A 121,896-nucleotide genomic window follows, 5' to 3' on the forward strand; every position below is an offset into this window, starting at 1 on the left:
GGCTGCATTCAGAGAGACGAGATGTCCCTGGCAGGAGACTGCCTGTTCCCTGCAGGTGCTTTTTTCTGGCCAACAGGCATGACAGGCCACTGTGGGTGAATTCAGGGCCACAGAGGAGCGAGAAGGCTGCCAATACAAGACCAAGCTCTCTGCAGCACTAGGGAAGCCAGTGACAAGAGCTGGAGCTGTCCCTTCAGACACTAAAGCCAAGTAGAATGGTTTGGAGGTGAGGGAATCCAGCTCAGTTTGGTCTGTGCCCCTTGAAGAGCTCAGTGTGTTATCAACACAGGTTGAAAAGACCTCTCTACTCCAAAGGCTGTTGCCTTGTGCACAGCCTCTCTACTTCTTTATCATCGTCTTATCTCCCATTTCGGTCACATCACTGAGGTGGCAGATGAAACTTGAAAATCTGGGCCTTAGATTTAATTTCAACCAGGGTTTTGATTGATGCAGTAAAGCCAGTGGGACCCCTTGGGTGCAAGCACAGCTCTGCAAGTCCCATGCAGGGCATCGTGGTGTGTCCTGCCAGCAAAGAGCTTTCAGATCCTGCAGGTGGGAACAATAAGTTTTTCAGCTGCTTTTGCTAAACGCACCTGAGTTCCAGGGCCCTCATTTGGTCTGTGTGTAGCCCCAGTGCATTGATGTGGATGAAAATCTATGTCAAAACAACAGCACTTTAAACAGCCCAGCTGAATCCTTGGGAATCCTTCCAGAGCCTGGGCCAGACCCTCTGCTGCTTGTGACAGCCATGTGAATAAACAGAATACTTTCTTCTCCGTGTTGGAGAATCCAGGGCCTTTCACAAACACTAGAATTTGCATAAACCACTTAAAACTCACATAAATAAATTTAGACAGCCAGGTCTTGCAGGAGCCAAATGAAATCATAAAGCTCTAGGTTTTAATTAGTCTCACCCTCGCTATATCAAATGATCATCATTGCTCATGTCAAACAGGTGCTTATTCTGGGATATTAAAAAAAAAGTCTGAGTCCTCTGACAGGGCTGCGGGATATAAAGGTGGAGAAGGGAGATGAACAGCCATTTGGGCCCGAATGGTTCCTGGGCTGTGGTTTCTCTGGCACAGGGCTTGCTTGGGGTTTTCTAGCACAGATGGACCAGTTTCCCTCCCTGTTTCACCTAGGGGTGGTGGGGACAGGGCAGAGAACTCTAGGGAAGGACTTGCACCCCCTGCTATCCCAGTTTCATGTGCGCTCCCAAGGAGCAGCAGGGTTGGGGGCATCTCAGTGCCTAGGGCAGACCTGGCCTGGAACTGTGTGGCAGGTCCCAAGCCACCCCCAACTGAGGGCAGCATGAGGCAGCCTAATGTCCCCTTCAGATGCCAGCAGCCACTTGGTGTTTGCCAGATGAAGCTTGTGGGTTTTTTCCTCCTTGCCATTCATGCAAGCACAGGTGGTAGACACAGAGCTGTTGTTAAGGGTTATTAAAGATTGAATTATTTTTTTTGCTGTCCCTTTGATGCCTTAATAGACCCATCCAGATGTGATAAGGTCAAATTTAAATTTAATCAGTTTTGTTAAAATTTTAATTCCTGGGTGATGGGTAAACACACCAGAGTGTTAGGAGGGTGTTGGCAGTGGTGACGTGGGGGGGGGTGGGGGGGGTGGGTAGCCTGTGATAATTTTTTCTCTCAGCATTTCTCCAAATCATTTTAATGACGGACTGCCGAACTGTGGGGTTCTAGGGCTTTCCAGGAAATCCTGGGCATGGAACCTTTCTTGATCAAGAAATTCCTATAAAACACTAGAAAATTCAGAGAAGGTGCTGGGAAAATTCCCAGCTGGGAAATCCTTGAGCTTCTAGATCCAGGAATTCCTGGAAAGCACCAGAAAATTCCAGTGTATCTTCCACAGCACAGCATCAGATCTTGCCCTAAAACCGGTCTGAAGAAGAGCGCATTGTCAAGGATTGATGCATCCTGCCCTCAGCTCTGCAACTGCCTTGTGCTGTTCCTCATTTGGGTGGTGAAGGCAGGGTTGTTTCAAGAAGGGACCTCGCAGAAATCCAGGTGCCTGGTGTTGGTAATCCGTTTTGAAGGATTAGCCCTGATTTTTGCTTGCCTCAGTTCTTTTGCTTGGTAAAGAGAAGTCATAGCATGGGAGGATGATGGTAGGGTTTTTTGAACTGCTGCTTAGTCATTTGGTCACAGTGACAACTTCTGGGTTTATAAATGTCACTGAAATGGTGGGGTGGGCAGGACTTGGCAGCCAGACTTCAAATGAGGTGAGAATGACTTAAACAGCAGTATGATGCTCCAAAATGTCTCTCACTCTCTCGTTTCCTACCTGTAAGCAGAGCAAGCTTTGCTGCAGAACTGTGCCCTGTGCTGCTATTCGGTACTACGGTTGTGTGGCTGTTGCAGGGTTTATACCTCTCATTTATTTGATGAGTTTGGCTGTTTTTCTTCAACACTTGTATCTGGAGTCAAGTGAATGCATCAGCCTCAGCTTTCTGTTTTGTTATGCTTGTTCTTTTCTCAGTTTTTGCTTTACTGGCCATTCCTGTTGAGTCCCTCAGGGCAGAAGATGGTGCATGGAGGTTTGCTGTGTGTAAGACACAGAGGAGGGAAGCAAGGTGGCCCCTGCTTTGTCAAGGGCAGCTCAAGACAGGAGCACCTCTCGTTAGGCTTTGGTTACTGTTATGTTAGCTGGTATTTAAACAAACATGTAATTGTGGAAATGCCTGATGTCTGTGCCTTAATGCAAACAGCACTATGAGAGCAACAGCTTATTAGAACTTGTTTGCATTAGGGATATTTGCAGCAGGTTAGCCACTGTGTGTCATGCTGCTGGAGTGTGCTAATAGGGGAGCATCCGACTGCAGCTGAGGTGGCTCCAGAGACCTGGGGACTTAGGGAGTGGTCCAGCTGTGGCTGGTGCAGGGTGCCCAGTGTCTTCACTTGCCCACAGTATTTCATTGCTAGCTCGCTTCCTGGCATGGTTTTGGCTAGTCCAGATACCACTGTCCCAGATGACACATGGGCAGGGTATAGGGACTCATCCCAGTAGGCACTGGCTGCAGCAGTGATAAGGGCTTTTGGGGAGAGAGAGGAAGAGTTCAGCTTTATGACAACTAGCTAAACCGTACTATTTACCCTTAGGCAAAAGACCAATCTGTGGACTGTTTGTTTTGCTGTGCTAAAGTGCCCATGCTGTGGGGAAGAGCTGCCAAGCATAGGCCAGCATTTGGTGGACTGGGCTGTAGCAACTCAGGGCTAATCCACTGCATTTGCCTTGGTGCAGAGGTGATGAACTCAGCTGCATCTCACCTCCACAGAGCCCAGTGATGGGGCTAAGCCTCAGTGTAAACAGTATGGGTCTGGATTTAAGAACAGACTTGGCTTTTACTTGACTGTCAGTGTAGACACATCCTTAGTGTTTTCATTGCTGGGGGAAACAAACCCTTTGGCGTGTGCTTCCCTTCACACCCTGTGCGGATCCAGCTGTCTCTGCTTTCTTTCTGCTCACAAGCAGATGGCGGAGTGAGAGAGGAGATGCCTCAGGTGAGTTGGGCTGGGAGCCACATGGAGACACAAGTGTGAAGAGACAAATCCTTGCGTTGTCAAAATATTGGGATGTCTAGTTAAACCAGAACAGAAGGGATTCCAAAAGCCACCAGCTCCCCTGGTAACAGCAGACAGGTCCAAGTGTAGGCTGGGAGCTGGGGGAGCATGCAAAGGTGGGGGTTAGTGCCGAGCTGCAGGTGTTACAGGTGGGCTGTGCGCCCTGAAAGCACCCTTTGCACTGCAAACAATAACAGGAGCGTTTAAATGCCATAAAGCTCATTTTATCAGGAAGATGGTTTGTACTGAAAGCAGTTGCTGCACACAGTTCCTTTGATGGGTCTCGGCAGATAGCACCAATTATAAAATTATTAACAAACGAATGTGCTCCTTCGCTCCAATTAAATGATAAGAGCCAAAGCAAAGGGGCAGATTTTTATCATTATCAGATTACAGGCCCATATTGTGCTGATAATAAAGCAGGCACTTTCTAATATGCTACCTCAAATATGGCCCCTTAGATTATTGTTTGGCTGGAGAAGAAATAAAAAGAACTTTGCAAAAGTAGTAACAATGCTGGAAGTGTCTTTATCACAGGCCGTTCTAGGGAGCATAACAAAAGGGGCACAAAATGATTCAGGCTGATGACAATGAGGATAATAAGAACATCAGAAGTGGGGAGGGTGCCCACACAGCAGAGCACTCGGCCAGAACAACCTCGAGTCTGTTAAAGAGAGAAAGCCTTTAGAGGGAGTTCACTTCAATCAGGGAGGCAGTCTTCTGCAGCCCCTGGAAAAGTGGAAAGAGCCACAGGAAGAAAGGAGTATTAAAAGATCTTCTGGGGGTGGAGGGAGTGCTTCTCTCCTATATCTCTTTCCCCTAGGAAGTTGGGTAGCATTTGGGCTGTGGCTATAGATGAAAAGTCCCTCTTCCACTGGCTGAAATCTGATGTTTCAGAGGTGATCAAATGTAATTAGGCAGTGTAGTACTCATTCAGCAGTCATGTGGTATGTTGAAGGAGGAGAACACCAACTGCATGGAAATGGAGACAGACTTAAGTTTCCCCTTCCTGACCCTGAAGCAGTCATACCGAGAAGCCTGAAAGCTGATTTTTATTTTCCTTTCTGCAGGTGAAAGACAGCAGTTTAAGGAAAAGAGTCCTACTCTGTATTTGACTCTCTGCCTTGCTATGTGTTAGGTTGTTAGGCTGGTAAAATATGTAGAGGATGGGATTCCCTTCCTGTACTGGCATAAATCAGAAGTCACTCTAGCTGTGCTGATTTATACAAGCTGAGGATTTGGCTTAACAGAATTATAACAGCATAAAGCTGGTGAGGAGGAAAGGTCAAGCCTGCCATATCTGTCTCAAAGCATGGTGATATCAGCCATGAAATTGTGATCATGACTGATCAGGGAACCTTGTCATTAAGTGATTAATTATTATTAATTGTTATTTATAACTGTAGCACCAGGGAGCCCTTGTCACATCTATGTTAAGTTCTCTTGAACCTGGATTCACTCCAAGTTTTCAGAATTCCTTGAGTTTGCAAAGCAGAGCTGCTGATCTGGTTGGAACAGGTCTTGGGGTTTAATACTCCCAGGACCTGCAATTCTCAAAGGAAAAGTGCTATCCTGTGTGCATTTCGGGGGTGGGGGTGTGTGTCCTGAAAGGAGGCCAGCAAAGTAGAGCTGGAAAATAATAATGCTGTGAAAATGGTGAGCTACAGTTAGACTTCTGCTTAACTCAGGGACAGTTGGTTGTGTGTGTGTATGTGGCTACAGGGTCGAGTGCTTCTAATTACCCATCACTAATGATCAGATCAAATTATCTCAGAGGGCTAATTCCAGTGATTTTTGCTCTCATTTCCACTGATGTAAATCACAACTCTGCTGTTAGCAGAGCTGGGCTGGATTTACACCCAGCATAACAGAGTTTGGAAAGCATCTGCACTGAATTCCTGCCAGTTCTTTTCTGAGTCTGCCTGCAGAGACTCCAGAACTGAGTGACATTGGCTTTCCTAGGCATCAAAGGGCCACTTGAAAGGCTAATTAATGTTATCTCTGTGCCAGATGAAGGAGGTAAAGGACGGTTTTCTTGTCCTAATGCAGCACCAACATGTGCAGTTTTACAGCCCCGGCCTGTTGGCTGCTGATTCTGCTTTCGTTACCTGTTATTTACAACCCTGCACACAAAAAGGTCTTATTTATTTGTATGGTTTTTCTTCCCAGGAAGATCTTCAGCTGTGAGCTGAGTCAGCAGGATCTCTAGTCAAATGGTGAGCCTCTTTCCCTGCAAGACATTGAAACCCTGTGATGTTTAGCCTGATGGGAGAGAACTCTTTGCTTTCACTGTGCCACATCACTCTGTTTTGCCTCCCATCTTTCCCTGCAAGCAGGAAGCAGCCCTCTTGAATACAATTTCTATTGAAAGCAAATGGTGTCTATGTCTGATTAGTTCTGGCTTGAGGCTGTATCAACAAGCTCACTGTTGGTCCTGCATTTGCAGCCTGGAGTATTTTAGGGCACTTAAGTCTGACAGATTCATGTTTATTACATTAAACCATTTTATCATTGACTCGCCAAAGTGTTATGCTCCCAGCTGGAAAGAGGCAGTGAAGGAAAAAAAAGGCAGCTATACTACTGGCCCAAGTGCCAACAAAAAGGCCAAATCCTGCAGCCTTTAAGACAGTGCCTCAGAAGGCCTGATTCTGCTTTTGTTCAGGGCCTGATCCAGCCTCTGCTGTAGTAAGTGCCAAAGCTGTGGTAGGAGAAGGGCCAGGCTGTTATGCTCTGATGTTAATCAGAAGACAGACCCTCTGAAAGCCTTGGAATTGGACTGAGATGCAACACTGGGTAGGTGAGAATCAAACCAGACAGGTTCAGATCTGCTGTGTGGGCCAGGGGCTCTGCTGGGTTCACCCCCAGTGTGTCCCTGTCCCCATATAATGCTGATCAGACCCCTTCTCCCCCTCTGGGGGCTGCTCAGGTTTTGTAGTGCTAACATCAGCAAAACTTGTCTGTGTCAGCAAATAAGACTTGCAAGGCAAAGAGGGAGCTGTGAGGGGAAGTGCCTTTGCTTTTGTTCTTTTGCTAAGCCATTTCTGTAACTGCAACTGTACAAACAACAGAATCGGTCACCTTTTCCTCAGAAAAGTCCAGGGCCTCAAGACGGGGCAGGATTCTGTTCACGTTTCCTCTCTGGGGACAGGGTTTCCATTATGCCAAGGCCCCTCTCCTTCACTCTGGCAGTCTACAAAGGTCTTGAAAGGATTGGAAAATGTCCCCTGCCAGCTTTCCTTGCTCAGGAGAGCTTCCCAGCTCATGCAGGGCTGGCATAAGGCCTTAGTCTGCTGCAGAAGCCTCTGCTCTGTGGGAAATCCCAAGGGGAAGAGCTATGGTCTCTTTCAAAACAAAGGTATAAATTTCAAAACATCCTGTGGAAGGGAAAATACCAGAGCCAACCAGAAAAAGGTTTTGAAGCAATCAGACTTTTCCATTTAAAACCAACCGGAGTCTGGCAGCTGCCTCCATTATTTTTCTTTCTTGTTTAACATCTAGAAGTCTCCAAGGATTTTCCTGGTACATTTGCTCTGCTTCACCATAGGTCTCCACGGAGTGACTGTAACAGGCAGTGTGTGGCCTGACACTTGACTTTGTCATTCTGCCCATCTTGTCATTCTGATAGAATAATCAGAATAATACTTAATATTTCCCAGAAGTAACTTCTGTCTAGGACTCCTACAGGTGTTTTACCACTGTTACTGGCAGCCGCACACCATATCAGCAAGACAAGGGAGATCAAGGAATGGGAGGTGCTGAAGCTAATCAGAAGTGAGCTGAAAGTTAAGAATTTTAACCTAAACTACTTGTCCAAGCTTTCCCTGTCGACAAAGGTGAGATATACAAACTCCCAGAGTACAGATCTCCTGTGTTGTGGGGGGTGAGTAGTGGTTTGGAGACCAGAAGGCAAGTAGATGCCTGGAGTTGATTAGGGCAAAAAGTTGATGCTACTTACCCAGAGTGATTGGTATGTAGTGTTCCTGAGCACTGTCTTTACCCTCATTTCACAGATGCAAGATAGCTAGGGAAGTGACAGGCAGTAGATGGGGGAATGTTAGAGCTACAATGCACATCAGGCTTCTCAAGTCCCAGGCCAGTTCCTTGTCCATTAAACAGCACAGCCCTCCGTGCTGCCTGCAAATTGTCTTTCAATCCAAGGCTCCGTTCACAGTCATTTGGAAATTTAAAGAACAAACAGTATAATAGATGAAAGCCAATCAGAAACTAAGCAAAGTCCATTAAGATCACACTCGGTAACCCTTCATTTAGCTAACCCATTCTTCAAAAAAACTGGCTGTACATCTGAAGTGTGTTTACTCTGTAGACAGGTAACTCTGAAAGTAGAACCCGATCTCTAAAGAGCTTAAGCTTTCTTAAAAGGAAGCAAACGACTCTGTGTTGTGCCACATAAGGTATTAATCTTTAAATGTTACCCAGATGACTGGGGAAAAGAGGCCATTTGTTACAAGAGGGGAAAAAAGAGGGTTTTTTTTTCTTGGCTGTGCTGCCCGGAGAGCCAATTCCCATCAGTGGGTTTGATGCATTGTTTCTTAAGTAACAGTGTTGGTTTTGCACAGGAGCAGCTCTCAAACTGTAACGTGTAATGCAGAATGAGATGTGTTCTAGCAGAGAGGTTTTCTTTGCTATTTTTGCAGTAGGTGGGGCAGGATGTGTCTCAGAAAGGCACTCTCCCTAATGCCCTCTGATTCTCTAGCAAAGGCATCATCTGGTTTGTGGTCCTTGAATTGAATGTTGCTCTATGCACCATAGACCATTTCTGAGATATTTTTGTCTTTAAAAACTGTTGCTATTGCAGAAAGTGAGCCAGAAAACACATACATTGTGTTGTCCTGGGCAAGAGTAGTTATTTTTGTTCTTTCTTTGGTATGTCTTCCTTTGAAAACAAAAGTAATTTGGGCTAATGGAACATGCTGTTTGTGTGCAGAAAAAGAGTACATGGCCCTGAAAGTACTGGAAACTGCAGCTGTTGTTAGGATCCTGTATTTATGCTGATGTGGCGCAACAAGTTCTGGAAGCAGGGCAGTTTCCCAAAGGTGGTTCCCAAGACCGGCAGCGATGCCATGAAACCTGGTCACCATCCTCCACTGAATGAGTTGGATGGCCTCCCAGGGTGGGGGGTTCTACATTTTCCTGCTCACTGCTCTGGCTGTGTTAACCACAGTAGAAGATATCGTAGAGTGTTGTTGGAAGCAAATTGGTACTGAAGTCAGGAATCCTTGAGGCAATTTTCTTTACATGGATGTACAAAGGTCTGGTTTTATAGCAGGGGAGAAACCCCACAGCCTGAAACAACAGCTCCAATCCTTTCATACATAGACGCAACTCAGAAACTCGCTCTGTGTCTCTGCCTTCCCACAAGGCACACATGATTGTGTTTGACTTTCCTTCTCTGCTCCTTTTCTCACTACCTCCAAATTAAACCAGGGATTTCCCACCACACACACACCCCTCCTTCCCGTTCTCAAAGCATTCACACTCGGGGCACCTTTGCATTTCCTGTTTTCTGTAGATGCATGTGCTTAACTGCAGTTATTTTTTCGAGGAGTAACAGTTAAAAAACTACCAGTTTCAGTGTGGTTTATCCCAACCTATAGTAAGAGTCTCTGACCTTCCCGTTAGAGATGGCTCTGCTTTGCATGCAAGAAACATTACCAGAATGCTGCTTTACCCTTTGGCACGCTTACCTCTCTATGGGCATTATCAAAGCACTAGCTATCATTGCTATACTGCTCTAGCACAGCTCCTCCTAATGATAATTTTTTTCTCATCTTAAAACAACTTGAACGACCATGACTAAGTACCCAGCAGGTCAGTTGGGAATAATCAGGTTTCTGCCTGTGTCTTTCAAACAGAGCAAGGCCTGTAAGGCATCTCTGGATCTCTGTCATACACCCAGGCTTTGGGGAAATTGCCATTAACGCCTGGGAACAAGTCGTGGCTTTTTTCTTAATCTCTTATCACAAGATTAGCTAATGTCTGTGAAGCCCAGGAGGATTAGGTAATGATAAGGGATCATCAAGCGAGATGGAAAGATAAGCGTTGTTCTCTAAAAAATGAGCCCTGTTGCTTCCAAGGAGATAATTATCTCCTGCTCTCCACAAGTGCTCTGCTCACACAGGCCCCCATCCCAGAGGCCCTTTCAGCTGCCACTGATGTCCTCCTGTTTGTGTTGGGGTGCAGCAAAGCAGCAGCGGGGGAGTTAATGCTTGGCTCTCTGCAACCCTGTTGGAGAGCCATGGAGAGTCTTGCACTTGGTGTGAGTGTGTGCAGTTGATGCACTTCTGCCTAGCCTGGACCACCTGGGGCTTTGCACAGCGCATGCAGCCTCTGGCTCCGGGATCCCAAGTACCACATGGGGTTGGAGACCACCCTCCTTGCATGGAGGAATTGGCATAGTCAGCCCCTGGTAAAAGGCAGGGGATGGGAAAAAGGGAGGTGGCTTTTCCTACTCCACAAAGTGCTGGAAGAGCAGAGCAAACATCCTGCTGGATGTCTGTGTCTCAGCACGCGGAGTAGTTGGGCATGGGGACTGAATGGTTTGAGACATTCCTTTCCATCAGCTGCTGGTAACCTGTCTCAGCCAAGACAGTCACCCACAGTGCATGCACGTTCCCAGCTGTTCTGGTGGAAAATGAGACTGATTCCTCTAATCTGCCTCTCCCTGTGACTGTGTCTCAGGGCTCCCTGGAGCAGTTATTTCTTCAGAGCTGATGTTTTGGTGAGCAATGGTTCATATAGTCACAAAGCAACTGTCAGGTCCCTAGCAGAGCAGGAAGGGCAGGAGCAGCCATCCTAAAACTGCTGGTGCTGGTGATTTTGAATTGAGGTATTGGAAATGGGTTCAATGTTTCCTTCACATTTTGGTGGTTGTGGCACAAGCCACAAAGGAGAGGTGTTGGAGAGGCACTGGCCCCCAAACCACACAGTCTTCAGGGGAGTGTTAAGATCTGGGCTGTCTCCTCTCTGAGTGGACTAGGGACTGCAGCACGTGGGGAGATGGAGGCTGGTCCTGCTGCCCACTTAAAAGCCCCTCATTCTCCTTCCTCCTGCAGTCCTTGCTGTTGCAAACACAGTTAGCTTGGATTTACACCCATAGAGGCTCTGATGGTGCTACTGACTATCCATTTCATTATCTGCTTGTAATTGTTTTGTCTTCTCTGATCTTTTAGTTCACCTGTGATGAGTGTACAATCAGTTTTGCTCTCCTCTGACATGAGTTACATGCCTTTTGAACTCTGACTGATTAAACTCTCTTCCTTCTTCAAGTAAATTGGTACCCATAGAGCTGTCCACTAGTGTGGCTCCATTCGCTGTCTGAATTACATCTTCCCAGCTGACAGATGGATTGCTTGAGGCTTTTGTGGTCATTGTGCTAGCCTTAGAAGTTTGTGGATGATTATATTCCCAACCTGTTCAGCTTGCTTTTGTTGTTTTCTGGGACTTTTCTTTTCCCACTCTGAATACTATTGACTGATGTCGAGCCTTCAGCCTGACTGTTCTCATCCTGCTGGAGCCCACAGCTGCAAGGGAATATCACTCTTACCTACAAGTTGAGTCGCACTTCTGGAGCCCCTTCCTGGCTAATATTACTTGGTGTGAGGACCTGCCCCCAAACCTTGACTGCATTTCAGTGGGAAGTGAATGCCTGAATAGGAGTTGAAACCTGCTAGGCCCTGTACCATTGCATCTGATAGTTTTTATTTTGTACATAAATGTACATAGATTGGTGCATAACAAAGTGAATTTGAAGGTTGATGCTTGAGAGAGACCATGCTTAAAGGAGGAAGACTAATACAGTTGAGGTGAGGGCAATACCACACTCCATCCTAGAGTCATACCTGTGTCCCATATAGCCTGGCATTCCCTGTCTGGTACCCTCTGCCATGGCCAGGATGACAGTTCATATGTGCACAGCTCAACAGGAGCAGGTTAAACTCTGCTTAAATTGTTTTAAGAGGATTCTGCAGCCCTTGCCTGGCGAGTGAAAATGCTTGGAAAGTTGGCCAGTTATGTTAATTGGCTAGCATGTACAATATTTATTTGAACAGCAATTTTATCAGAAATCAATAAAAACAATAACTCTTACTATAAAACGGAATAACGAAGCAGTAATAGAATTAGCGACACTTTTTTAGCAGAACTAGGTTTTTATTACTTAAAACAAGCTTAAATTAACAACTGCAGATAATGATTCCCGAGAGCTAGATAAGGGGTTAAGGATCGTTGCTCTCAGTGATGACAGGCTGCTCACTAACTTCAGTGAGTTATGTTTTGAGGTTAAGGTTTTATAGCTCAGATGTACTGTCTCCAAGTGAGTGAAACTTGCTTGACTGGCAAGCCAAACAATTCACAAATTGACCTGAAGAATAGCATCCCCCCCACCCCCCTGCCCTAGCCTCTGTTGGCTAAAGACATTTGGAAACCACCAGCTATGTGACAAATTATAAGATTCATCTTATTTGAAGAAGTGGAAAAGATCAGTGTAATTTGGAGATAAAGGATCTTGTGTCTCAAGATTTTGGCAGGGGAGCTGGGCACGATGTCAGTTAAAAGGCTGCTGTTGCTCGTTGCAGCTTTGGGAAGCAGTAAGGCTGACAGCTATTTTGGAAAGATGAGTCTGGAGCATGTGGCATCATGCAAAAAAGTCCATGATGACAGGAACAGACTTAGGGTGTACCTGCTTCTTAAGTATCCATCTCATCCCCAGGGGCAGACATTGCACACTGTACTGACATGGCTGTGTGTGTGAAGTGGATTGTGGAACAGATCTGGCTGAACAACAGCCCAGCAAAAGAGAGTTCACTTACTTTTTTTAAGCTGACCCACTTCCCAGTCTATTTCTCAGCCTGTCCATGCACCTGGTTTTGTCAGCACAGTGCGGGGGCTGTCCAGGATAGCACGAGGACAGGACCAAAGAGTACAGTGGTGACGCAGTCAGCTGAAATTGCCACTGAAGGTTTCATCAAGCAAAACCACAGCCCAGTTCTCTTATTGCCTTGAGCTCGGCAGAATACACATCAGACCAGAGCGATGCTACCTGCTGCTTTTCAGTGGGTTCGGTGTTAATGGATTAGACATGCACTTAGGTTAGACGTTGGGTTTCAGTGGAGTTCTGCCTCACTAGCAGCTTTGTAAGACAAGATGAGAGTCAGTTTATGATGAAAAGCTAAGAATATCAAACAGCTCTGGCAAACTGACGGTGGCCAGTTGTTGCAAGCACTGTCATGCCCTTCATGGAGACATTTATTCTAGCACAGAGCGCCTGTGGCCAGCCCAGTACAGGTGCTAGAATCCAGCTGCAGGGCACCAGAAAATCAGTCACATTTTCATCCAGATGTCACTGAGGGGAAGCTTCTTTCATGTTTCTGTCATATTTAATGGTCTCTGAGCTTAAAATAAACTTACTAAAGGGTCAGCTTCACCTTGGATTGCAGCTGTCCTGTAATCATTTACGCTGGTAAAAGTGGTGTAATTCACATTTCACTTATGCCCACCACACGGTACATGCAGCAGCAGGGGAATGTGGCCTCTTTTCTCCCCTTTAAGGTTTCCAGCTCCAAATGTAATTGGACACTATTACAGGGGTTTTAATTTTATTTGCCTTTACTAAGGAGAACAAGAAGTAGTTTCTAACTCCAGCTAAAATAGCAGTGAAAACAAAGCAATTTGCATCATAACATTTGTAGCGGTAATTAAAGCAGCCTGGTTTGCTGTGCACATGGGATTGAAATACCCCAAGTAGATTGTGTGTGCACCCTGGCAGGCAGCCACAGAAATGAGCTGGGGGCTGACTGGGACACCCAGCCAGGGATTTCTGGTGGGTCCATACTTTCACCCATGCCCACAGGCTGCATGTTACAGGTTGCTTTGCTTGGATGTATTTGTGAGTGAACCCTTATCCCTGCTAGTATTTATTGGGGTCTGCCTTGCTGTAAACATGTGCCCATCAAAGCTGTTAGATACAAACCAACTCGGGTAAATCCAGCATGGACAAGGATATAGTAGAGAAACATAGACTAAAGCCTGTCATATTTATTTTTATTTATGTTGATTTCTACAAATATAAAGCAGCTCTGCTAGACTTTGAAGGAGTTGGAGACTTTCATGCTGTATTCCCCCATACCCTCAGGAGCTCATGCAAAGCTACACACTAGGTTTTGACAGCAAGGACTGAGCCCACAGCCTCAGGTTAAAGCTAAATTATTTGAGCAAGAGAAACAATCTGCAGACTGTGGAAAACTGCTTAAAGCCACTCATAACTGAAATATATAAAGCTTGAGCCAGAGCTTACTGAAGCCAATGGCATGGTTGACTTCACTGGCTTTGGCTGCCAGGAGGCGACCAGTTCCCATTTCTGAGCTCTGCAAGTATCCAGGGAAAAGGGACTGCTCCAGATACAAGTGTGTAAGAGTCATCTGCAGCTGCATGTCTATAAAGCAGAGCTCTCACTTCATTACATCTCAAGGAAACAAACTATCACCATATTCCTTCCCTCCCTCCTTCCTTCCTTCCCTCCTCTGCTTCGGTACGCAGTACAGGAGATAGGTGTTTAAACATGTATGTTCAGTCTTTTGTGTGTGTGTGTGCAAGTAATTTTGTTTCATTGAAAGACTACTGTTGTTTCTCGTCCTTCAGTTTGATGGTGCTCGTTTATTGGTGAGATACGGAACTATTTCTGTCTTATCAACTTGAAGCAAAACAATCAGGAGTGCTTGTTTCTCAGTCAGGTCCAAGTGGGTGTGTAGCCGAGTGAACCATGGCATCTCCTAGCAGTCTGGGGTACTTTTCTGTCCCCATGGGATCCATCTGTAGCTCATGCTGCTTTGGTGGTTTTTTCCTAAGCCTAAGCCTGCAAACATTTCTCATGTTAGAGCAAGCATAAAGACCCCCTTCCTCAGTAAACGTAATCCTGCATTATCTATCTACAGTGCCTCTGACTCAAAATCTCCTCCCCCCCCTTAGTTTCTGCTTCCTTCTCCATGTTTTCAGAATTATCCAAGAGAGGACTAGTGGATCCTGGCTTCTCTGTAGCCACCTGGTGACAGCTGAGCCATAGGCTCCAGCTGCCCTGGGGACCTTGGTGCTGGGGGAGCCCCAACCCCCTGTAGCCTTGAGGGGAGCTGCAGAGGGGCCGGGGGGCTGCTGGGTGAGCAGGCACAGTGCTGGGAGCACAAGTAGAATATCTCCGTTCGCTGGCTGGCACCCACCTTGCCTCTCCCTCGAATCCTGTGGCTAATGCTTTCTTAATTTGTTCATCTGCAAAGTACTTAATATCCATCCACTGAATTATGGTTTAATTGTGCAAGCTTCCCTGATAATGCTGTGCACTGACATAAGTCTTAGTATAAAATGTTGGTTTCTCGGTTGCCTGTAATTGTGGTGATGATGCTCCATAGTCATAGGACAGTAGCTGTGCTTTTGGGCAGGAGGGTTACAGTAGGTGGCACTTCACCACTTCAAAACCTGAGCGTACACAAACTGGTAGTGTTCCTGTTGTCGCAGGTGGGGAAATTGAGGCAGGGAGGCAGCTAAAGTTAATGTTAAGTACGGTGGTCCCTGATTATTTAGGAAGAGGGCTCGAGTCCCTGGATCTGCGGAGGCTTGGAGCAGCCCCACGTTCAGATGAAGTGTTCTGTCTCACATCCTGTGCCAGCAGGATTATAAAACCTAAGGCGGAGGGGAGGCATCACTCTGGGAAGACAGGGGCGCAGTGCCACCCAGAATGTTTTGGGGTAAAGATATGTAGCAAAGACTCTTGTTGAGAGCATTTTTCTGCAATAACTTCAGGTCAGTCATCTGCAAACAGCTCGGGAAACCTGTGTCTGTCTCCGGGACTGAACTGGTGTTGTCATGTCTGACACTAATGGAGAGGATGTCGTTCTCCGTTAGAAGTTTACCGACAGTGAAGTGATTTCCGTTTTGCTGGTAGTCCCAGTTCCCCTGTGGTTAAGTGAGGACTTTGGAGGTTAAAGTCTCAGGTCTGGATCAAGGTCAGGAAACCTGCTTTTGATTCTAAAGATTTTAATTAACTTTGTACCACATAGAACCTAGGCATGCTTGAAAAGAAATATAGATAAATTTTACATTTAAATATTTGAATAGTGTCTATATATTATGGCAGCTGTAAAAAAGCCCTGTTCAAGCAGGCTGCAGGAAGAGAGGAGATTTGCATAGCAGAATAATTGGTTTTGCAAATAAATCTGGTTCTTGAAATTTGTAGATTAGCAATAATATGTCTCCAGATGAGAAGGAAAGGTCATGGATGAATAAAGCAACAATTAAACTTTCAGGAGATTATTAAACTAAACACAAACCTGGCTAAATGCGTATGAGAGAATGTCAATAAAGGACAGGAGTGGCCTGTCAGGACTTGTGAGCCTCCAGGATATTAACATTACTTGGAGATCTTTTCTTCCAATGCAGCTGCTCTTCTTGAAGTAACAGCCTTTGCAGATTCCTCCCTAATCTGGACAATCCATTAAATAACCCAGTTAATTTAAGCCATTTAAATCCAATAAGGCTGGTATGTAATGCTATAAAACTCTAAACAAAATCCTTGGAGTATTACCATGTTAACTGTTGCACTGCAGGCTCTGTCCATGCCTGAAGCTGGCTGAGTAGGTGTCTCGCAGGAAAACAAGGAGATCTCAGCACAGCCTGTGCTGAGGAGGGGGAATACTGAGGTTGTAGAAATGTGGGGTTTGTTCTGAATCTGAAGGAAAAAAACAAGAAGGTAGTATTTTCCAAATGGGCCATGAAATAGATATTTTATGAGAGGGAGAATGAAGGCTGAGGGAAATTTTCATTTCAAAGTATTGAAAAGTTGTGTCCAGAGCATTCAACTTTTGTTTGGGGCTTTCAGAAAGGTCCTAAAATCAAATGTTCCTGAAATGGAAAACTTTTCCTTTGATGGCACTTTTTGCAAAAGTGCTTTCGAAAAAGAAAAGGAAAAATTTATTTCTTTGGGAAAACCGTTTAAAAGTCCCAGGCATTTTTCGAGGAAAGTATCCTGTGTTCCTCTTTCCTCCTGCACCTCTACTAACAAAGCACAGGAGGCACTGGAATGACCATGCTTCAGACACCAGCTATAGCTTGTGGATCCACATCTGAGTATCCTTACACAGCTGGTCCTGGAAGAAAGCAGCTGCATGTGGTTGTGAGGGGGGAAGACCATCCCACCTTCTCCTGCCTTGGAGGCTTAAAGAGATAAAAGTTCCTGATGGTCAGCAAGGCTCCTCCTGCTGTGTGACCAGGAGGAATCGCATGTGCTCTCCAGCCTGGTGCGTTAAAGACAAAGCCTTCAGCAGGAGGCAGTGACATGGCTACATTCTGCCTGCTCTCACCTGGCAGAGGATCACAGGGCAGTGCTGCCAGGACCACTTCCTTTGGGTGCTGGAGGAACAGTGTGGCCAGTGGCATGGGCTTGTTCCCATCCACAAGGGAGGAGGTCAGTGCCTCAGTTGGGAGTGGGAGCAAACAAAAGGAGAGCTTTCAATGCCTGTTACTTCCCTCTCTCTCCTGAATCTCAGGAGGGGGTCAGGAGTTAAGATGTAAGGTGGAAATAAGAGTCCAGGAGGATTTCAGTGGACCAAGGCCTAGCCCTAACCCAGCTTTCCCTAGCCTGGTGCCACTGGAGTCAGTGAAACTACTTCTTCCAACCATATTTTGCCCCTAAATGTCAGGTCTTAATGATCCCAAACTGTGAAATGGCTGCCTATTGCCTGGTTTCCAAGCAGCTCATCACCCTCACTTCTCTCACATAGATGCAGATCACTGTAGGTGGTTAAAAAAAGCAACACACAGAGGGAGCCCTTCATCCAGGAACAGAGCCCAGACATGAAACAACCCTGCCAAATCAAAACATGCCACCACATACCTAATTTTCCCTTTGGGTATCATGGAGGAGTTGCATATGACAGACATGAGTCATATAGCTTTGTGCAGGTCTAGGAGATGCTCAGATATTACCTTGAGGAGGGCAGGGGAAAGAATTAGGTGGAGCAATAACTCTCTGTGATGCAGTGCTCCTCTTTGCAAGCTCTGGGGGCATTTTACAAAGGAAGACAGTGCCGGTATCCTTGTTTTAAAAGGGGCATTGAGAGGAGGTATAAATTCTTCAAGGCCACACAGTGGCCACTCCATTGTCAGAGCCTGGGCTACCCAGCCTTGCACTGCACCCAGGGGCCGCACTGGCCCAGTCATGCTCTTGACACTGGCATTATTGCCTGAGCAAAGGACTGGAAAAACCCACAGGCTCAGCCTGCGTAAAACATGATTTCTTTAATTCTGCTCTCTGCAAATACCTCCCCCTGCTCCTCAGGACAGGAGTATGGCCACGCACAGGCTTGTTCGGGGCATTTAATTCATTGAAATGATTAATTTGTATGTAAAATCATATTAGTCTTTATTGACTCTCTCCACAGACCCTCCCAAGCACAGACAGATCTTGAAATGCCATTAATCTTTGGTGTGCTCTGCCTGCTCTTTCACATGGTACTTTGCGGCTGGTGACCTTCAACAGAGGATTTTTGTTGTACTCTTCCCTGAGGAGCCCTGGCAACACCTGCAGCAGCTGATGCTAATCTTTGTGGAATGGGAGGGAAGAAGAGGGGGTCAAGGCTTCTTCACATGTATTGACAGCTGAACACCAAGCTGCTTTTCCCCTTGCAGGAGATGATTGCTGAGAAAAGGCCAAGTCCTGGCATAGTGGGGAGACTCAGGCAAATTCTTGCTGAAGTTGTTGTCTGAGCTGATGGTGAGCAAGTCGAGGCAGTCTGCGATGGTTGTATTTGTATAGTGCCTTGCACGGCAGGGCTGCCTTTGCACACAGATCAGAGGCACTGTAGGGAGGTGAAAAGGGGATGCTAAGGTGAGGCTGAGGTGTGCGGAGAGAGCAGCTGGATACTCAGTCCTAATTTTACTGCAGACTTATGACCTAGGGCTTGTTTATTGGTACAAGTTAAACCAAATTCAGGTACGTCAGTAAATGGGCATATTTGTGTTAGGTGTCACTGGATCTTTGAAAGAGACACTGGCTTTTGCTGTAGTTTTCCCAAGGTTAAAGATGTGTTTCTGAGACCAGTGGGGCCATAATGAGCTCACCCAATGAGCAGTTGACCCTGGAAGTTCTGATGGAACTGAAGCCAGCTCTGGAGACAGTAGGGTGCTGGGGGACAGGCAGCTCGGGAGGGGAATCTGAAGTAGAGCTGGAAGAGTCTTGCCTGCGTGTAGCTCAGGGGAAGCTCGCTTGCAAGGCGCTCTCTGGATCAGTCCCTGCTGGGTGGCGTCTCTAGTGTGTAGTAAAGGTTGAGCTGACAGTTCAGATTTTCTTTTAATTGGTGTCTGCCAAACCTGATCAAATATGTATTTTTGCTGTATCTCTTGGGATTTAGCTTCTTTGAGACCTCTGTCAGATTAGAGTTGGATTGGCCAGTGAGTTAAAAATTACAAGGGGATAAGGAAAAAGGAAAGGATATAAATGCACATGCATGTGTATGCACACACTGATCAGCTAAACGTGGTTTGATAGGAGGCCAGGATGAAAATAAAACTATTTGGCAGTTCGTTTGGCTGTATTGAGGACAGGTGATGAGTTGGAAACTTGCTGTTTTGGAAGGAGGAAAGTTGTACTGCTGCTGTTCATGTCAAACCACATCACGTCCCCTCCACCTTCTGCTGACATGAGCACACCACAGGACACTCTAGGCCTGTGTTGTCTGCCAGACATGTCCTGCCTCCCAATTTCTGCCTTCATCGATCGTGTCTTTGTGGGCCTGACTCAGGTTTACTGCGTCACATGGAACCTTTACAGATGCCAGAGTCCTGGCGTTGTTTGCAGAGAAGAGCATTCTGTCTGTCTGAATTAAATTCAAGCCCTTGCAGCTCTCTGTTTTACTCAGGCAGGATTGATCTTTTGTAGGGGAATACCATGGGAAGTAGAAATACATGCTTGAGTCTCTTATCATTTGCACCCAAGGAAGGCACGAGTCACTCACGGCAATCAATGGTGCTACACCAGACTTACATTACCATTGCCAAAAACAGTAGCTGGCCTCTGTATTAAAGACATTTATGAAGAAGAATGCTGCAATCTTTCAGACAGAGACGTGAGGTTGCAGGGGATTATTCTGTGCAAGGGGGAAAATGTTCCTCTAATAATTCCACTTCCCGAGCCTTTGCGGTGGGATGCAGAGGTAAACTTCTCCATCCTGCCTGAAAAGCTCCTGGAGGAGCAGTCCTGTGAATCAAAACTGTTCTACATTTGTTTTTCCCCTTTCTTAAAATATCGGGGGGGTGGGGGGGGTGCGGGTCTGGAGCCCTTCAGCTTTACTATCACTTGCCACTGTCCGTCAGGATCCAGAAGCTGAAGAGGAAAGGGGATATCTTCTTTTCCCCCTCAGTCTTTGGATGAGAGCCATCAAAAAGTAAACGAGGCAGAACTGGTGACACAGAAGGTGTCAGCACTTGCTTGGTGAGCATGTTGAAGCAGTGGTCAGGTGTGAAGCAGGGGATTTCGTGGTGAGTGTTGCACGCCTAGTCCCTAAAGCCCAATCTGGGGTGATTTGGAAAGGACCCACACACAACCCCAAAAATCAGAGGCTGCTTTTAGAAACATCCATGTGTGAATCATGGCCTGTTACTGTATGTTATTTTTGCATCAGCTGGGAAACCATAAGGAGGTTTTCATAACTATCATTAGGAATTTGCTGTAGGAAAAATATATTGGGAGTCACTGTGGCTTGTTAGATAGCCAGACTGTGAGACAGCTGGGCTGAGGGCAGCACGGAAATTGCTCTTCTGGCTAAGGACTGCAGCTGAGTGAGAAACTTCTAATTTGTTTCATGGCTTTAACTGGAGGAAACTGAAGAGTGATGTATTTGGGGGGAGGCCACCTGAAACAGAGGGTTTTTTCCATTATTCCTTGCCAAAGTAGAAGTAGAAGTAATTGGCCTCAAAGAGTTGTATTTGTTCCACACCAAAGCAAAACTTTCTGTTGCTTTCTTGGATGCATTTACCCTGTTATTGCAGTTCTGAACAAAATACCTTTTTTTCCAAAGTGAAGCACTGAGAAGATTTTGTTCTGGCTTCTTCAAAAGAGGAATTTTCCCATGCCGCCATTTTGACCTAAGTGCATGAGCAGTTTTTGCTGACCTGCCACCCAAACTGCACTTTTTTTTCCACCCAGTCTCTAAAGGATTAAAGCTTTGGCCAAGACCGAGCAATTGTTGTATCATATCACACGGTGGGAGAGGCTGTCAGAGATCCTCCTGTTCTTTCATTGTCTTAGGGTCTTCCCTTTTGTTGTGTTCCGTTTTCTTGTTTGTACCTGGGTATGCAAGCAGTGCCAGATCAATGTCAGGGCATTTCTCATAGAGGCTAGTAAGGAGCCAACTAACCATTTCCCCACCATCCCTCCCCCCTGCCCAGTATGTGACAATTCCCTTGTGCTCCCTGGAGCTCCTGAAAATCATGGGAGGTCAGCCAGCTTTGGTTGATGCTAGAGAGAATGGGCTGCCGTCAAGGAGATGCTTTTGGGCTGGTTTCGGTGAATTGGATTACCTCTGGGTCAATCTTTCCTTGCCATGGCTGGTGGAAATCTACCAGTGCTTATCACTGGGCTCCTCCTTTTCTACTTCTTCTTTACTTTTGCAATACCACAGCAGAAGCCCACTGTTGTGACCCAGAATGTTTTGCCTGGGTGTTGGTGACAGCAGAAGAGCTGGGGCACACATTATTTCTGCTTGAGCTGGCAGAGTGGTAGCAGGTGACCAGCCTTTGAACAGCATAACAGCCTTCCAGGGACATGGGCATCAGGACTCTTGATCACTGCTGTTGTTTCAGGTGCTTCGTTCTCCCTTGCATACTAGCAGGGACTGGTAACATGCAGGCAAGCCCAGGTTGACTGTATCACCAAGGAGAGCTTGAAGTCAAGGATCATAGTCTAATTAGTCTATGCGAAGCTTAGCAAGGTTATTTTTATCTCAAGCCCTTCGGAACATACATAATCGTTCCACCTTAATTCTTTCAAAACTTGGTCTCTATGGAAACTCTGATATAAACGACTGCTCGTTTTGTTTCTGTACATCTGAGCCGTGTTGCAGACTCCCTCTGTGTGCATGTGGCCATACATACACACGTGTATACACACAGTCGCAGAGTGACACCAGACTGATCTGTATTCTTTACTGCTGGTCTTCCTCTCCACCCTTCAGATAATAGCACTTGGGTTTTATTTCTTCCAAGCACTGCATGTTTAGATCTGCAAACCTCTAAGGAGTCTTTGTTTCCAAACCAGAGGGAGGTGGGGGTGGGAGGGAAGGCAGAAATCTTTGTGATGTTTGAGTTATGTACAGCCTCTTCTTGTGGGATTTGGGGCTGTTGCCTGTACGATGCTGCCTGTGGCTCCCTGAGTCATGTGAATGGAGTTCAGGGTGTGGAAAAGCCACTTTTCTAATAATCCTCTTGTATTCAAGAGCAGTTGTTACTGGTTTCTCCATATTTCTCTTGTGAACACAAGAGGGCCACATTTGGTGGAAAAAAAGGCTGAGAGCAGCTTTGCAAACAGAAAAGGAGGCTGAGTGGAAGAAGCAAGCTGGATGTGCTGTGCAGCTCTGCATCAAGTTTAATTATGTGTGGCTCTGAGATCGTCAGGCTGGGGGTAAGATGCAGTGCCTGACTGATGATATCTGCATCTCAGTCACATCAGCATCCATCCCTGGTTCCCTTCTGCTGTTCTGCCTCTCTGTTAGTCCCATCACTGTGGTAGATGAACACCTCTCAGGTTTAACATACTTATCCTCCCAGTGCTAAGGGCTATCATTTCCTTTCTCTACAGTGGGAAACTGAAGCACAAGCAGGTTGCAGTTTTGATCCGCTGAAGGACACAGCGCTTCAAAATTAGCCTTAGCACATCATTTTTAAGCAGCATATTTGTGGATCGTAATCTGCCATAGCACTGAAGTGCCTCAGCTCTCATGATTGTGCCGTGGGAGGATTTTCCTCTCTGTTTCAGGAAAATCTCTGCTTCTTGTAGGTACCTGCCCGGTCTCTGGGCTTGGGACAGCCATGATGTATTAGGGTTAGGGCTAACACATAGAAGGGTTGTTCAGCAGGCTGGGTAGGTGGCACATAGGCTCTGTAAGCAGGGCCAGCTGCAGCCACCCTGCAGGCAGGCAGCTGTGCAGCCACTTCTAAACCTTGTAGCATCAATAATGCACCAGGAGAGCCCCAGGTGGCCCAGACACCTTCCTCCCTCCTCTCTGTTAAATCTCTGCCTGCTGTTAGCAGGGAGGGAGGTTACTGGATATAGGGAGTGACTGCTGTGAACTCTTGGGTTTGTTAAATCTGATTCCACATTCCTTCTGGAGCACTCCACTGTATGTGCTAATATGAAGGGATATCACAGGGGGTAGTAGAGCATCAGCCTACACCCACTCACTTGTTAATGCTCATGTTAACTTACGATGTCTCGGAATGCACCGATGTCTTGGAATGCACCGGGTGGTGCTGCTGAGAAGGCAGCGGGGCTGAGAGTTTGAGAAAACCCGCTGAGAATAAAACAGATCTGAATGCCTTTGAGCAGTGGCAGGGGTCATTGTTCTCCAAAGATGGCTGTCTTATTTCCAAGAACTCCTCTTCTAAGCCCTTAGCTAACTCTCTGCTTCTCCCCAACCCTTCCGCCCCTCCAGGCCCCCTGAATGGCTGGAGGATATCAAGGGAGATGCTGACTCCCTCAGGAACCTCGTTGTTGCAGTCTGCTCTTTAGAAAGGATTCAGAGCTGCTCCAGCAATTTTAGCTCTGCCCTCAATCCAGCATCCCATTTGCTGTCAAGTCCATAAGGACCTGGCTACCACCACCCCCAGAAGGATGACAGTGAAGAGTATGGCCCACTCTGCAGTCAGAGGAGGCTTGTTCACACGATCAGTGTAAAAGGCAATTTCATTAGTTTGCAGCCCTGGCTGAGAAGCAGAGCTGGCACCAGAGATTGTTTTTATGAATAACACACTGGCAAAATAGAACTGGTAGCAGCTTGGGCAGGATATATATTTAATTCTTCCCCTTTCATTCTTGGATTGGCAAACTGGCAGGTTGCGGAGTAGTTGCATGTCTTTTGATGTGTGTGCTGTGAGTCACGCTAGCGCTCGGGGTGCCCAGCACATGACCAGGGCTGTGGTCCTGTGCTTTGCACATCCATTGAGTCACCAGCTGGCATGAGGACGGGGCTCAGGATCTTCATATTGCATTCAGTGTGGGCTCCTGGCGCGCCAGGCTATTGCTGACCAGGGCTTAGGGAGAAAGCCTAGAAAATGAGAGATCTTCAAGAAACAGATAACACTGGATCACCTTCAAATTGCCTTCAGTTAATCCACTGGGCTGAAGTCTGTTGGTTCTTGCTGCAGAGCCCTGCAGAGCTCGTAGCTTTTTGTGAGTAGACAGTATTTAGTCTTCTACACAGCTAATGGGAAACTGGAATAAGAATGCCGAAGACCTCATAGAGACATTCAGCACCTCAGCATAAACTGTTGGTCTGTGTGAAGAAATTCTGTTCTGCGCCTGTCTCAGGGATATCAGGGCAGCATCCAGAAATCACTGCTTACAGCTTGTTTTCTGTTGTGAGCACAAACACCACTGCTCTCAGCTACAGAGAACCACGGCAGAGGTTAAACTTCATAACTTGAGCAAGTAGTCTCTTCTTGGCTTCTGCTGCTGCAGCAAGCTTAGTTTCTCAAGCTGAATGAACTTTTCCAAGCTGCCAGAGTGATATAGGAGCTCACAAGCAAGTTCATAGAGTGCAGCAAGTTGTGCACCATCTCCTTTGTGCAGCCATGTGCAAGGCAAGGGAAGCTAGCTGAGGTTTAAAACAAGTCAGGCATAGCTTCAGAGCTGCCAGGTTGGGGCTAAGGCACTTTTCTGGCCTAGAAGAGGGGGGCACCCAGCACGATTCTCTGCTCTGGCTACATAAACATGCCCTAATCCCACAAAAACCCTGTCAGCCACAGCAGGATTTTTCATACTGGTCTCCAGTGGGATGAGGGCTCTCGCTGAATCTGGCTGGAAGGTTTTTCTCCTAAGAACCTTACTCTGCGTGAGCAAAATGCTGTGCACTGTTCTCCAAGGCCAGATTTCTTAATTTGATCTTAAAAGTAGAAGAGAGGAAATTAAGGCAAAAAATGTGAAACACTTCCTGCAAATCAGAAGACAAGCTTCAGTGATGGGCAGCAGGGTTGGGCCCCACAATCTCAAGGGTGCTGCTCAGCCCTATTGGAGAGTCTGTTCTGTCCTGTAGGTTTATGGAGCAGGGCCTTTCCCTGTTTGCAGACACAAAGCGCTTTCCAAGGTGACTCATTTACCTTGAACTGGAGACAACTCTAATATTGCTTTGCTGGAGAAACATGTAAATACCCGTGGCCTTCCCTTAACCGCTGAGATGATATCACTTGCTAGAAACAGCATCCAATTTCCTGATCCTTTGTTAGAACAACAAACCAATAAGATACGAGCACTGCAGCTACAGGTACATCTTCTTCATAAATATCAAGAGGCACGAGGCTCTTGCTTTAAACACCTAACTCTAAATAATGCCTCAAGCCAGAGTTGTTACCCGCTACCTTGAATACAGCCCCACTCCATCAGCAGGTTAAAATAATAACAAATAAAACATGGAATTATAGCTGTGCAATACTTGAAAATGAGCCTGTCTCTTTGCGTCTGGGCTGGAAATCAATCACCAGGTCTTCGAATCAGGTTCTGCTATTAGGGGCTGGAAGTAGGAAAGATTAAAGACCTATCTGTGGAAGTCTCTTTCTGTAGGTACACTGATCTTCCACAATTTTCAATGGATCCTTTTTCTTTCCTTAGTCATGGTTTCTGTCATTGTCTTCCCAGTTGGTGTCCTTTTTGGCAGTTATTAGTAACTATTGCATGTTTAAAGGATCTATTTCATAGATGGGCAGGGAAGAGGGAGATTGCATTGATTTGACTATGTACAGATGGGGTAAGAGGCACACATGAGAGTCCTGCCCTCCTTTGCAGAAGCAGGCTACAGTAGTTGACAACAAAGCTCCAAAGCTTGTAGGAGCCTTTCTGTTGCGTGCAATTCCATTGCCCGCATCCCTTCTGTCAAATTCTCTTGGGCTTGAGAGCCAAGTCTACCAAAGGTTTTCTGGAGAACAGGAAGCATGGCCAGAGCAGTGTTGGGTTGGGGGTAGGGCAGTGCATTGGCATGCTGAAATCTGTGTTCCAAACCCTGGCTTTCTGCAGCAATGTCAGTGCATCCCTGTAAAAAGCATTTTGCTTCCTGGTGTGGGAAACAAGGCCCATGGGAAAGAGTGTAGTACCCTGGGGCAGGAATTAATACTCGCAGGGATCCAACACCTCATGGCAAGCGTTCACCACAGTTCCATTCAGCACCATCTCTTCTTGCTTTCTTCTTCCAGCTGGTTTTAAAAAGCTTCTCCCCTCCACTGTTACCATCCAATGGCTGCTACGGCAGAGGAAGGGGGGGCTTGGAAGCGAGCAGGAGGGCGGTGAGCCCTTGGCAAAGGGGCTCCCATCTCCCTGACTGACAGTAATTACCACTCGCTGCACTGTGGGTGTCGTGCAGCGCAGGCTGGGAAGGGAGACAGGGCTGTGCACGCCTCAACAGGTTTCTCTGTTTGAATATCTTTTAAGTTTAGAGAGTGGAGTACTTTCTGCCTTTAACTCTCTCCCCCTCCTTCTTCCCCATTCAGATGCTTTTTGAAAGAGTTTTGTTTTAACTAAACAGTGTTTTATATTTCATGCAGAACCATCATGTATCGCACGTTTGTTTTCCCTCTGCCATGACAGGCTCTGACGTTATTTTGATGAGAAGATTTCTCAGCATTTTGAAACGATGTTCAGTCTTCCCTTGAATGGGGTTGCTTTTTAACCCTCTGAGTTTCAGCAGCCCTGTTGCATCTCCTAGGGAAATCTGCCAAAATTTGGGGAGCTCCAGGGACTAATTCCCTTTTCCTCTTCACTTATGAGCCAGCAAACTGCCTATGAGATTTTGTCCACACAGGGAAATCCCCTCATGTGGTTGTGCTGGGTGGATTAGTCTGCTGTAGATATGATGGATTAGCAGCCTGTGGATGTGAATTTAGTTTGGAATAAAGAGTAAATCCTTGCCATACAGGCAAATCCTCCTCACGGAGAGACAGTTTCTGTCCACAGAAGATAGGAAGACAGCTGCTTTGCTGAACACAAGGAAAACATTGACGGTCTTGGCAAAAGGATGCAATATAAACTATTTCTTCATGGCAGAGGCAAAGGTGCATGAGGGGCAGATGGGGTGCTGGTCTGTGCATGCTGGGGAAGGTGTGTGTATGGGTGCCGGGAGGGGGCAAAGGGCATGTTTTCTCATGTCTGGTTAACATAAGGATGCCAGCAAAGTTGGCTTGAGAGTGTCAGTGCAGGGACCGTTCTTGGAGCAGGTTTGTAGCCTGGTTTCACACCTGGATGCCTGATTCTGCAGCAGTAGCTGAAGTTGCCTGGCAGAATTGGGTGCATGGGGGATGACTCCAGGGCATGTCTTTGCAGAACTGCTGATGCCAAAGGTTTGGTGCTTCTGCTCCCTTCTGCTGATACCTAACTTCTTGTCCAGTAGGTCCTGATCTACATGAGGATGCAGTTCCCCATCAGGGTCTTGAAATCTGTCCCAGGGGTCCCCAAAATCAATACAAACACCAATCATGGACTCTTCAGCTTCATCAAGCTGTCAGTTGTCCTAAAGACCTATTTGGGAACACAGGCAGGGCATCCTGCAGTCAGCTGCCCTGCCATGAACTGCAGGAAGGTGAGTGTCCTCCCAACATCGCTCTTCTGCCGTGAGCTCATTTCCCTAGGCTTCAATTGAGCTCAGTAATTTAATTCTGTCCTCCTGTGGGGTGGGGAAGAAGTAGGGGAGGAAGAGAGGGAAGACAAGGAGGGTGCTTTCAAAGATCAGTAGCAGTGTTTTGTGCTTGAAATTGGAAGCTTTTCAGAGCCTTCCAAAGGAGCTTAGAGGAGTCCACAGGTAGGACGTGCTTTTAAATTTCCTGGCATCTCTTAATCATTAGCTGCATCCAAAGGGAATTAAAGACCGTCAATCAACATAAATTATTCTTCTTGGGAGCATCAGCAGTGTGGGCAGTTTTTATTGTAACTTAAGTAGGAAATTGAAATATCAGCATTGGAGTGTGAAATACGCCATTGCAGTGAACTGTTCTTCATAAAGCAAGAGGAGAAATGTAAAGAAGATTACACACTATTAGTCCCACTAGAATTTTGCTCTTAATCTGCCTTAAATTGAAAAATTGTTTGGAAGTGTTAGCAGCTTTCTCATGCTATAAAACAGAGGGGATGTCACAGGTACATGGCACCCAGTGGGGATCTTGAAAGTGTTAGGACCGGAGGAGGATCAGCACAGAGTAGCTGTGGTCTACCTTTACATAGGGGCTCACCTAGTGACCTTCACTGTCACAGCAGAGCAATGTGGCTGTCTTCTCTGTGTCACCAGGGCCCTTTGGGGAGGCATCCTGCTGGGATGGCAGGAGGCAGTGGGGCTGGGCCTCCTTGTGTCTCACGTCTTCTTAGTACCTTACTGGGACATCCCCATTCCTTTCAGGCCTCAGAAGTACATCACATCTCATAGCAAGTAGGTGAATCTTGAGACCCATTAGGGATGTTCTGTTCAGTTGGAAGCACTTGAATGCACAATTCAATTGAATTTCTAATATTTTGGAAGGGGGGGGGGCTGTCCTTCCGTCAGAATGAAAGAATTACATTTGGTAAATACTCAGGGAAAGAAAATTCCAAGAAAACATCCTCCTGGCTCCATTGGATTGTTTTGTTTCAATTGCGCATAATCGTTTCACCCGACAATGTTGAAAGATTTCATTTGGGCTTTTGATTGTATTAAAATACTAAACATGGAATATAAAATTATAATAAAATGTTAGCATTAATATTTTAATAGAACCCAAAGGTTGAAATTAAACATCAAAACTGCAGAGGAAACATAGGGTGGGGAAGGCAGCTTATAGACAAGAGGGATTTATGCACATCATCAGCCATGTCTGTCTTTTCTGCATTGCAATTATCTTGGCGTGCATACTATACCCACCGCCTGAGTGTGCATGCTGCTTGCTTCCCTCTTAATCTGAGAAGCTCCCCCTTCTTTAGACTTGGGAAGAGACTCAGGCAAGAAGGAGAAAATGTTTCCTCGCTATTTTTGTAAATGAATGACTCTTGATCTTTAAGTTCACACCAAAGAGACAGACGCACAGAGAGACCCTGTGCTCCAGGGCACCATGAAGAATGTCACTGAGCTTGGAACTCATGGAAGAAGAAATTTCCTTGCAGGGAGAGAGTTTATGTCTACGGTATGTCAAGAAGAAAAGGAAAGAGAAAGAAAAGACTCTGGGGGGTAATTTTTATAGCATGCATTGAGAGAAGAGACAAACTTTGAAAGCTCCCAACAGCTGATGACCTGTTATTGCTGCACAATTCCTGTTACCTTTCTGCTTGGAAGAATATGAATGGTTTCACAGCAAATGTGGGCATAATGTTATTTACCAGGCCTGGCCTTATTAGGGACATTCATTCTCTTGCTCATAACCTGCCCTTTTATTTTGAAGGGAGCTGGGACATGGATGGACATGTGATGAGATCTTTTGCTCTGCCTCGGGTGTTCTCTGCACACTTGGGGTTTTGGGATCTGCTGTTGGTGCACCAGTCCAGCAGCTGCATACACAGCCAGAATAGGTGTGTGTGACCCCACAGGCTGGTGAGAAATCAAAGTGATATTTCAGATGCTGATAATCACCATGGGGAGTTTTGATTTTAGTGTGAATTGGGGCTATCAGGGGAGCCAGGGTTAGGCAGGGGATCAAACAGGGGTTTCATTTCCTTTTAGGTGTGTGCTAGTTTTATCATTAGTAACTGGCTCTGTTGGGCTGTAATGAAAAATCCACTGAAGTTGGAAACTACTTGGACTACTTGAACCAATAAGCCTTGAACCTTCCCCTTTAGGTGTCCAGTGCTAACAGCATTAAGTCTTACATTACTTGGTAGAAGATTAATGGATTGGAGAAACCTAAAGAAATTTGCCTTGGATGTTTCTCCCAGATGCAGAATTTGTGGTCATGGATTTTCTAATCATCACATCTTCACTATCTGCCGTCCTTAGTCCAGGTTTCTGTGGTGTGGGGCAGAGCTTGACGGTTTGTCTGAAAACTCCAGTCAAAGCCTGGGAGTTTTGGCCTCTGGTTTGCTCAGAGATGAGCTCCAGCCATAGAAACAGAGCCTTGGAGAGGCATCATGCTTGGTGGTGGAGTTTGATGCTGTATTAACTCTTGCTGAGGAAGAGACTTTGAACAGGGAACTTCAGAACTTCTTTTGACCTTTGGTTGTGCCTGTAACGCTTTATTCTCCTGCCAGTGACTGATAGGTGAATAAAAGTCCTGGAAGGTCCCCAAAGCCTCAAAGAAAGCAAGTAGCTTTAAACCAGAGCTACAGACTCTCACAGTGGGCTTTCATTCAAGTGCTGAGGAGGAACGGGAAGGAAGGACACCTGAAATGCTGTCTGGAAAACAATAGCAGGTAACACTGCATCTCCCACATCCAATCCAGCTGTGCTGCTCAGTCTGGACTGGTGTAGTGCTTCTGCTTCCTAGTCAGGCCAGTGCAACTGGTCACTGCATTGTCCTTCCCTGTAGCCCTCTTCTTCCTCACCTTCACTCATCAGGACTGTGATTCAGCACAGGGCTTACAGGCATGCTTCGATGCGTGCCTGTGGGCTTTGGCAGAGGCTCAGCACGTGCCTCAGAACCTTTCCAGGTAGCAGTGGATTAGTGAGGGCTGGGTCAGGGCCTCTTGTACCCTCCAAGCTCATCTGCTGCCCATCTGAAAAATCCAGTCTTCACTGCTGTCTGCTACAGACTCTTCATTACCAGCTGCAAAGGCTCTGTTGTAGTCAGCAGAGGGGAAAGGAGGACTCACGTTATTCCTTGTGATTGGGAATCATAAAAAGGAAAGGCATGAGGGATGCAGGAAGCAGTGCTGATTAGCAGAGGTAGCCCAGGCTCTGGCTTTGAACCACTGTCCCCAGTTTTACATTTTCCTTGGATATCTACTGTTTCCCACTGTTGGATATGTAGTAGTGGACCTTGTGGAGCAGCAAGCAGACCCCACATAGCTGTTTCATGTAACAATTACCCTTATCAGGCCCTTAGAGACTGGGATGACAGTGTGGAGCACACAACCTTTGGGGGCTTTTGGGGTCACTTTCAGGGTCATGCTGTACCATGCAGAACTTCCTAGGAGCAGGACTGAGTCCCCACCTAACTCATTTCATCTGGCATGAATCAGTTTGTGCCACAGTACATGGTACCCTTTTGTCCCTCTGCTCTGGTGCCTCAGGAGCTTGGGAGGAGCAGATCAGTTACAAATAACCAGGATCTCCAGCCCATTTGTGCCACAATGCCAGAAATCTGCCAGCTTATAATTAGCTTCCATGAATAATTCATTGCAGACGCTGCATCCATCAGATTTGACAGCTGTAATCATTTTGCCAGCAAAATATGGGGTTTGTCTTATTTGTGAAAACGATTCAGGCAGGATTTTTTAAAATACAAAAGGGAGGGGTATATGAGTCTATGCCTCTATATAAATATATATATATATATATATAATGCACAAATATATAAAAATGTATATATATATCTCCAGGCCCACACACGCATACATGTATGCTTTGCATGCTCACTCTGTGATAAAAGCGATCTTTGTATAGTGTGGATCAAATCTATCGGTGATGTAACTGATTGAACCAATTGGATTACAGCAGGAATGAAGACATATTTATATCTGTTCTCTTTTAGAGTCTAAAAATACCCTGTAATTCTGAATGGATGTGTTTTTAGGCAGCTGCATTTAGAAATACCTCCAGACCCACATTTTGTTGTTTTCGGAAAGCAGGCAAGGAGGTCAGAGTCCCGGGGTCTTGTCAGGAGCCCTCAGATCTCCTGTCTCTTTAAGGCTCCATTACACTCCCTCTTTCTGTGCTTTCATTCTTAAATATGGAATGTGTCCAGGATTTTTTAATTTATAACAATAGCTGATGGTGCTGGGGAATGAATGGGACTATGAAATATCTGACGTGGCAATTAGGGCTGCTGTTGCAGTGAGGCCTGATTTTTGCTGGAAGGGAAGTTGCTCTAAACCAAGACTAATTAATTGCTTTTGGGAAAAAAAAAAAAAAAACCCTCACAGAAACGTTCTGGGCCAAAATTCCTGTCGTGGTGTAAATCTGGAGCAGATCCACTGATTTTTGTATGGTTACCCTTTGTATATGACAAAGCCTCAGCAAGCACATTAAGGGTGATATTGCAGCAAAGGTGTGTGCTGCAGACCAGCAGTTTCCTCAAAAATCAGCCTCCTTTTATTGTCACACACTCTAATTCCAGCGGCACATCAGGCATGTTGCACTGGATCACTTGCGTTTCTTGTTGTTGTAAAGGGAGACTGGAGCAGCACTGTGAGGCAGTTCGGCTGTCTGCGTTATAGATTTCCCCAGTGCTCTCACATCCACACGCCGTGCTTTCAGTCCAGTTGTGTCGGGACAGTGAAAAATCAGTCTTCCCGTTTTCTCCCCTTGTTCTTCGGCAGCTTGCTTTTCTCCCTGCTACCCTGAGTTGTGCTGTTTAGTCCTTCAGTTGATGCTGCACTTCAGTACAGGGTTTGGTCTATGCAAACAGGGCTGAAAAAGCTGTGTGTGATCTCAAGGGTGGAAGGGTTTAGGTTGGGGGGTGGCGGGGAAGGCTTCTCTTCCTGGGCTGGTAAACACAAGGAACAAATAGAGTGGATGGTCATATCCTCAAAGGACAAAAACCATGACTGACTGACACCAACCTGAGCCTGGGGACCTCTGGGCAGCATGGTGAGTGCTGCAGTCTTGAGCATCTCATCGTCTTTCCCTCTCTCTTCCCAGCTTTATGTGGTGCCCTGTGGGATCAGGGAGAGGTAATGTATGGCGCAAGGAAAGAGACTTTGATCAGCTCCTAAGTGCTAGGGCCTGGGTGGTTTTCAATGTTCAAACCTCTACATTAAAATGTTTCTCTTCTAGAGATGGGGGGGGAGTGTAGCCTGCAGTTGGGATGGTTAGAGATAGCATCTGTGAGTGAAAGCACAGGGAGCTGGGGCATCTGTGGTTCCGTCCCAGCTGGGGAAGTGAGAGCTGATGATGGACAGAGCAGAGCTGGAGCCAGAATGTCTAGGTTCTCCTGTGCTGTCACCATGTAACTTTGGGAAAATCCATCTGCTCTCAAAGAGCCTAGGCCCTCCACAAACACATGTTGCTGCAACATCAAAGGCATTTGACCCTGGTCCTCAGAAAACACTGGGAAACTGGGCCTCTGAAGGCCACAGCCCTGACACAGCATCCCCAGGTGTGCTGGCTCCAGACCAGGGTGGTAGACACTGACTACATCCCAATTCACCCTCACTTGCCAGTAGCTTTAAAACAAGGCAGCAGAGGGTGACTTCAGTAATAATATGCTCTGCAGTGACAAACAGTGGTGGGAGAGGTGCTGGCTGAAGGTCATGTGTGTTTCCAGCTCCTTTCCCCATCTCTGCTCAGTGATCCCAGGCAGAGGTGTGACACCACCTGCTAACATACTGCTCATGATGACTGATCCAAGTAGAAGTGACAGCTCTTGGCAACACGTCACAAGCCTGAAAATTCAAACCAGGTTGTCCAAAATGTTCAGCTGAGAGTCAGCAAGGTAGATTCTGGCGGCTGCCCCTCTCGTCTCTTTCACAGAGTAGTGACAGAGAAGGGCTCAGAGCACAACTCCCCATGATGTCTCTCATGCTAGTAGGGAACATGGTCATGGCGCATGGCGTGGGAAGGGAGGTCTGTCTGTCACAGCAGGCTCTGGGGGCAGCTTTGGGCTGCTCCTCTGAAATGACCTATCTCGTAGCCCAGATTTGGTGCATAAACCCACTTCTTCCTTCCCGTCTCCAGGCCAATGAGAGACACCCCGGTAATCACAGCCATTAGGTCCCTGCTATTTTGCAGCCAGTGTTCCAAGACAGATAGAGGTAAGGTACATTTCAGGGCCACGTGTAGTTATCCATGCATCCACCCAGCCCAGCAACGTGAGGTCTGAGCGAGTGGGTATGTTGGTACAAGGTGCGGAGGTTTTGGGGGTGTGGAGAGGGATAGGATGTGCAAGTGAGGGTGGAAGCATGTCTGTGACCATGCGTGGGGAGCCAGAACACGTGTGGGAGGTGTGATGAGCTACTGAGGTACATGTGGGATGTGGAGAGGGAGCATGTGAGCAGTGGGACAGGTAACTGCGAGTGTTGTGTCTGCCCAAGGGCTTCCAGTGGCCCCGGTATAAGGAACACAGAGCACTGGGATCCCAGTTGCTTTTTCTGTCTCAGCCAGCACTTAAATGCCAGCATAATAACAAACACAATGCATTATTTAAAAGCTACTGTGTTTGACCCTCTAAGGAGCTTTTCAGTCACCTGAACGTCAAGGAGGAAGATGTTGCTATTTCACTGGTGGCTGGTGGGTTAACCTCCTTCTCATTTACAACATGACCCAAGGTGAGAGGCAAAGAGCTGCTGAGATGAGTGTGTGTGTGTATGCACAAGGGGACGGGTATGAAATCATTGTAGTCACCCACGTGGAGCAACCCATGGAGCTGATGCTCTGGACTGGGAAAGCCAAGTGAAAGGAAGGATCAGTCCCCAGGGAAGGAATGCAAGTTTAGGAGCAGTAGCTCTTAAAAGCTGTTCTCAGCCTGTGCTGTTCAGACTTATCAAGCTGAGTTTATTTGTTTGTTGGTAGTTATTAGGGCTGGCACTGAGATGCCACCAAGGCCTATGTATCTGCCCATCTCTCAGCGCTACAGGCCACAGTCTAGGGCTACAGTGCCCAGGGGGGCTGGATGCGTGCTGGGGCTGGGCCCCGTGCGGTCTGCTCAGAGGCATCTGATCATTTGGTCCTCACTGTCTGGAGCTGCTTCTCAGCAGTCATGGGCTTTTTAATGCTTGTTTACCAAGCTGCAAACCCTCCTTGCTTGCTGACTGCTGTTAGCAAATTAAATGTTTCCAACATCCTATCCTGTTCTCTGGCTTCAGAAGAGACATTTTCTTTCTCACAAACTTTCAGTGAAACCTCTTGCAAGGCTTCAAGTCATTATCTGCGAGTCACTGTTAGAACAAGGTTGTGAGCAGTAGCAAAAGTCAGAAACTAGGATCTCTCTGTAAGCAAAAATCCTCAATCACTTTATAAACAACCAGTGGTATATGTCTATATCTAGCAAATGTTGTTTTGGAGATGAGAAAAGGTCACCAGTTGCAGTGGTGGCATTTCACCCTTTATGACCTCATTAGAGGTTTTTCCAAAGTTGCTAGTTTTACTTATTTAACAATGAGACTGATTTTTTTCCCGTCTGCACAAAATAAGAGGCAAAGCATCCTTTGCAGCATGAGATGTACTGTATTAGGAGGAGAGGTACTTACTGCTTAGATGCTTTTCACATTCAAAGCACCTGAAAGGTGGTACATAGTAAAAGTGAGAATTAAGCTGATGGATGTATTGGTGATGTGTGGGTGTTTTACTGGGCAGGGCCCTTAACTCAGGTGCTGGGAGTTGTGATCACAGCCAGCTTTGGATGGAGGTACAAAGCAGGTACATTAAGGGAGACTGGCTGTGGTTTGGGAGTTGGAAGCTGTGCTCCCAGCCCAGCTGAAAGCTGTGGAATCCCCTGAGGATGCTCAGCATGTGGGTGCTCCTGCCTTGCTGTGTGGAAAGGGAGTCTGGCACTGAGCAGATGGTGCAGGCACATCACGCACCTGTTGCATGGATGAGAGGAGGCTTCACACCATGTTCAGGTGTCACTGGGTGCTCACTTGAGCAGAACATCACTGGCTTTCTGTTCTGGGTAATGGGTGTGGAATTATTCAAGATTAGGCTGTTAAATACTTGGAGCTGTCTTGGTAACAAGCTGTGATTTTTATTATTCTTCACTCCATGGTGACTTTTGATAGCTCTGGGTAAAGTGCCCACCCACAATAGTCAACAGCACGTGATGAGGAGAGGGCTGAGGGCCATTCATTTTCACTGATGGGAAGTTTGGAAATGCCTCTTAGGCAGCTTGATATTTTTAGCACCTGCAAGATAGGCATATTTGCAATTCCCTCTTTTATCTGTACTGTGGAAGGACCAAAAAGTCCCAACTATGGTCTTGTCTTTGTAAATGCCACAAATAATTTATTTCATCTCTCCTATACTGATGCTGCTGCTGTATCCTGATTCCCTGCTGCTGCCAGTCCAAGCAAGGCTGCCAGGATACACCTGAATGAAAAGTTACCTAAATCTAGCTAGAATGGACTCCGTCTCAGCGCGCAGTAGACAAAAAGTGAAATTTCCCAAGCACTTGAGGAGCAGCTGCAATGTTTTTGATGCATATCTAGGCACATAACTCAGACTGAAACTTAACAGCAAGGCTTAGTCTCCTCACAAGAGCCTTTTAAAACTTGTTCTCAGAATCCAATATGGATTACAAATCATTAGAACAGATGAGGAGGGATCCAGAATGGATGAGGCACTGGTAAAACTAGAATAGTTAGAATATAGAAGAGATCTAAAAGCAGGAACAGCTAGGGAGATTATTAGCTCAAGAAGATGAGATTAGATAGAGCAGCTCTTCTTTTGCTACCCTGGCTTTTCCTGTTCAGTCTCCCAGCCAAAAACAGCTTGTGCAACAATGCCAAAAACCAAAACATTCTTCCTCTAGGCTTGAAAATCTGGCAGCATTTGAATTTGTCCAGAACTCTGCCTCCATCCCAGCCTGCCTGTCTATACAGAGATGGAAAAAGGGGAGGAAGGCAAGGGCTCTGGTCCGAGTTCTTTTCTAGAGTTGGGTGTGATGGGTGGATTCTTGCAGAGCTCATCAACTTTAGTTCTCTAGAGCTAAAAAAGAGGGAGAGTGCCCAGGCAAAATCACTCAGTGCTTGGTTTTATTTATAGTTCTGCTCCACACCAGCAGTTGCTGGAGGAGTTGACCCTTTGGGTATCTTGCTTATTGTTCCTGGAGGTTTTTAATGTTTGTTTTTCCAGAAGCAATAATTCCAATGGATGGAAATGCAGTTACAGCTTCTTAGAGCAATTAACTCATTTGCTTTGGTCCACACTGCTGGATATTACTGTTAACTGGAAAATGTCATCCATTTGTTTATATTAAGGAAGAAAAGTGAGAGATTTGCAAAGAGAAGGCTGCAGTGAGATTGTTTGGTCCTAGTGGGCCTTAAACTATTCATCTAACAGGAGTGAGTTGAGCGCTTGCAGGCTCCACATGTAAACTGTGTAATCACCTTGTTAACACACTTTCCAGCAGTAACTTCCCTGACTCTTGCCTGCTTTGGAATATTCATGTGCTCATGCATCATTTTAATGAACTTATCAACACATTCATAAGCTATTAATTAAACATTTATTAGTAATTATGTTTTGGGATCGCCTGATGCATAACTCCTGGTGTTATAAATATGACATCTCACCCCTGCATTTCACCAGCCCAGTCCACAGGGTGAGAAAGACCCAGCTGCAAGATGCAAGGCTCCTTCTCCCCCATCCTACCCAGCCCGCACCCGTATCTGGCTCAGCTCTTACTAATCAGTGTATTCTGCTTCCCTGGACATTGTGGAAATGAGCTGGTAGGAGAAAGCAGAATTCACTGGGTGATGGCCCACATTACCAAGGCAAATGCGTGTTGTGGGGCAGCAGCGTGTATAGCCATGGCAGATTCTCGCTGCAAATGTTACAGGGATTTCCAGATGAGAATTAATGGACTTCCCTTGGCTAGCGTAGAAGAAAATGTTCTACGTGTGGTTGTTTATTATTTCTGTTACAGTCACTGTACTTGCTTATTGCTTCCATCTGTTGGCATCAAACTATTGGCTCTTGTCTTATCACTGGGATGTAAACCCTTCACAGGCAGGGAGCATGGTTTGGCGAGAGGCATAACAAAAGCGCCCAAGAAATTTAGGTGCTTAAAGACTGGGATGCTTTGGAATCTGTTCCAGAGAGGAACTCAGGTACTTTATTCCCGGCGGTTTCATTCAAGAAGAAATATGTTTGTTGGCCAAAAATATTAAGTGCATCAATTTTTACCCTTCAAGCCTTGAGAAGTCGTTGCTCCAGACCATCGTATCTCCAGTTGGTGCCTCAGGAGATCATTAGCTTTGTTGTATGGTGTTCCTGGGGAACTGATTGACCCAGACCACATCCTGCTTAAAGAATACTTAAACTCCTACTTGGGCATAATTTGTTTTGCTTATTCTTCTTTGCTGCCCCTCCTCTTGTCTGCTGCCAGATTAGACAGGACAGGATCAAGCAGGCCAACTGGGAGATCCAGAATCATCATTAAAAATAAAGCTGCTGTCTTCCCTGTTCTCCAGGCCATGTCTGGATCCACCAACATTGTTACTCAAAGGAGTGCAGACAGATTTAGAGCGCGCCATGGGACCCACTGGTGGCTAGTAGCCCCACAAACAAAACTCTCTTTATCTACTGCAGGCAAGCACTGGCTCTCCACTGGCACCAGGAACCCACTGGATAATCCCGTGCAGGTGGCATCAGCTTTGCTGCTTTTACGTGGCAATTTGGATGAATTGGCAGGAACGGGAGATGCTGCACTAGGTCGTGTGCTGTTTTATAAATTTTAATCCTCGCTTTGAATTTTCCAGCAGAATGGATTTTGCTCTACCTCTGGGCTGGAGGGAAATTTCTCTTCGTTACCCTGGAAATGTGAAGACGACAGATCCATCGTTCATCAGTGAGAGGGAGAAGATGAGAGGGAAATAGATGACAAAAAAGTATGGGCAGGGGGAAAGACCAAGGGAGTAGAAGAGTCTTTCAGAGGAGCCATCTTCACCTACTGCATCAAGGCTGGGAGCCCGGAGTGCTGAGGCTATCACCAGTGGTCAGGATTTCCCAGCACTTCATCAGACCTCCCATAGCAGAAGACTTGCTGGAGCAATTTTGCTTAATTTTGACAATAAAGCAATGGGTGATGGATTAATGTTAATATCTCCTTGCTCACTTCCCAGCTCTGGCAGCCTGGAATCAGCTCCCGCTTTACATATTTAATGTTTTACCTCCTTTAAACCTGGGATGTTGCTATGCAGAGGACACCTGAAGGTCAAAGAGCCGCTCGGTGACGGAATGGCCAAGCTGCAGGACAAGAGCAAGTGTTCCTATACTATAGACGAGAACAGGAGGAATCCAGACATACCCGCTTGGACACCACCTCCCCTTTACAGGGAGCCCATGAGGACATCAGGGCAATTCACCTGATTAAAGTCAGGCATATGTTTACATCTCCTGCTTAATTGGCTTTGTGAGGAAGCCAGTAAGTTATTCTTCTCCAAGCAGCCACAGAAGAAGCTGTAACACCCAGTGTGGGCAAATACACACAAAGCACAGAAGGGTAGCATAGGGATCAGACTCCAAATGTCCATGCTACTCTTGCAAGCAGCTGGAAATCAAATATGCCCTTGGCTACAGGTGAAGTCAGAAAGGACATTCTGGCTGTCCCATCCCTGGAGCTTCAGAACACAGCAGAGGAGTTGCCTCTTCTGCATTACGGAGTCTGGCATAAGAGCTGGTGGCAACCTGAAGCTCACCCTGGGTCTGTGCAGTGGCATACCTCCATCAAGATACATATTCACGCTGCAGAGTTTAAACTTAGGACAGCGATCTACACTCAGCTCTTGCGTTACTTGGTGTTACCATGTGTCCTGGAGGGTATAGGGCAAGGAAGTCCACAGTGCCAGACTCCCATCTTTTTACTGTGTTAACTGAGAGCTCTGGAGAACGTAAACCACTCTTCAGTGTCTTGGTGAGGTCTGAGCTACAGTTAAAGGGAAAAGAATGCAGATTTCTGCCCTTCCCACTGAACTTCAAGGAGTTAGACTCAAGAATTATTTTTTTTCCTGCTGGAAATTTGAGCGAAGAGCAGGTGAGAAAGGACACTTAAAGTCAGGATATTTAGTTCCTGCCCCTGTAAGATCCCTGTGCTCACCTCCTGTTTCCATGCCTTGATGATATTACTCCCCCTCCTGCACTTTGTCTCCCTGCCACCCTCCAAAGCACCAGCTCATGTTAATCTTCTCTCTCCTTGCTGAGTTGCGAAGTGCTTAAAGGCAAGGGCTCCATTTTCCTGCCCTGATAAAGTCCCCTGTGCTCTAATGGTGCCATGCAAATAAATACATGATAATAAGCAGTAGCCTCTCATCCACACTGCTCCCAGGGCCACAGAGAGCCTGGGGTTTACCCCAGAGTTTGCAGGAGTGCCAAGGAGAAGGTATGTTCCCCTTGCCCTGTGAGGCTCCATCCTCCTCCGTCTATTCTCCTCACTACCTCGCTGTGCTCCTCCCTGGTCCCCTAGTATTGCCTTCATGTCTCCAAGTTTCTACTTGTCATAGCCCCGTGTCCCTCTATTCACTACCACCATGGACCTCCCAGCACTGCGGTTCTGTTCACAGCCTCAGTTCACCTCTAAAGCAAGCCTGAGGAAGAAAAGAAAATGGAAAGGAAGTACTTCCCTTGAAGCAAGAAGATAACCAGCGTGAGCCAGGTAAAAGTTGTTGGGTTTGCCAATATTCGAGGAACTGTATCTACTAAGACATGTAGGCTGCCATCGGAGGCGGAGAGCTGAGCTGGCTGGATTTTAACTTGCCACTGCCATCTGCGGGGCTGTTGTTGCTAGTAGCAAAGCCAGGCCATCTCAGGAGGATACTGATCTATGTTACAGTAATTATCCTCTTCCCCAAGGAAGTTTGCAGTCCCTTTTCCCTCCCTCACCCTGTTGCTGGAGCAGTGTCAGCGTAGCTGCCAGGCAGAGTAGTGGCAGCAAGAGACAAGTGTAGCAAACAGTATTTGACAGTGTGTTTTGGATGCATTTCAGGTGAAAGTACAAAAAACCCAAGCGTGTTTGATCCTGGCTGTACCTGCCTTCCATATTCATGTTTGTGCGCCTCCATGTCATTATGAGATTAAAGCATCATTAAGCACACAACGAAAGCCTTTGATAACACTCTGCCCCGTGCTCCTCCTTGCCTTTCTTTTTTGTATTTCTCCCGCCCATCCTATTTCTTTTTTTTTTTTCCCTAGTCTTTTTCCCCCTTCCTTCTTTCTTCTCCCCAGTCATTTCAGGGATGCTTTGGAGTAATACCTCACTGAGATACGATACAGTTGAAAGGACTGTATTCTGACTATCCTTTATACCAGTGTGTATATCAGTTTTAGCGTAACAGACTGGAGGCAGTGGCATCCAGTGCAAATCTGTGCCGCTGTATCCAGGTCCACAGAGGCTCTGCCAGCCTGGGAGAGCAGAGGACATGCTGCAGCTAAGTTGGTGCAAAGAGGGTGGGGAACACAACCAGGTCCCCAGTGTAGAGTTCTGGTGTAAATCCAGGAGTTACGCAACTGACATTGGGGAAGCTGCTTCAGATTTACACCAGGGTATTAGTGATCAGTATCTGGTATTCAGCACCCGCTTTGCAACCCTGCTACTGAGAGCTGCAGAGTTTCAAGTAGCCGCTGTAGAATGCTAGTAGTATTTTTAATAAGGGTGCTGAGACCAATCTACTCCTGTATGGCAAACGTGACAGCAATTTAGATTGAAAGCCTCTGTTTTCCACGCAGACGCTCAGCCAGTTAGTGCAAACAAAAAGGCACTTGTAACTCCAGTTCTTTAATCTTACTCTTTGCTTCATGATAGATAAGGCGTCTTGACATCAAATTGCACTAATACGGTCCTCTGAAGATTAGCACTGTGGACAATGCTTGTCGTCTGGCTTTCCCTGATATGTTTTCTGAGTGTAGCAAGGTCCAGTGGTCAAAGCAGGGATGCTGGTATGGAAAATGGGCTGTTCTCGTACTCTCCCTGCCTCTGACTTCTAGTCTGCCAGCAGCTGACCTTGCCTCTTGGTTTTTGCAGTTGTAAAATGGGCATAATAGAGACTAATTGCTGATGGATGGGGGGGTGGGGCAGGGCTGGGAGAGCTGGTTGGGGGATGGCTAATGATTATTGGCTTGAAAATTACAGAGGAGAGAGGGGAAGAAACAGAAGGAAGGTTTTGCAGTGAGTGTGGGATGCAGGAGCTGCTTCTCTAGAGATCTCAGAGCTTTTTTGTACAGATGGTCTCATTCCTCTCATTTGAACAAAGGGGCAAAAAAATAAAAGGTCAAGCAATTTGCCCAAGGTCATATGAGAAGTCTGGGAATGAACCCAAGTGTTGCAGGTGCTGCCAGCCTGCTGTAACCAGTGGGTTGTGTTGCCTGTTCACAGGCTGTAAAAGCTGTTGATGCAGACAGAAACCCCACCATGTGCTTCAGTTCCCAGTACCATGCATTGGGCAGAGTTGGGAGTCACTTCAGCAGACCCAGAGAAGCATTTGAGGGGGATGCAATGGCTGCACAGCAGCTCTGGTTCTGTGTATTATCCAGTGTAAGGCCAAGGACCATAATGCCTGGGCTAAATTCTGTTGCCAGTTTCTCTCCAAGTAAAGCCAGAGCAGCCTGTGGGAGGGGGATGCAGACTTGCTGGGATGGGTGTGAGAAAATGATGGGAGCCTGGAGCCACTGTGATCCTCCCAGGCTCTGCAGCAGGAAAGAGTCCACCTTCCTAAGGACTCTTTCAAGTACCCCAGGCATAAAAAACAGCCTGAAGTCCACCTGGATCTGCCATGAGTCTGTGGTTGAACCTCTGCTGAGCCCAAAGCCCTGGGCTTTGCTTTTGTTGGTCACTCACACCACCGGAACAAAGTGGTTGGGCTCAGCCCTCACCCTGAACGGGGCTGCATGGGTGCTCCTCCATCCCATGGCTCACATCCACCCTCCAGAGAAGCTTCACTGCTTCCACAGAGGTGGGCCTGTCCTAGTACATCAACCCACCTGCTTGGCATTGAGTGATTTAGCACTGAAAATAAAGGGGACTCACCTGGACTGTCCTACAGCTCCCAAAAATCCCATGCTGTGCATGGTGCCGCGGAGTCTCCCTTCTGCTCGGTGCAGAGGGACCATACCCTGACCGCACTGCTGGGCCAAAATGCAGCATCAGGGAGGGGCAGGTATGAGTACTGCTCTGACACCACACTGCAGTCATCCATGACTCCATCAGCACCAGAGGAGATGGGACATGCAGGAGCAATGTCAGCCCAGCAGGGAGCTCACAGCAGCCTCTCTGAGATCAAACTGTAGAAGACGGTAAAATGGACAGGAGAACAGAAGAAAGGAGGAAGATGTCTCAAGTCAATTGCACCAAGAAAAACTCTGCATGAGGTGAAGGAACTTCACAGCAGAGCCAAGGCAGAACAGACAGCTGAAGTCGAGAAGCAAATTTGAGCCCTGAGGCCAGGAACAGCAACCAGCCCTGCATGAGCAGCCACAAAAGGAAGGTCCCATCAAGTGGTGCCGTGCCACGGAGAGGTGGGGAAGGCAGTGGGTTAAACACGCAGGCCTGGGACCGTGCTGCAGGTGTTAGATCCTGACAGTTCCCTGCTGTGGCTTCCTCTGGAGAGGCCTTGCTCAGCCAGCTCTTGGTGGATGAAAACAGCAGTGGATAGACAGTGAGGGCTCAGTAGCCTCACAGGTACTGCTGCTTACCCAGCAGCGAAGACTGCTGGATAAAACACCTCTGAAGTGAGGAACCTCTCTGCACACTGCGGATGCAGGGAGCTCAGAGGTGTCTTTTAGACTGACTTTGTCCTGAAAGTTTGCAGTTATTAATTCTTTGCCTGGGCAATGCAGGCAGGCCACAGACTGGGGCAGCTGTAGCCAAATCCTCATTGCCCTGACTGGGGCAAATCCCCAGCGCCCTGGCGTTGATAGCTTTGTGTTTGAGTGAGGGCAGTCTGGGGCCAGGCCCTGCTTGCCCCTCTCCCTGGCTGCCAGGCTTCCAGGGACGGGAGCAGCTCTGTTCCTGCCTGCAGGGACCATCTGTGGGCATGTAGCTATTGCCAGGCAGGCGGTACCAAAGGATTCCTGTGCTAGCAAGAGTCTTTTGTTGCTGTTGTTTCAAAGTCTTTGAAATGCATGTTTTGTTTCCTTGTTCTGACATGACAAAGGACTATTTTAATTGCTGTGTATTAAATCTGTTCATGGGGGAAAAAATGAAGGACTGCTTTAGCCTGCTGTTCTTGGGGAGCTGGTCTGTTATCAATAGCCTCTTTCTACCAGAGTTCAGCAGGAGATGGCTTCAGCCTCGTCAGAGTCAGTGGTGGCATATTCCCCAGCCTATATTCCCTGGGTGTGGATGTTCAGCCTCAAAGGAGGATATATAGCAATGCAAAGGGCTGATTCTTCCCTCCTGTCCCTCCCCTCCTGCTGACAGCTTGAAGATCCCTGACTTAGGGTACTTCCCTTTCAAATATTTTCATGCCAATATAAACAGAGCTGCCCAGCTCCTGGTATTCTGGTGTGCAGGACCCTTGTGCCAGGCTACAAAGCAGGACAGGCCAGTGACACCAAGCTGTCCCTGGGAAACATGGTTTTGCAGCACTTTCCCTTGGCTACAACAGAGCTCTGTCCGATGCTGGGACTGCCCACACCTGATCGAGCTGGCCAGAAGATTGCAGGGGCAGGGAGAGAGGTGGGTGTTGCGGTGGAGCTTGCGAGGCAAGGGACCAAGAGAGTGACTCAATATGTGAAACCTGACAGCTCTGTGTCAAGGTCTGGCCACAGCACAGAGCCACGGAGGGGAACGAGGCTCATCAAATTGAGCCTGGGAAGGTTTCCAAAACCTTGTCTTCACAAGCCAACAGTGTGCAGGTTTGCATAAATATCTCTAAAATTCATCAAACAGTTCAAATGAAATACACTAAGGAAGGAACTATTTCTGCATTTAAATCCACACACAGTTACTCCTCTGTCTTTGAAATCCAGCGATGCCCGCCCCTCCATCAGCCTAGGAGCAAGGTACATTCCAGATGGTTCCCCCATCCTAAAAAACTGCACTGCACAGCCGATTAAATTCTGCTTGTTGTAATTAAGCCTGACACAATTAGCTGTCAAGCAGGGCACTCATCTGTTTTATGTTGCAATCTCTTCAACAGGCGAGGCTGCTAGACAAGATTGTCACTTTTCGAAAAGATTTTCATTAGTTACCCTGGGCTCTGTGTCAGGCTATGAAATATAAAAATGTGCTCTGTAGCCAAGTCAGGGAAATTCTCATTTAATGGTCCACACAGTATTATGAAAGTAATGTACTCTGAAAATGAATGCATTTTGGAACATTTCGGAAGAAATGTAATTTGTCTGCTAAGTAATAACTGCATGTTCATGAATTTACTGATTTTTTTCAATATGCCTTTCGTAAAGTTGAAAAGACTTGTTCTGACCTAAAATGAGAGGAAGAGAAACTGTTGATTTTAATGTTACTCCTTCCTCCCTCCCTCTCCCCCTCCCTCTTTCTTTCATTCTTTCTTTGTTTTCCATCACTTCCGTGCACCCTCAGTATAAGAACCAGGCACTGTCTGATAAAAGTGGAAGCTTGGCAGAGAAGAAATACGCAGCCAAAATGGAAAAGACAGAAAATAATTGCGGTCGGTGAGGAATGAGGGAGCTCCATCTTTCTGTGTCTTTAAGAACAAAGAGCAAGAAATCCCCTGTTGCTCCTCACAGTTCAACAACCAGCATCTGTCAGTGGAGATGCAATTACAGTTTTCCTGTTTTGGTGGGACTTTGAATTTTCTGCATTGCTAATGTCAGAGGCTAAGGGGGGGTCAAACACACAGAGTTGCGGGTGCTTCTCGCCACCAAAATTCAGACTTGCAATCAGAGAAAATAAGGAAGAATTCCAGGCTGGCAGAGCCTTCTCCTTTCCTTATAAATACATCTGGACTGTAGGACAAATGCTTTGACCCTCTCTGTCTGGTGCATTGCCTCTCTCTGCTCCAGTTCACTCCAGTGCTGAAGCATTCGTGACTCTGGGTTCAGATGTGATGGTCTAAACTGGGGATCATGCACAGCCAGGGAGACGGGGACAGAGCTGAATGGCCATGGAAATTCTGCCTGAGCTTTCCATCAGAAGAGAAGTAGTGTTGAGTTACTGGGTTGAATCAGGCAGGAATTTGATAGGGGGCAGAGAGGAAAATGAAAAACCAGGTAAGTGGAAACCAAGTTGGGAAAAAAAGAGGAAAATAAGTGAGGAATTACAGTGAGAATTGGGACTGTAGTCACAACTGGCATGAGTGAGCTCAGCAAGCTTCTGCATTTACTTAAGATGTGATTTTGATGGTTGCAGGATGACACAGTCCAGACCTGGGTGAACCAGCACAGCTGAAGCAGTGTTGTCACTGCATCCTGCCAAGCCATGGTTAGAAATTATTCTCCTCTGATCTGTTATTACCCCCACACTTGTGTATTTACGTGGCCCTGTGTGGCCTTGAACAGGAACAAGTAAAGAGTGGCATATATTACTGTCTTGATATATCTGTACAAATTGGGCTTGTCAGTTTATACGTTGAGATGAAATATAGTTTTCAGATCATAAGAAGTTATGTGCTGAAGTCTGAACCCTGCTGCGACAAGCATTACCCAGCTTTGTTTGCTGCCTGTTACTGGCCATTAACTCCCCAGGCAGACTCTCTTATTCAGAATTCAAGTGAATTTAATCAGGCTTCGTTTACCCTCCTTGGGAAGGAATAAAGTTCATCCAAATTAACACCACTTATCTCCAAATAGAAGCACCCCTGCATGAGGTTCAGTGTGCATTTCAATGATTTGTCTTTTATGGCACACCTTCTCCACACTCAGATTTCCTTTGCAGTCAGACCTTTTCTTGAAAAAGGCTCTCACTTTCCCAGAGCAGTTCTGGAAGTTGTCTCATTCCTTCCCTGGGTGTCTGCACAGGGCTGGGAGCTTGGGGCTGAAGTGGAGCCTGGTCCATTAGCATTCCACTGCACAAGGAGGTCAAGAAAAACTCATCCAGAAGCATGAGGAAGGAGCAAATAAAAGCAGAGCGGGTGAGCTGAAAAAATTGTCTCTTAATTGAGCTGGGTGAGAAGGACTAGTGATTGCAAGGCTTGTAGATCTTTGTTTATGAGAGCTGCCTTCCTGCGATCTGTCTCCATCGGATAGAAGCACCCAAGCTACCTTGAGAGAGCGTCATGCAGGGAGGAGCTGAACCAGAGTGGCTGTATGCAAAACATGTGGGGTGCATGGCTGTGTGCGCGCTGTTCCAGTGCTGTTCCCAAACACTGCCAGCACTTTTGGTCCAAAAAGCAGAGCACTAGGGCTTTTCCTCTCCAGCATGTTCCCTTCCTTCAGCCAGGGCAGGATCACCATGGAGTAGCACAGAACAAAGGGAGAGCTTGCTCTCATACCCCAGGTGCTGATTTTTAAAGATGGTCACATACACCATAGTGTGCATGGATGGGGCAGAGCAATGTGGAGTCACAGATCGTTTGCCATGATGACAACCTTCATAAACAGAGTAAATCTAACATGTCTGAGATAGGAGAGACCCAGGGTGTCCGTGCTGGAGAGCTCAGCTGCATGTGCATGGGGGCTGTTTTACCAGGTCTCTGGACATCTGCTCTCCACCCTGAGCTACTGCTCCAGCCCAGCTGCCAAAGCTTTAACATCCCAGAGAAATGGCTAGTATCCTTTTTTACGCTGGGATGAAATGCCTGGGCAGAAAGAGAGGGTCTGTGCAAGAGACACAGATGGATAGCAGCTCTGCTCCAAGTCCTCTAGCTATCTCTTGAGCAAGCGGTGATCAGTCTGGCGGATGCTGCCCTCAGCACCCAGCTTCCCCCGCAAGCTGCTTGCTCCGTGTAGGTCTGGGGCTCGCCGTGTGGCTTGGCTGATGCGGGCACCCAGGGGGATGCTGGCTTTGCTGCTGCAGGTGGCCAGCACGTGGTGGGTACATGCTAGCAGGGGCTCTTGGCTTGCTGCAACTCGCTGCTTTATTGCAAATAGCTTTGGCCGTAGCTGCTGTGATAACAGTAAAAACCAACCCCCCAAAATCCCTTCCTGCTCCATTCTCTAGCTGTATCTGCTGCTGGCAGAAGCTGTGCCAGCACCAGGTGCAAGGGGCTGCTCAATGAAGGGTACAATGAAACTCAGGTCTGATTTTTTGGTGTCTGTTTAACGCTTTCCTCCCTCCATTACTATTTGTCAGTGGGAATCCCTCCCTTCCTGGGTCGTCAAAGTGAGGGGTATTTTCCCATTTTGTGAGTGTCTTAACGCTGGGACAAGAGTCAGGAAGAGGTCAATGAACGAAAAAGGTCCCCACGTGCCTCCCTTTTCCCCACACCGCTGCTGCTCACCACAGGCTGGGATGAACAGGCAGCTCCATTTAGGTTCGTGCTTGCATTTGGTTTGGGACATCACATAAGTGGAGGCCTCAGCATTTACACCTGTGCTTGAGTTGAAGCCCATGTGTAAGGAGACTCACAGCCTTTTTTGTTCCTCCTCAGCATCTGTCTGATGAGAGCCAAAGAGTCCTGCCAGTCCCATCCAATTTGTCGCACTGAGCTGTTGACCGCTGCACATCTCGGCGCTGGTCACAACTCCCTGATGCATTCAGAGCCTTCATTAGGTTTCACCGAAACCCCACATTGGCAAAGGTTTTTCTGGAGTGACCTCCTACACATCACAAACCACAGGTATCACCCCAGTTCTCCAGAAATAACCTGAAGGGATGGAAGAGAAGCTCTCTGTTGTCTTTCAGGTAAGTGAATTTAAATACATAACTCTGACAGTTTCAATTATTATTCTTTTAACCGCACTACAAGAGAAGAAAAAAAAAGAGATTTATCACAAAAGATTGTTTGGGGGGAAAGGGGGGGTAGGACGGGGGAACTCTAGAATGTTTTATTTATGGGAAAACTGCAAATTACCTTAATCAATTCCTTTACTAAGCTGTGTCAGCTACTAAAACATTGTTCTTTGTGGGTGAATAACTTCTAATTTGAGTGTTCTAGTATTCAGCAGAGTGAGGTAATGGATTAGCAATTGCCTGTATTGTAAATGTCATCTTGGCATAATTAGGGTGATTATTGTTAACCAGTGGAGTTTAGTATTTATCTGTCACTGGGTGAGAGAATATAACAAAGCCCCAATTAGTTATAAATGGTGGTGGGTGGCGGGAATGGAACATAGCCTCTGAAACGCTATTTTTGTTTTAAATTTGTTTCAGTGGTGTTTATTTGGTTTTAACATCCACATTAAAGTGATCTCCCCCTGACAAGAGGGATAGTAAATCATGTGCACACGTAGGTGCCATGTGTGTCAGGGCAGGAATTACAGCAGAGAAGGCAACGTGAGCAGGAGCACCACTCCAGTTTACTGCACAAAGCACAGGTTGCTGCCTGCCTGTTCTGAAGCAGGTAAATTGTCTTCCACTGTGCCCAGCTGGGAATACGTGCGATCCCTGAATCTGTCTGGTATTGCAGGCTCAAGAAAGCAAAAAAAGATGTGAGAAAAGCTTTTTTAACTGACTCCATCCTGATTTCTCCTTTTCTGATCCACTCACCTTTGTCCCTTTGCCCTCAGAGTTGTATTTGCCCTTTAAATGGGCCAAGTGAATGTTTGATCTGTGGTAACAGTCACTCCCTGAGAAATGGGAGCAGAGTAGTAGTAGAAGTTCACATCAGTAGAAAAGGGATGCTAAGTTGCTGGAAGATAAACATTCCTTCAGCTGACAGCTGTCTCTGTGGTGCTTCTGCTAGCTCCGGTTCCCAAACATGTGCACCCCTTGGTTGCAGTGCAGTTTAGGTGGCCTTTCCAAATCCAGCAATGCAGTCAGTAAGCACCTGACTGGACTGCACCCGCTGTGTCATCTCTGAAGGACACCAGCATACCCAGAATCAGCACCAATGTCAAGTCTTAAGTCTTAATTCCCATTTAGGCTCCTCGCTGCCCATTCATTTCTAACAGCGCCCTGTTTCTGATAGTCAAATGGGTACTTTAAGGGGAAGTGGTCTGAGTTCAGCTCTGCAAGGGAAGGGATGCAAAACCTTATTACAGGCAGCTATGGAACAATGTCCGCACTGGAAGCATCATCTCCTTTCCCCCCAGGGCAGTCGCAGCTGGCTCAAGGCACCAGGGTTAATGTCCTTTGCAAATACTTATCCAGCCTAATAGAACTGGGGATATTGCTATCACTCACAGATATTTCAAATCCTTCCTCTTAATCCTGACAAGCTCTTGCCCTTAATAACTTCAGTGGGACTTTTGCCAGAGCAAAGACTGTCAAGTCAGATTCTCAAATTAAATGAAAAGAAAAGCAGGAAGGGAAGTTCAAGGTGAGGGTTTTTTCCTTGGTGCTCTTTATGGATGTTCATAGCTGGAAACTTTTTCTTTTCCCCTTCTGATTATCTAAATGATGGATGAGTCAAACGTCCTGAGAAATATTTCCAGATCCAGACACAAATGACAGAGGATGAACTGAGCAAAGCCATCAGGGGCTGAGAAAAGACAGAGAAAGAAGTCTTAGAGAGCTGATAGGGAAATAAAAAACTCAGTGGAAAGAAAGAGGTTTTGGAGGAAAGCAGGGATCACATATACTTTATGAAGCTTGCACGTGGAAAGAGTTTATACGTTTTTAAATAATGGATATTTAGGTATATTTAGGTACATTGTAATCATTCATTGGTTTAGGCTATCTCGGACAACAGGTTGCTTGTGGCCACAGTGTACTACGTGGTAGTTTTCAAATTCTTTGGAAACCTTTTGCAGTGCTCCGTCTCCTGTGACACAGATTATCTCAGCTTTCTTTAAAAATGAGAGGAACATTTCTATGCTCTTTGTGGCAGAAAACCTAGAAAACATGAAGCTGAGAGCCACAAAGCAAATAAAGATCCAGTTCTTGTTTTAAGACATTCTCTGATTGCTGGAGACACTCCTACTCTAGGGAGGGAAGAGGCTTGATTGATGGTTTGTGAGGTTTAGGGCAAGTGGTGTTGATAAGTGATGAGCTTTTGTCAGGGTATGAGCCACAGGAGACAATGAGCAGCAAGAACAGAAGATTTGAGCTGCTCTTAGGAAGAGCTGGCATTTTCCTGCACCTTTTAAAAGTAGGCACAAGATGCCATGGGATCCCTCCATGCACCTGCTGAGCAACAGGACAGACCTTTCTCTGCCCAGCATAGCCTTGTCTAGCCCAGCACCATGTGAAGTTTGGCAAACTAATATCCCCCTGGGGAGGTAGTATCCCTCCAGGCCCAACCTCACCCTGAACAGTTTGTTTTCCCCCAGTGTGCACCTTTTCACCCAGGGAAGGAACTGATGTCACCACCTGAAAATCTGCAACATCTCTGGGAGGATCTGTGAGCCTGTGGCCGCAGCAGGGCACGACTGCAGCAGCCAGAGGCTTGCCAGTAAAAATAGGTTTTGACCTGTTTTTGGAGTGGGTGCGACCTGGATTTACGTATTGCTTCCATTGTAAACTATATAAAGCTGGTAAATACTCCATAAGCCTAACTTAGATCCTGATTGTACCTGAAACGAGCCCATAAATCCAATGTACTTTTTTGCAAATGCAGCCAAATTTCTGCTATTATTTATTTAGATGCATCTGGGAGCTTACAAATTTGCAAAGATTTGCCAGCACAAATATTTTTCAAAAAAGCATTTCCCCACTTCTTTGTAAATATTCTGCCTCCAGCCTTTGTGGGAAAAAAGATGTTTTGGCCAAAGTAGGAAAAAATAAAAATCTATAAGCATTTTATAGAACTTGTCAAATACAATTTTAGTTTAGTTTTACAGAGGAGCAGGACTTCCTATTCTCTTCAGCGTCAATGGGAAGGTCAATATTACTTCTATAAAACCTTCAGCAGCAAGGCTTTTTACATGGGTATGTCCACTTCCATGGAGAGTCAATAGATACGCTCACAGCAATTCATGAACAGAATAGGAGGGATCAAAAGGGAATTTTTGAGAGGTTGAGTTCGCTTGTATGAACTGAAGCAGAAACTGATTCCTTAAAGGCTTGATCCAGCCCCTACTGGGAGATACGAAATTGCTTCAACAGAAGCAGGACCTGACCTTCACCAAGAGACAAGCCAGGACCTGAAGGAGCCCTAACGGCTTAACACAGGCACCGACATGCCAGCAGCCACCTCCTCACCCTGCCTTTGGATTGCAGTCAGTCCCTGGGAGAAAATAGAAATTCATCATAATGAACAGATCAGGGAAGCTCAGCTCAGTAGCACTATTTAACGCCTGATAATCCCTCATCCCAATTTGCTCCAGTTTATTAGACATCCCTGGAAACAAGCGTGATGGAAATACCATGGAAAGATGACAGCAAGCAGAGCTGTCAGTTCATGGCCTCTCCATCAATGGATTCTTCACAGAGAACAAAGCTGGCACTTCCCTCTCCTCTTCCCAGCTTCATGTCAAGAGAATGGAGGCATCCCCATGCTGCAGCCAAGAGGGGCACTTCTTGATCAGGTCTGGAGAGAAAATCAAGCCAGCCATGTCCACAAGTGTCAGCGCCAACAATCCTCCCGTAGTAACGGGAAAAATCCCAGTATGGGCAGAAAAGGGCAGATTAAACTGGCTGAACTAAGCTGTTTGTATCTGACGACACCAGAGGGAAGTGTTACTTCCCTCCCCCCATCCCTTATGCTTCAGCATTGCCACTTGGCTCAGATAATTTACTTTTAATAGTCTAGTTACAAATGAGATTACAAAGGAAGCACGTGACTCAGAACAGGGATTTCTGAGTCACATTCCCATTTCCCCCTCATGCCTCCTAGGCCTCTAATAAACTACAAAGAGACATTAAGAAAACACTAAGAACTCTTCATCTGCTGAGATTCGGGAACTGGTACAGTGAGCAGGCAATAATGGATTTCGTGTATTTGTAATATGTCCCTGCGGCAGCGACTAAACAAGGGAGACGGGAAGTTCAAGTGCTCAGGACAGAGGCTGCCCAATCAGCTGGCCAGCTGTGGATAGAAAGCAGATGAGCAGTGTCTGAGGCTGGGTGAACACGCCTTTCCCAGACAGTCTTTCAGGAGGCTTTCACCTGTACCCGTGCCTCACTCCCTGGGAAACCCAAGGGGAATGAAGTAGTTGTCATCTGTGCTTTGAGACATTTTCTACATCACCCCCCAACATGTACTGTATCGCTTGAGCCAGGTTAAATCACAGCATGCAAATGGGAAGAGAAAAGGGGCCGCGTCCTATCTCTGCCTGTGTGACGTCCCTGACTGTAACACCAGTTCAGCAGACAACTGCAGGTAATGGGAAAATCAAGCAGAGGTTAAAAACATATACATAGAACTAATTACAGAAAGAGAGCTAAGCCCAGGGTGGATGAGAGCCCTTGATAAAGGAAATGGCTTCACCAGGTAAATGGAGCAGTTGGCCTCAATGGCTTAGGTTATTTTTTTTTTTTCTTCATGTAGGTCAGATGTCTTCCCGAGGGGGTTTCTCTTAACCTCCCTCTTAGGATCTCAATTACACACTCAACACAGATTAACAACAACAACAGTTAGAGCAAAAGAAACCTCAGTGGAAAACACAGTGCACTTAGACCAGAACAAATAGCAAAGGGTTCACGGGGAAGGAAAATCAATGTGGCTGATATTTATTACACTCTTTATGAAGGTAGATGGGACTCAACCAGAGTCCTTTTAGAGTTCTGTTCTGCTTGGGTTTTGCCATAAACAAAAATGATGAGTCCAGCCCTTCATTACAGCTTTGTGCCCAGCACATTTTAATTAGGATTAGGAAAATAGACAGGGAGGGAAAAAAGCAGGAGAAAAATAAAGAAAAGAGGTGAGAAAAAGCTCAAGCTAATTCATAGTTTTGTATCAGTTCTGTTCAGGCTTCTGTTGGATCTTCCAAAAGCAACATCCCTTTTCATTCAGCTTGGATAGTTGCTGTTCAAACAGGCTTTTGAACACCACACATGAAGAGAAAATAAACAACCATGAGCAGGGAGGGGAAAGGGGGAAAAAAAGAAGGCAAACAAGGCAATATGTGTAGAATCTAACACAACACAGCATTCCACGCTGGGAGGCAAAGACCAGTGATGGTGACTGTAATTCAGCACGAGTGGGAACAAAGTAGAAAAAGGGCAGAGGAAAAGCACGTTGTGAGTAATCAACAACAACTTGCTTTCACCCACTTGCCTCCCAGCATACACACACACAGAGCGAGGTGTAGGAGCACACAGGAACGCTCCTCTGCGTGTGCACTCACACTTGCAGGGCCATAGCCATGATCTCTGTGAGGGATTGCATGGCCGAGACCATGGCAAGGGGCACAGGAGCGTGCACCAGGTTGGCTGATGGAAGCAGTTTCTCACTTACTCTGTCCCATGCTGGCCTGCTTGCACACAAAGTCCAATATGTGTGTGTGTTTGTGCGCAGGTGTCTGTGGAGACCCACAAAATGTGTTCTCCCTGCTTGATCCATCCTATTACATGACTGACTGTGCTCGGACATGGTGGAGATTGATAGCATTGAGATCGGACTCTGGTCAAGGAATTTGAAATCTGATTTGAGGTGAGTCCTGCTTCAGGTATAGCTCAAAAATCAAATTATTTTAGTTGTGGCAGGGAGGGGGAAGAGAAACAGAGTAGGTGAAATAATAGCTAGTTTCTAGCTAAGATAAGCCAGGCAAGACAAAATATTAATTCTGATTCTGTTAGCACACCAAACAGAGAGACACGTAATTCCATCCACCTGTCCAAATCAGAGAAAATTGCTGTCACCAGTGGTGCATAAATCAGGGATGATAAATCATTAAAACCAAGTAGAAATGGTAACGTCCCACCGTTTGATGCCATTGATAATAAACCTGTCTGGGAAAGGGAGATCCTCTGAGTTTAGGGGCTCACATTTATTTGCAAATGAAGGCACAGGTAGGCTTTGAAGCTCTCCTAAGGTTCACAAGCCTCACTGATAGCAGAGGGCATGTCCAATCCAGACTGTATGTTGACATCTTGTATTACTCCATTGCACAGGCATAACACCAGGCTGAATTTGAGCCATCTCCTCAAGCTCATGGCTCTGTCCATCCACTTGCTCCAAAGGGTGGATGGGATGACTTCAGACCTGGAGGAGACCTGAAGATAAAGCCCTGCCCTGCTGTGCTGTGCTTGCTCCCAGCTCTGCCAGTGATATGCTGTGTCATCTTGAGCAATCACTATGGCTAGACACATCCCCTTCCATATCAGATGGCTCATACAGGTGTCCTCATTAACCTCATTAACTACTGAGCCAAAAGGATCACACATGTCTGCTGATGAGATTCACTTTGAGTCTTGGAGTGTGTGTATTGCTCCATCAGCCCACAGTATTCCATCCAACATGATCAAAAGTCTCTTTCCAACATTTGCCAGCACAGCAGGAGTAAAAAGGGATTGAACTGGGTTCAGTGCTTGCAAGAGAGAGGTGTTGCAGTTGAGGCACAGTGAGTTCAAGTCAGGATTGCAAGGAAACTATTCCCTACTCTGTGAAATTAGTGCATCTCAGAAAAAGGGCACAGCCAGTTTATGGAGCATCCTTGGTTTGTCATTTTCCCTGCTGCTGCAATCACTTTGGGCTACCCTGGAGGAGTAGGGCTGTAATCACCGCCACACACAAAAAAGACAGGAGAAAAATCTCCTGGTTTAGGGAAGTAGGGAAACTTTGGCTCAAGCTGTGTCTTTGCAGGAGCTGGCGAAAGCTGCAGCTTTCTGCAGCCACCTGGAGCTTAATTGCCACTTAAAGGAATTATCTTCTGCCTTCATCCCTAAGAAAAGCAACTGTTTGTATGGAGCAGACAGACAGATAGGGAAGGACACTGGAAACTGTTTTGTAGACCTGCTTCCTCTCCTTTCCCCATGTTCAGTGTGAAAGAAAATAGAAACAAAATTCAGCCAACAGCGAGAGGAAGCAGAAGAGGTGCTGGGCAGAGTGTGAGCCTCCAGACGCTGGAATAAGAGAGAACAGACACCTCCAAGCATCCCCGGTCTTGTTTTCCTCCCTCAAGCACCTGCAGTTGGTGGCTGGAACACATTCCTGATGGACTGGTGGACTGGCCCTGTGTCTCGCCAAAGACTCCCTTATGTCACACCTCAGCATAGCTTTTGCTGCTTTTGGCATTACTGTAATTCATGTTTTTAGGGAGTTCTCCCAGCATTTGATAACCCAATGCCTTCACTGGGATTTTGTCAGGAAGACTATTTCTTCTCTCCTTAAAGGAAAAAAAGAACCCCTTTTTTCTTTCATATATACCAGGAATAACTCCTTGCTGAAATAAGCTACTCACTATGGGGAGAAAGGCACTGCACTGACAGACTTGAAAACTGACAACTTACTATTAAACTACAAAAAAAGTCACCACCCCAGTGATGGTGGAGGCTTAGCAGCAGGAGACTCTTTCAGCATCCTTTTGCTGTGCTAAAATCTTCAGGGGAAGTTATAAGAAACCAGAACTGAGCAGGTCTAGCCTCATGCACCCAGAGCTTAAACTAGCCCTGGCTTAAACCCTGAATTGTGGCTTTTTTTACCCTCTTAATTGTCATACAGTCTTGCCTCATAACGTTATGTCCAGACTCCTTTCTGAATATCTCTCTGAGCACTTGGTACTGAGGCATCCAGGCCTTTCTACCACGCTGCAGCGATCTGGAAGGATGCCCCACATTCTTCCTTTTTTTCTTCTTTTGTTCCTAATATTAATGTCTCATTAGTCTATGGGTGTTTCTGCTTACTCAGAGCTCTAGCCCACATCTACATTATATCCCTGTCTCTTTGTTTTCACGTAAGCATCTCTGTATGCATCAATCCAGGTATGTTACCTGTTGCATCCTCAGCATTTGGCTTTGAAGCACTTGGTTTTAGCAGCACTAAAATAATCCAGACCCTCTCCCATACCACCACGTTCTCCAGTCTGCAATCAGGAACTATTGCCAAAGGCTTTATATTTTAAAAATCTGTTGTGCCTTTTTTCACAATGAAATATTTTAACCTCAAACCATCCAGCATTACCTGCACATACCCTGAGGGGCAGAGTAGACAGTCGGAAGGTCCTCAAACTATTAGCATAAAAAGGGATTGATTGAAGGACAGCACTGGGTCAGTAAGACATGTCCTAGGCGTTCATATCCCAAACAGGTAAGGCTGTCAATTTGGAAGAATCAGTCTTTTAGGAAATAATACATTTCCTGGAGTAACTGCTTCCCTGGTCAAAAAGCTTCATACCTAGTAGTTTCTTGCTTTCATTTTCTTGTCCCTGATCATAAGCTCACATATATTGTCATGTCTTTACAGGAGTCAATAGAGATACATGTGCTTATGTGAGCTAAAGATCTGGTCCAAGTCTTGGTCTAGATTACAAACAAGTTTCAAAGAGATTCTTGGCAAATGAAGAAGGAAAATAAGTCTTTTTGTACTCTGAAATTTCCCAGAAATAAAACAAATGCACAGTCAAAACTATTCAAATGACATTTCAGGAGATCAGTCATAGAATCTATTAATGCATTTCTTTTTAAACAGATGGAGTTTGCAAATTTACTTTGAGCTTATAGGCTAACCCGTTCTATTGCCATCATGGCCAAACCTGATTTCTGACATAAAACCCAGCTCTGTGTTCCTAAGAGTCTCCAAGCTGAAATGGATAGGATTCTGCCCAATATAGGTAGGGTTTAATTAGAAGAATAACTTAATGACAATCTTATCAAGGTTGTATCAGCTTTTGAAGCCACGTCACATGCATATTCAAGTAAGTCAGACATATATCCACTGAAAATGGCTCAATTTTCTGGAAGATCAGAATCAAGTGTAGGGTCTCACATCTATACTCACATAAAGCAGTGCCAAACCCTGGGGAAAGCTGTTCTGAAATCAGTGTGACTGCTTGCTCAGTAAAGCTCTGCACAGTCCAGTCCACAGCAGTTATAGCTAAAGGTTGTAGCTACAAGCTTGGGCCTGATGCCCCACTGCATAGTGTGAATGGTAAATGACAATTATTCCCACTGATAAGGCTCTTGCCTAAAGAATTTTATTCCTCTAAAAACAAATAACTGCCCCCCATCTTCTTGTATTGCTAGAGCAGAAAATGTCTCTGCAGTTGTGATTCTCTCTTGACTCTGTATTTGGTGGCCCTGTTACACCCACCTCAACACAGGCTTTATTCTTGGGTGCATTGGGATCATTTGCAGGCAGTGAGTAAAGAGCAGTGATGCTGCTGAGACTCTCCAAGGAGCTTGACAAATTAACTTTAGCTGGTTCCCTAGGATTACATATGCTTTGCAGTCCAGTGCTGCTCATGACTGCATATAGTGCATTCTTGCAGAGAGCTGGGGTTGGGCTGGGACCCAGTTACTTCTCATTTCTGCTTTCTCTTTGCTTCCAAGCTCACACATGCCAACTTCATTGACATGGATGAAATAAGCCTGTGGTACATGGCAGACACAGTTACGGAGGCTGTGAGCAATGAGTAAGCCGGAGCTTTTGTTTGTGTATCAACAGCACAACTGTCAAGTGCATCCTGGCTGCAGGCATTTATTCCAGGTGATGCTGTAAAGAACAGAAACAAGATAGCAAGACGTTGCATGCCACATAGGGTCTGCAGTGCCAGCGATGAGAAAGCTCTCACAAATTAAGCACAGCTGACCTGCCGGAATAAGCCTAAGCAAGAATAGGCCATAATAATTACAGCTCTTTGAAAGCTTCTGTTTCATTAGAGAGACTTTAATAGCTTTATAAAATCAGGAAAGTATTTTAACAGTTTACAGATGGGAACATAAAGACTCTGATGGGTAGTGGCTGGCACATTCAGATGCTGGTTGAGATCCGCGCATGCTTTGTTGCTAATAATCCAGCAAAGGGTGATTGTGCCTGTCTCAGGCTGAACATCTACAAGTTAAAGCAACCATAGATGGGGGCCACTTGTGAAAGTCTTGCCCAGTTAACTTCCTGAGGATCCCACAGAAAATCAGTGGCAGAGAAATAGAAACCAGGGTTGCTGACCACACTGCTCCCCTAGCTCTTCTCCCCAGGAGACTGATTGCAGGCCAAGCTCTGTGGTATTCAGATGTCAGACTCTAGCGAGTCCCTTGAAAGAAAGGAGTAGAGACAAACAATTATCCAGCTTTGAGAAAACTCTTACCTTTGAAACGCTCTCCGTACATGTTATTACCATGTTTGCCTGGTTGCCAACAAGATTTGTACTTGAATAATGGCTTTGCCCCCCCACCCCCAAATCCCATTGACTTAAGGGTTTAGTTTGTGTCTTCTCCTCCTCCTCTTTGTTTTAATTAAGATGCATTTTACTAATTATCCAAAGGGAAACATGAACAACAGATTAAAAACTGAATTATTTAAGAAGCAGGGGTAACTGAGATTTAAGGGAAGGGGCTGATGTGGCTGTGCTCTTATTCAGACATTGCACTTTTCCAGTGACTTTCATCCAGGGAGTCAAATTTGCTGCTCAGACATTAACTAACCCTCTCACTTTCCCCATGAAGAGTTTCCCATGAGCAACAGGCTCCCTTGGCCAGCTGCACAATGGCACAAAGCAGCTCAGAAACCTGCCTGCAAGAACAGAGCATGGCACAGTTTCCTATTAGATCTGTTGGGAAGGGTTATGGCTCCGTTCTGACCATCTGACTGAACACACCAAGAGTGGAAGTATGACAGTATTTTTCTTATCTACTGAAAGGTCTTCTGTGCATCCTAGGAAATATCTGGCCCTGACCACTGCTGGTGAGAAGGCAACAAATTTGACATACATCAGGGAAATCAGAATAGTTGTTGCTAAGGTCTGTCCTCCCATGAGCTCAATCCTGCTGCTGTACGTTGTGAACACAGAGAAACAGGAGCAAGTTTAAGTGACTCCAAAACCAGGCTTAGTACTTCATATTCATCATTTTGATTCTGAAAATGCTAGCGAGAGCAAGGCTTATTTGTTGATGTCTGTTTGATGGGGTTTATTTGTTTGAAAAGGCTAATCAGCTACCAGGATGCAGAGGCAATTGCTTAAATGTAAAGGAAAAGGAAGAAACTGTTCAAAGCTATTCAGATGAGGTTTGCGTTTTGATGTCGGTGTGCAGCCAACTGACAAATGCTGAGCCACAGTCTGGTGTAAATCCAGATGAATTCCATTAGAATCAACAGACTTGCTTCCAATTTATTCTGATGTAACAGAGAGTATGATATTTCCATTCACGTTTACATTAGATTTGTTTCCTGTTTTCCATAATTCAGGCAGTTTCCATTGTGTACAAAACCAGCCTCGGCCAGATCTTGATCTCATTTGCATTGGATGAAAACAATTGTTTCAAATGGAGCTACGCTGGATTTATAATTGCATAAATGGGAGCAGAATCTGATCTATTCCAAGGGAGGATTTCCCAGGGTGTTGCCGTGTGAGAACACCCCTGCCATGGTGAAGTGATCAGGTGCTTTGCCATCGATTTCAATGGAGAATTTTCATCTAAGTTCTGGACTGGAGCCCTAAGCTTGACAGCTGCTGCTTCACCCACACCAAAGGTATAGAAGCCCCTCTTTCCTTCAGAAGATGATCTAACAAGCCAACACTTGCACCATCTCATGACCTAACATATGAATACCATGCGTTAGCTTAGAAGAAAGTCAGGAACAGAATGAGCTTAGCCCTGCCTGGCAGAAGTCTTCCTCAAAAGATACATTGGCCCTGATACATTTCATTTGTCACATACATTGTGTATAAACCCAAGTTCTCCATGTTGCCTTTTCCTTCCTACAGAGCTTCCTCCCTTGAGGCCCTTCCAACTCGCCTTGTTCAGTTGTAATTGGAAACATTAGGAGCAATACAATGGTTCTCTGGCACATGAGGCTGTCTGTTTTGGTGTTCATGCTGCTAGCAATAGATTGGGTTATTACTAATAAGTAATAAGAGGGTTATTCACAGCAACATGTGCAATCAAATGGATTTACTCCTCCCCATTGAAGCTGCTTATTTCACTGCTAGCAGGAAAATAAGGCTATTTAGAGTCATGTGTGGTAGTTGCAAAGGTTTTTCTGAGTAGATACACAAGCTATGTTGCCATAGCTTCTAGGAGGACTTTGAACTCACCTCATCCATCTGGCTTCACAACTTCTCACTCTTATTTCTTACTGTCTTCTAGAAGCCACCATTTCGACGGGATATGAACAGACGTTGCTGACTCTGAATCTTACAAGGTACTGTACAAGCTCAGCCAACCCTTAAAACACTGGCCTCCTAACTGCCAGCTGTAACACTTTATAAACATGGATATTCCATCCCAGTTCTCAAAGATAAATTTTGCTGTGAAAACATGCAGTTTGATTCTTTGTTACCCAAGGCCTGGGGAAGTGCAAAGTTGATACGCAGTAAAAAAAGCTCCATCAGCATCATATTACTTTACATTGGTATGACTTGCCATTTTAAATGAAGACATACCTCTTCCATTTGCATTTGCAGAACTCCTGTGTGTTTAATTCCACAGTAACTTTAGATTCCTTCACAAATTTAAATATTTCTCTCAATTTACAATTCAGCACCAAACATGGGAAGACAACAATGACAAGAGTAACCACAATGAACACCAATGACAACACTACACTTGCAAGGCTATCAGTATTAGGAGCACATTATGTGGCAGATTGAAATTTCAGCATCTCTATGCTTCTCTCACCACGTCATCTCAGCCCTGTGCAGAGAGACTGGAAATTACCCCACAGGTTTGGCCTGCAGTATATAAAACAGAGCCTTGAAAAAACAAGGCAGTCATCAAATTTCCAGTGTAGGCGGCAATCTGTCTGTTAGGTTTGCACACATACACATTATCAGGGCATGCGAGTGCCTAAAGGCAGTCTTACACAGAGCAGCTCGGCAGCTCATGCCTATAAAACACAAAGGCACACCAGGTTCTCTTCTGTCTGATGCTTCACAGCAAGCAGTAACTGAGCAGGACCCATCATGTGGTAACAAAGGCTGACATAAATACTTATTTGTGATTTTGTTCCCCACGTTTTTTATTCCACCATGCAATTTGCATTACAACTGGATCCTAATTGTCCATTTTAGCAGGCAAAGAGCAATCTGATACAGATTATAATACACAAGGTAAAGCAGCAGTGTCACAAAATAGGTGCTACCAGCCAAAGACAGCCTTCCTGTCTCCCCGGGGTTTTGACACCAGCTGATTAAGCAACTGGGCAGCACTGTCTGGAATTAACATGAGCTCAAAAAAAAGTAGGACAGTGGGAGCCTGCTTAACCAAAGCAAAAGTGCCAGAAACCCTTTCATCAAGGCTTTCTGACAGCCCTGAGTGTCTGAGGCAACGTAGTCTTGAAAGCACCTTTGAGGTGACATGGTGCTGCTGTCTTCACTGAAGGGACACACCACAGGACCAGTGTGGCATGATGGCCTGGCCTGAAGGCCCTGCGAGGGAACGTCAGCACAGCTGCCTTGAGAAAGGAGCCCCTGCGAAGCACCACTGGTCCCGCAGTGATGCTGGGAGCCCCTGAGAGGTAACGAGACACATTTGGCCCCAGCAGTCTGTCTGAGGTAGCATGGCAGAGCCGCCATCGAGACATGTGGCCCTGAAAAGAAAGCCATGTGGCTGAAAACCAGGAACACCTGGAAGGAGAACACTTCCAGGAGGGAATGCCACACAGCCGGCCAGACTAAGAGAGGCTAACGTGGCACAGCTGCCCTGTGCCAACGGGCCCCTGTGCCAACGGGCCCCTGTAAGGAAATGTGGTAAGCTGCCATGGATTGGAGACTGTGTGCAAGTGCTTCTGAGGGAGAGAAAGCCATAATGAAGCAGCCTCAAAGGAGACATGACACAGCCTCCTTGAGACCCTGAGAGCTCAGCTAGCGCAACCACTGCGTTGAATTCTGTATATGGAAAAACCTCTGTATTCCCAGGGCCACTAGTGTAGAGTCATTGATTAGAAGGCAGGGCAGGAAATTAAATGAGGCAGGTGAATTAAAGCCAGACTTCACAGGCTGCATCTGTTCCTCCATTCCCTTGGGTACAACACTGATGTAACTTTAAAAAGTAAATTTAGCGCTGAGGAAAGCTGCCAGGCTGATGGCCCTGTAAACTGAAACACTTGATGCATCCACAACTTGGGTACAGGAGAAGCACAGAAGAGCTGCTGAAACATGCCTCAGCCTGAGCTGCCTTGCTGCAGCGCAGCAGCTGTGGAGATGGCCTGCCTGGGCTTGTCTTCTGCTCACGAAGCTCAAGAGAAGGAACTGGCTGGGAAGGCTTGACTGCAGCTCCAAGGTGGAGGTGAATGCAGCAGCGAACAGCAGTGCTTTTGGTGATCAGGCTGTGATGCCCCATCAATAGCAGGATCACAAAGACAAACACTCCTGACAAGAAGAAATCCCATCCATGGTGCAGCATGCATGCTACATAGGCTGTAGACATACCCGTCTTGCAATATACCCAGGCTGGCACGCAGACAGGAGCTGGTACACCTTTCAGCTTTGGTCCTTGGTCTTGTCCACACCTGCGTTCACAGAGAACAAGGGAAACATCCACTTCAGAGCAGTTCTTACTATCAGCATCTTTCCTGGTATTTAGACATACAACAATAGCCCTGTACTCTGCAGTCTAAAGAGCCTGTCTGTCTTTTGATGGACCTATATATATATATGAGTGAGGAGAGACAGGACATCTCAAGCAAGAGACCTATTTTGCCACCTAAGTGCGTATCCAGAAGAGGATTCAAAGCATGCCTCTGGCCATTGGGAGACCCAACCTTCTTCTTGGCCAGACTCGGGTAAACCCCAAATGTCTAAATTACATGGTAAAGTGGCTGTCACCTCTTCTGAGAGCAGCTGAGTAGTGTGATCCCAGCATTTAGCAAGCATTAAGAATACCTGAAACTAAGGAGTAAGACCAGAGTGGAGAGGACAGGTGGTAGAAGAGGCAGTGTAAAACAAGTGAGTAAAAGAGATTGTCCCACTGACTTCCCAGTGCTGTTGTCACTGGAGGGTTGCACAGTCCTATGCAAAGCATTAAAAAAATCTATTGAAGGAAAACAACATAATGAACGGTCAAAGAAAGCAAGCAAGCAGTGAGCTCTTGTTCCTCAGAGCATAGCCTCTATTCTCACATATCTTGCATTGGATTATGGCATAGAGGGAAAAAACAGAAATACCTCAAATAGATCCAGTTAGTTTTACCTCTTTTTATGCTGTACCTGTGGCTGTTTCCAGGTGGTTTGGTGGGTTTTGTTTTCCTTTTCCCATGTGATAAGATCCATCATTTGAAGGACAGCAACCAAACCAGCTCTTCCTGCTCTGAAGAAGGGCAGCAACTGCACTTAGAATAAAAGATTGTCAGGCAGATCTGAAGTGTCAATCAGAGCCTATCTCTGAAAAAAACATTAGTCCAGGCAGCTCCCCACACCATCACAGTTAATTTACTCTTTCCAGATATCCCCCTGAGCTGCAAAAAGCCTTCCAGAGCTGACCAGAGCTGCCAGCTACAGACATGAGGTGTTAGAGTAGATATTAGACCTAATTCAACTCAGGTCACTTTGCCTTCTGCAGAGCAAAAGACTGTGATTATCGGGTCCAGAGAAGCAAATACTGGTCTCCCAGGCTTTGTGAGCCAAACTGTACCTTTTACCAGAAGAGGGGCATAGATTTAGGACTCTGTTGCTGAGTGTGTCCCATCTTCAGTGGCATGTCTCCACTTGAATATTATTATTATCATTTAAAATATTTATGACTGCACCTAGGGCTGTGCAAGGCACTTTCCAAGCACTCAGGGAAGTACTGGCTCTGCTCCAAGAAACTCATTATTTCAGGACAGACAGACACGCAGAGGCGCCGCATGGTCAAGTGGCAGAAATGCTGACCCAACAGCACCAGCACACTCTCCACTGTGTGCCTGGCTGGTTGGTTGACCTTGGGAAAAGTCACATTCCTTCTCCCCACGCTTAATCCCATCCCACTCTTTGTCCGTCTCAGTTTCTCGGACTGGAAGATCTTCAGCTGTGACTATGTTCACGTCTTTGTCTGTCTTAGACTTTTTTTCTGTCCAAAGTCCAAGGAAGCACTTGGGGAAGTATTTTTATTCCTAGGGGGAAAAAAAAGGAAAACTGGAAAATAAGAAGCTCCATTTTTCATAGAATTTCTTCAAACACTTCTGTTGAAAAAAAATAATCAAATGTTTTCTCATTGCCAAACAAGTCCAGAAAGGTGAGTTTTTCAGTTGAGAAACAGAAAATGCAGGTTTGGGAGGTTTGGTGAGACAGTTTCTAGTCACTGAGATTTTCTGGGGAAAGTACTGTAATGGTTAGAGAAACATCCATTTTGTCCTGAAAATAAGTTTGAACATAAAAATCGAGTTGTTCTGTGAGCAGGAAAGTGCCAAAACCAATTCTCCTTCTGATTTGTGTATTACAACTGCTTTTTCTTTCTTCCTTTCTTGGTGCTCCCAGCACACTGTAATATCCCCAGGGCACCCTTATCCCCTCCAGACCTCCCCGGCAAAGTCCTCATCTCTTCTAACAGCTTCTCGCTTTACAGGCAAGGGGCAGCAAGTGCAGGAGCTGGCTTGAAGCTAGGCAAGTGCTGATTGACCTGCCGGTATCTAAATGCCAGCTGGTCACCTGGCCACTGCATCTTAAAACAGGTAGGGAGCAAGAGGTGTAATTACCTTTCCTTCAGTAGGATATTAACTTGAAATGTCTGCCTTCTTTCCAGCTGCTGTTTTTTCATGAAAACTGCAGGAATCTTGGGTCTGTAAGACCCTTTTCTTTCCATTGAGCTGGGTTGAATCAGGACAGCTGATTCAGAAGTTATTGGAGCTGGGGGGGTACTGGTACACAGGTGAAAGAACAACACAAGGAGGCTCATTGCGTCATAAACCCAGGCTCAAATATAAGGCAGTTTTGATGTAACAGTGGGTCTCTACTGTCAGGTGAGATAGTCACTGTAGCAGTGACCAACCAGTCTCTGTCCTTTGGATATATAAAGGCTGTCAAGCTCCGGGACTGTCCATAGTGCACTTACCGCTTCCTTGCTGTACAGAGCCTTCAACTTAGAAATCAGGGCCCCATTTTATAGAAGGTGCTCAGAAGCCCAGACAGTCCCTAACCGGGGTCACTTATAGCTGGATTGACAAAGAGTAGAAGAAAGGGAAGAATAAATTATCTCAGACTTAAATGTAGGCCAAGATCACCAATTTACTGAGGAATCCTGTGAGAATTGGAAGGAGGCTTAAATGTCCAATGTCCCCATCTAGGGCCCTAAGCAATGTCGACCTCAGCTCCTTCTTGCTTCATCACCCAGGCAGAAGTCACCCTTTCATGGACATTTCACTCTGATTCGCTGCCCTCAGGAGCTGAATCAGTCTTACCCGTACTTCTCCTTTGGCAGTTGAGACCGCATGGCATGCTGATGAGGCAACGTTATTTGTTGTTTTGTTTGGGTTAATTATTCATGAGCACTGTGCTGAAAACACTAGGAGCTGCTTTCTGAACAGTCCTTGAGCTGGCATGCAGGGAGGGACTTACCAAACACTGGTGGCTGGGCTGCCTTTCCACAGCCAAGCTCTCTTCCATCTGCTTCCCTTCAGCCCTTGTCACACTCCCCATCCCTCATGGCTTTGGCTGTGCTCTTTGGCATTACCTAAATAAGAAAGAGGCATATACTTGGAGCGCTGTAGACATGCAATCAAAAATGGCATTTGACCAGGGAGGCAACTGACCCTGACATGGGGAGAATATAAACCTGGTCCTCTGTTTTGTTTTTTCAGTCATGCTGTATAGCTGAGGATAAGCCACTTGCAGGATTTCAGGCCTGTTTATCCTTCCACAAAAGATGCTTTCACCCTTCTTCAGATAATCTGCAACTGTCTGGAAGCCTTTTTCCATAAGCAAGGCTCTGCCTCTTTAGTGCATGCTCCTGGAAATGCATTTTTCATCTTAGGACAAGGGCAGCCTGTAGCTTCAGGAGCACTTTGAGGATGTTTACAGTAAGACAGAGCTTGAATTGCTATAAACACTCTCACTCCCATGCATTAGCACTAAACAGTGGTTTTCTGGGGTTACAGCTCCATAAATATTTTCTGATGGGGGTACAGATCCTGTATAGAAGACTTAAACTTAGCAAAAAGTATGATTACTTTCTCAGTTACTCCTCTGAAGACCCTTAGAAATCATCTAGGGCTGCCCCCTGGAGTCTCCAGAACAGAGGCTGAAGCTCTTGCAAGTTTCTAGGGGTACCTCTTCAGGGCTAGCATTTGCTTAGAGAGCTCATTATCACGGCTTGGACTGCAACCAAAATACTCATGGCCCGTAGGCAGCCGCCTTACCAGGCAGCCACCCCACCCAGCCAAGCTGGGTCTTTTGACTCCTGTGAATTGCTCTTTGCAATTATGCAGACAAGAAACTGAGCCTGTGCTGCAAACATTTCATCAGGACTTCAGAGAAGTTTAGACTTTATGGGGTCTTCCCTTGGGTCCTAGCAAAGGACACTGCAAGTGTACTTAGGCTGATTATCAATCACTGGTTGGGTTTTCTGCAGAATCCAGAACAGGATTCATGTTCCAGCACATGCTTCCTCACTGGAAATTTCAGGGGACTGTAATAGCCAAGGATTTGCTGCGAGCCCACCCTGTAGCACATCTGCCCCATAAAACACCAGGACACAGGAGAGGGTCTTTATCCCAACTGGGCAAAATCCTCACCTGGTATAAATCAGCACAGCTACAAATAAGTCCAGGAAGCTGTGTCATATCACACCAGAAAAGAACCTAGTTTTAGGATATGCTTTCCATTCATTAATTCTTTGCCTAGAGCCAAGACAGACTCCCCATGGGATATATTAGCTCAGTTTCATCTACTGCAATCCCATGCAACTGCACAGGGGAAGAATTCAGAACCTATGGACCATGTTCTCCACTGATGCAGCCCTCTGATTTTGTTAAATGAGCTTCTTGGACTGAACAGTAAGTAACTGAGCTAAATATGGATGTGATTTTCTGGCCTGTACACTGCAAGAGGTCAGCAGAGAGAACTGCACTGGTGCTTTCGGAACTTAAAAATCACTTAACTGATTTCAAGGAGTTTACACCAGCAGAGAGCTTGGCCCATGATTAATACACAGAAATACTACCTTCAGCTGCAGAGATGAAGTCAGTCTCCCACCTGGCTGTTGCCTAAGTAACACATCTCTAGGAGAATATTTTTTAAGCCAGTGTTATTTATCCAGTAGATGGAAGCAGGCCTGTTAAGGCCATACCAGGTCAACATATGTCTAAGCATGTACTGAAGAACTTAATTAGTTCTCCCTGAGAAGAGAGACTCCCAGTGCTATTTAAAGGATCGTTATCCTACTGTGAGATGCCTTGGAGCCTGCTGCTAGGCCTAAGCTTAACAGGGCAAGTCTGTAGTAGTTGGATGGGAGCAAAAAGTCTCCTGCCCATGCTGAGGAGTAATTGCTGAGCAACCCCAGGAGTTGGAGGGTCAGCACAAGGAGCAGGCATCACAAAATCACACTGAAACCCAGTGTAAGGGACTTAATTCATGTCTGGGCTGTAATGTCAGCTTTCAGGGTCAAACTGTAGATCCCATTATTTTTCTGGTTTTTCTTTCTAGAGAGCCAACATCATCTGCTGTGCTTGGTGACTGCTTCTTATGGGGCAATTCCAGTGGGAGTGAGAAAGGGTGACAGGATAGTGGAGTAATATAAGCCTGCAGTGAGCCACTACCACATGTCTATGTCAAACATCAATCCTTACGTCATCACAGGAGTCAAATGTAGGCAGTAGTTTCTTAGTATCAGCTAAACTGGACCTTATGCAAGTGGCTCAGTCATAGTTTTCATTTATGAGGCCAAAAATTAGAGACTGTAAATGGAATGCCAATAAAGGAATTAGCCAGGTTCCCCAAAGATGGATGGTTTTGTAATTCTGCCAGGAGGTAGCCCCTTGAGTGGGTGGACCTCTGGAAAACTAGGCTGAACAGCCTCTGAAGGATAAAACAGGGTCCCAAGCATATTAAAGCATGTATAAGCACTGGCACTCAGCAGGGACACTGAGGCTGGATTGCAGAAGAGGGAGAATCCTGGGCGTGCTTATCTTGACCTAAGAGTGGCTTATAGACCACGTGGGACCTTGGTCTGTTCTTTGAGCTGTCAGGAGTTGTTCCTAGATGAGTTGTTATGGTAACTGAGCTAATGCCCCGAGATAGATGTTTTCAGGTGGCTTCAGGCCAGAAAATCAACACCAATAGATTCTAGATAATAGACTTCTGCTAAACTCAGTGCCGGCATCTACTTTATTTAACCTATTCACCAATGACTTACTGAACTCCATTCTCTGGGCAAGCCGTATATGATAACAATAGCTGCTTGGCCTCAGTGAACCTCAGCTTCCAAAAGACTGAGGGGCTCCCGTGTACTGTGGCTGAGTCTATGCCAGTAAATTAAACGTGCCTGAGATTTTCCTCTGTATCAAGAAGACAGCTGGCACAGAACGGCCAGTGTTTTCATATTAAATTCTTACCTTCCAAAGCTGCATGGTCACATCCAGACAGCCCATAAAGAACAGTCCCTGGCCCATGCTGTCTTCTGAAATGCAGTTGGACTGGGCCAGCGCTGCAGTGCAATACTCCAGCAGCAGTCCAGGCACTGGTTAATTTATTAGTACAGACCTTGTCTGACTGACTGCTAGAGGTGACTGCGCAAGAAAGGAGCCTGAAACCAAGTGCAAAGGCTCTGTTGGTGTGCTTGTGCTTATACCACATACAGATCCAGCTGGAGCCATACATCCTTAGGAGCGGTCAGTGACAGGCACACAGCACATCTAGGAATCATGCTGGATCACCCATTTACATCCTCTGTTTGAAATAGCTCATGGGTTAAGCGGTGGATTTACCAGTTGGAGACAAGAACCCTCCACCTAACATGGAACAAATCAAGATGCAGCCAACAAATTACCAACAAGGAGCAGCTAATGCCATATGCCTGCTATCCAGCACTGCTGCTGACTACACCACGGGAGGTCTCTTTGATTGGTGCTCCACAGCATGCAGTCGGGCGGCTCACTGTGGCAGACAAAATTTGGGAAGAGTCATGCCAGTTTCAGGAACTCCCACATCACCACCAGACCAGCCAAGCAACTTCCTGGCTCTGGGGCCCTGCACCACCTCCAGAGCGAGCCAAACAGGTTCTGCCGTGGTGTGGTCCACAGTGCCAGGACTGATCATGCCTTGGGCATTTGGAACAGCCTGCTGCGTGCCCTTGTGGATGCTCTTGCATCTGTGCTGGATGGCTACTTTTTTGATGTCAAGACTCGCTGGTGGTCTGCTTGCGTTGGGCACCAATGACTTGAACACCGCAGGCTGGCCCAAGGCCACTGAGCAGGGGGGGTTCTCTCTCTACTTGTTCGTTCACATTTCAAGTCTTGCTTTGCTTGTTTTACCCATTTACAAACCATGTTATTGTAATCTGTAGCTCTCTAGGGCAGAAAATGGTTTTCTGCATGTTCTTTGCTCGGCTTCTGCTGCAACAGGATTGCAATCTCAGTCAGTGCAGCAATAATGTGATTAACAAGCTCTGCACAAGGAGGAATTGCATCCTCAGTGGATGTGATATCCCCAGATCTGGCCTGCCAGTGTGTTTTCCCAAGGCAAGAGGTCATGTTGACTGAACTCCAAAATGGCTTGCTCGAACTTTTAAACACTAAGGTCCAAATAAATTTTCAGCAGTAGCTGGTATGCTGATCCCTTTCCTGCCAAGCTACAGACTTAAGTGAATTTTTATGACTAAGTTATAAACCCCAGAAAACACGAGCGAGAAGTGGAAATGCTGACTTGGCCTTTGCTAAATGCCAATTATCTACAAAGGCGTTAAGAACTGGGAGGGGGGTGTGTGGACACGACAGACGGACACACATGAAAAATAGGGTCATTTTCATGTTTTCTCTGGTTCAAAGTAAACTGTCCCGTGAGCCCCTTGTAGGAGCACATAGCATGCAGAGTGACCATAATATTTATAGGCATGACACTGAGCTGCAGACCTTGGCAATCAGAGCAACTCCACTTTTGGAATAAATATACCTCTGCTTGGCTGGCATCTCAGTACAAAAGAGTAAGTAGGAGACACCAAGATTTTCAGGGAGAACTTAAGAAGCAGATGCTGACCTTTGATGTCCATACTTTACTGAGTCAGTGAAGTACTAAAACCAACTTTTAAATCCTCAGGGCTGCTAGCCAAACTCAGCACCATGTTCTCTATTCCTCTCTTCTCCTGTGGCTCCTCGACAGTCCCAACACTGCATAGGCTACTCTCCTCATATTCCCCAAGGTTGCACAGTGTCACCCAGCTGATGCAGACCAGCGTATCTCCACAGACACTGCTGGAGCGACATGGGGGTTGGTTAATAATACCTAAAGATCTGGCCAAATAATCTTAAGGCTCAAAATGATGCTGTAATCTCAGTTGCAATGCAGTATCTTCCTTCTCCCACTCTATTTCCTAACTCCCGATTGAAGTCTTAAAGCCCTCTAAAAACCAGCCCTCTGCGTGCTGGGGATCCGGCGTGGTGCTGAGTCACAGAGGCTGCACTCAGCCCAGGACTACGTACTGAGCAGGGTGATGACTGCCAAGCCACATGCAAGCACATCTCTGAAGTATCTAGGGGGACTGTGCTACAACAATAGCTCCATCACCCCCATGAGCTTCTAGAGAAATGTATCCCCAATACCTGGGCAGTTAACACTCATGCCACACAAAATACTTTGGGAATGGCTGAGGTTATCCTTCATGTCCATGAACTCGAGGAGAGATGTGACTTCAGGGAGAAGCTGTCCAACCCCCACAATGCACCCAGTTCCAGGAGAAGAAATAAGAGATTAGCCAAAGGTGCTTATTTAGCAGCCAGGAAGGTTTTGATGAAATTCAAGGAAAAGAATATTAGAAATCCCACTCCCTTTTTCATGTACTCACAAAAATGGAGCAGGGACTTTCAGCAACAGGCTCTAAATTTTCAAAAACAGCTAGTGACTTCAGGTGAGCATCCTGAACTCCACACACCAGTGACAGGATCTCCTGGTGATTTTTGCATTGCTGCAGTTACACCCTGCTTTTGCAGCATCTGGGAAGGTGCATGGCATGTTACGGAAATCGAGCATCTGTCAAAGTGTCAATACGTGCACTCCATCAACTGAGTCCCTCTGACACCTTTTTTGCTTTCAAAAATTCAGACTGTACAATTTAGGAAAATAAACACTAGAAACAACAACAAGTAGAAATGCTCCTGCTGTTAGAAACAAGGTGAAAAGGAGGAGCTGAGCCAAGTTAATCAGTGAGCTGAAATGAGATGTTGGAGAAAGGGGCCGTGGGTGACTTGGCGTTTGCAGTTAGCTGAGTGACGTGAAATCTCTTGTGTCTGGCTGAGCTCTGAAAGGAAATGCTTTATTAAATCTTCTTTGTGTGAGATTTCAAGCCGCCTCTGGACTGGAAAATAGGACCATTCCAGTATGTGGCATGTAATCAGGAACCGAAGTCTTTAGTGCATGTTTTTCTGCAGGGGAAACTGATCAACATAGACACATAACTCAGAGGGCTCAGGATTTAGAAAGCTGAATTAGACACAGTACACCCATGCTTTGCTCTGCACCTCTTCTACCAAGTATCCCCAAAACGCTTCACAGAACTAATCTGGTTGCTGGTAGCAACCACCAGGCATTACGAGAAACAGCACAAGTGGGCATAAATTCACCCCACTGAATATAAACGATCATGTGAGCCAGTGGGTCTCAGGACCATTAGCCCAGCTTTCAGTCCCACTGGAAAATAATACTTGCCCTGATCGATCTTCTTTGCACTGGCTGCCCTGGGTGTCTCTAGTGTCACCGTCCATTCTGCTGTGATCTGGCCACATTTTGGGAAGCTGCAGCTTCTTGCCATGTCTGTCCAGACTCATTGCGCTTTGCTGTAAGCTGGCAGCTCACAGCTCTTCCCTGTCAAAGCAGGACTGCGCCACCCTGAAATACTTGTAGAAAGTATGTACTAAAAAGAAAGTAAGAGAGCCAGACACAATGAGAAAGAATGAGGCTGAAAGGCTCCCAGAGCACTCCCTCATGTCGCACAATCTCCCTTGCCCTTTTGCACATCTGATCTCTCCCTCTATGCTTGGCCACATAGTCAGGAAAGTGAGACCTGATCAGAGACAGGACAGGCAGCATCAACCAGATTTCCTCCTCCTCTTACCGCTCGTATGTACCCAGCATGTCTGGATATGAAGAGCCTTGAATCTTAGTCTGCCTGCTGGAAACTCCCAAGGTTTGAGTTCCTGATTTGCTTTCTGCAAAACCTAACAGGAAAGTGTCCCAAGGGGCTGAGATACACAGAGCATTCCCCTTCCTTTGCACCACCCCTGCTGCCTACCTTTTGTTGCTGACAAGAAGCAGGACAGAGCCATTCTGGATATTGGCTTCTTTGAGAGTCTCGTGCTCCTCGAGCTGCCTGGAGTTGTAATAAAATGTCTTCTTCCAGGAAGTGACACCCTCCCGTACTAAGTGAGCCCGTAGGTCCATCACTGTGTCTCTGGGCTTGACTGTCAGGGGCATCATCAGGTCCTCATCAGCCAGGTGCACCTTAATGTGGTACCTCTTCCAGCGAGAGAGGCTCCTTCGCAGTGTGTCCATCCTCTCCAGCTCACCCAGGCCAGTGTGGCAGAGCGGAGCATCCAGCTGGGAGGTTGGTAAAGCAGGGATGTGGCTCTGAAGAGGCTGTCTGCCGTGAACAACTTAAAATGTCCTGCCAAACCTGTTCCTCCCAGTTGCTGCGCTGCATGCTTCACATTCCAGGGAAGAGCTCACCTGGCTCGAGGAGCCTGCTGGCTGGGAAACTTCTCCGTGAATCATTTCCACACACCCCTAAATCCCATAATAATTACCATGTCTTCACAAAGTGCTCTTCATTCCAGTAGCTCTCAGAGGACTTTAAAGCTGGATCTCCATAGCCATTAGAAATGTGGGTACATGTGAGAGATGAATGGGGTTTAGTAACCTCATGTCTCCTGTTCTAAAAAGCTGCCAGCTGTGGAGTAGACCAGTTCAACAAAGTACGTGTTGAGGAACCTCACAGCTATTTAATGTGGGTGAAGAAAAGCACTCTGCATAGTGAAAAATTCCTCATGGGGGAGAGCCAGAGCCAGGCTGATCATTAGTGCAGGGCAGTTTCCCCCTAGGAGAGCTATATAGTTCTTGTAGGCATACAGACTGGACCCTCCAGAAGGGGTAGGACTCATTCATTGCTTGTGATACCATCAGATACCTAATATTGGCTCACACGTGCTCCTCACTGGTTCATCATCTTGATTTCCTCTTCGTTTCATATCCCTGCCTAATTGAAGGGCTGATCGTATCCTGCCCTACCACGTGAGTGGGACCAGCATCACGGGGCTGCAGGCACATCATGCAAACAGGCAGCAACAGAGGCCTCAGAATACCAAGAGGAACAAGCAATACTTCGGTAAATACGATACCTCCAAATGGAAGGAAGTGATTCCAGCCAGGAGAGCCAGCTGTAATTGAATGATCCTGCAAGGCAGACTCTGGCAGTCACAAGATGATACTTCAGAGCAAACATCAAGATAAGGTAGTCTTTTCTTTCTTTTTCTCAAAAAGATCAAGTCACCTTCTTATCTTATAGGTAATTTCCTGAAGCCCTATAGGAATTAATTCCCTTGTCCATTCTTCTCACCACAGTCCGGTATTTTCAGACCAATGTACTGCAAGACAGTTGACTTCAGAGTCTGCTCTTCACTAAAAAGGGGCTGCTTTTGGCCATTAGATAACAAAACAGTCAGATTTTTCAGATACAGCAGCAGTCAGCTCCCATTGAGAACAAGAGAGGTGTCCACTCTTCCACTGGGAAACAAGGAGGTTTCCACCCTATCTTCGCACCTCCCTTCTTTTTCCCTCCCCAGCACATTACATCTCTGCCAAGAACAGCAGCAGGTATCTTCAGTTACACCACAGGCAGTGATTTCCCTGTGCACTTGAGAAGGACTGAAGCTTCTGCTAGCAAGATTTTCTTTCCAGATTCAGTCACTGTAAAGGTATGATTGCTTTGGTGGGGACTAGGATTCTTGGACACTCACTCTGCTACTGAGTTGCTGCAAAGGCTTAAGGTGAGTAATGTCATGCCTTTGTGTTTCTTTTTGCTTATCTCATGACTGCTGCATGGGATAACGTGTCCATTAAGTGCCTTGTGGGAATTAGGAACAGCTTTTAGCACAGTAGTAGTCTGGAAGCATTTAAAAATGCCTGGGTGGACAGATACGTCAGTGATCTTCTTGAAGACAGGACACCACCACCTCAGAAGGAGAAACTGAGACATAGAGTGGTGCAAGGCTGTTATAACAAATGTTACAGGTTAGCCTCCAGTTCCCATATCTAGACATCTCAGTGAGAGGTCTCATTTTCAGAGACCTACAGAAACTTTGAAGCCTGGGGCCTGGTGTATCCTTCTCTACTGGGGTGACATTCACTTGGGGAGCCAAAATTCATCCCTGGTGTAAAGCAAGGGTCTGATCCAATTCCCACTGCCATCCAAGGGCAGACTCTTCATTGACGGCAGCCAGAACTGGAGCAAGCCCCAGCCACACTGAGGTCTGATGGCTCCGGCCAACAGAATTAGCCCAGTGAGTGCCAAGGGAAGCATAAGGCATTCTCATTTCAGCAGAGCCCGTCTGGTGTCAGCAAGTCCATCAGCTCCATCCTTCTAGCATACGTGACAGCCTGACAGCTGCCAGATACCTCCCTCAGACACCTTTCAGACAGCTCCTGTTTATTTTTAGGACAGCTCTTTCCAGTCAAGGCTCAGATGCTTATCGTTACATAGAAAGGGGGGATGGTGGCAGAAGAAAAACACACAGCTATCATTTTTATTTCTTTTCCTATAATGTGGTTGCAAACTTTTCTCACATACCCCTATCTGCCCATATCGAGACCCTTCATTTTGTGAAAAGAGATGATATTCTAGCCTATGAAAGCCAAGGTAAGGAGAAGCATAGTAGTGAAGTCAGCTTATGAAATATTGAAGCAGTGAAGACCTCCCTGGAACATGTGAATGTCTAATGCCAGTTCCAATTAATTTTGAATTTTTCATTAAACCATTATTAAAAGGAAGAGGACAGCAGAAATAAGGGAAATTGACATGGGCAGTATATTAAGTACCTTAGTTTTGCTGGAGGATGTTTTATTACCTGTCCAGAGCAATTATTTCATCAGCTTCTGATGGTTTGTGGGCTAAACAGAGGTACAGGATAAAGTTCTAGATGGTCTTTCCTCAAAGTTATTTTAATCTCCATCCCCTACCCTGCACCTTGCCAGCCTACGTGGGTGATGTCTCTGGCATGTCATATCTGGAGGACAAGACATGGAGTCAGAGTTCTGAGGATCTGTGATAATGTGTCACTCTGGCATTATTTACAAATCAAATAAAAACTTACTGACCTAGGCTTTTGCCCATATTGAGGGCAAACAGAAGACATGCAGACATTCAGAGAAGCGTTCATTAGGGAAGCCTGAAAAGCAATTTAGAACCCAGGTAGGCTATTATTTTTTTAGAGGGGGGAAGAAATAAAGCAACAGCATTTATAAAACATTGTCTCCTTTTTTGTTCTCAAAGCTGCCTTACTCCATTGACTGGAGCAAAAGAGAAACACCTGCCTAAATTAGGTGCTTCATTAATATGTCTCAAGGTGGTTGAGATCAGCCTGGGCCTCATATGGTCTCCTTATAATGCCAGAATACAGACACTCATTTCTTAGATGTTGGGGGTTTTTTGTTGGTTTGCTTGGCAGTGGCTGTGTTTTGCTACTTGTGCTGCTCTCCTTGCAGAGGACAAAAGAGGAGAAGTGGGATGATGCTCTATAAGGAAATAAAGGTTTCTTTATTTCCTGGTAGCAATTGTAGGGAAATTGCAATATGTGGGGAAAATTTGACCCTGATTTCTCTGGCAGAGACTGTAAGTCTTTGAGGAAACCACTCTGATAGTGCTCGTCTTTCTGTTAAGGAAGATACTTTGCTGGTTTCTGTAGCTCTGTGATTGCAGGGCTTGCAGGCAGTAATGCTGAACACTGAGGATTTTCCTCTGATGTTTGTTTGGGGTGAGTTTGTGTTTGAGAGCAGATAGACCACAAGGGATGAAGTGTGAGAGATGACTGCCCTTGTCAGGTTGATCATGCTTACGCCTGCAACTCTGCAACACTGGGTACTGGAGAGAGGCTTTTTGTTAAGCTCCCCTAAGAACACAGTTCTGCCGGTGGGCACGTTCTCTACCCCATGATTTTCCTCCTGCTCCATTAACTGATGGTACAGAGGGAAGGCTGCAGCATCGTGAGCTCTGAGACCCGCACTAGGTGCTAGGGAGCACGGGGCTGGGAAGTGAATGACCATGCAGGACAAATTGCAAAGCTTGGCAGTGATAACTTAAGGTTAGAAATCTCCAGCCCGATATGCATCTTGTCACCTAATTCATTCAGCGTCCCAGATATCCTGGGTGATGGGGCAGCTTAAGGCACTAGTATTTATATTCCTGAAGTACCCAGAGGCCCCCACTAGAGCTGTACCACTATGTGCAGGGATGAGTAAGGCCTTTCCTGTCACCCAGTGCTTTCCTGAGATGTGCTTGGTTATAAAATGACTGGGCTCACATTATATGTCAAGTTAAATCTACAGAAAACTAACAAAGCACTCATAAATTATTAATAAATGCTCTGAGAAATGGGTAATTAAATGCAAAAGCTTTTTAGAGTCCAACGGATAAGCACAAAATATGTAAGCCCAAGCGATAACACTTTCTCCTGATATAACTTATCTACAGCATACTGCTCACATCTGCAAGAATACTTAGGAATATTGTTAACTTCTTGCACACCAGGAATAAAGAGAGCCTTTCTATGATGGAGGAGCACTTCTCCTGGAGATTAGGGCAAAAATCTTCATTGTTTAGACCACTGAAAATCCAGAAAAGCTGAAAGGTGCTTATATTAAGGTATACGGGAGGTGTGAGTGATGAGGGAAGGTGACAGTTTCTGCACTGACCCTGCCCTGTCATCTGCTTGTCAAGCTACAGGGTCCTGTGTTCCCAGGCCAAATGGCCTCTGTTCCACTGAGTACCCAGCCACAATCTCCCACCCTTGCCTAGCACGGGGGAAAACGTCCCTGTCATCCTGCCCTGTTCTAGACCACAATCAGGAGCTCTCCATCTGCTCTGGCAGTACAACAGATTTAAAAAAAAAAAGATCTCACAAAAAGGGGGATTGATGCTAGTTTCATTGGTTTGGGTACAAGTGAGGATTTCTGCCACTAACAAAGCTGAAGTTACCAAGTCAGACGGATCCTGCTGCAGTGTCCAAACCAGACTCCAAAAGGCCCTGCAACTTCCCTGGCTAGCTGCCCAGCATCAATATTGCATTACTGGGAGCCGGTGGACTCTGTTTGGCCTAGGATTGAACTTAAACAGGCTGCAGAATATACAGAATATGTATATTCTGCTTTGAAGGAGCATACTTGCCTGGTTTTGGAACACAAATGAACCTGCAAGTTTTCTGAGCAAAAGCTGGATGTGAGTTGGTGTCATTTTCTGAGGGAAAAGGAAATGTGAAGGGAAAAAACCCAGTAACGCACATGTTAAATGAACCAGTCAAGTGCAGACAATGGGAAAGCTGAAAAATGGATATGGAGGAAAGCATTTTGCGGTGGTAGTTATTTCTCACTGCAGTTCTTTATAACTTCCCAGATGGGAGATTCATGACCCTAGGAAGTCTGTATCCTCCAGGGTTTGGCCTGCAGCAGCCCATGACTCACTTGCCTGCCAGGTTTGGCAATAAGCTGAGAAACAAGCAAGGCAGCAAAACGCTTGTGGAAAAAGCAAAACAAGAGACAAATGAATTAATCTCTGGAAGAATAAAAAAAGACCTCTGTGCACTAAGGCGGGCCTTAGATGGAGAGAGAGTGAGTGCTCATGCCACTGAGGACTCCAGAGGAGCTGGCATCCCAGGCAGCCAGCTCTATTCGTTTGCAGGCAAAACAAATTCAGGATCCCTCAGTCTTAAAAGGTGAGGTGGGTGGAAATAGAAGATTTGAGGCTCTACCAGCCATTCCACCAGCAGCAGGATGATTTTCCAGGGGCTCAAGGAAGAAAGAGGATTTGTGGATCTACATTGCCATCTAATGGCAAGGAAGTACTTAAAGCTGTCACTGTGGCCCAGAAATGGACTGTAATAGCAAAGTAACCAAAGAGGGGGTAGTCTAAAGGCAAACCCTTCTCTGCGACTATATAGGTCTCACCAGTGAAGGCAATACAACCAGCCCAGAGAAGGGAAGGGTAGCAAAAGTTTTTGGATAGAGGCTGGTGATCCTCCTAACATCCTTTCCACTCCATTCTGTATTAGCCAGGAACGTTAACATGCATATAGGATGGGATTTGCTTTCTCCTGGTGTACCAGATACTGGCAGTAAGACAGGCTTCCCAAGCAGGTGCATGTTTCAGGTACTGAGTGAATTCTGCCATCCTATTCAAAACTGTCAATTCAGCATCTCGGGTGTTCAAGACCCTGCTGGAAAATTCAGATAACCAGGATTATTTAAGAAAGGAGGTAAACTCCCCTCGGATCTGAGCATGGGAAGAGTAGATCTACCATTTTGGTCACACCTAGCCCAGTACCATGTCCTCCTCCATGGTGAGTAATGGATACTTGATAAGAAAGTATTGGGAAAAGGGTATTACAGATTGTTTCTGCTCTGCCATACCCTTAACACTGGGAGACAGCCCTGCAGGGAGAACCCACAAAGAAAAGATATCCAGTGAGATGTGAGAAAGAAATTCAGTGAGATATGAGGGTTTACAGATTTTGTCATTTAAAAGGAAACGCCAGGAAGAGACAAGTTTGATGTTCATTCTGGTGCCACCTTTGCTACAGTGCGCTGCTAGTGATAGATCGTATTATATGGTTTGTAGAACAGAAAATTTACAAGAGTAGTCTATTGGGAGATACTTACATTAAGAAACTGGAGGAAATTGGGTAAAGGATTCTTTCTTCTGCTTGGAAACGTTTCTAGCCTTGATACATGCAGTTTTGCATATGAGGAGGAGTTGGAGCTTGGTCAGTGTGAAAGAGGGGAAGGTGATGTTTTGCGACCAGGAGTTTAGAACAGAGGAGGAGCTGGGGAGGAAAACGGGGATATAAAGTATCTACTTTTCCCAGATAGTGAAATGGGATATGGTGTGTGTCCCAGCTAACTTCTGCACAATAAAAAAGGAGTAAGAAGTGAGAACATAGAAAATTTTGAGACCTGCCAGACTGCAGGCCACAGGTCCAAGCACCCCCGAGCCTGTTCAAATGCCTGCTGCAACACGCTTCCCATGCAGCGTGCTGCCAAAGACATGAGCATGGTCTCCAACAATCCCACTTTACAGCTTCATTTCCTTCTGGTATCCTCTCGTATTTACACACCCAACCTTGCCAAGCCCTGCCTAGGCCCAAACAATCCCTCTAACAAAAGGGAAAACAAAGGAATTCCTACAGCCTGTAAAGTGCCTTCCCACCTGCCCAAAAGAGGAAAAGTCTGGAGGGCTCTTCTTCCTCTCTTGGTCGCTCATGTTTCCCAAGCTAATGAAAGCCAGAGGCTGTGGGAGTGACAGGATTATCATTACTGCGGGAGCAAAGTCAATTCTTCAGGTATTTCTCTCCAGTTAGTGAAGCAGGGAGGGGAAGAAGGGAATGTACCTGGTTGAAGGGCTACACAGGGTGACATGTTCCTTGATATTCTTTTCTAAATGTGACCCAGAGTCATGCAATGGGGTTGATGAGAAAAATTATCTTCCTGCAGTAGAAATACAAAGTCAAAAGGGTTTTGTTCAGTGATTGCTTCCCCAACCCCGATTCTGAGCCTGCCCCAGCCTGCAGCAGGAGAGGAGCTGGTGAGCTGGCTGGAAAGCCACTTCTGCTCCTCTCAGCAATCAGAAATTATAAAGAGGCTGCGAGAGCAGCCACAGGAACGGCTCGAAACACGCATTGAAGGATACACACAGCTGTAGTCCCAGGGAGGGGCGTGCATGGCTTTGCATCTGCCTCCATCACACGAGTTCCTACACATGCTGGCTCAGACATGGCTAACACCGCCCTTCCCCACTCCCCTTCCTCCCTGACTGGATGTGGCTCCAAAGCTGCACCCCACAACCGGCTCCTTACAGACAGGGCCTGTGGCACATGTGGGTGGGTGCCGCGGGCACAGCCCTGGGGGTCCACACTGGCAGGTGCAATGGAAGGTAGCCCCGGAGGAGCCATAAAACACGGCCAGCTGGTTTGAACTCCACAGGAGCAGCGTGCGAGCTGGACCGCTGGGTTGCAGCCAGCAGAAGAAACTTGTTAAAGGTGTACATTGCCATGAAGAAAGCGAGTGGGCATCACCACGGCTGTGCTGCGCCAGCTGACCCAAGGGCCGCGGCGGTCCCTGCCTCAGCAGCCAGGCTTTCCCCTCAGCCACAGCCCCCCCAGCAGGGCTGAGCCAACAGGCTCCCAGGGGAGGGGGGCATGGGGAGATGCAGGCCGTGATGCTGATTAATATGGTTTATTTGTTTTTAATGGCGTTTCTGCTGGTGCAGCCACACTGTTAATGTACTGCCTCCTCACCTCTACTCCTTAACCTGTTCGCAGGCTTGAAACCTGTGTGGTTTTCCTCTCAGAATTGGACAAAAAGTGCCGGGGGGTGGGGGGGCAGGGAAGGGGAGACAAATATGGCGATTTCTAGGAGAAAAAGCGCGTTTCTATCGGATGAGGTGTGCCGAGGCGCACACAGACTCGGGAAGAGCCAGCATTGTTTTCCCTGTTAAAAATTCCAAGCGTTGTTTTATATACGGGGCGGGGGGGGGAGAAGCCCGGGGTCATTTAATTGCCGTTAACGAGGGTCTGTGGAGGGGCTGGTGCTGTCTGGAAAGGGCGGGCGGGCGGACGCACGCACGCACGCACGCACGCACGCACGCACGCACGCACACACACACACAGCCCGCTGGGAGGGGTAGTCCTCGCTCGCGTCGCCATCTTGGTGTCGCCACGGCAGCTCCTCGGGGCGTTGCTGGCAGCCATCTTGGGATGGGGAGGCGGTGTGGGCCCCCGCGGGCGTGGGGGTTGGATTTAGTAGTCGTGTGCGCGGTGGTTTTGTTTTGAATAGAAACACCAGTAAATGGGTGGTAAAAGGCAGCCTGAGCAGCGTAGCAAGTGCGCTGATAAGCCTTGTGGTGCTTTGGGGATGGTTTGTGGGGCTCTCGCTTTGTTTGTAGGTGATGTGCTGATACTGGCTTCAGGCCCATTCTACTGTCATGTTTAGCTAAATAAAAGGCAATTTTTCCTTTGAAATCATTCCTGAAGGCCTTTCAGTGCCATGCCAGCTCGCTCCAGGGGATGAGGGATTCCAAATCTTGTGCTGAGTCTTCTGGTACCCCACGTGGCTGGGGATGCTGTGAACACTTCTGAGGGAAGGCCTGACAGGGTTTATGAGGTTGGGCTGTGTGTGGCCTGGCAGGGAGCTACAAGGCTGTGGAGAGCAGAGCAGGTCAGAATAGGGAAGGAAAGGATCATGGGGTGGTTAACGGGACCCGAACGTGGGGAAGAATTGGGGGAAATATGAGGGCATGTGGGTCACTGTACCAAAGTCAACAAGCATTTTCAGTCAGCTCTGGGAAGTGGAGTAAGCCCTTGATGCAGTCGGGACAAAGCAGGTCATGCAAAGGGATGGGAGAGAGCAGCTGGGGGGATGGTAATGTGTTTAATAGGACTGTGAAATGAAACAAGGCTCATGCTGGGGCTGTTGGATGTTCTTGATGTCCTCAGTGGAACTGCTCCTGATATTCCTCCCAGAGCCTGTTCTTGCCGTGCCTGACAGAGAGAAGGTGACTCCTTCATACAGCAGAAGTAATTTACAGGGCTCATCAGACTGCAACTTCAGGTATTTTGTTCAGTTCCCTAAGTATTTAATGAGTGAAATTTCAAAGACAAGCACTCAGACTCACTCAATGCCTTTCAGCCTGAACTTGGTATCTAAATCCAACCTCTATTATATATTATACTATTACAGATTATAGCTAGTTCTTTAACACCAGTGCTTATTTTCACAGAAAAAAAACCCTAACCTGCTGTCTCATAACATGTCCTGCATCTTTTTATAACATAAATTTAGCTACCATTTAAGTGTAGATTTTTTTTTTAATTTATGCATGGATTTATTTTGGAGTATTCCAAAAAGATCCTTTTCTCCATTAGTCTTATGCCATTATTATAAGAAGCCAAGCCATCCCCGTAGATCTGTTGGGCTGTTTAATTGCTCTGCAAACACGAAGGGGTGCTAATAAGCTTTCTTTCAAGCATGTGTTCATATGTCAACACTTTTGCTTCTGTCAGAAGCTTAAAAATGGAAACAGTTTTCTCTTTAAGAAAACAGGAGCCAAATAAGGAGATGATGGAGTGGTGAAGATTCCTCTAGTGAGTCTGTTCCAGCTCATTCCTTAGAAAGGCTCTCTATGAAAGATCAGAGAAGAGGCCAATAGATCTGGGTTTTGTCCAGCGGTCTCTGGGTTTAAAGCTCTCTACAACCACTTGAGCTCATTTTCCCTGTGACGGCTGGGTACAGCTTATTTCTCTGCCCAAGCTGTTAAAAATCTAAACCTTTACTCTTTGTAATTCTTTCAGTTGTGTGACAGATCCAACCTATCCTTTAGCAAAAATGGAAGCTATCAAGAAAAAGATGCAGATGTTGAAGTTAGACAAAGAGAATGCCATTGACAGAGCAGAGCAGGCTGAAACAGATAAGAAGGCAGCTGAGGACAAATGTAAACAGGTAAGTAGAAATAAATGCACTGATTGTGCATGTGCTGTGGAAATAAGTTAACAGAATACTATGTCACAACTTTTTGATTCAGAAAGGGAAGTAACTGGAAGCTGGGTTTTCTGTTAACCTTTTTGAAGTCTTTTTGCCTTGTTGTGATGTTATACTCATACAGCCAGGGCTAGGTATTAACTTCTCCTTTCAGCTGTCTGAGTCTTTGCAAAACTGGCACTATCCACAGATTATTAAGAGTACTTTGCCTAAGTTTTCTTGAATCTTACATAATTGCCTTAATTTTTGTGTGCTTATGATTCGATGGAAAAGGCCTTACATACTCAAAATCAAAGCTGTGTACCTCGAACACATGTAGCACTAGTATTAATACCTCCTGAAGAGTCAGCTGTGTCTAAACATTAATTGAGCCTCTTCTTGAAGTGAATTAATAAAGTTCACTTGACTAATCCTTGGTATAGAGAGTGCCCCTTAGAGGCACCAGCTGTGACTCAACAGTAGATATGTTGTGTTGGGTTTTTTTAAGAATAACCAGAAATACCTTCATTTGAAAGCTCTTCTTTTAACTGAATTTTAGTGTTAGCATTTTCATATTCTTTTGCTTTTCAATGTTCTTTATTCTGGGTGTCTATCTCATTTGAGCTGTACTGTTTTCAGAATGATCTTGAAATGTAAGTTGACGACACTTGCGTTTCTTATTGCACTTCCTGTAAAATAACTGTGTTTTTTCCTTTCACATTCTTTAAATGTGGCTGCTTCTCCTATGTCTTCCAGACTTCTATAATATGTTATTAACATTCAATTGGCCAAATAAACTGAACTTGAACATAAGAAGTGAGATCCTGGATGATATGAGACCAAAGTTTCAACAGATCATCCGTTTGGCTAAAGCAACAGGAAAAGTTTCCAAAAGGGTCAGCTGCTGCTGTTTTCTCCCTCTGCCCCCAATGCAAGGAAAACCACTTGTCTCTTCTGTGTCATTACAGCAGGCTTCTACAAGCTGTATGCATCACCCTATGTGTGTAGTCCCTATTTCTTTCCTAGCCTCAGAGGTGTTGGTCAGGTGCCATTCTGCTGGGCCACAGTCTCTTCAGCTCATCTTTCTGTACTCTGCAACAGCCACACAGATTGTTCCTCAGAGTGGTTATGGGGATTAAATGCTTAGCCTTCCTTTATGTTTAGTTATCAAAGGTGATTTCCTACAGAATGATAAACTCTACGCTTATAGGAATTTTCAAGTATCTGTATGAGGGTTATTCACAGTAAAAAGCTAAAAGAAAAAAAATCTTTGCTCTCTTTTCTAAGTTGTGTCAAAGTTTTCAGCGCCTTTTTTTTTTTTTTTTTGTAACATGGGCATGGTACTTGAGTAGCAATTTTAACATCATACACAAAGTGAGCATCACCTTCATTCTGCTTACTGTCCCTCTGTTAAAGCATCCAAGCAAGCATATTCAGTTCTCTCGCACTATCTGGTTACTCAGAGCAGAAATGTAGCAACATAACATTCAAGAATAACACGCTACCAAAAATGTTGTTAAAGCTATCTTTGAAGCTAGAGTGAAGAAAGTCAAGTGTATTAAAACACAAACTTATTTTGATAGACGGAATTTATGTGCAGGCGGAGCTAAATGGTTGCATCGGTTGCTCTACAGACAGAACTGTTTTGTATTGCAGATGACATGATGGAGCAGTTGGGTTTGCAGGCACACTCTTATCAGCAGCAAGCCTCCTGATAATGTAAATTCTTCTGGGAGCACGAGACAGTTCATCATTAAACAGTCTCCCAGCAGGTTATAAATAGTACCATTCTAGTGTACAATATAGATTTATATGGTATGGAGGAGAGAGGCTGAGCCTTGTGGATGGAGCATACCTTGTTGGGCCACGACTGGAGAATAATTCAGGTGGGAAGAGACCTCCTCCCCAACTCCCACCTCCTGCTTATGGCAGGGGCTGTCGCAGAGCAGAGCTGTTCCTTCCTGCTTCCAGAGTCTTGCGTGGGGTTTGAAGTGTCTCCAACGACACACAAAAGATGACTCGGGAACAACTGCTTTTTTTTTCTAGCTATACAGGAACTGAAGAGTTTCCCAATAAATCATCAGGACATAACTTTAAAACTTTTATGCTGTAGAATTAACTGCTGAAGGGCGTTGCAGAGTCCAAAACGGAAGAGGTGGAAAAGGGTTTATACCCAGTTATGTATTAAACCAGATCCCGTGTGTGCAGTGGCAGGGAATGTTGTCCTAAGGATATGTGTTTAATCATCTTTCCCTGGCAACTGCTACCAGTCATTGTCAGACTCCTTGCCCCAGCAGAACTTCGATCTGGTCTTTTCTGACTCTTTGTATGTTGTGTTAGGCTAAAACTAATAGTAAAGAGACATTTTAACATTATTAAACTGTAACTGATAATGCTGACTTTATTTTTTTCTCTTTTGAAAGGTAGAGGATGAGCTGGTAGCTCTGCAGAAGAAGTTGAAAGGAACTGAAGATGAGCTGGATAAGTACTCGGAGGCTCTCAAAGATGCCCAGGAAAAACTGGAGCAGGCTGAAAAGAAGGCCACTGATGTATGTACCTACAGCTAATACTCACCTGTTACTGTGCTCTGTATATTTTGCAGTAAGTAGGTAGTAACACTGATTATAGGAATCACTGAGGGCTTTTGTGTTGCAGTCTTTTGATGGGCGGGGTGGAGAAGGCAGTATTGAACTTCAGGTACACAAGTCTGTGCCCTCTCCCAGAAGGAGCTGGGGGCTGCTGTTCCGCACCGGGACGTGGCACCCGCGGCTGCCCGGGGGACACTGTGCCACTTGGGCCTTTAACGGGTACCGGAGGTACGTGTAGCACTGCACCTCAGGTTCCGGAACCGGGGGGGAGGGGGAGGGGGCGGGGATTCTTTAGGAAAGTGAAATCTCCTTTAATCGAAGTAAACAAGGTGTTGATCTTTCAGGGGAGCTGGGCTGTGAGGATGCTGTTGGGTGCAGCCCCCGCAGGCGTGACGCCCAGCCCCGGCTCCCCGGCCACGCGTGTCGCTGTCAGAACGGTTCGCCCGGCTCCTCTCCGGCAGTACCACACCGGAGGGCAGCACCCGGCAGCACGGTGCCGAGCCCCACCTTTTGGGGGCCTCAGGGTGGCGGGAGAGCCCCGCAGCGCGGCAGCCGGGCGCGGCGCAGCGGGTTGCGCAGCCCGGGGCGGGGCGGCCCCGGAGCTGGGTGGGCGCTCGGGGGGACCCCGCCGGGGAGCGGGGCTGGGGGCGGGGCGGCCCCGGTGCGCCGCTGTCCCAGCGCTGCCTGCGCCGGCTCCTCTCTGTGCTACGTCACCGCCCCCACCTCCACCTCCAGCCGCGTGACGTCATCGGCCCATTGAAAGGCGCGGGGCCGCGCGCCGCCACGTGCAGCACCCCCGCGCCCTGCCCGTCGCCAGCGCCGCGCCCATGGCCGCGCCGAGCTCCCTGGAAGCCGTGAAGAGGAAGATCCAGTGCCTGCAGCAACAGGCGGATGAGGCGGAGGATCGCGCCCAGGTCCTCCAGCGGGAGCTGGACCTGGAACGGGACCTGCGGGAGAAAGTGAGACCGCCCGGGCTGCCTGCTCGCCTCTCTCGGTCGCTCTCTCCCGGGCTGCCCTGCTCCTTCCTTCCTGTCTCTGGCTCTCTCTCGCTGGGGCGCGCCCGGCTCTCCCCTGCTCCGGGAGGACGGCTCGGCCGCCGGCTGCCTTCATTCCTCAGCTGTCCCCCTCGCTGCTCCGCTCCGCAGACTCCCTGCGGAAGCCGCTGGCGCTGCCGCAGCGCCTGGCCCGCACCGGCCTGCGGGGCGCCGGGCGCGGCGGCGGTGGCTGCTGCGAGGCGCCCGCTGCTTATCGCGCTTTCCCCTCGGAAACGGCGTTGCGAGCCCCCATTGGCATCGGGGAGCGGTTACGAGTTTTGTAGGAAATGGCAGTTTAGGAAAAAGCACTGCATGACAACGAGCGGGGAGTTCCCGCCTCTCGGCGCCGCACCACTGGCTTCAGCACAGCTGGGAAATGTCCGAACTGCTGAAAAATCACTTTCCCTCCTGGTTTTCACAGAGAAATGAGAACTCTCCACTAGTGTGCGGCTCTCCCGGGGCTGGACAGCTGGTTTCACTTAGGTTTGTGTGTGATCAGCCTTCCCGGCATCTTCCTGCTATTTTATCACATGTCAGCGAGTTAGCCCGCAGTCCTTATACGGTAAAACTGCTTCTGGGAGAGGTGGAGCCAGACTAACTCCAGCTTCCCAGTGGCCCTGTCTCCATAGCTTTGGAATCTTGCTTAATTAAAATGTGACTTAAAAGTGGCCAGCCTAGTGGAAGGGGTTGCAGACTAGCACCTAACAGACACCGGTTTTCCACATGATCGATGGCTTGTGTGTAAATCGAGAAAGTTAAACACACAGCGCTGGGTAGAAAACAAATGAAATGCTGGGTAATTTATGACTAGAGGAGTCCAGGGTCAGCTGCCATTTGGATTGGTCACTGAAATCCTTTCTAAGATGGTACAGCTATGAATGAAACCACTTCCTCCAGCTTAGGAGGAGCGGTCAGTAACCGGATTTGCAAAGCTGCAGCAAAACAATTATATCTTCAAAGTGTTTAACATAAAGCAAAACCCAATTGCCTTCCCAGGATCTATACCCTGTCTTTTTTTTTTTTTTTTTTTTTAAATAAAAAATCTTGTATATGGCAATCACGCTTAGATTTGGGGACAATTAAGCATGCAAACCTGGCAGTTATTAAAGTAGGGCTTTATTTTCCTTGAAATAACAAGCAATTAAAGGAACCATATCTGAATAAACACAATGTATTAATCAACACTGATTTGTTCATGTTGTCTATATGCAAGCGTTTCTCCCAATGACCTTTCCATTTATTATCTAGTCTGTTTTTTAAATGTTAATAGCGTTTCAAATTACTGTGCAGTTTATTCAACAATATATAAAGAGACATTATTAAGAAGTGCTTTCTGTCTAATTCCTTAAGTACCACAGGAACAAATGAAAAAGTGAACTGATTTTAAGAACATATCTAATTTTGCCCTGTTTATGTTACAAAGACCGACTCTCCCATGCTGAGGCAAACTCTATCTGCCCAACTGACTGCATAAAGATTATAGAGCAGTGGCAGGCTCAGGAGCCCATAACGGATAATGAAATGGCTTTAACTTCAGCAGCGTGCTGTGGTAGGTATTGCTTTGATCTGTGATGGAACTAGGAACAGAGAGGTGAACTGTGAGGTTTTGGGAACAAGCCATGATGGAAACAGTTCCGTTTTTAACTTTGCAATCCTACGGGGAGATCCAGCCCTGTGAAATGATCTGAAAATACTCCAATGCTAGCAATCAGTGTCAAGCCCTTTGTTGTATGGCAGGAATGTGAAGTACCATTAAAAAAGAAAGAAGCACATACTCCATACCTAGAGATTTCTGAGATGCCACAGTTGAAACAAAAAGCAGAGGCAGAAGGCTTCCTGGAGCTTCTGCTGCCTATACCAAGGGGAAGCCTTTGCAGTTGTAAGGAAACCCATCAGCTGAGATTTTGCGCGTAACCTCAGTTCTGGGTGCTTGTGTTTTGTGTAGGCTGAAGGTGAGGTGGCAGCTCTGAACAGACGTATCCAGCTAGTGGAAGAGGAGTTGGATCGTGCCCAAGAACGGCTGGCCACTGCCTTGCAGAAACTGGAGGAGGCTGAGAAAGCAGCGGATGAGAGCGAGAGGTACATTTCCTTTTTTCTTTCTTTCTTTTTTTGGGGTAAAAAATGGAATATATATGAATAAAATACTCCTTTCTAATTTAGTATCTGCATGTGCTAATGTGGATTGTGGGTCAGAGATTTGGAACTTTTTTCAGGCTGGAATGAGTAGTTCTGTTAGCCTTGAGGAACATGACAGTATTGTCATAACGGGCTACTTTTTGGTTACAAGTATGGAATTCCAGTTTGGGATTTTTGAGATAGTAGTGCTAAAATGTTTCTATGTTAAACACACGTGTTTTGACTTCTGCAGAGGAATGAAGGTTATTGAGAACAGAGCCATGAAAGATGAAGAGAAAATGGAAATTCAGGAAATGCAACTGAAGGAGGCCAAGCATATTGCTGAAGAAGCTGACCGCAAATACGAAGAGGTAAAAGGGATAAGGAAACAATTAAACATGAGGGAGAACCATGAACAACTTCGTTACGCTTCAGTTTAGTCAGCCTTTGCAGGCTTCTCACTGTGTGGCAATTGAACTTTGGAACATTCCCAGAAAGGGGTAATTTTAATAGTGACTTGCAGCATCTTAGATATTTAATGCTAACAACACTGCAAAATCCAACTTATTTTGGGAAAAAACCCAGCCGTATCTGTGCATGGATGTTCTAATCTAATCTCATTATTCAGGAAAGCTCGAACGTAGTGCTGTGAGAGAAAGGGGTAAGAACTTACAGGCTGGCTTGATGCAGCTGTTGTCTCTTCACAGGTTGCCCGTAAACTGGTTATTTTGGAGGGTGAACTGGAAAGAGCTGAAGAGCGTGCAGAAGTGTCTGAAGTGTGAGTAACTCCATACACACAGGAGCAGTTCACAATACATTAAAGGTCAAAGCTGTATTTCATTAGAAGAATCTGCTACTGGTAGGCAGGCATGTGGTATGGGTAGAAAAGCTTTTTTATACCCCGTATACCAAATTTTCTTCTTTCAGACTTAATCATTCCTTCCTTCCTTGGATTTTTAGACCTCTTGAAAATTAAATTAACTGATAACAGGGACAGTAGTAATTTATACTTTTGGGTTTTTTCCTATAGTAAATGCAGCGACCTTGAAGAGGAGTTAAAGAATGTCACTAACAACCTGAAGTCTTTGGAAGCTCAGTCTGAAAAGGTTGGTTCTTGCAGTAAACTGAAGGATAGGGGCAAAGCCAAAACTTGAAAATAAAGTTAATAGAAATAAATCAGAAATTGAAAGGGTTTAGCAGACTGCCTGTTTAACAGAGACTGTTGATAATGCTGAATGGGTTCTGCTCAGACCCAAGTCAGTGATATAATAATTACCTGCAACAGCCAGGCCCTACAGCGCCGTTTCTCACATCTGCTGACCACTCTCGATTTTCCAGTCTTGCTCTTTTTGTGGTTTTTTTTGCCCTTAATAAAGAAAATTGTTAAACCTCTTGATTTCATTAAACAGTTGGTTCTGGCTAGTCTAAATCGGTATGGAAGGCTTCACATTCTCTTGCACATTCAGCTATTTTTGTGCTGCGCAAGAAAGTAAGCCTGTTAAGGTGTGCGATGACGCACAGAGGAACTCGGACATCCTGAGTCTTCAAATGATGTTTTGTGATGAACCAGAGTCTGAAGTGGAGAAGAGGTGAAGAGGAGAAAAGTATGGAAGGGGCGTTTGCAGCTGCTGTAGAAGGAAAAGTGGTTGTAAATAGGTTGCGGTTTCATAAACATTATTGTAGCTACAACTTCCCTTAAACAGTGTTTATTGTTTGTTTTCACAGTACTCAGAAAAAGAAGATAAATACGAAGAAGAAATTAAGATTCTCTCTGACAAGCTTAAAGAGGTAAGTGTCCACCTCCAATTGTTATTCTGGCATCACTTTTTTAACAAGCATCCACTCAACTCTCTTTGATTTTTTTTAGGCTGAAACCCGTGCTGAATTTGCGGAGAGAACAGTTGCCAAACTGGAAAAGTCTATTGATGACCTGGAAGGTATGAAATCTCTCGAGTTTCATTTAGTGTTCAGTTTCAAATCAGGAAATAAACTTCTCGGAGTGGGTATTGGATTTGGCTGGTAAGGTCAGGCGCACTGGTGTGTGTCTCCGTGTGATGTGTCTGCTGCCCAGAGTGGCCCCTCCTGGCTGGAGGAAGTTTCCCTGAAAGGGTTTTTTTTTCAGAAAGTTGGTAACAACGACCTGATTTTGGCCAACTCACAGATACATGGGCTCAAGGACACTTTCTATTAATACAAAATCATGACCCTGCTTAATCTGGTGACTGAAAAATAATTATCTGAGGTTTAAAGAAAAGGAAAGGTAGACAAAGCTCCTGACCTGGCAGCAGTGGATATTTTTTTTTTCATACCGATGGTCAGTTATACATCTGTTTTCTTCTTTTGTTTTCCTTCCCGACTGCTTTGGCTGCTGCCTTCCGACTGTCCTGTCTCCTACTGTGCGCCTCTCCTCTGGGCTGTTTCTCTGCATCTCTTGCTGAAATGTGCCTTCTGTCCCTGTGACCGATAGACGAGTTGTACGCTCAGAAGCTGAAGTACAAAGCAATCAGTGAGGAGCTTGACCATGCTCTCAATGACATGACCTCCTTGTGATCCACACCCCAGGGGGCGCGGGGGCCGCTCTTGCTCGCTGCATTTCTTAAGCTTTTCTTGCCTGTGAAACCTGTCACTTCTGTGCAACTTCCACAAGCGATCTTTCCGTCTCCTCTGTAAGGACGGAGCTCAATAAAAACACGATACCTCTGCCTTTCAGCTTTTGGGCTTTATTTCCTTAAAACTCACTTAAAATACAATAGGAACGACACTGAAAATGCGTTTGGCTCCTCAGGCTGGGGAGAGGCGGATAGAGGCAGCTCAGCTGCCCCCATCAGCTAAAAGTCAGGGTGCCCAGGGACGCGTGGGGCAGCCAGGAGCTCCGAGTGCGCTGGGTGTTGGGTGCATCCTTGTGTTGTTCCCCCTGCCCACTTAAAACCTCTCGGGACAAGGACATCCCCGGAGGATGTGTCCTGTCAGTGTTAAGATATGTCCAGACCCCTCACTAGCCGAGAGCAGTTACCAAGACTTGGCCCCGTTTTGTGGACACAGTGCTGGTGTCCTGGGCGTGCAGGAAGCGACCGTGGGGGTGTAAATAACGTGGGTTCAGGCTGGTTTTTCTTCTTTCTCACCAGAAAAGCTCGCCCAAGCCAAAGAGGAGAACCTGGGTTTGCACCAGACACTGGACCAGACGCTGAACGAGCTAAACTGTATATGACACGGGAGGCACCGGGACCCCGGCACCGCCCCCCGCCGCCAGCGCGGCCGTAGCGACCCCCCGCGGCTCCTTCCCCCCCCCCCCCCCCCCAGCCCCGCATTAAACCGTCTCCCGCTGCCCGGGCCGCCTCCCGCCCCTTCTGTAGCGCTGGGGGGGGGGGGGGGGGGGGGGTGACGCCACGCGCCCGCGCGCCACGTCAAGTGGGAGACGTGACGTCACTGCCCAGCCGCGCGGCCCCGCTGCTGCACGCGCTTTCCGCCTGCAGCAAGAAGTGACGCATCGGCCGGGCAGCCGCGGGGGGGGGGGGGGGGGGGGGGCGGGGCAGCCGCCAATCGCGCCAATGGGGCGCCGGCTCAGCGCTCTCCGCGGCCAGGGCGGTGACGTGCTGCGGGCTCGGCCAATAGGCGCGCGACGGGCCGTGACGGGCGGCGGGCGCGGGCCGTGAGAGGCCGCGGGGGGCGGGCGCGACCGAGGGGCGGCGCCCGCGAACATGGCGAAGACGTACGACTATCTCTTCAAGCTGCTGCTCATCGGCGACTCGGGCGTGGGCAAGACCTGCGCGCTCTTCCGCTTCTCCGAGGACGCCTTCAACGCCACCTTCATCTCCACCATCGGTGAGGGCGGCCGGGCCCGGCGCCGCCCGCTCTAACCGGGGGGGGCGGGCGGGTGGGTGGAGGCCCCGCCGGAGCTGAGGGTGCCGCGCGGGCTCGGCCCGGGGGTCTGGGGGCTCGGTCCTGGGTGCTTGGCCCTAGGGTGTGGGTGCTTGGCCCCGGGGGGGCTGGGGGCTCGGCCGGGGCTGCCCGGAGCCCGGGAAGCGGGGCTGGGAGGGGCAGAGCAGAGCGCCGGGTGCCGGCGGGAGCGGGGGGTCACCGCGCTGCTCCGCGTTGCAGGTATCGACTTCAAAATCCGGACGATCGAGCTGGACGGGAAGAGGATCAAACTACAGATCTGGTAGGGCCCTTCCTCCGAAGCGAGCGCCGGGTGCCCACTGCCCCTGCCCCGCCGGCAGGTTTCCCTTCAGTTTTTATACCCGTTATTCAGCAATTTACGAAACCTTAAAAACCTAGAAGGCAGCTGTAGCGCACCAAAGACTGGTTCCATTTAATTAAAACTTTTGGTGGCTTTAACTTGAGCGTGGTGGTGCGGATGTTTGCAAGAGCCCCATGTCGTGTCTGTTGCAGGGACACCGCCGGGCAGGAGCGATTTCGAACCATCACAACCGCCTACTACAGGGGAGCAATGGTAGGAGCCGTGCGGGTCGCGCTGAACCGAGACCAGGCCGTGCAGCCCTTGCAGTCAAATCCGCCGGGGTTGGCGTGGAGCACGCGGACCTGTCTGGTTTCTGACACGTGAGCGCCGACAGCTGCTGCTTCCAGCGGTGCTGGGGCAGCGCGGGAGTGCCGGGAGGCCGCTCTCCTCTGTAACTCGCTCTGCAAATACATGTATCCCGTGAGCCAGATCTGGCGAGGCACAAACTGTGATTAAATGCTAAATGGAGCTGTGAGCCGGCTGTTTTAAATATTGCCTTTGTTAAATTGTTCGTTTCTGCTATGGATGAGTCTTAACTCTTGCAATAGCTGAAACGATCTGTCTCCTTCTTCATCTTTAGGGCATTATGTTAGTCTATGACATCACCAATGAAAAATCTTTTGAAAATATTCGGAACTGGGTCAGGAATATTGAAGAGGTAATTTCTTTATTTACTTACTGAACATTAACAATGCTGTTTCTTCCTCCAAAAGTAGTTGAAACTGAATTGCTTCAGCAGCATCAAGTTTATTCTAAATTCATGTGCTGGAGGGAACGTGGAAAATAAATTGAAGGAAAACCAGTAATAATAACACCTGTAACCTTGTGGTTAACAGTACTTGGTCGTGCTGGCACACGAGAGCCAGCTAGGGGACTGGACCCCCTTCGGTGCTGAGATGACCTAAGAGATGATGTTTTGCAGCCACCAGAAGTGATCTGAGAGCTGTCATGGTGCAGGATGCACTGGGTGGCTGGGAGGAGGGGGTTGGGGAGCCTGTACATCCACAGACAATGCTTAGCACAGGTGTTTCTGTTAGGTACTCGATGTGTGTCTCCTCTTTTGTACAATATTTATCTACAAAAAACCCCAAGCCCAAGTCTTTGATTTGTTTCTATCTCAGCATGCCTCTCCAGATGTTGAAAAAATGATCCTTGGGAACAAATGTGATGCAAATGACAAAAGACAAGTTTCTAGAGAGCAAGGGGAGAAGGTAAGGGCTCTAGCTTTAACGTATTTCAGCTTACACTTTTCACAGTATAAAAATGGCATTTGTTGCTGTCTGTATGCTGCTTTGGTACAGCGGTATTTCTAAGCAGAACTATTGGATGTTTCCCAGGCTGTGGTTGCAATACGTTTCCCCATTCTGATAAAAAGATGAGTCTGTGTTAAGAATTGTCAGTTATCTGGTAAATGAGCTGGATTTGTTCTTAGAAAAAGGAAGAAAAAGTGAGTTAGTGTTTGGCAGTGAGGAAATGTCTCTCTCTGGCTGAAAGCCGCTGAGACAAGCAGGCAGCGTTGTCTTTGCAGGCATCAGATGTTACTTAGTCAAGGTGGAGAAGGTATGTCTGTGCGCTGCCAATGTTATGGGATTGACATGTCTATGCAAGAAAGAAAAAAAAAAGACAAAGGAGCAGAATAAAATGTGCGCAGCGTGTAAAACAGCAGAACAAGTCCTGGGCAGAATAGATGCTACTAGCAGGGAGATTCAGTTCCTGGTTTTTGCAAATTGTTCTGCTTGAGTAAATCCCAAGTTCCTCTGAATTGCGCCAGGAGGGGCAGATCTGGCGCAGGTGGTTGTACTTAGAGCAGTTCCTGCAAGTACCCAACTAACATGAAACCTGCTTTTGTTCAGCTTGCTGCAAGTTTTGGAATTAAATTTATGGAGACCAGTGCAAAAGCAAATATAAACATAGAGAACGTAAGTACCGTAACCTTTCTCTTGTATTTATTGTCATCTTTGTGCAAACGAGCTGGGAGAGCGCTTGCCCATCCCGGTTGGATGCAAAACATGGTGGTCTGATACCACGGCTGGGTTATGAAGTTGTTGTCTAAGATTATGCTGATTTATTTAGGTTGAACGTGGTGTTGAGAGCATAACACAAGGGTGTTAGAGCAGCACACTGGACAGCTTGGCTTCTGTCTTTGCAACCAGCGATGTGATTGATAAAGGCCAATATTTTCACACCATGCTGCCCTGGGTGGTGCTGTAGTGTTGTGTACCATTGTGGTTTTCGGGCTTGGAAGGGAGGTCATCGGGTTGGATAGGGGCTGTTAGAGCCTGGAGGGGGGAAAAAAACCTGAAAATGTGCCATTCTTCAGTTCAGTATGCAGAGAAACTCGGGGCGGCAGCTTATTGCTGAACAAGTGTTAGAATGTATTTTACTCACCATGTAACAATTGTTTTACTTGTCACAGGCGTTTTTCACTCTTGCGAGAGATATCAAAGCAAAAATGGACAAGAAGTTGGTAAGTGACTTTTATTCTGTCTGCACTGTGTTTAAACAGGGGGGAAAACCCCACCAATGGCAAGTGCTGTTTCACAGTGTATAACAAATACTTTGTGGTCTCTTTTATGGGGGGGTGCACTGAAGGTTACAGAAACTTGGTTTTGGTTTTGTCAAGCTGCTGTCTGACCTTGGCTAATAAACAACTGTCTCTGCATTTTGGGAATTGGCTGCAGTGGTTGAGGGTTTCCAAATAAAATTACCTTTTATTTGTTTTATGAGAAGTCAAGTGAGTGGTAGGGCAATTTAATGATACTTCTTGCTCGTGCAGGCTAAAAAATGGAACTATATGAATTTGCAGAGGAGGCCCGCTTTGTACTTCAGGGCAGTCTTCAAACCAGTATGTTTAAAAATAGGTGAAGAACAAATTTTTTTTTGGTAACTTCTGTGAAAGTGTCCTGAGAAACGATTGGGTTATCTTTTGTGCCATAAGCGAACACACATTGATGTCAGGTTACTCCGTAGGAAATGAAGCTAACAAAGGTTCCTTCTACTTTTACAAAGCATTCCACCTTAATGTGACTGGACGTGCCCTTGTTGGGTCTTGCTGACGATCCTGAACTGCTTCAGCAAGAGCCAAACATGTCCTGTAATTTTATATATATATTTTTTTTAATCTTAGCTGTCTGAGTTTAGAGAAAGAACAGATTCAGTGCATGTTAGTGGAGGCCAAAAGTAGCGGGTGCAGTCCTGTGGGTTCTCACAGTGGCTGCCGTAAAGCTCGGGTGACTGAGTGCAACCTGCTGCTGACTTTAATAGTGGGGTTTGGATATGGCAGGCTTGAGTCAATAAAATGAACAGATGAAGAAGCTGTTCAGTATCAATAAGTAACTTAATATTCTTTGCATCTTCAGGAAGGCAATAGCCCGCAAGGCAGCAACCAGGGAGTCAAAATCACACCAGACCAGCAAAAGAAAAGCAGCTTTTTCCGATGTGTTCTTCTGTGAGGGACATGGCCTTAACCTGAGCTTCTGCTCAACGGAACTGGACTGTGCCTGTTCTGAGTGAGATTTCCTCTGTCTGCAGACTTAGCTTTTTCAACATACCTTGTCACTTTGTGACCATCTGAATAAGAAATCGTTTATTTTAGTAATTGTCTGACTCTTCAATTTTGGAGATGAAACAAGTTTATTTTTGTCAGATTGCCACTGGGCATGCGTATTGTCTAGCAGAGGGAGTACAGATCGGACGTGACCTGTGACATAGCGCCTTTGCTGACACGCTTCAATCTTGTCGTTCATATCCGTAATGTATCCAAATTAGAAAGATTAAGTTATGATCCAAATAAGGAATTGAAATGCCAATATTAATGAAGTGCAGGTATGCGTACATGATACATGTGCATATCCGTGTCTGTAGATGCATATACAACAATTGCATCAGAACATCAAATAAATGCACTTAGGTGAGCAGTACAGGCCTATACCTTTTTTCAGAAGGTAGAAGGAAACTTTCTGCATCTCCACCACTTTGCTACTACAGAGAAAATCCTTTACCTGTCTGTTCCTTATTCAGTTGCGTTACTCCAGACAATCCGCAAGTATGATTGAAGTTTTAACAACAAAAAAAAAATCCTCCTCAAAGGAATCTCTATTTTTTTTAAAAAACCAAAGTGTGCTGTAAATATAATGGATCCTCACCATCAGGAATTACTTTATCTATGTGAGGCTTGACCGTGCTTAATTCAGTACTCCAGACATTTAACAGGAGATGATTGCTACAGTGAGGCCCGTGCAAATGATCTGTCATCTGTTCTTAGAGAAACAGACAACGTGGTTCAGGTAGGGACACTTGCTCAAAACTTGTGACGTTACAGTGGGCGGCTTTTCCTTCTCCAGTTGAGAATGACACCAGATCTGTTGTGATGTAGTAGCTCATTTTAAATTGTGACAAGAAAATGTATTGCACTGCTTCCAGTCGTGTGTTCTCATGCACACTCACTCACATATGCAAATAAATGTTGCACATACGAACACTTTCTGAAAACAAACTTTTTAAAACTGAGTTTTGCCTTGCTGCTTTGTATTGATCATTTCAGATTTCAAGCAGCAACAAACCTGTTAATAGCATGCATCAATGCAAATGATGTCTAGTACTCAGTGGAAATATTCTATGTATTTATTCCTATAAACACAGTCTATTACATTCCAATATCTAAAATGTAACGGCCAAGTGAAGCTCCTAGGTATCTAATTGCTCTCAGTTCAGAGGCTGCAAGCCTGGCCCTTAATGAGACTTAATTAGAATAAGGAGCCAATAAGAGCCATGTATTTCAAAGTCTGCTGTCAAGCGATTGGCATTATGTGTATTTAATTCGAGTGAACGTATCAGCTGTGTCCTGCAACTCACTGGAATTGTTAACATGCTTTGTTTACATTGACAACTTCACTTGAGGGTGAAATTAAAGCTGATTTTAAAGTTCATGAATTTACTCACCAGTTTTGTTTTCTTCAAGTTTGTGGTATTGTATTCTGGCCTGAAAATAGCACTCCTAAGCATTACTGTAGTTAAAGATCTATCAGATTCATACTTAAACTCTATAAATCTGCAGCATGCAATTGGGCTTAACAGGAATATTGGCTGTTTTTCTAAAATGGAAAAAGGAAATTTTACTGTGTAAGTTACTGGTTTATAAAAATTCATTTTATATTCTACCAATATTTTTATTTTTAATAGCTAGCAGATTACAGTGAGCTCTGTTCATGATTAAAATCATACCTAAAGCTTTCCCCTAGCCAGAACCTTATGATGTTTTGTTTGTTTGTTTGTTTACTTGTGGCTTTTTAGCGTGAGGACTTTGTGAACGTGCACCATAGTGGATTTACACAAAGGTGTATTTCTAGGATAAAATCATGTTAAGCTACTGAAGAGCCTTCTAGTCATTATGTGCTTCAAAGTGTCATTAATACAGAGCTGTAGTTTGGACAAGCAATGCTTCCGTCTTGAGACAAGGATGCTTTTAAAGAAAGACTCTGTGCTTCAAGAAGTTCCTGAGGCGGAATTGGGCAGGTGATTAAGGCATGGTCTGAATGTTGTTTTCCTGCACAAAACTGTTCTGTTTGATGGCTTGTTGCTGTCTTAGTAGTAAATGTGGATTGTCTTGCATCCATCCTTCTACTTCAGTATAGCCAGATGTTGCAGCCAGACTTATTTTTCAAAGTGACTGGAAAAATAAGTGGTTACTCTAATTTGGTATCGTGGGCTGTCCACCGTGATACTGGGTATTGCCAGTTGACAGTATCTAAATCAGTAACTCATCTTGAGATGAGAAAGCAAACCATATTAATTCACAAGTGGATAAATTTTGAAGGATGAGATTGTATTTTCTCATTCCTCGTTCTCTAAATCTTAAGTTACTCTTTTGCATTCAAAGCAAACTCTTTGTATGTGAATACTTTTTGTTTAAACTTACGCTGGTTGTTGCAAGTGTCTGTAGCTAATTTATAGCATGATTTCCTTTTATGAAATGATTGGATTTACTTGATGAACAACTGCATTATTGCCTGATCTCAGGAAGCTTCATACAGTTACTGTGACTACAGTCATCACTGTACGTCTAGGGTATACAGACTCTACACAGAAATTAAATCGGTGTAAGCAATATGAAAGCTAAAATGCAAATGTAAGGCAGAAAAAGACACTGCAGTTGCACGTATGCTTGGCTGTGCGCTGCTAAATACGGACATCACATCTTGGAGAAGTACAATATGTAGTTGATGTTTCCATTGTGGAATTAAATTACTGTGCTTTTTAAGTATGAATGTTATGGGAAACGATCAAAAGAGGTACTACGTAAATACAGATGGTAATGTATTTATATCTAAGCTTTCTTTTACCTAAGGAGGAGAAAGTCTGAAATTGGATGCAAAATTTGTAAAACAGGAATTTAAGTAGATCTAAAAAACTAACCATGTGCTTACTATGCACTCCTGGTGTCTAAATGCCACTAAAATTTCAGGTAATTGATTAACACTTGGTTTGTAGAGAAACAAACCCGTTTTTGAGCATGTTCTCAAATTCCCTGACTTTAATGAGTATCATAGAATTCTGTGGTTGACTTTTATCTGGGGCTGGTTTCAGTACTTTGGATAGTCTTCACCCCTTCAGGTGTAGACCTGTCAGTAAAGGGTGGAACTGCTGTTCTAACACTTGGCCGTTTTAACACTGACGTTGTCTGTGTCCCTTGCTGATGAGCACATTGAATGTTCCTTGACATCACAGCCTTACACCAGCATCAGACTTTCAGCCTCAGATTTATAAATCCTATGGATTATTGTAAGTCTCTTTACTGCTGCTGAAAATTATTTGGTCTTCTCCCGTCACGCGAGATGCTAATCATCTTGCTGACAATTAAGAGTTTTATTGTTGTGGTGGCAGTGTCATTGGCTGAATGATCATGCTCAAAAGCTACCCTGATTTCTTGTTCTCTTGGACTTGAAACAGCTGGTGTTTATGCTGGAGAGGAAACGGGCAAACAGCTGCACAGAGGATGGTTTCCATTTGTACTCGAAGTTCATAGGGGTTGGGAAAGAATGATGATTAACTTCTGTCTTCATGTATAGATTAAATAAAGATCTGTTTAATTGAACGTTATTGGTGACGTGCAGTCTGATTATTTGAGGCTGCCTTGTTCTTTGACCCATCTCTTTTGCTGATTGTTGGGAGGTTTTGTTTCTGTATTTGATCCAGATTTAGTGGGCTGTTCTTTGTAGCCTTTCTGCAGGAATCATATGCTCTGCGTTGAACGCGAGTTGGGACTTACAACTTTGTTTTGAAGGGAACTTAATGCATCCCAAAATTTTTAAAAATAACTGTAAATTGTGTTTTTAGAATGATCACTTTTGGCTGCCACCCTTCCCATGTTACAACTGCTTTCTTAAACACTTCTCATGGATTTTCATGTTTGTATTAAAAACAGAACTGTTGTTTATTACAGTATGTATGTTTTTACTCTGTTGTATAGGACCCTGAGCACTGCATAAATAAACTTATGAAAAGAGAATTTTACAAACTCAGTCAGTCAGTCCTGTTCCTTATTTGTACACATGGATTCTAGTGTGAAAAACAGGGTATTTCTAGAAATAGAAGAGAGGGACAGGAATCTGGGGTAGGCTGTCTAGTCCTTTAAAGTACGTTGACTTTTCAGTATAAATTCTGAAATGGAGAGCTCTATATTCTCAGAACGTGTAGCAGTCTTCTGTGATACACTGGAAGAATGCTTTAGCAAATGGATTCACTGGACCATTTGTTAAGACTGTAGCTGATCAGAAGAGTTGCTTACACAATTTTGATTACCAGTGTTTTTGAAACGATTGTAAAGGGGTTTGTACTGGTTAAGGCTTTTTTTTTTTTTTTTTAAGCTGTAATTTGATACAAGTTCCTTTACTACCTGGTGGTATCTGAACTTTAAAAAAATATTTCTCATCTCACTGTCGAGGCCAGATTTGCTCTAGCCGGGAAAGGGGAATAGACACTTTGTTAAATTACAGGGAAATCTTGATGAAGAGCTTAATAAATTGTTCCTTTAAAAGAGATAAGACAAGACTTCTCCCACTGGTTCAGTTACCAGAAGTTGTCCTCTTTGCTCCTCTCATTTTGCTCTCATGGACAGTAATCTCGGGTGAAGTAATGGTTGTTGAAGGTTCAAGAAGCACTTCCATCTACGTTTCACTAGTTTCAGATTCGAATGTGAAATGTGCTATTAAAAAGGAAGTAATGATCAGTCACATAGTGTTCTATTCAAAGGATTCACTACAATTAATCCTAAAACTGTGCTATAAGTTGGAAACTGTTCTATGAAGCACTTGCATTTATTTAATGATCCTATTCTTTGCAAGATTTGAGTGCTGCTTTGTGTAAGATGTGCGTCAGAATCCACATTAAGACAGTCATGCATTCAATGAGCTCATCTCATGTATTTATCAACAAAGCCTAAGTGCTCACATTAAATTTTTAAGTTACAAGGATGTTTTGTCATGTAAAAAGTAGATCAGAGGTTCAAAAAAGCAAGTCAGGAAGCCTCCACGCTTTTTCAAGCATCTGTGCTCCCAGTCTTTGCAGTGGGCAGCATTACTAGAAACTGTCAGGGAAGCGTGGTGATCTGTAGTGGCTGAGGAGATGTAAAACACACACTTCAGAGACTTCTGACAATTAAACTAAGAGCAATTTTCTGTTAGAAATTAAAAGCAAATGTTACCTGAGGAAATCTGGAGCTCGTATTATCATACGCTGAAAATCTTCCAAAGACAGCTTGCCATCGTTGTCCGCATCAGCTTCATAAATCACCTTTTCACATACAAGGCTAACTTCTTCTGGGGTAAGTTCATTTCGGGTTAATTTGTTAACAGTTTTCTCTAGATCTGATTTGCATATGTAATCATCATTGTTAAAATCTGTCAAAGGAAACAAAATTAATTCAAAGTGACATAAGTCAGCATTTCACATGGTTGACTGCCAAGACCTAATAGGAAGCGTTTGGTTCCCAGGCTGTAACGTATTTATGTAAGTAGAACTTTGAAGTCAGAAATGAAGTTACCGTATAGAAATTCAGTAACAAAATAAAAATCCTGGAGTAATTTCTCCTTATCATACATAAGGGTAGCCTAGCCATAATTAAATCATTCTAGCAAATCACTACACTGAACTAAATGCAAGAAATAGTACGAAGTTAAATGAAGAGAACGGACTGGTGCAGTTTTGGTGCAGGTTCACTTTTTTTAACATCTTTGCTGAATCATGTATAGTTTAAATCACACGAAAAGAGTTTGTTTGATATATTGTTTGGCTTTAGGTGATCATAAAGTAACTGAAAACAGTACTGTAAAAAAAAATAAAAAATCTTTACATTTGTCCTTGGAGAAAAATGCTAGAAGTGTGCTTCCCTGCCTCCCACCTCCCCTGCCAAAACCACCCTGCAGATTTATGGGCAGCCAAATTCCTGGTGCTGCACTTTTCCAAGCAGCCCCTCAGACACAAGTATTTCTTAAATGTTTATCTGCTCTTGAAAACTGCAGATAATTTCAGGTTGTAAATTCTGTAGAAAATCCTAATCCCAAATAAATATGGGAAGTGGCAGAAGGATAAAGAAGAGCAGAAGTTTCTAGGAGAGAGAACAAACATTCAAATGCAATTAAAAGAAAGGCTGTATTTAAATTATACCGAGCTAGAAATCATTGGTGGTGACAAAATGAGTATTTTGCACCCCTACATGAAGTTGCAGGATTTCCCCAAAGTTTACTTTTTTGCACATTTTGCTCACCATAAATTTTAAAAGCATAATACGCTTTCAAGTCTCTGGGAGCCATCTCACTCAGCACTGAAAACATGTCCAAAAAATCATCTAAAGTCATATTGCCACCTCCATCCTCAGAGAAAACCTCTGCTATCCGCTGGCGGAATGGATTGTCCTGGGAAACAGAACACAGGAGCAAAGGAAGGTCATCTTTACTAGCATTTATTTCAGCATACATAAGACAACTGCAGCAAGATGATTTTTGTTGTAACCCCTTTTTGGCAAATACTCTCCTTTCTGCTATTACGTTCTTGTCTAACATTATCAGCACTCGACGCAGCTGTAGCCTTCTTTAACCTTTGTGCAATTTCAGGGTGTTTTCATGGAATTGTTAGAAGCTTCCAGAAAGACTTTTCACTTCAATAGCTGAAATCTATTTGTATTTCAGCCTCCCAGCAATTAGTACTGGATGAATTATTTAAAAAGGGTAAATTAAACTGAACTGTGTCACTCGATTCTAGCTGTGTTCCTTGCTCTGTACCTTCAGCTCTGGCATGCTGCCAATGAGTTCGTAGGGAAGTGTCACGTCTGGTTTATCTGTGTAGTCAAGTGGAACTAGCTGTGGGGCTAGATCTCGGTATCTATAAAACAGTCTGAAATAGAAAGAAAAGCTTGTTTAGGGAACATGTTATTTACACCTCTGAGAACAATGTGTTTGCCTTTTCTGTATTACTCTTCACACTTTGCATCCTTTACCAAGATGGATGATAGCGGTCACTAAAAAGCATTTAGTATGCTCTGTGCTTGGTGGTAGAAGAGACAGTATTAAAAAGAACACAGTTTAACTGGTGAAAAATACAAAGCCTTCATGCTTACAGAATAATTAGGATAATACATAGGTCAGGCAGCCAAACCACTAGATACCCTGTGTCTGAAAACAGATTTTTACAAAGTTTCAGATTTGCTTCTGTGTGGCCAGCAGTAGTATTCAGGCATGTAGCATAGCTATGATGTATGTGTTCATGACAACAAGGCAGAAGACCTTAAACCTGAAGGTTCACCTAACCAATTTCCAAATGCACAAACATTTGTGGCAAGGCAAAAGGGATCTCTTTTAAAAATCCACAGTGAATGTGACCAAAAATAACGAGCTTAAACTGGAGCGTGAAAGAATCCATCTAAATGTCAGAATAAAATCCTGAATGCAGGAAGAAAGATCTGGGACCAATTCTAGCAGGCTTTTATCGACCCCAAGTATCTACCTGTTTTTCCACAGAACTCAGGTTCAAGAGATAGCAGAGACATATAATAATTTGAATATATTCACCACTTTATCAGCATGCTATTTGTTTCAGTGCTTATGCTAGAGTAAGAATCCCATTCACAGCTGTTATCAACAAAACAATAGGACAGAATTTTAAAAGGGATCCTTATCAATAATAAATGTCTTATTCATGATAGAGTTATGGTTCTGGCCTCTATCATGCGGAAAGGAGACAGATTCAGATTTCAATTATTACAGAACCATTCATATTTTATCCTGTATAGGATTCAGACACATGTATTGAGGTTCTAAACAGGGACATGCTCTGTACAAAACTGTCACTTGTGCTCTGCCCTTCAGAGAAATTAGCAAAAAATGTGTGATGGCCCCTTGAGAGATGCAGAAACAGAACACTTCCCTTTCTGTTATCATGCGTGATGGTTAGGAATGGCAAATGCAACTTCAACATTATGTACGCTACTACCTGGTAAGTATTTTTTATGAGAGGAGAACAAGTTCAGGTTTTATGTAAAGACTCTCCGTCCCACATCAACAGACTACTGAACCTGTCTTTATCAGATCCTATGGTTGGAGATTAAATGGAGTGTTTGATGAGGTGCATGAAGGCTCTGGGAAAAATGTACCTTAGAGTATCAGTCTTATTATTTACAAGGAGACGTGAAGAAAGATAAAGAAAATTTGACACAATCGTTCAGGTTTTCAGAAACCAGGCAAAGTATTCCAAAGAATAACAGTATACTTTGAAGGATCTGTCACAAAACAAGGTGAGAGGAATGTGGAGAGGAGAGGATGGTAAAGTATGCACTAAATTATAACCAGTTACATCTATTTCTGATAAAGACTCGTACCTTGTTACAAAATTTAGAAGTCTGTCTCAATTTAGGATAGATAACATAGGGGTTTTGTACATTAAAAAAGCAACATGAATGCTCAGGTTGCTCAAAGGTATCACCTTAAATTTGTGTAAATCCAATTTTAAATTATTTTTTAAATACTTCACCCTATGTGTAACCTGTCTTCATTGCAATTTCTGTCCTTTACCCACATATACAAGATTTAACAATCAATCAATCAAACAAACAATTGTACACAATATACAATTATATAATTGCATATACAAGACTCACCTCAGAATTTCTTTCCTTGTAAAGAATGTGCAGTCCTGTGAAATAAGAAAAGATGTAACAACAGTTTTTAGCATGCATTGCCTCAGACTTTTCCCATACAGTAACTTAAAGGAAGTTATATTGTAATATATATGGCCAAGTATTACAGTTCTTTCTTTCTGGCATATAATTAGGAGTATTTTATAACCCTTCTTGATGTAAGAATCAAACTATGTTACTGAAATCTTTGCTGTAATTTAGTACTACTACTAAATAATTTTAAAGGGATTGTTTTTAAAAAAACTTCACCTTTATACAGCATTCAGCCTAAACAGCCATTTTTGTTTTATACCTGATATGCATCCAGTTGTTCTGGAGTGAAAATGGTTTGCTTGTTGCCCATTTCAAGCTCTGAATGCTGATTCTTGTCCCATCATTCTTCCCTCAAAGGCACCTTTATAGGAGGTCTGGATACTCAGTTATTAAAAGCTACAACAACAAGGTTCAGGTATAGCAGAGGATCAAGTAACCAGCTCCCCTACTCCACAGGCTGCAAAGTATCATAATAGGAGCATTTCAACAAATCTTTCATCTGGCTGCTTGAGGCTCTTATCCAGCATCACTCACCTGTCTCCTGTGTGCACAACAGACTCATGTTTCAGTATTTAGCCAAACAACTAGCTGCTGATTGTCTGTGCCTTTGAAGCAGCAGGTTGGCTTCATGGACCATGCGTCTTCATTCCCCCAGGGATGGGAAAGTAACCATAAAGTGCTAGGAATGTCTTTCTTCTTTAAGAATTAGCACTAAATCCTAGAAATCAGTAGCAGTAACGGGTAACCCCTCATCCTTCCTGCTTTTCTCTGTCATTTCTGTATGTTCACTGTGTTATAAACGATAACAACTAAAACAATTTTATTTTGGGTTCAATCAATTCCGGTTGAGAAACAATAAGCAAAACCAGCGCTGGGTGCGTGGAGAACTCAATTAGTTCCACCACACGCACACCTGAGTCCTAAAAGCAGCATCTTTTATGCCCGGATCTCGACCGATCTCCTCTCGCTGGATGTCCGTCCCGCTCTTTCCCCGCTGGGCCGTTAGCGTACGCCTTCTCCTCCTATTGGCTCTCCTGTGGCGCGCTTTTTCAAAGTCTCAGGGTCTCCGTCTCCTTTGGTGCGCTTTTCTAAGCAGCGATTGCCTCAGGGGAAGGGGGAGCTTTTACATTTTCTCACAGGGGAACCACACGTGCCCATTCATTACGGTTGTGGTACAGGTTTTAGATTTACACAGGGTACAACAATTACACTTAGCACACTACATTCTATTATTGACATGAATCATGACTGCGTTTATCACAACTGGACACTAATGCTAATCATAGTTTGTACTGGAGGTAGTGTATATAAAGGCCTCTCTCCCTTTATTCTGCATAGTCTGCTAATATACCTTACCACTAATGATTATTAGCGTGCCATGCATATATACAGATACGTGTATGGCATTTACACTGAAAATACATGTGGGTATACAGTTCGTGCTATGTTCATACATATATAGCATTTACACTGAAAATATGTGTGTGTAATAAGTAACTAAGGGTAATTTGCTGATCAAAGGGGTTTTTAACAAAAGGAATGATCTTGCTGCAACAGATTTGAGAATGTTTTGTCTGGCAAGAAAAGAGTTAACTGTTAACCATGAGGTTGGAGATGTACCTTCTCAAGGCCAATGTTAAACCATAATCTCATGTTACTATGACAACCTTTGTCTTCGTCTAGACTTTAGTGTAAAAATAGATTAGTTTTGTAATATACAGCTTCTTGCTATGGGACTGAGAGCATAACTGTTTCCTTAAACTGGCCTTGAAGTTGAGAATAAAAGGGCTGTGTTACTTGTCGGAATTTGCGAGCCTGGATGGAGCTGTGACTCCCCGGCTGCCCAGCTCACTGTTTTTGCTTTCCTGCCTTAATAAATACTTAAGTGAATTTATTTCGGACTCTAGTTATTTCAATTCAACTATAACATGTGGGTATACAATTCATACAGGCAGTATGAAATATGGAAAACAAGGGGAGGAGGGCCTGACTGCACAACTGCAGTGTGTGGCAAGCTGCCTCGTTTATTGTAAAACTGTAATGGGTCTCCATTACCAAGCGGCTGGGTAGGTGCGTGTGTCCATGGGCAGAGTCCCCTCAGCGAAGGCAGGCCGGCAGCCCCCCCGCCGCGCCCTCAGACAAGCACACGTTATTCAGCATGGGCCGCTGTGCATGGGACGAGGCGTGCGTGGGGGGCCGCGCCTGCATCGCTTTGTGGCGCTGCCTGGAGCTTCGGCTCTTTCCCTCAGGGCGGCTTCGGCCCGCGGCGGTGCCGCCTCAGCGCGGGGGAGGAGGCGGTGCGCGGCCGCCAGGGGGCGGGGCCGGGCGGGGCCGCGCGGCGCCATGGCGGACTATGAAGCGGTGCAGCGCGGGCCGCTGCGGCTGAAGGGCGGTGGCGGGGGCCTGGCGGGCGGCAAGCGGTGAGGGAGGGCCAGCAGGGGCACCTACACCGGGAGGGGTGGCACCCACACCGCGGGGGGACCGGGCCGGGCGTAACACCCCCACACCGCGGGGGGACCGGGCCGGGCGTAACACCCCTACAGCGCGAGGGGGAACGGGACGGGACACCGGGGCCGGGGGGACACGTCTACACCGGGGTGGGGACCGGGTCGGGGAATGGACCGGAGCCGGTGGGGACACCCACACCGCGGGGGGGTGGCAGCTGGGGCTGGGCGCTGACCTCCCTCTGCCCTCAGGAAGAAGAAGAAGGCGAAGGATAAGGCCCAGATCCTGGAGCAGATCGTGAGCAGCAAGAAGCAGGAGGAGGAGAAGAAGCGCGGGCTGGACAAGCGGACCCCGGCACAGGTGGCCTACGAGAAGATGCAGGAGAAGCGGGTAGGGCTTTGAAAACCCCAATCGACCCCTTGGATGTGGCCCCTGAGGGGCTGCGAGTGCTGGGAGTAACCTCTCGTGTCTTCCTCCAGCAAATGGAGAGGATCCTGAAGAAAGCCTCAAAAACCCATAAGCAGAGAGTGGAGGTGAGCTAAATTATCCCACTTTGCCTGGCGTGTGTTCATCACTCATGAGCTGGAGGGACTGGTTTGCCTCTGAAACACAGAAGTGGGGAAGCAGAGGGTCTTGGGGTTCAATGGTGGTGATGTCAGCACCCAATATTAAAGGTTTTCTTTCTCTTTCTCTCCCCTAGGACTTCAACAGGCACTTGGATACGCTGACTGAGCATTATGACATTCCTAAAGTCAGCTGGACTAAGTGAATGGGCTGCTTTTCGAGGCTCTGGATCAGCATTTGGGTTTTGGTTGTATTAAGCAAGGCTGCCATGTAAATCTGTGTATTCTCCATATTGACTATTTAATATATCTTCTGAACATTGATGACTTTGTACTGTCTTATTTCGCTGTTTTGGTTTTTGTTTTTTAAAACCAAATATTCAACAAAGTCTTTCCTTGGCTGATGCACTCTGATTTCTGTAGGGGCAGAGGGCTATTTTTTTTTTTAGTGCTTAAAGTGAGATTAAGGCCAAAATCAACTGCTGTGAGCCAGCTGGAAAACATTCCTTTATTTATTTTATACAAACAGTTGTTCTTTTTGGAAGCAAAGAGGCTGACAGGCTCACATAGAAATTACACAAGAAGCTTATGCTATCTAGAGTTCTTGGCGAGGTGGGGGGGTCTGCTGTAACTCGTAATTTTGGTGTAAGTTCTCATTAAATTGCTGCTTTCTTCCTCTTTTTGGTGCCAGCTTCTCTAAAATCAGGGGCTGTGCATGGAGTTTTCCAAGCGCCTTCCCTGCCTTCACTGTTCTTACTCCCTTTGAGAGATGATGCCCATCTTGACATTTAAAATCCTAATGTACATCTTAAACCCCAATATTGATCTTAAACCCGAACACTCGCCCTCCGCTGCCACAGGCTGGGCCCTGGGTGCTCAGTGGCTGGCCCAGGCCCCCTCTGCAGCCCTGCCAAACCCCCGTGGGCCGCAGCCCCCGGCCCGCTGCTGTTCGCAGTGCTACGGAACATTTGCCCAGCGGAGAATGAGCTCCGGGACTATTTAACCGCCACTGCTCCGTGAGTCAAGGTATTCTTCCGCTGCCGCGGCGCAGGACTGCGCCTCTCCCTGCCCGTGGCGGCCGGGTCTCGTTTCGTCACTTCCTGCCGGAAGTGCTGTGCCGGAAGCGGAAGTCGGTGTGTCTGCGGCCGGGCGATACGGCGGTCCGGGCGGGAGGCGGCGGCGGGGCGATGTCGGCCAGCGCCGTCTACGTGCTGGACCTGAAGGGGAAGGTGAGGCCCGGGCCGCGGCGGGGCGCTCTGTGGGGCCGCAGCGGAGCGGCCTCCCTCGGCCCGGGCTGCTGCGGGAGTCGGGCACGCTGCAGTCTGGGCGGGGGGGCCCGCGGTGGCGGGGGGGCTCCCCGGCCTCGCTGAGGCCTGCGGGAGCCGTTTGCCCCTTCCTGGTGCCTCCTTGCCGCCAGCCCCGGTTTTACGTGGCGCTGCGGACCCGAGCTGTGGCAGGGCAGCCGTGGCCTGTGTCTCCTCAGTTACAGATGCTGAGTGAGGCGGCTGCTGCGAGCACCTGTGCCCTCGGGCATCCCTCCTGGGGTAATTAATCTCTGCTGTAACTGGAGGTAATTTGTCTCAGAGGAGTTGCTGTGTTTTCCCATCTTAAGATTCCCATTAGGGCGCATGCAGCCATAGGTGAAGCATAACTGGAAAATATTACCACATGACTTTGCAATGGCAAATTAGTATCTGCATTCTAATCAGCGAAGTGTTCTGGCATCGTGATTTGCGCTCACAGGATGCAGGGAAGCTAGAGCGAAGCTTGGCAACTTTAAAGTTGCTTAAAGAGGCCTTCCAAACATCTTGTGTATTGGTCTTGCATGGTAGCAACATCTCACGAAAGAGAAAAAAACCAGAAGGATTTTGTTGCTTTCCTTCTAGGTTCTCATCTGTCGGAATTACCGTGGAGATGTGGACATGTCAGAGGTGGAGCATTTCATGCCAATCCTTATGGAAAAGGAAGAAGAGGGGACACTTTCTCCTATTCTAGCACACGGAGGAGTTCGTTTTATGTGGATTAAACATAACAACCTGTATCGTATCCTTGATACTGCAGTTAGCTCGCATATGCTGATACGCTAGGCGCTGCTGTGTGATATTCATTGTCTCTAAATGCAAAGCTAGAGAACAGGTGAAGTGACATAAGGAGGGTTTGTTAAAGGAAGTAATTTTCTGCTTTACATAATATGCACCAGCAGCATAGGGTGCAGAAAAGTGTTTGTATTAATCTTATTCTGATAAATTATTTTCTGAATGTTTGTATTTGTATCTCATTAGACCAGAGGTACTGTTAACTCTGGGGGTTTTTTGGCCAACTCTACTTGCCTAAAGGCATTAAAAAATGCACTTACTAAATGTTTGTTTGAATGGTGATTTTGAATGTGTGTTCCTCAACATCCTTGATCAGTTGTTGCAACTTCTAAGAAAAATGCTTGTGTATCACTGGTGTTTTCATTTTTATATAAAGTAGTTCAGGTGAGTATGAAATTTCAAAAGTAACCTCTGCCGCCTTTTCAGTTCAGTCTATGTCTGATCTAAATAGAAGCACATAGAGTTTTCACAGCCTTAAAGAACTGTATGGTTAATAGCATTTTTACTTTATATTTGATTATTTTGTGGAACTATCTTCCTAACCACTAATAACAGAATTGATATTTTGTAGCTGAGTAGGCAAAGGATGTGACACAGTGCTGTAAGTAGTTGTACAAGACCTGAGAACACAGAGAATTGTGAACTTGATGCATGAGTAGTGACATATCGTATAGATTCTGTGTTTGGTTCATCTGTACCTGGCATGAAAAATATTTTCTCCAGAATAAATATTTTTCATAATAGCTAAAGAGTTGCTTCTAGGATCCTCTAGCTCTCTTTTAATTGAGGTGGGTTTCCTGAGGCTAATCTTCTGAACAGAATGCTGTTTGTGAATTACGGGGTTTGGTTTGGGGCTTTTGAAAAATCATCCTAAATAGAAGAATACATTCAGAATGCGCTGTGCTTTGTCCATTAATATCCTCTTTCCCTTCCCTTCTGTCATTTTGTTTCAGGTTTTTTCTGAATATTTCAAGGAGTTGGAAGAAGAGAGCATTAGGGATAATTTTGTTATTATTTATGAGTTGTTAGATGAGCTTATGGATTTTGGTTATCCACAAACCACTGACAGTAAAATTTTACAAGAGTAAGTATAATTCTGTGACAAACTCCTCGGAAAGCTGTGAGCCTTCTTCCATATGCAAACAAATGTTTTGCCTTGGTTTAATTATCAAAAAAAATAATTTGCATTTTTTCCTGCCAATTCTGTGACTGTAAAGGTACATCACTCAGGAAGGTCACAAACTTGAAACTGGAGCTCCACGTCCACCTGCCACTGTTACGAATGCTGTTTCGTGGAGATCAGAAGGGATAAAATACAGGAAAAATGAAGTGTTCCTGGATGTTATAGAGTCTGTTAACCTTTTGGTGGGTACCTTTAACTTGTAATGAGAATTGTAATAGGAAGTGTGGAAAAGGGCTTACTGTCTGAAAACCTGCAAGGGTACGACAAAAAGTCGGCCTGACTGTGGCTAGTGTACTGTGATGCTCAAAGCAGTGTTGGTCATTAAGACAGAGTTTCTGTAGGACGTCCAGCATCAAGTCACGCTTTCCTTGGGTGTATTGCTCACTTCTGATCTGTCCTTTCCTCCTCTGTCTGTGCCCGTCACCTCTGTGATCTGATTCTACTCTACTGGATTAATTTCTCAGGAGGAAGACTTCCACGAAAACTTGGGACATGAGAATGGGGTGGGAGTGTTGTTTGATGTTGCAACATGTCACATAAGAGCAGTCTTACCTTCTTTTTTGTTTTTGTTCAGGTCAGTGCCAATGGAAACGTATTACGGAGTGAGATAGTTGGATCCATTAAAATGCGAGTCTTTCTCTCGGGAATGCCAGAGCTGCGCCTTGGTTTAAATGACAAAGTTCTCTTTGATAATACAGGACGTGAGTATGTTCATGATATCTTGATAATCATGAAGATGTTATCCGAAGTCTTAGGTTTTGGGATGCGTGAGGTTCAGCTGAAAGGATTTGTCCTAAGATGTTAGAAATAGTCCCTTTAGGTCTCACATGACAGTACCAAGCAAAGATGGAATACCATGGTAACCATCTAGGCTTCCTCATCTCTTTTTTTTTACCTTGGGGCTTCTGTAGTCCTGAAAGCCTGTAGCGAGGTACAGAAAGTATTGGCTAGAATGGAGGAATGTCAGCAGGCATCTGCTTTGCTGTGTGACTGCCTGGGATGAGACTTCAGACATAATTTGTGTAGCACCTTGAAATGTGTATTTTCTGCTAGGTGGCAAAAGTAAATCAGTAGAACTGGAGGATGTAAAGTTTCACCAGTGTGTTCGTCTCTCTCGCTTTGAAAACGACAGGACAATTTCTTTCATTCCGCCTGATGGAGAGTTTGAACTCATGTCATACCGTCTTAATACCCACGTAAGTCTGGATGTTTGCATTTTTTTATATGATCATGTTTTAGATTGTAGACAGAATTGCTAATGGATTTCCTGTAATATTAGGGTGGGTTTTTTTCGTTAAAAATATGGGCAGCATAGTAGTTTTCTAGTGAACTGTTAATAGCAAAGCTTTGTGCTCATTCTTTTTGGAGGAAGTAAGAATTAATTTAGAAGTAACTGGGCAATGGGTCTCAACTAGTATTCAAACTGCTCCTGAAATACTGTCCCTGTGATCACTGTTGTGGTGGTTTTTTTAAGCTATGTGATGAAATGTCAGTGTAGCAATTCATTGTGCTTGACAACAACAGTATTTATGTCACTTAATTTTATTAGAGTCTGTTAGCCACAGTGATAAGGATAGCTTTCCTTTCAGAGAAGGAAAACTTCAATATGCAGATGGTCTGTAATGTGCAGCTATGACAGGAGACATCAAATGAGAAGTTCAGTATTAATTTTTTATCTTCAGGGCAGCAGTTTGTATTAGTTATTTTTAGAGCTTGTCATAGTTCAGTTCCTAGTATGTTAAGTTATCAAATGGAATACAAGTGTTTGTTATTAAGGATTAATTAGAGACAAATTTTTAAGCCTGTAATTCTTGTAACGCTTGGTGGTTGGTATTCCAGTACCTGCTCTTATTTAAAAAATATTAAAAAAACAAAACAAACACAACTTGTTTGTCATCTGGAACACCACAGGCTTTCTGTTTTCTGTGGGGTTCACATGTTGAGTGTAGCTTTATGGAGAAGCAACATTTTAATAAGCGTGTCAAAAGTAAAACCTACAGCTGCTAAGTGTTTTTCCCCATTAGGTAAAACCACTGATCTGGATTGAGTCTGTGATTGAAAAACATTCCCACAGCCGCATCGAGTACATGATCAAGGTCAGAATTTTTTAAATAATTATGGCTAATTTTAGACTTCTGTTTGATTTATTTCCAAAGCTTGACCGGCAGCACATGCATTTTTATACATTTTAGTTAGTATTTCTGTGGGACTTGGATCTTGTTGCAAAGTTCATTTGTAAGTTATGGTCTCAGCATTGGAGTTCTGTTTCTCAGTTTGTAGATTGGGGTGGAGTGGTATTGTGTGTGCCTCAGCTCCCTGAACTCGCTAGCATGATGAAAGTACTTAGAGGCCTGCTTTTCTGATTTTTTTTTTTTTCCTTTTTTAGGCAAAAAGTCAATTTAAGCGTAGGTCAACTGCCAACAATGTGGAGATTCACATCCCGGTTCCAAATGATGCGGACTCACCAAAGTTTAAAACCACTGTTGGAAGTGTCAAATGGGTTCCAGAGAACAGTGAAATTGTCTGGTCCATTAAATCTTTTCCAGTAAGTGTTGTTTTTAGTCTTATCACCTAGTAGTGTAATAATTAGTTAACTTCATTATTTTATGAATGTTCAGACTCTGCGTAAAGCAAATTCTAATAGTATCAGATAAGTAGGGCTGGACTCCTCCCTTTTGCCCTTGGATGAAGTATTGGAACTTGCTAATAGACGTTGAAGATACTGTTGTTTATGTTTAACTGGGATATTTTTTCAGAACTGGGTTAGAGAGCAGATTTTTGAGCGATGTCTGTGGATGGTGTAATCCCTTGGCCTAGATTTAGCAGCAGCTGTTTTAGTTTGTCAGACTTCGCTTCTTGGGTGGTTCCATTTCAAATGCTAATGGTGTGGTAGTACAGCTGTCTGTCACCATTCTGTCAGAATGGTCAGTGGCACCCTTGGCTTTTGAGTATGAGGCTGGAAGAAAATGAACTATGCCTCAGGCTGGTTCTAATTTGATCTGCATCTTTAAATTTTTTTTTTTTAAATAAAAACAAGTGCTCATTTTTAAGCCCTAGAGCACAGCTGAAATGAATAGTGGAGTTCAGCAGTTAGACATGAAGAAAACCACTTGTATTGTTGCAAGTTTTCGAGAAGAAAAAAAAATATCTGTCCCTTTTGGGTAGGGTGGAAAAGAATACCTGATGAGAGCCCACTTTGGACTTCCAAGTGTTGAAGCTGAAGATAAGGAAGGAAAACCTCCCATCAGTGTGAAGTTTGAGATTCCATATTTCACCACTTCAGGAATCCAGGTTAGTAGCTGAAAATAGAAGTACTGATAAGTTAATGATGTGCTGGATTCTTAACACACAAGTTTTTCTTGTCTTCTTGATAATTCCTGTTCAGTGTTACGCATAAAAGAAATTTTTGACCAAAACATTTTTTTTCCCCCTAAATGGTCTTTGGCTGACATGGGAGACTTTTTTTTTTTTTTCCTTAACATATCTTTCTTTCCAGGTTCGCTACTTAAAGATAATTGAGAAGAGTGGCTATCAGGCTCTCCCGTGGGTTCGTTATATTACCCAGAATGGAGGTAAATGGAAGGCAGTAGACTGTAGACATCTCCAACTTGCATATTCTGTTTCTCCAGCATACACCTGCAAATTGAAACTCACAAAGCCAGTTTGCTCATATTCTTGAGTGTTAAACTATACGGTTTAGGTACATGTTAGATTAAGGTGTGCTGGTTTGCCCAGTCACCTTTTTTGGTGGCTTAATGAAAGATCCAATGGGACAGCTCAGTAACACTGTCCAAGTATTTTGTAATTCAGCTGGGATTCAGTGAGATTCCTGGAATTGTAAATTTAAGGAGAAATTACTTGTATCATTCTGCCAGCTTTAAGATGTATAAGATGCTGTCTGCCAAAAGGTATTATTAGATTGTTAGCAAGTAAAAGTGGCGGGGTGGTTTGAATTTTTTTTTTTTTTCTTATCTAACTTTTTCTGGCATGGAAGCACAACTGCCTCCAGATACCTTAATAGAGCTCATTATCATGGCCATTCTAAGCAAAAATCTGGTTTTATTTACATCACTTCATCCTGATTTGCTGATCTGCTTTACTCCTTTCAGTAAGACAATTTACTAAAACTCGTTTTTGTTTTTTTTTTTTCCCCTTCACAGACTATCAGCTTCGAACACAGTAAAACACCTCGCAAGCACCACAGACAACAAAACTTCAGGCCTAGAATTTGTTTGCAGAAGCTTCTGTGGTACTGAGAGCTGTGAATGTTGTTGCCAAGGGTCTTGTTTCTGCAGTCTTGGATTGGCAGGAGAAAGATTGGAAATTTACTGTTTTCAATAATGTGTTTGAGCATTTGAAACATTAGTATTGATTGTGTGAATATTTATTTCATTCTTAGAACATGCTGATCTTGCTGCTAAATGCTAATTACGTTAGGAGTAGCAGTTACCTTGAGGGGCCAGGAATACAGAATGAACCTTGAGAATGTCTTGTCGATGCCTTCTCCATTACATTCACAATGTTTCTAATACGTGTATTTTAGGATCTCTAAAGACATTGGCCGCATTAGACTACAAATTAGGGAGACGATTGTGCAATTAAATGACTGCTGAACACTTAGTTGTATTTAGCCCAAGGTATTTATTTTTTTCTGGGCATATGAGTGCCTTAACTCATTCAAAGCTCTGTTAACTTATAAAAATTTACGGAATATGAATTGAAACTCTGAAGTTGAAAAATACAGTTTAGTCTTTTTGCATGGTTTCAGACCAATTAATCTGACAGAACAAGTGAAGGGTTTGGAAACAAAAATACAGGTTGGTTAAAGACTAAGTTAACTGAGAACAAGAGATCACAGGAGAAAATGTCTGTGGAACCATCTCTGTGGAAGCATGATGATTGCTAGTTCACGTTAGTCGACATGCAGACTGAAGAGTTTCAACTCTGTGATACCCCTAGGGCATGAAATCCCTATGCCAATTAACTAGTACTTTTTCTTAAAAAAATACCTATTTGTAAAAGAAGTTCAGAACTCTAATAGGTAGGCATAAGATCTTAGATTAATTATTAAAAAAACCCAACCAACAACCAAGTTTGGAGGTGATGAAATTTGTAGGAAGATTGGGAGGTTTTTATTTTTTTTTTCCAGATAATAGTAATATACTCCAGCCTCTTCCTGAAAACTGCTTGTTGTTTCTGAAGAGGCTGATAAAAATACAGTTGCCATCTTTCTTCCAGCTTGCCTTTCTGTTAATTTATGGCAAATACTTCCCTTTTCTGCTATAGTTTGCTAGAACTAACTTTATTTGCCTGAAGGGGGATGATTTCTTCTCAGTCTTTTCCATCTGTAAACAACTGTTATTGTAACTTCCTGGCAGAATGGATAACAGTTCAGAATGTTACACTTAAAGGTTGCTTTTTTTTTACATGCAGTTTCATTTTTTTCTGAGAAGCTAAGGTTGGCATGGGTGTACATAGTTATTTTGATTTTTCAGAACAATGTTGATTGTTATCAGTATTTTCTTTAAACAATTTTTAGAATGTTTTGGTTTGAATTTAGTACTCTTGACAGATGCTACATTTAAACCATCAAAATCTAAACAGGGGACCACAAATGTGGTGTCATATACTGTGCGCAAAGTTCTCCACACCACTTTGTTGACAGTCCTTGACTCTCCTACAAGATTCAGAAGGTATTTCAGTCATCCCCACTGAATACTCGTAGACTATATGTGTAGATATACCTGTGTATACAGTATATGCTAGCAGCAAAAAATCGACTAAATTCAAACCTGAGATGCAGCTGCTGTACTATTACAGGAAGATCTGCCCCGGGGAAGCCCGGTATCTGGAGTTATCCAGGCAATAACCAGACAGCTGGTTGGGCAGCAAGAGGTGTGGACATGTATATTCTGGAGTAAGATTTCTGTATTTGTCACCCAACAAGCTTGATGTCAAAACAAGTTAAATCATCTTGTCCAAGATTGCAGTTCCATTACTCGTTTTCATTTGAACAATTAAGCTTATGACTGGACTAAACATTTTTATATTAAAACTGTAACTGATTGACAGATCACTTTCTGATGGCTCTGTTCTTCAAAGTGTTCACTATAATTATTTGCCTGTAAAATGTGACTCTTAATTGCTTCATTCGTTTTCCTGTTGAAGGTTATATCTTGCAGACCGGAACAGTGTTTTCTCATATTTTGTCGCAGTTTGCGTCTGTTTTGATGATGGGGCATCAGCCGTGCTTGTCCAGGAAGTAATAAAGGGCAAAAAGTCCTCTCTGAATCAGTTGCACTTCACTTACTCTTTTTTCAGTTTGATCTGCAGCAAGTTGTAGCCTCTGATCATGGTGTACCCTCAGCTGTCCTAATATGAGGCCTGGATAAATGGAACTGAACTTCAGAAAAGCTGAAAGAATTCATAGTCCTGATCTGTCTATTGAATGCTGCCAAAACCTTTGCTTTTGTTGTTCTCTGCAAAATTCACCATGCATCATAAAATTAGCACTTGTTAGCACCCTCTCTTTCAGAAAGCAAAAACTCCTCACCTCTTCATCTATTCACTGTCAAAATGTAGGGTCCCTGGGTATTTAGATGGGCGTAAAGTCAGAAACAAAGAGATGTGATACTATTCCAGCACTAGCTCTTGCTCAAGGAGTAACTTTTTTTTTTTTTTGCCAAGTTTTCTTCTTAGAGCAATTGCTAAATCTTTCTTGTCTTGGTGCCTTCTGTTCTCTGCCTGTTGTGGAAAAATGTAGATTTGATGGTCGGCCTCTATGTTACAGGTAAGTGCGTCATACAAAATACTTTTAAAAGACAATTTGCAGAGTTCAGATAAGCAGTGAAGTGTCTCTTGTGTGTGTCCAGCTTGACGTGGTTGCATAGCTTTATTACCCAGAATTTGGAATGTTTAAAGACTAAGCTGAAAGGCTCTGAAAACACATCTGTTCCCGATATTAAGCCAGCAATGTCTGAATGTTTCCACAGTCTTGTTGTTGTTGCAATAAGCAGGGAAACAGGTGATTTTTATTTTTTTTTCTCTTTTTCCTCATCAAGCTTAAGTGTGTTTCTCCTTCTTTATCCTTAGGACTGCTGACTCAGAATATTTCAACAGCAGGAAGCATTCCCGCTTTCGCTTCCCTAGCACACAAAACTGTAACCTCATCTACCCATTATTTAATTGCTAACTGATTAGATAGCTGTTCCTCAAGGTGCGTCGGTGGCGCTGCCCCGCTGGAGTGAAGAGGTAGTTTCGCTTCCTGCGGCGGTGTGTATGCCTATCTGACGGCTTGGCTTGCCGAGAATGAAAGGTTGCAGCTGCAACTTCTGTTCCTCCTTTCCCTGGCTCGTTGCGCCGGTAGGTGGCGCTCTGAGCACACCGCAGGCTGCCGTTAATTGCCAGAGAGACCCACAAACGCTGTGTACAAAATGTGTCCTTTGATTGGGAAGGTACAGCTATTTTAGTACCTCTGAGTTTATTAAAAAAACAAAACAAAACAAAACAAAAAAAACAAACCCAAAAAAACCCACCCAAAACTGTAATTACATTATTTTTTTAGCATGATTTTTGGTGTTTGGTAACTTCTGGATTTAGTTTGACAGTTCTTTCTTAACGTTCCTATTTCCGTTACTGACAGGGCCAGTGATGGTAAAACTGCGACACAGAGTAAAGGGCATCGGCACAAAGGGAAGGGGAAGCGGCTCTGCCATGCCACAGAAGCAGCCACTCGGAGCTGTCTGGTGGTGATGGACATCGCTGGTCACAAATTGTGACTCAGCTGGTGGTCTGAAAGCTTCTGTTTGACCCAACATACAAGAAAGAGTGTCTTCCCACTCATCCCTGCTTGATTACCTCTAGAGAAAACTGGGTTTGTCCCAATAAAAGAAGCCAGAACCTACCTCCCAATCAAGGAAAATGGGTGCATTAGAAAAGTTTCATTCTACCTCTGTCTTCCAGCTGGAGTGATTCTTCTGTTGGTTCTCTTTTATGTGTTTCTGCTCTTCCTTCTTGCCATCCTTTTGTGCCTGTATCCTATTTGGACTGCTTATATTTGCGTTCCGACTCTTAATCTGGGCTGGTTTTGCCTATAAAGCATTCTTACACGTAAAAAGAGACAATAAGACTTCATCTGTAGTGGGTTTGTCTCAGGTTGAGAGATGCACCTGTTTATTTCTGACTTTACATTCTGTGACAAGAAATAGGCTAAACTTTGGCACCTCTATCTTTATCTTGTGCCAAATGCAATGTGTTGCAATTCTTCAGCATGTGGTTGTTTTTTGTTTTTTTTCCCCTCTGTGGTTGACACCCACTCTGTTTGTAATTTCAGCAGCCCTGGCACCACGAGGGTTGATGGCCTTGCAGAAAATAGTGTGAGAGAGCAAAGTTAGGGGACAACTGAATAATCTTAATTGCTATGGTACTTAATTATACAACAACGTAATTTATACTACAGAAGTACTGAGATCATGAACGAACGTAAACCTTTCTCCACTGAATTTTGTGCAATCCAGAGTGTTCTGCCAGTCATGCCCTCTTTACGCACAGATAAAACTTGTTTCTCTTGTAGTTACTGCACATTGTCTTGACTCAGCGTTTATGAAAGCATTGTTAGTCACATCTCTTGCAGCAGTCAGATGCAGGAGGTTCCCTTTTGTAGTTCCTTCACTTTGTCATTAGCGCATTAGTTAAAGACTTTGGGTTCTTCTGTATTTCCTCCCTTTCTGGGGCTGGTGAACTGGGCTGTAACTTCAATCTCTCTGGCTTTGGCAGCATGGGGTCTGTGTGTGGGTCGCAGCCAGCTCTGGGCACAGGCTCTTTATGACGTGCCCATTGCTCTGGGCAGCAGCACCTCCAGCTCTTTCTTGCACACCTGTTCCTAAACAGAGAAACATACTGTGTTTTTCAAGATAGGAGTTGTAGCTAAACTCAGTTCTGGGTTTGTTCTGAAAATGAAGGATTCTTTTGTTGGGATGTGTTCAGAGAGAAGTTCCCAGGAACTTGGTGCAAACAGCAATCTGAAATTGAGATTTGTCAGTAGCCCTGCAGGATCAATGGCATCACGCAGGAAGGTTAAAGCCCCATTTCCCACCTCAGCTGTTCCATCACAGTGGTTGTTGGCAGAGCAGTTGAACCAGAGGATTTGGATAGTTTTGAGTCTAATATCAGAAACTATGCCCAGCTTAACCTTATGACCTCCCTTTCCTTCCTCTTCTTCCCCCATCAAGCCACTAGCATCTCTTTGTGCTCATTCTGCTCTTGTTGATTCCCCTGGCAGCTGCAGCATTGCACTGATGCAGCTCCATTTTGCTGTAGGTGGAATTACTTTAGGTTTTTCTTAAAAAAAAATTATGTACTAGAACCTGGAGCCTCCAAGTTCATTTGCAGGCTGATGGTCAAATAAATAAGCAGAAACAGGCCTGAAGCAAGTGATCAGCAATGTGAAGAACAAGATGCTCCCAAAGTCAGTGTGCTGGGCTACAGCCCATTCTGGAGAGGTTTGTGGGCTTAGTTCAAATCTTGGCTGTGGATTTGTACCTTGGATCAAAGTTTTGTTGCAGGCCCTTCTCCAATATAAAGCAAAGAAACGTAAAACAACAAATATCTAGTGAAATCCAAACACAATTTGCTCTATGTTATGCTACAAAAATGAATGAACTCTGCTTCCCACCCTCTCCCACTGTGACTTGCTGTGAATAAGCACTGCTCAAAGGAAACTATCGCAAGAAGTTCTGCCTCTTTCCAGCAGGAATAACAATTGATCAAGGAAAAACACAGGCTAGTTTTATCTCTGCTCTTCCAGCTGGGCAGGTATAGGTGAAGAGTGGATGGGGTGTTTTAAGCAGCATTGAAAGGATTCGCCCTTAGCACAGAACTAAAACCCAAATATTCAATTATAAGGCTTTAAAAAGTTTTTTGTTAAGAA

The 121,896-nt window shown here is 45.4% G+C and overlaps 6 protein-coding genes across 10 annotated transcripts; 4 read left to right on the top strand and 2 right to left on the bottom strand.

The window, feature by feature from the left end:
* Window positions 1-60,804: 60,804 nt before the first annotated feature.
* Window positions 60,805-73,982, bottom strand: TINCR (TINCR ubiquitin domain containing). 2 transcript variants are annotated; one of them, XM_080385964.1, is made up of 3 exons: window positions 73,007-73,982; window positions 66,127-66,241; window positions 60,805-64,685 (listed from the first exon to the last, which is right to left on the bottom strand). In XM_080385964.1, exons 1-2 carry the CDS (start codon window positions 73,264-73,266, stop codon window positions 66,238-66,240), a joined length of 264 nt encoding a protein of 87 aa, XP_080242090.1. In that variant the 5' UTR covers window positions 73,267-73,982; the 3' UTR covers window positions 60,805-64,685; window positions 66,127-66,237. The 2 variants fall into 2 exon arrangements, with proteins under 2 accessions (XP_080242090.1, XP_080242089.1); XM_080385963.1 differs by having other exon boundaries at window positions 66,127-73,982.
* A 7,678-nt stretch (window positions 73,983-81,660) lies between these two features.
* Window positions 81,661-92,551, top strand: TPM4 (tropomyosin 4). 4 transcript variants are annotated; one of them, XM_080385957.1, is made up of 10 exons: window positions 82,493-82,581; window positions 83,322-83,469; window positions 85,911-86,036; window positions 89,055-89,188; window positions 89,478-89,595; window positions 89,932-90,002; window positions 90,255-90,330; window positions 90,950-91,012; window positions 91,092-91,161; window positions 91,692-91,900. In XM_080385957.1, exons 2-10 carry the CDS (start codon window positions 83,356-83,358, stop codon window positions 91,772-91,774), a joined length of 855 nt encoding a protein of 284 aa, XP_080242083.1. In that variant the 5' UTR covers window positions 82,493-82,581; window positions 83,322-83,355; the 3' UTR covers window positions 91,775-91,900. The 4 variants fall into 4 exon arrangements, with proteins under 4 accessions (XP_080242081.1, XP_080242083.1, XP_080242082.1 ...); XM_080385956.1 differs by lacking the exons at window positions 82,493-82,581; window positions 83,322-83,469; window positions 85,911-86,036; window positions 91,692-91,900 and adding exons at window positions 86,796-87,034; window positions 92,350-92,551; XM_080385958.1 differs by lacking the exons at window positions 82,493-82,581; window positions 83,322-83,469; window positions 85,911-86,036 and adding an exon at window positions 86,816-87,034 and having other exon boundaries at window positions 91,692-91,862.
* Window positions 92,552-92,775: 224 nt separating this feature from the next.
* Window positions 92,776-98,389, top strand: RAB8A (RAB8A, member RAS oncogene family). Its single transcript, XM_080385960.1, has 8 exons — window positions 92,776-93,046; window positions 93,323-93,383; window positions 93,614-93,674; window positions 94,042-94,119; window positions 94,583-94,672; window positions 95,315-95,380; window positions 95,878-95,928; window positions 96,821-98,389. The coding sequence occupies exons 1-8, from the start codon at window positions 92,923-92,925 to the stop codon at window positions 96,911-96,913; spliced, it is 624 nt and encodes a 207-aa protein (XP_080242086.1). The 5' UTR covers window positions 92,776-92,922; the 3' UTR covers window positions 96,914-98,389.
* Window positions 98,390-99,453: 1,064 nt separating this feature from the next.
* On the bottom strand, window positions 99,454-107,880 carry CIB3 (calcium and integrin binding family member 3). The gene is made up of 6 exons (XM_080385962.1): window positions 105,941-107,880; window positions 105,610-105,644; window positions 103,739-103,850; window positions 103,225-103,372; window positions 102,163-102,358; window positions 99,454-101,664 (listed from the first exon to the last, which is right to left on the bottom strand). Exons 1-6 carry the CDS (start codon window positions 105,989-105,991, stop codon window positions 101,643-101,645), a joined length of 564 nt encoding a protein of 187 aa, XP_080242088.1. The 5' UTR covers window positions 105,992-107,880; the 3' UTR covers window positions 99,454-101,642.
* An 89-nt stretch (window positions 107,881-107,969) lies between these two features.
* On the top strand, window positions 107,970-109,013 carry FAM32A (family with sequence similarity 32 member A). The gene is made up of 4 exons (XM_080385961.1): window positions 107,970-108,101; window positions 108,378-108,516; window positions 108,606-108,659; window positions 108,827-109,013. The coding sequence occupies exons 1-4, from the start codon at window positions 108,025-108,027 to the stop codon at window positions 108,893-108,895; spliced, it is 339 nt and encodes a 112-aa protein (XP_080242087.1). The 5' UTR covers window positions 107,970-108,024; the 3' UTR covers window positions 108,896-109,013.
* Window positions 109,014-109,774: 761 nt separating this feature from the next.
* On the top strand, window positions 109,775-118,041 carry AP1M1 (adaptor related protein complex 1 subunit mu 1). Its single transcript, XM_080385953.1, has 12 exons — window positions 109,775-109,918; window positions 110,576-110,732; window positions 111,102-111,169; window positions 111,739-111,869; window positions 112,003-112,150; window positions 112,543-112,669; window positions 113,022-113,164; window positions 113,993-114,064; window positions 114,355-114,513; window positions 115,134-115,259; window positions 115,465-115,540; window positions 116,129-118,041. Exons 1-12 carry the CDS (start codon window positions 109,877-109,879, stop codon window positions 116,149-116,151), a joined length of 1,272 nt encoding a protein of 423 aa, XP_080242079.1. The 5' UTR covers window positions 109,775-109,876; the 3' UTR covers window positions 116,152-118,041.
* The last annotated feature ends 3,855 nt before the right edge of the window (window positions 118,042-121,896 follow it).

This window comes from Falco punctatus (genome assembly GCF_963210335.1).
Source record: "Falco punctatus genome assembly, chromosome: 4".
Taxonomy (NCBI): domain Eukaryota; kingdom Metazoa; phylum Chordata; class Aves; order Falconiformes; family Falconidae; genus Falco; species Falco punctatus.

Bases quoted from the DNA above. Each gene is read 5' to 3' on its own strand.
- TINCR (XM_080385964.1), bottom strand. From the start codon at position 73,266: ATGGACACACTGCGAAGGAGCCTCTCTCGCTGGAAGAGGTACCACATT.
- TPM4 (XM_080385957.1), top strand. From the start codon at position 83,356: ATGGAAGCTATCAAGAAAAAGATGCAGATGTTGAAGTTAGACAAAGAG. The intron at 89,189-89,477 runs GTACATTTCCTT...TGACTTCTGCAG, and splicing joins GCAGCGGATGAGAGCGAGAG to AGGAATGAAGGTTATTGAGA. The intron at 91,013-91,091 runs GTAAGTGTCCAC...GATTTTTTTTAG, and splicing joins TCTCTGACAAGCTTAAAGAG to GCTGAAACCCGTGCTGAATT.
- RAB8A (XM_080385960.1), top strand. From the start codon at position 92,923: ATGGCGAAGACGTACGACTATCTCTTCAAGCTGCTGCTCATCGGCGAC. The intron at 94,120-94,582 runs GTAATTTCTTTA...TTTCTATCTCAG, and splicing joins GGGTCAGGAATATTGAAGAG to CATGCCTCTCCAGATGTTGA. The intron at 95,381-95,877 runs GTAAGTACCGTA...TACTTGTCACAG, and splicing joins CAAATATAAACATAGAGAAC to GCGTTTTTCACTCTTGCGAG.
- CIB3 (XM_080385962.1), bottom strand. From the start codon at position 105,991: ATGGGCAACAAGCAAACCATTTTCACTCCAGAACAACTGGATGCATAT. The intron at 105,645-105,940 runs GTATAAAACAAA...CTTATTTCACAG, and splicing joins AACAACTGGATGCATATCAG to GACTGCACATTCTTTACAAG. The intron at 103,373-103,738 runs GTACAGAGCAAG...TCTGTTTCCCAG, and splicing joins GCAGCATGCCAGAGCTGAAG to GACAATCCATTCCGCCAGCG.
- FAM32A (XM_080385961.1), top strand. From the start codon at position 108,025: ATGGCGGACTATGAAGCGGTGCAGCGCGGGCCGCTGCGGCTGAAGGGC. The intron at 108,102-108,377 runs GTGAGGGAGGGC...CTCTGCCCTCAG, and splicing joins GGCCTGGCGGGCGGCAAGCG to GAAGAAGAAGAAGGCGAAGG. The intron at 108,660-108,826 runs GTGAGCTAAATT...TCTCTCCCCTAG, and splicing joins CCCATAAGCAGAGAGTGGAG to GACTTCAACAGGCACTTGGA.
- AP1M1 (XM_080385953.1), top strand. From the start codon at position 109,877: ATGTCGGCCAGCGCCGTCTACGTGCTGGACCTGAAGGGGAAG. The intron at 112,670-113,021 runs GTGAGTATGTTC...ATTTTCTGCTAG, and splicing joins TCTCTTTGATAATACAGGAC to GTGGCAAAAGTAAATCAGTA. The intron at 113,165-113,992 runs GTAAGTCTGGAT...TTTCCCCATTAG, and splicing joins CATACCGTCTTAATACCCAC to GTAAAACCACTGATCTGGAT.